This window comes from Coregonus clupeaformis, chromosome 32, assembly GCF_020615455.1.
Source record: "Coregonus clupeaformis isolate EN_2021a chromosome 32, ASM2061545v1, whole genome shotgun sequence".
In the NCBI taxonomy this organism is placed as follows: domain Eukaryota; kingdom Metazoa; phylum Chordata; class Actinopteri; order Salmoniformes; family Salmonidae; genus Coregonus; species Coregonus clupeaformis.
This window is the reverse complement of record NC_059223.1, coordinates 5,404,020-5,510,932: the sequence shown is the minus strand read 5'-3', so window position 1 is coordinate 5,510,932 and position 106,913 is coordinate 5,404,020. Positions and strand designations below refer to the sequence as shown.

Sequence of the window (106,913 nt, the reverse complement as noted above, 5' to 3'; positions counted from 1 at the left end):
ACAAGTAGCCAGGCTGGCATATGCTCCCTGCCAAACTCTTTTGTTGAATACACGCCCACCCACAAACAGTTCCAGCTTTTCTATCTAGGAGAGTAGCATATCATCCAGGCAGTGCTCATCTTTCAGGATGTCAGTAATGATGTCATCACTGCACATGTCCGACTAGTGCGACATATCCAAAGGGAGGAGGAGGGATGGCCGGTGTCCAGGTCCAGGCACTCTTACAGCAGTGTTGCATCATGGTTTCTTTTGACAGCAGAGTGAGTCTAAGCATGGAAGGGATATCGAGTGGGCAGGATGTTCTGGCCCAGTTGAAACTGGAGCAGCTTGATGGTGCTCTCTAGCAGAACCAATCCTTGCTGTATCATGTACTGAAATAGCACAAAGCAACAGTTTTCTATTCACAACTGTTGTTATCAGGGATTCAGCAATATCTTTCTGTTATGTCTCTGCATTATAGGCCACAAAGCTGAAGGGTCTTTGCAGGAGCAACCAGGCAATTATGCTTCAAATTGGTCATAAAGTCATATCAAGGCTAATGCTTACACTGTAAAGCTATTTGGCCCCCACCTATATTTGTACTAGAATGGTTAAGTGGGCAAAGTCGAACGATGGATGATTCACGCTCTTGTCTCTGTCTGTCCTTCTGATTTTAAAGTGGTGTCTGAATGATGAGAAATCTGGATTTATTACTGTACAGATGAAGGGTGACCACTGCACCTTTCTGACAGGCACTTTACTGTTATTACCTCAGTAAAGACGTTTTGCCGCTCAGCCGGTTTGTGTAAGAAATGTAGGCCTAAGCTATGTATGTCACTCCCACCAAGGCAGTCTACCAAAATATTCAAGGAGAAAAACATAGCTCAATGGCTGAGCAGTGCCTGCCTAAGAATGTGTTCTTCAAGGAATACCATGTGAGCGATGCATTTTTTTGTACACCCAGTTATTTGAGTTCTTTGGATACAATTGTTTGTCCAACAGTCTAAATGCCATAGCGTTACACTAAGGCAATTGCACATTTGTATCTTTTGGTTTGTCTTTGTTGAGTCTGTTGCATCCAGGCTCAGCTGGCCCCCTGTAGCTTTAGCTGGCACAGATCAGAGCAGTCTGATCCCATCCCTGCTCCCAATCAGCTGGAGTTTACATCACAGGGCCCAGTCCAGGCAGCCCAGCACCCTAAGGGTTGTTCTGTTCAGTTCCTGGTGGAGGAAAGTGCTGTAGCAACACTGGCTCTCTGGGTCAGCTGTAACCACATTCCTCAGGTTCCTGAGGAAGGGGAAGTGCCTTCCCAGACCACTACTCACAGCTAATGTGCTGGGATGCATACAGGGGACAGACTGCCAACACAGCTACCTGCAGCAGTGCCCTATTGGGAGTTATGCTTCTGCTTTATACCAAAATAGACCTTATGAAAATAGACCTAGACTTTGTTGTGTTTTGCAGTCTCAATATATGGATCCATCATTCTCTTACTAATCATGTTATTAAAGCTCTTTGGGGTATAAATATATTAGCAAGTCGTACTGAAAGCTTAGTGAGTCGTACTAAAAGCTTTTGCACTTGTTTACATATCTACCGACTACAGTCTCAAGGGTTGCGTCCTGTAGCAAGTCTAGGTGAAGCTAAGTATCCTTTTGGTTTTCTGTTTTAGATGGAGTCGACAGCACATAGTGGCATGAATAGATAGAGATGATGGATGGATGGGTTGTTGTCTGCTTGACTACAGCAGACGGTTAGTTATTTGTGTGTAAAACACAGTGGGAGTTATTCTCCAGTCTGGGCAGTGGAGCTAGCTGGAGCAGGCAGGAGAGGAAGTGCTGTCAGATCAGCTCATGTCTACAGACCTGGTGCAGCAAGCTCTGGAGCTCAGTGAGAATGTCTGGGTCTTGGGAACAGGGAGTGTGAGTGGCTGAGTGCATAGCCAAGGGTAAGACTCCAGTCCTTCCCTACAGGACAGGAAAGCAGAAACTCAACATCTGTTAAGAATGGGGACTAAATGTTTTCCATGTCAGGTCACTTGGCCTTTAATAACTCGGGCCCGTAGTTATGGAGTACCCATTTGTGTCCTGCATGCTTTAATTCAATCAGAAGAAAATATACAGTGCATTCGGAAAGTATTCAGACCCCTTCCCCTTTTCCACATTTTGTTACGTTACAGCCTTATTCTAAAATTTATTAAATAAAAAATTTTCCTCATCAATCTACACACAATAACCCATAATGACTAAGCAAAAACAGGTTTTTAGAAATGTTTGCAAAAGTAAAAAAACAGATACCTTATTTAAATAAGTATTCAGACCCTTTGCCATGAGACTCGAAATTGAGCTCAGGTGCATCCGGTTTCCATCGATCATCCTTGAGATGTTTCTATATCTTAATTGGAATCCACCTGTGGTAAATTCAATTGATTGGACATGATTTGGAAGGCACACACCTGTCTACATAAGGTCCAACAGTTGACAGTGCATATTAGAGCAAAACCAAGCCATGAGGTCGAAGGAATTGTCCGTAGAGCTCCGAGACAGGATTGTGTCGAGGCACAATCTGGGGAAGGGTACCAAAACATTTCTGCAGCATTGAAGGTCCCCAAGAACACAGTGGCCTCCATCATTCTTAAATGGAAGAAGTTTGGAACCACCAAGACTCTTCCTAGAGCTGGCCACCCAGCCAAACTGAGCAATCGGGGGAGAAGGGCCTTGGTCAGGGAGGTGACCAAGAACCCAATGGTCACTCTGACAGAGCTCCAGAGTTCTTCTGTGGAGATGGGAGAACCTTCCAGAAGGACAACCATCTCTGCAGCACTCCACCAATCAGGCCTTTATGGTAGAGTGGCCAGACGGAAGCCACTCCTCAGTAAAAGGCACATGACTGCCCGCTTGGACTTTGCCAAAAGGCACCTAAAGACTCTCAGACCATGAGAAACAAGATTCTCTGGTCTGAAACCAAGATTGAACTCTTTGGCCTGAATAACAAGCGTCACGTCTGGAGGAAACCTGGCACCATTCGGTGATATATGGTGGTAGCAGCATCATGTTGTGGGAATGTTTTTCAGCAGCAGGGACTGGGAGACTAGTCAGGATCAAGGGAAAGATGAAAGGAACAAAGTACAGAGATCCTTGATGAAAACCTGCTCCAGTGCGCTCAGGACCTCACACTGGGGGGTGACGGTTCACCTTCCAACAGGACAACGACCCTAAGCACACAGCCAAGACAACGCAGGAGTGGTTTCGAGACAAGTCTCTGAATGTCCTTGAGTGATCCAGCCAGAGCCCGGACTTGAACCCGATTAAACATCTCTGGAGAGACCTGAAAATAGCTGTGCAGCGACGCTCGCCATCCAACCTGACAGAGCTTGAGAGGATCTGCAGAGAAGAATGGGAGAAACTCCCCGAATGGGAGAAACTCAAGCTTGTAGGGTCATGCCCAAGGAGACTCGAGGCTGTAATCGCTGCCAAAGGTGCTTCAACAAAGTACTGAGTAAAGGGTCTGAATACTTATGTATATGTGATATTTCCGTTTATTATTTTGTATACATTTACAATAATTTCTAAAAACCTGTTTTTGCTTTGTCATTATGGGGTATTGTGTGTAGATTGACGAGGGGGGAAAAAACGATTTAATCAATTTTAGAATAAGGCTGTAACGTAACAAAATGTGGAAAAAATCAAGGGGTCTGAATACCTTCCGAATGCGCTGTATGCTCTCTATAAAACCTGTGTTAAATCATGTAAAGATTATTGATCCTCCAAATGAAAAAGGTGCATTGCGGCTAGCCTAACCAATGCGGCTGTCCCCTGTCTGTCCCACAGTGGTGAAGGCCTTCCAGGAGTACACAGAGCCGGAGGGAGCCGACCCAGCCTCTCCCCAGAGACGGGCTCCCCCAGCAGGGGGGGATGACGAGGGCGTGGTGCTACCGCTCGGTGACAACGTACTCACACACAACCTGGGCATTCCAGTACTAATCGTTTGCACAAAGGTAAGTTGAGGCTGTCTGGTTGAATATAGGTACCTGAAAGAAGTAGCTTACAATTTTTAGGCACCAGTATTGAAATGAATAGCCAATTTTTGTACTGAAAGATTTTAAACAACACTGAGCCTCAGACTCCACATGGGCCCACAACTAACTAGTACACAGTTGACTCACAGTTGACTCTCCACTCTGGCAGTCCATTTCACGGTTGGTGCCTGATCATCCCTCGTCTTGTGTTGTTGGTTTTTAGTGTTGCCCGTGAGGCAGCATCTTCAGCCCATGAAAGCACCACATTATTCCATGTCCATGAGCTTCTGGCAAATGGCTGCTTTAAAAGAACACAGTCATCAGTACTTCACATGCTAGTCATGATGAGGACGAGTGAATGTGTTTTCACGGCTCACTGTTTTTCTGTTTCTCTTCTGCCTTTAGGGAGGAAAGGGTAATTTCACTCCTGGGGAATTCATCTTGGTCTTTTGTACAGTTTGTTGAACATACTCTCAGAGCATTAGTGAAGTGTCCTCTCCAGGCACTATACATAGGGATTTTGTGGATTTGAAGTGTGGTATGTCTTTGAAGAGACTGCTGTCATTTGGTGTTCCATATTTTCAGACTATTTGCTGTATTTTCTAAATCCATTATGTCATGGATTTTGATCATGACAGATTCAGTGAGAACTATACATTGCACCACCTGCTGCAGTTTACGAAGTTATAAGGAATGTGAATACCAGTTTACTCGCTGACACATACACAGGTTAAATGGTGAATCATGCTAGCAGATACCATAGACTTCCAGTCATTGTGCTAACGCCAGTTAGCACTGGCTCGCGAAACTATCCCTAACTTCCTTCATACTGGACACAGAGACCTATAAAAATGCTATCCACAAGTTCATTTGACTCTGGGAAAGTAGATAAAGAGCCTCATTGCCAAAATCCCGAAGTATCCCTTTGTCCCACAGAGTGTGGCACTTGGGTATGTATATTTAATGACCGGCTCCTGCATATTTAACCAGGCCTGCTGTCTTTTCTACTGACGTTTTTTATTTCAGGAAGTATAATAATAAAACATTTAGCAGAGCTTTTATCCAAAGCAACGAATTTTTTTTTTGTATTCCCGGGGGAACCACACCTTGGCGTTACAAGCGCCTCACCGCTACAGAGGCAGCTAGCCTGGCATTTCCTGAGTCATGCTCAGCCAGTCAGCCTTGTTGTTGTCAAGGTTCCCATCTTGTGGTCACTGTGGGGAAGTGTATATGTGTGTGAGAGACAGGGTGGTGCCTGCCTGCCGGGTTTTACTGTTCCTTCCTGGAGGGAGGGAAGGAGAGAGTTTTCTTGCTCCAGTTGTAGCCTAATTGCTCTGTACTTCTCTCTCTCTCTCTCTCTCTCTCTCTCTCTCTCGTTCTCTCCCCAATTCAAAGGGCTTTATTGGCATGGGAAACATGTTTACATTGCCAAAGCAAGTGAAATAAACAATCAAAAATGAACAGTAAACATTACACTCACAAAAGTTTCAAAGGAATCGAGACATTTCAAATGTCATATTATGGCTATGTACAGTGTTCTAACGATGTCTCTCTCTCCACAGTGTGATGCAGTCAGTGTTTTAGAGAAGGAGCACGACTTCAGAGAGGAGCACTTCGACTTCATCCAGTCCCACATCCGACGGTTCTGCTTACAGTGTATCCTTTCCACTCAAACACTTAACACACCCCCTTGTTAGAATGACAGGCCCCACCATAGAGATAAAATATTATAATAGTGTTCTATTTAATTTTGTGCCCTATCATGTCTCTGCATGTTCCTTAACCACACCTGACAGATGGAGCTGCCTTGATTTACACCTCCGTCAAAGAGGAGAAGAACCTGGACCTCCTCTATAAATACATAGTGCACAAAGTATACGACTTCCAGTTCAGCACGCCTGCCTTAGTGGTGGAGAAGGATGCTATTCTGATGTAAGTGAATGCTTTGTTATGCTCTGTTAGGTGCTCACATATTGAGGTAACAGAGACTATATGAAATCATTATTTTCCATCTTGTGATTTGGCCTTTAATTTCCTCAAAAATAAAAAGGAGATTAAAATCTTAACATTTAAGTCATTTAGCACAGGGGTTCCCAAACGTATTCACTCAGGTCCCCCCTTCCAGCATTGGGGAACATCCCGTGCCACGTCTATTTCTATGGGCACAAGCAACGTTTGTGACAGACTTTTCACACCCCTCTTGTTGGAGAGAATTTTGCAGGTTTAAAACTTATTTCCTGCAATTCTACACATTTTGTTATGGGGTGCAAAGAACATTTTGCCGTTTTAAAGCTAATCTTCTTGCAATTCTATAAATTTTGGCATGTCTAATGTGTAGTCGTGATATTTGAGTGACATAAAAATTACAACAATATCTATGGGCTAAAAAAACGTTTAAAAAAAAAACGTTAGCTGACATGGGCTAGTTGATCTGGACATTTCTGATAAGTTATAAATAGCTTTCTAAGGTATGCAATGACTAACATGAGGGGGGGGGGGGTTACTGGCCCAACGCTCTTAAAAGCTAGGCTATCTGCCCCCAGATATGACTGGTGGACGGTTCTGAAGTTATATGAACATGTACTGTATTGTCTTTGAAGGTTATTTTAACAAGCTGTTGGTTACATTTTAGTCATTTAGCAGACGCTCTTATCCAGAGCGACTTCCAGTTAGTGAGTGCATATATTTTTCATACTGGATCCCCGTGGGAAGTGCTCGAGTATCAAACAAAACTATTTTCTTTTCCTAGACCATCTGGATGGGACAATGAGAAGAAGATTGCAATTTTGCATGAGAATTTCACAACAGTGAGACCTGAAGACCCCTTTGAAGAATTCATCATGAAGCCTCCAGTACGGAAGGTAGGCTCATGAGATTTCTACAGATAAGAGACATTACTTGGCATTTTACTCATTTTCCTTATGCATCTCCCTTGGTTTGACATTCACGCCTTCTCTCTCCAGCTGGTTCATGATAAGGAGGTCAACGCGGAGGACGAGCAGGTGTTCCTTATGAAGCAACAGGTATGTGTGTTTGTTTACATTCTGGAACACACAGTTCTGGGATGCCTTTCATGTTTGCAATTCCATGTTATCTCCTCTTCTAAAGATGCACACTAGATGGTAGTGATCTGAGAAAAAAATGATTGGTTTTGTTCAAAGCTATGATTGTGGATAGTGAAGCCAGTTTCATTTTATTAGCCTTTCCCAGGCTTCAAAGCCTGGGGTTCCTATTCTGCACTTCCTCACTGGCCAATCAGGAACCTGAGAACTCCCAGGGCTTAAGCATAATTGGTTTCTGAGAGGTCATGTGGTTGCCTCAGGGCGAAGAGCGCTTTCTCTTTGTGCTGGGCTTCAGACAGTCCCTTTTAGGTCAAGCTACCAGTATCCATCCAGACAATGTTTGTTTCTACTATGCCCATAAACTGTGATGTAAGAAAGTGTTTCTGGGAATGTTATGGGGGTTGGAAAATATAAGATAAAAATGCTGAATTCTTTTGGGCCCAATTTATTTCAGGAGAAATATGTGAAAATAAAATAGAATTGTCTCACATCCATTTTATTTTTGTCTGTTCTTAAGTCTTTGCTGGCCAAGCAGCCGGCCACACCAACAAGAGGAGCAACAGTAAGTGTGATAACATCAACCACACTTTTTTACATTTCTTGACCACTTTTTCTTGACAAATGAGTGTTTGATGACAGTCAATTCATCAAAAGGAGCCATGATTTAATTGAATTTGCCTCACTGTACTCTGCTCTCTGTCTTCTGTCTGTGTTTCAGGAATCTCCTGGACGGACTGCTTCTGGCTCTCCTCGGCCCACTGGCCGTACAGGCCCTACCAATGTGGCCAGCGTCTCGCCAATGACCGCAGTCAAGAAACCTGACCCCAACATGAAGGGTAAGTTGGACCACTGGAACTTACTGCCCACCTTTATTTTTACAGAGCACCATGGAAACTGTTGAATGAGAACTGGTAGTAATTTGGGCAACACTTTTTTGTTGTTGTTGGAAGTGTATGACTGCTGTGTAACCACTGCCCCCCTGCGGTAGCTATTGAAATAATTCCATAAACAATGGATTCCCGCACACCTCCGGCCGCTGGCCTTGCTTCGGGAGAAATATATACATTTTCTCCATTAAGCTCAGTGGGGGAGCCGTGCATACCAGCGTAAATAGATCTGCTTAAATTAAACCAAATTTAATTGAGACCTGCATCCCCCACCCTGTAGTTGGTTGCTGTTGGCAAGGACATGTAGGGAAGAAAGGATTTGGATACGCTATACGAAAATGGACAGTTAATCCTCTAGGAAAGCATGTGCATTGAATTATATAAATCGTGTTCCAGTTAAAGTATGATCCTGTATGTGCACTGATAATGTTTTTTTATGATGAAATGATGAGTATCATGATCATACAGTAATAACTGTTGCATGCCTGAATTGTATGGAAGAAATAGATTTCTCCTTTAAATCTCATGGTTCTGATCCTAAGGGATGCTCGTCTCATGTGTTTGTGTCTCAGGAGCAGCAGCAAACGAGGGAGTTTTGGCCAACTTCTTTAACAGCCTTTTGAGTAAAAAGACTGGGTCCCCTGGGAGTCCAGGCACCGGAGCTGCAGGAGCAGGATCTCCAGGATCAGTCAAGAAAACAGGTACGGTCTCCTCTGGCCTGGCCATCCAGGGCGTCACTGGCTTGTCTCTGGTTTAACTGCCTCATGTTGTTGCCTTTGGACCATGCTGTTGTCTGGAGGTTCACCCCTAGAGCCTGAGAGAAAGAGAGGGGGAAAAGGGAGTTCTTGGCAGGTCCTAGAGGAGGGGAAGAGTTCCACTCAACTCCTATGCCACTGGAGGAACTTGTGAAAGGCCTGTATGCATGGGACAACACAGCTGTTAACAATGTGTCATTCTCTGGCTGCAAAATGTCACAAAACCACCCCAAATGACACCAAGCACATACCACGGCTCAGTGCTTATTTATCTTGTTTCTGTTCATCCATTCAGTATGAAGTTGTATTAACCCATTGTCCCAGCATACTTGCATGGCCTTGTATCCTACTGGCCTCGGGCAGCTAATGACATAAAACTGAAAGAATATGCATGGAATGTTTTTTAGTGTCTCATGATTGGTTTTGCATGTGTGCACCTGTCACGTGACGCAACTGAAGTCATTTAGCATGGGACCACATCTCATCAGTTTCCATCCGCTTGCTGGCCATAACAGTCAATGTCTTATTTATAGTACAGGCACAGAAGCTACAGGAGATTACTTTCTGTTCTCTCTTTTATTTTCCAAGGGCAGAAGCCGGTTTTGACTGACGTCCAGACAGAGTTGGATAGAATGACTCGCAAACCGGACTCCATGGTTACAGCTAACAACACACCACCAACAGAGAATGAAGCGTGAACGCAACAACAGCATTGTCCACTGCAAATACTCTGGAAAACAAACACACAAGCATAAAAAAAAACGAAATATGACCAAATTCCCAATGTATAGATCAGTCAGCAGACTGTTTCGCCAAATGAGTTTGAGATGCTATCAGCTATATTGGTTATATTGGTAAGATGGGGACAGAACGAAAGGTGGAGGTTTGGAGAAGGAGGATGTTGAAGACTTGGCTGTATCTATCCTTATTACTTCAATTGTAATGGTTTTTTGCGAGGGATGTCAGGTTAAGTAATGCGTGCGCACTCCTTGGGAGGCAACCAAATCCCCTGGTCTGGGAGCCCTCAGTTAGCAAGGGGATACACCCTCCCTCACAAGCTTAAAGAGTGGAAAAGTGCTGTGGCCTCTTGTTCAGCTAATCTTATGGAAGGAAAGCGGTTGCGATAAGAACAATTAAACCCTAAATATATTCATTTAAAAAAATGAAATACTTGCAAGCGTATGTATTATGTAAAAAAGGTTAGAGATGATACTGATGTATTTATATATAAAAAAAATCGTTATTTTCTTTTTTTCTGCACTGTTAGAAAAGGGTTTAGATAGCTATATCTCATAACATGTTAAACTCCACTGACGTCATGACACTAATGTGACAAATACAGATAGCTGATAGCAAACAGTGCCGTCTGCCCACAAAATGGCAGGTCCAACTAGTCATCTTTAAGGATTCTGTAAATATCTGCGAAATTGCAATTCAAGCTTTGGTTTTATTTTGTACAAAATGCAATTCTTTTACAAAATTATGAAGAAATGTCTGGGATAAAATGAGCATTGTTGGGATTGGCAAGTGTAGAGTTTGCAAGGAATGCTCTTTTGGCTAGAGGTGTTTTAGGGGCAGCATCTTTCCTACTATAACTCCCAAGTGCCTGGCACAGTAACTGTTTGTGTCATAGTGGAGCTGCTTGTCTACTTAAAGAGGAAATGCACTGTAGCACCAACGATAAAAGGTTGTTGTCCAGTTCGGTCATTCAAGTAATTTATTTTGTTTAATTTTTTTGTATAAGAAGTCTGGTCTTTGCATATGGTTTCAAGAGAAATGTAGCTTCCGTGGCCTATATGACATTGTTCGCTTGAGCAATAATGGGAATGCCTTTCATTTTATAAACTGTAAAGGTATCTAGATGCAGATTTTTAGAAGCAACCACAAGTTTTAGAGTATTTGTGTCCCCCAGATGAACACTTGCGTGGTTTAAACCACTCACTTGCGCGGCCAAATCATATGGAAATCAATTACCACGGTTTTAATGAAATGGGTTATCCTTAAAAATAATTATTTAGCTCTGTTCATTTTCAGCTTCAAATGTTTTTATACAAGCTATATGGCAGGTCAGGTTAAACATTCCCGATTTCTACATGATGAAGAAATCGTGTCCCAGTAGGAAATTGAAATGTCCACAGATCTTTTGTGTGATCTTCAGTGCCCATTTACAATGTTGGGTTTTTGCCTTCAGTGTACATACAGTTCACAATTTGTCCATCTGTGCACCCTGCCTTCACTCAGGGTAGATCTTAGTCAATATTATCAGCCTTTGCTTGTGTCCTTTGTAGGTTTTTAAATTGTCCTAGTTCTGCCAATGTTTTTTGTTAATTTTTGAAAAATTACATCCACTCTAATACTGTACCATATCAAATGATTTGTAAAAATCATAAGATTATTTGATTAATCACAATGAAATAACTAGATGATCACCCTCAAATCTACCTACAGTCTAGCTATGGTTAATTTGCAGATCAGCAATTGTAACATTGATTTCATAAACTGTAAGAGCAGCTACTTGGCTTTTAAAACAACCTACAACAACAACGGAAACTACATAGAATTGGAACCTGGAACCAAAGATGCAGCAATCAGTGTGTTCTGTTTGTGTAGAATAGTCTCATTTGATTCCCAGGTGACCATCTCCCCTGGCCCTGTGTGGAACACCCATCATTCCAAAGTACAGTCTAAGGTGGTCCGTGTACTTAACCCCTACTTGAGTTGCCAGGCTAACTCATTTATTTATTTATTTTGCTCTGTAAGGGAAAAAAAACCACAAGACCAAGAGGTGTGCAGTCTACTTTATTTTGTATGAACTAATCTCTTGTAAGAATAAGATGAGTACTGGCTGGATTTTGATTCTATCAGAATGAAGTGCTTATTTTATCTTCATTGGGCAGAAATGTGCATCTAAGATCTGTTGCTGAAATTCAAGCACAATATTGGGACAGCCAGGAGTATTTCCTTATGTTGAAATAATCACCTTCATTTGGAGAGTTGTATTGAACCCCCAGATGTTATTGTTTAAACTAGAGAATGCATACTTCTCTTCCTGCCTGCTTAGAATGTGTATTGATGAATTACTCACAAATGTGATGCACTTAATATTGCGTTAATATTTTTGGGATTAGCAGTATAACGAACATGGCCCTGGCAGTCAAATCTGCTCCAGAATTTTAAAACTAGACCTTTTCTGAGATTTTTAAGAAATTATCCAAATAAACTAAAATGCTCCTTAGTTTTTCATGTGTATTTCTGTCACACCTGCCCATTGCAGAGCATCTCCTTAGTATTATTCTGTTAGATTTTTCTGCACAACAATGGTTGCTGTTTGCAAGCATTATTTTGCTTAAATTATATAGGACAGATATCTTTAGGGTGGTAACAGCCTAGAAATTCATGAACTAGTTCACTCTGTTTGTCTTCCACATAGTTACTATACATCTGCATTAGCCAAACAGAAATCTGGATGTTTGGCTAGTACATCAAGGAAAAGTACTATCACGCTGCTTGATTTCCAAATTGCATGTTTTTGATGATTGGATATCCCCAAGATTGAATGAAAAACAGATCTTGTAAAAAAAATGTTCATGCTTAAGTTAAAAGCGACTGCTCTATACATCATCTTAGTGATATGCCTTCAGCCCTTGAAAATATACACATATAGGAGATTTTGAAAGCTTTTGCTTCCAGTCCTTTTTATTCAGGATATAAAAACATTTTAACCACATGGAGTACTGTGTTTGTGCCCTGGACATATTCAAATGAGTGTTATTGTATGGCTTTAACATGATTCAGTATGCAGCCATGTGGTATCTCGCTTTTTGTGCCGACAAAGATAAGGAAGAGTGTGTGTCAGCCCTGGCTTCAATAAAACAAAGAATCCAGACTTTTGTTACCTTTTGTATCCCTTTGTCTCAAATCATGATAATGTGTGTCTAGATCCACACTGTAAAATCCACACAGAATATTGCTTTGTTTCACTGTTTAATTTACTGGTATTCAGTGTGGATTCTATAAGTGACACCATTGGGTACATATTGGTTAGTCATTTTATTGAACCCCTCAACCTACAGGTTGTCACTTTGAGTAGCAAGTGAATGGACTGTAAGTGGAAGTGCAATAAGAATATCACCCTGCTTACTTGTCCCTTGTGAACAAGTGATTTTCAGGGTCAGTACTCGGTAGTACTTAGGTTTTCTCATGACCTTGACCATGAGAGGGCAGTGCAGTGTTTTTCCAGACACGAGGACAGTAGGACACTTAAGTGCGATTTATTTGTCCTTGCCCTACGTCTGACCCACCCAAAGTAAACGGAGCTGAACAGATGATAGTGATCAGTCTTCTCTGTCTGTCATCACTTTTAGTAGACACGACTTACTCTGATGGTCAGAGCAAGTAATGTTGCCTATGGTTAATTTATGAATTATGCCTTTATGAAAAGTCTCGGAGCATATTGGTTTTGCCTGTTCTGTTTCATGTATGTTTATTGGCCTATTTGGGATGTTACAGTAATCGGGCTACTATTGCAAACGCTATACAGTAGGCCTAGCCATAGAAATGATGGGCCTACCTGGTAAAGCGTCATCAGTGTACACCTGTGTACACGTCACGGTCATAGACCACCACTCTCCGCGCCCTGCATGGCAGTGGAAAACCTACGCAGTATCTATCAACGAAGGATGATACACACATCGAGAAAGCCCTTCACTATTTACAATTAGATCAACCGGGATAGTAAAGACTGCCTCCGGGACCTAGGCTACCAGAAGTTACTATATCCAATGGGCGTCTTCAAGCTTTTAAATACTTTTTAAAGCATGTGCATACAGGACTGTGCCGTTTTTTGGGGCGAAGACTTTACATTTACAGCAACCGTAATATAATTTGTATTCCAGCTCTGAACTTTTGCCTATAAACGCCATGGTGTAAAAACGGCATGTCTCGTTTCTTCTGGCCATGATGGATTTTTGTTAGTTACATAAAAGTACCACAAAGGAGCGGAATGTAGCTCGCCTGTTTCTCCAACTCCCTGAATAGGTGTTTTCGGTGCGTGCAGAACAAACCAGAATCGTCCCTTACACTGGTGGGCAACTGTAACGCAATTTGTATCACATTCTTTTTGGAAGCAGCATTTGATCAACGAGGAATATTCGCGGAATAAGCATTGCTGCCCCTTTAAAAAAATGTTCGGCACAACATTGTAGCTTGTTGTGCGATCGTCGCATCAAAGGTGAGGTGTTTTTATTTTTTCCCTTTCGCTTATTGCATAAAGTGTTGTTTTTGTTTTCAAAGCCAAACGGTGTGTAATCCACCGGGCTACTCTACTAAAAGTTCCGGTGCGTGTAGGAGCGTACAGTGAAATCATCATGAGGAACAGCGAGGAGGCGGAGGGGTTTGATGGCGAGGCCTCCAACACTTCCATGATCTCCGGAGCAAGTAGCCCATACCAGCCCACCACCGAGCCCGTACACTCAAGGAATGTTTTGGGTGGCATTAGGTGTGACTTTGAATACCTGAAGTCACACTTTGGCATATTAAAGGCCGTTGAAGTGGTAAGTTAAATAATTATGTTAAATCATTCAACAGACTGCATGACTAGGCTACTGAAAAGTGTTAAAAATGTGCATGTGAAAACGCTTCATTTAATGATGTGTGTTGTAGCCTACAGTGTTTGCATTTGTATGTGTGTAGCCTGTGCTTGTCTGTTTTTGATAGGTGACCTGGCTCTTTAGGCATAGTGACATAGTAGTAGCCCCGTTTGCATGTGGCTCACCCACAGTCCACTCTGCTACACTTTCAAATTTTTTCAAATCAAATTTTGTGTCACATGCGCCGAATACAACTGGTTTAAGACTTTACCGTGGAATGCTTGCTGACGAGCCTTTCCCAACAATGCGGAGTTTAAAAAATAACATACACAAGAATGGCGCTATATACAGGGAGTAACAGTACCATATGTGCAGAGGTATTTGAGGTAGATATGTACATGGAGTCAGTACATGATTTTGCAATGGAAGTAGCCCAAATAATGACAAATTCCTCTACTAGAAAGAATTCCATATCAACCAGTTATAACAATTTGTATGACTATTGTTTATTTTCAAGAAATCAGCAACATTTCTCTCAGCAGTTTACAGGAAGGGGAAACAGCATAGTTTAATGTGGGGTTTGAGCCAATACACCTAAAACCAGATGTATAGGAGGGAGAAAACACAACAACAAAGGAAGATGATGCCTCCCAAAGCTATGATAATTCAGCTGCAGAGGAAACGTCTCAGCCAGAGTTTTGTCCTCAATTGGTGCCAAACTGCTCAGTCAGAGATGGTGCTCTCACATAGCCTACAGATGAAGCACTGTATCCACAGTGCGCGAAAATCAGTGGAACTGAGGAAGTAATTAAGTGCATACAGTGCCAAGGGAAACAACCTGAGCCCCCTACCCAAAAGATGCCATGTTCTAATAATCAATTTTCAATTTTATTTTATATAGCCCTTCTTACATCAGCTAATATCTCGAAGTGCTGTACAGAAACCCAGCCTAAAACCCCAAACAGCTAGTAATGCAGGTGTAGAAGCACGGTGGCTAGGAAAAACTCCCTAGAAAGGCGAAAACCTAGGAAGAAACCTAGAGAGGAACCAGGCTATGAGGGGTGGCCAGTCCTCTTCTGGCTGTGCCGGGTGAAGATTATAACAGAACCATGCCAAGATGTTCAAAAATGTTCATAAGTGACAAGCATGGTCAAATAATAATCAGGAATAAATCTCAGTTGGCTTTTCATAGCCGATCATTAAGAGTTGAAAACAGCAGGTCTGGGACAGGTAGGGGTTCCATAACCGCAGGCAGAACAGTTGAAACTGGAATAGCAGCAAGGCCAGGCGGACTGGGGACAGCAAGGAGTCACCACGGCCGGTAGTCCCGACGTATGGTCCTAGGGCTCATGTCTCTCAGTTGGCTTTTCATAGCCGATCATTAAGAGTTGAAAACAGCAGGTCTGGGACAGGTAGGGGTTTCGTAACCGCAGGCAGAACAGTTGAAACTGGAATAGCAGCAAGGCCAGGCGGACTGGGGACAGCAAGGTGTCATCATGCCCGGTAGTCCTAATATTGCTTCATTAGCAGTTATAGAACGTTATTTGGCTTTTGTTGCACTGTACAGCGGTCAGAACATACACACACTGACTCTTTAAATGAACTCATTGTACAAAGAGTTTTCGTGTTCAGAGGATTCACCAGATTCAAAGCCAGAAAAGGCACAGGACCAGTCTGACAAGGGTTAGGCCCCATGTAGCTCAGTTGGTAGAGCATGGCGCTTGCAACGCCATGGTTGTGGGTTCGATTCCCACAGGGGGGCCAGTATGAAAATAAAATAAAAAATGTATGCACTCACTAACTGTAAGTTGCTCTGGATAAGAGTGTGTGCTAAATGACTGAAATGTAAAATGAGAACAGACACCGGAGATATTTGTATTTGAGAAAGACATCTGTAGCCTGCGTGTAAAGTCTGTGCTGAGAGCAACTCTCTGTGCCCAGGTGGACGTTCACTGCTTGGTCAGATGAGACTGACAAAAATAAGCATGTAATAACAATAATAATCATAGTTGGAGAAAGCTGACCAACTAAAGGTTACATAAAAACAAACAAAACACTGAGGTCAAACAGGAAGTCATGTCTTTCACCACAGTTAGCCAGGGCAAATGTAAATGTACAGTAGAGACACCACAACTCCCAGTGACATTACATGTGTGAATGCGACAGGTCTTTCCAGTCTTTCCTGTTCATGCCAGTCTAATTCAATACTTGCACTGGGCAGGACGTCTGAATGTCATTATCTCACCTTCACCATGTCTGCCAACCAAGCCCTGTTGGCTTTATGGATCTAGTCACTGTATGCTTTCTCTGTAAGGGGGTTTCATTTGAACGATAGTACAGAGGAGTTGATAACACATTCCTTACATTTACTCACGGCAGCTCAATCATGAAATATGCTCAAGGTTGACCATAATAGTTTTACAATAGCAGAGCTCCCATATGTAGGCCCGGTTTGACTGTCAGTTGACCTTGGAGTGTATGTATGCCACAGCCTTTTCCACTGCCGCTGGACAATGATTGACTGACTTGAAGGGCCTCACAGGGAACTGCTAAGGTCTTGTGTTCGACTATTTAATCCCCAAAACACAACTCATTGTACCTCCTCTGCAAATGGGCCCAGTTTTTCCCTGAACGAGGGCACTCTCAATGTTAATGGATCATTCCAGTTCAATCTGCATTAGTGCAAAGTTGATGATTGATATTGTTGAACTAAATTAAACTAGTGATAATGGACTAAAGTATAGTTTAAAAGGGAGGGTTGATGATAAGATATCCTTCTCTCTTAGGCTATTCACTATTCAGTTACATAAAATCACATACGATTTCAGCTATAAATCAAAAGGATATTGGTGGGCTAGTAAAGATGAATGTTCGGTGCTAACCTTGCTGGTCTAATCGTGAGGGTTGTGTGTGTAGTATATGTCACATTAGTTGAGTTGAAACCCTCCTCCCGGCAGCACATTTACCTCTCCTAAGGACTTTAGTATGAGAACTGTTCCTACAGCCACACCCTCTTGGTCTCTGGTCCCATAGAGGTTGTTGTTACATAAACACTCTGAAGGCATGATGTTGACCTGGTGTTACTGGGATAAGCAGTAGCCCCAGAAGACTGGTGCGATCACCTTCAGAGACCCTTTCTTTGTGTCAGTCTATGATGAAACTTTACATGGGTGTGAAAAGTCTCGTGACAGCAGGCTTTTGTGGATCTCATCTCCTCTAGGCATTTCCACAGAGCTCAAGTCATAATAATAATAAATAATATGCCATTTAGCAGACGCTTTTATCCAAAGCGACTTACAGTCATGTGTGCATAAATTTTTACGTATGGGTGGTCCCGGGATCGAACCCACTACCCTGGCGTTACAATTGCCATGCTCTACCAATTGAGCTACAGAGGACCACCTAACCCAATCAGCTCCAACCCAGTCAGCTCCAACCCAGTCAGCTCCAACCCAGTCAGCTCCAACCCAGTCAGCTCCAACCCAGTCAGCTCCAACCCAGTCAGCTCCAACCCAGTCAGCTCCAACCCAGTCAGCTCCAACCCAGTCAGCTCCAACCCAGTCAGCTCCAACCCAGTCAGCTCCAACCCAGTCAGCTCCAACCCAGTCAGCTCCAACCCAGTCAGCTCCAACCCAGTCAGCTCCAACCCAGTCAGCTCTTACCCAATCAGATTTTGACAGTCCCTCCTTTTTAGTACTGGTTATAATGTAATTTACACTGTGGCCTTTTATAATACCAAGATAAAACTCCCTTTTCATCTCTTTTGGAGAGTGTTGCCGTTTGGATTAAGTTGTTACATAGCTATTCAATTGTGTCAATTGACCTTGTAATGTAGATATTTTTTGTGGTGCTTTAACAAGGGGAAGTTAAATATTATTGAAGGCCATTTTTGTGGGCTGTGTATGGAGCTAAATTAATTTACCAGATGCTGCTCCGTGTCAGCTAGCACTTCCCATTCTGGAGAGACTGTGTGTTCTGTTCTAGTGTTTCTCTCAGACTGGTCTTTAACAAACACACATGATAGGTGGAGTTTCTGGCTCTACAGACATCTCTGGGGTCAAGAAACAGGAGAAAAACGTATTTTTACACAGGTTACTATGAGCCATTTAGGCCAGGAACGAAATACACAGGACACCACTGATCAAAGGCCGTTGGAGTGCAGTCTGTTGTGATGCCTACCTCCATTCATTTTCTGGCCACAACAGATGGTGAACAAGACTGGGATCTGACTCCAAGTGGCCATTGCAAGCAGCTCACAGTGTGCCTAATCCCACAGATGAAGAATGGGAAGCTTTGGAGAAGGGTGGGGGGTCGACATATAATCATTAGTTACATGCTTAACCAACATGCATAGTAACTCCCCCCCCCCCCCACCCCCCTCCCTGTCTGACACCTGCTCCACACTGGGCCTGGAAAAAGCTGCTTTTATCACGTCTCAGCAATGACTTCATCCACTGCATCCACCCCCAGTCTGGACACGTCCATGTTGTAATGTCACACTGTGTGCACCCAGACAAACACAGCTCTAATGGGGTTTCAATTGGCTGGCACAGAGAAATACATAGGCTCAAAGAATTCCTCACAGAGGTATCTACTGTAAGTGTGGGGTTGACAAAGATTTTCCACTCTGAAATAATAATACGTTTGTATGTTCGTGACTGTGTACATGCTTGTGTGTCCGCATGAGAAAGTGAGATTGATTGTAGTGTTTGGCCTTCGCAGGGCTTTAATTGCAGCAGATGTGTAACGTGTGAAGGGTGGTTAGCCAGAGAGCCTGTCAGGAGTGTAGCCTAAGCGCTCTCTGCTGACAGCTCTCCTGCCTCAACAACTCTGTGTCAGAAACAGAGGAGTGTTGTGATGAGAAGCCTTGTTGCAGTCCCCTGTTCTGTTCATTAACTGGGCTGACAGGTTTAAGAAACAGCCCGGGCTAGGGAGGAGAGGAAAGGAGGGGAGCAGCCTCCCTGCTGCTCCCATCATCATCTGGTTCAATATACTGGTTGGTTTACTCACTGCACTTATCATGTCAGTTGTCTCCTGTCTCAGCCAACTAAGATGCCAGTTTTACAGCAAATTCTGACATTGACATTGACAATATTGCTCTATGCTTTAGAAAACTGTTGTTGTCAGATGGATGACTAACTCATCCTCAAGGTATCACAAATGTGTTCTTTAGGGTAATATATGACTTGGATGGAGAGGAAAGAGTTGCTTCTGATCAGCAGATTGGGCCTCGACACTGCGACAACATTTGATAGAAAATACGTTTTGTTTTCATGAACATTTTTAATATTACCGATGGATTGGTCTTTTGTCCGACTTCAAAATTATGGTAATTCTTTACACATAAATCATAGGATTCATATTGTCTCCAATGCTATTACAGATAATTTTACGGAGGTAAGTGGTTTTTCTCTGTCTAAAGATAACATCACTGCTAAAAAGGGAGGTGAATCTGCATATTCAAGTCCCACTGTTGCCATGGAAAGTGTTGTCTGTCAATCACCCTTTCCATTTACCCACTACAAAACAGGAGCTGGCTCTTCACAGGGAGGCCTGGCTCAATCTGCATTTCAAAAGAGCATGGAAAACAGACAAGAAATCTGAGCAGGTCATACATTATAGAAACAGCATGAAGTGTACGTATGCAAATCTGTGTCTCTCATTTCATGTCCTCTTGATAAGGTTTGTTAGGGCTGGATTATTTTGGTTAAATCTCAGACTTAGTATTGGTACTTTAGAGTTCTGGCCGTAAGCAGATCCTCAGACGCTTGGCTGTCCAAGTCCATGTGGGGAGACGTAGACTGTCAAGAAGTCATGTGAATTCCCCCATCAAAGCTGTGAAACAGAGCATCTGCTTAAGACATCTGAAGGCTCCCCTTAGGATGGGGCTTTTTGAAAAGTGGTGGGAGGAGAGAGAGAAAGAAAGTAAAGAGATTCCATATGTGTGTGTGTGCATACGTTAGTGTAATGTCACTTTTGATGATGATACCAAAGTAGCTGTATCTCTCGCGCTCTCTCTCTCTCACTCACTGGGTGATGTGACTAGGGAATGTTCCATTAGCCACCTTTTAGCTTTCTCAAGGTGGTGTGAATGTATACATGGCAAGGGTGCTAAGTCTGTGCATTAGCATGCTTGTAATTCTCAGACTCCCTATCACAGAGCTCATACATTTTTGATGATAAAAGCTGGACTGGGCCCATTATCCCGATGGAACAGATTCTTTATTTAGATCTGTCAGGCAACTAGATCCGGTCTGAGCCGGCCCAGATGGGACAAAGCCCTACAATACAAAATGTTTAATACCACCATACAACAATATCACAATGTGTGCGTATGCATGTGTCTATACCCTTGTGTGTGTGTCTTCACAGTCCCAGTTGTTCCATAAGGTTTATTTTTACCTGTTTTTAAAATCTGATTCTACTGCTTACATCAGTTATCTGATGTGGAATAGAGTTCCATGTAGCCATGGCTCTATGTAGTACTGTGCGCCTCCCATAGTCTGTTCTGGACTTGGGGACTGTGAAGAGACCTCTGGTGGCATGTCTTGTGGGGTATGCATGGGTTTCCGAGCTGTGTGATAGTAGTTTAAACAGACGGCTCGGTACATTCAGCTTGTCAACACCTCTTACAAAAACAAGCAGTGATGAAGTCAATCTCTCTTCCACTCTGAGCCAGGAGAAACTGACATGCATGTCATTAATGTTAGCTCTCCGTGTACTTTAAAGGGCCAGTCGTGCTGCCCTGTTCTGAGCTTCACTTGCTTCCCAAGTCCCTCTTTGTGGCACCTGACCACACTACTGAACAGTAGTCTAGGTGCGACCAAACTAGGGCCTGTAATTCATTATGGACATACTTCTCCCCATCTTAGCTACTGTTGTATCAATATGCTTTGACCATGACAGTCTACAATCCAGGGTTACTCCAAGCAGTTTAGTCTCCTCAACTTGCTCAATTTCCACATTATTCACTCTACTGTAGGACTGTTTGTTTATCATTTATTTGAAGGCTGTCCTTGACCTGTCCCTCTTCCTCCTCCCTCTCTGCAGGGTCTGGCCCTCATAGCCTTCATCTGCATAGAGACCATCATGCTGTGTCTACCCTGTGGAGGGGTCTACTTCTTTGAGTTTGTCAGCTGCAGTGCCTTTGTAGTCACCGGCGTCCTCCTCCTCATCTTCAGCCTCAGTCTGCACACCAAAGTGCCCCAAGTCAACTGGAGCCTGACGGTGTGTATACCACCAACACACACTGACCAATCACATCCTCTTACTGGAGGCAAGAGTCTGGTTCAGATGTCAATAAGCCAATAGGCGGGTCTTCTGGAGGACTTAAAGGGTTGGTCTCTTTGTTTTGAGACTAAAGTTGTGACTAGTTTAAATAGTGTTATTACATAGGTATAAGAGCAACTTCACAAAGTATTAACACATTTGATAAAATAAAAGTTGAACTGAGGGTAAACTGAATTTGCTGAATGTGCACTTGCCTATAAAATGTGGGTGAGAATGAGTTTTAAAAATGCAGTCATAGAAAATGTTAGTGGTGGGTATTCTCCAATCCAACATGGGCCCTTTAACTATTTGCCTACAAACACACATCGTTAGAGCGTTGGGTCCGGTACAGTATGTGTTACAGATGGAAATGGAAACGCTGCTCTTTGCTTTATTTCCAGAGCACACTGCATACCAGAAAGAGTAATAGATGGTGAGTTAAAGTGGTTTAAATCCAACTATAACTATCGTATTGCATGGTATACTTAGTACTATGTGTTTTACCTCAAACAGGCATACAGGGGTGTGCCTTTGGCTTTTACTGTTGGCCAAGTGAAGTAAAATGAAGCAGGGTTTTTATATATTGTTTTAAATTGGCCTTGTGTGTTTTTCTCCTGAGGCCCACTGGTTTTGGGCTATGCAGGACCCTTCAAAGAGATGTAAACACTGCACCATGTCAACACAACATATGGCTATCTTTGTATCTCTATAATTCGGTACCTACATATGTCCATATCTCACTGAAATATATAAATGTCTGTGAATGTGATGTCATAACTTCTTTATTTTTAGTTTATGCACATCGTTTGTGTGAGGAAACAAAAGTCATTTGGTGTGTTTATGCCAGTGTGCCTTTGGGGGTGGGCGGTTGAAATGTCTGTTATGTGTATTTTTTTGAGTCAGAGGCTGTTGCTTTGTGTGCATATGTGTGTTTGGTTGTGGCTTAAAGGGAGCTGTTGCCGTCTCCAGGGCTCGTATTGGCTCTAGAGTGGAGTAGCGGACTTATCCTCAGCATAGTGGCCCGTTTTCCCTTCATTGTATTTATATCTGTGACATTCAAGGTGAGTGGGCCCCAGGAATTTTTAAATGTCACAGCAGTTTTGACTGAGTGTAAACCGAGAAAGTCATTCTCCAAACACACCAGTGACACTGAAATTACCCCTTTGTGGAGCTGACTTATAAATGTGGAAAACGTCTCAGAGGAAGGTCTGTTCTTCAAATTATGTGCTATTTGATCCTGTCATCTCAAACCTGTGCTCGATGATATGTTTGGTAATGCTCTATTGCTGTCTTGGGAATAGAGGGGAGCTATTCCCTCACCTAAGAAAATGAGCACAGCCTTGGGCTTTATCATAAAGCTCTCTGAGGTAACCTTTACAAAAAGTTGGTGAGTGAAGGCTCCTGGAAATGTCACATTTGGTTAGAGGTCATTTGGTTATTCAGATACATTGTTGGCGCTAGCTAAGGGGAGTGAGTTCAGTATTATGAGTGTTATTTTTCTCTCCCTGCCCCCAGTGATCTGTGGGATGCCGTGTCTCTGGGTTTGGGTGGTGTTGGTCTGTCTTGTGCTGCCAGAGACTGGCTCTCTTTTTGTGGCGTTGCCACAATGGCCATACACTGTCTCAAAGCTGGCTGGCTCTGTTGTCTCTCCACACAAAGGCTTTCAAATGACCAACTGCCATGCCAGGGAGTGCCAGCACAGAGAAGGGTGACCACAAACACAGGCACTGCCAGTTTTCAATGTGGGCGAGTGCTGGCCCATTGAATGCTGGGAAAGGTTTTGCTCAGAAATGAGGAGGCTGGGAACAGAAATCTCAGTACATGCATGAGTGGAATGGCAGCCTGTGGGAGAACCAGAAGTGGCCTCTTGACTGGATCTTTGAGAATGTGCCAAGTAGAGTCTCCCCTCTGAGTGTGAGAACATATGCTGACCTGGTTTGCAGGTTATCCCCTCTCACTTTACTGCAGATCCTGCTATGCCAGCTCCTTATGGAAATCAGGCAGTGTATTGGCTTGAGTGGAGCGCAGGTTTCTGTTTTGATAGATGACCCTGTGGCAAATCACAAGCAACATGTTATTTATTTACTTTGCTGACTAATGATTAAACATGAGATACAGTGCATTCCTCTTGCAGATGAAGCTGTATGGTTTATTTTCCTTGAATCTTGGCATCTGTTGAAATAGTGTGCAATGCCATCCTGTTTGTGTGTGCATTAGTAGTTTCCGCTGTTTGTTCCAAAGCACGTCTCTGTCAGACTCCATACTGTTTTACCTAGCAGGGTCCATCCCTCCCCCTGCACGTTTAATCCAACTGCCAATCAGGGTTTGCTATTGTGATTAATCGGTTGAGCCTTCCTCTCTCACGTTCTATTTATTTTCACTCCAAATTATCTCAGAGGGGGGTCCAGGAAAAGTTTTTTACTGCAGTTCTTTTAGCCCTGTATTTTGCCACCCAAGCAGAAGACATACAATAATTATGTTGATCTTTTTATTGATTTTATCCCCCCCAAAAAAAGACTGTTGAACTGACTGTATTCTGCAATGTGTTTTTGGTAACTCTTCTTCCGTGAAGTCTACACGCACTTCAGAGAGTTTGTCTGGATATGCGTGCTTCCTGTTGCCTTGATCCTTGTCTAAATCAGCATAAACACGCAGCTGAAAACATTTGGTAGAGCCATTTCAAGGGGATGTAGCTACTGGAGCCTCGACAGCCCTCGTCGGTGAAAGACCACTCCTAGCACACACACACACTTTCTGGCTTCCAAAGAGTGAGCCCCTGACTGCTCTGCCAAATGCTGAGCATGCTGACATCTCCCCCTCTCTCAGAGAAGCCAGTAAGGCTAAGCGGCCTGCCTGCCTCTCAGCCTCGGGGCTCAGGGTGGAGGAGGGCTTGGAGAAGTGTGTCGCTCTGCAGAGAGAAAGCGAGAGGCAGCGGTTTGACTGGGGTATTTAAAGGCAGGCGCTCCATCTTTTGCTGCTGCTTTACAAACCGTTGCTGTGCATGTGGAAATGTTTTCTCCCAGAGACTATTGTGCTGGGGTGAGCTGGATCTGGGGTGAGCTAGATCTGGGATGTGTGGTAGAGGGAGCGTGGCAGTATTGACGCTGAGAAATCAGTCCTGTAACACCAGTTGGACCAGTGTATGCTGTGCTGTTACTATGGTGTTGGTGGTGTGTCCAGTGGGAGATCCAGCTCTACAAGATAGCCTAGCGCTGCTGTAAGAACGCTTCCATTAAACACATCAGACAGCTTAAACCCCAGGATAAACAGCACTTTTCACAGTTTTACACCCCACTGAGCACTGTTTGGTTTCTCTTCACACATCATGCCAAACCGATCACACACAGACACACTCTGTATACCTGCCACACATACAGACAGGGAGTGAGGCACTAGGGTTGATTTGCACTACATCTGAAGCCAAGTGTGAGACTCAGGCTTGATTTGTCTCTGATTCCAGCATATGTGTGGTTTGGTGGTCTGAGCTGTACATGTGTGTTGGTGCAAAAAAGGGAGACTTGAGTCTGGTTTGGCCACTTTTCCAGTTTTGAGGGTCTCGCTTGGCTAGTGTTCAGTCTTGAGTCTGGTTTGGCCAGTCAGTCTGTGGGGGAGAGTTGGTGTCATGTGAGGTGATGTGGGTTATGACTCCCATCATTCAACAATTCACATGGGGGGCCTTGCCCCAGTCATGCTGAAACATTTATTAACCATACACTGAATGACTGGTCAGCCAGCCAGAACAGCACATCCTGAAAGCTCACTGTGACACAGTGTCCTATGTTCATGTGAATAATCAGGTCCTTGTACTAGGACCTTCAGTGATTGGCTTCAGCGCCAATTACTATCAACAGACAACAAGAGAGCAGCACAAACAATTCCAAACATTCAGATAGCTGATGGATTGACAAGTATGACAATGATGTGGGTTACAGAGACTCTTAAATATTCTACTTTAATATGACTGAAACTCTAAATATGTTACTTAAAAATTACAATTCTGAAATACAACATGAGCATGTGTGTCTACATTAGTATGGGAATGATGGATTTGAGTGAAAATATAAAGTTTCTTTACTGATGTACCATAGAGGCTATACTCTATATAGATACACAATTCTCCCCTAATGGGATTCCTTTTCTTTTCAAACGCACGGTGAAAGAACAGCAGACCTTATATATTTTGATACTGTATTCCCAGTGCTAGATCAAAGGTAGGTCTCTGCCTTGTGTTGGCTCAGTAATGTGAAACGTGAGGTGCCAGTCAGTGGTAAGGCGTGCTTCTTTGAAGGTTCAGTTCCATGTTACCCCCTGCAGATTTAAACCCAGACATAATGAAATATCTGGGTCTCTCGCTGTAGCCTATGAGCAGTGTTCAGGAGGAGAACGTTTTCAATGCTTAAGGTATCCTCCGGCTCCATGATATTTTACATGAACTTTCGAAACACGGAGGCGTCAGAGTGATTGTGCTATCGCCATTTTACGCTCCCTGTCTGCTGTTCATAAGAGCTGCATCCTGCCCAATAAAAGACCCAAGCCTCAGGCCACCCTTCTCTCATCTCTCTCCATCCATCTATCCACCCGTCTGTCACTCTCTCCCTTTAGAGCTGGACACCACAGAGTTACCGCTTTCTATTGGATCAAAAACATGGTGGGAAAAAATGTGTTTTCAGACCACTAGATGGGTAGCTATTCTTGTTATCTTTTTGTTTGTTGTTGTTGGGGGAAACATTGACATTTCTTATAAATAATTGCTTGATGAGTGATCTGAAGTACCTTTGAGAAACACTGCTGTTTTTTTGTTTTCTTTTTGGGTGGGGATGGTTTTTAAAGATGTTTTAACATATGACCCTAAAACATTACTCAACATTGTCTCTGCACAACATGGTGAGAAAAGCTATTACTAACTCCTTGCTACTTACAATATGTACAGTAACTATCAGTCTAAACATTACCTGTTAATTAATATGCATGGTCTGTCTGTCTGTCCCTACAGGACCTGGTCAACACTGCAGCCAGCACCTTCTTCTTCTTCCTGGCTTCTGTGGTCCTGGCTGCTCTCAACCACAAGTCTGGAGCCGAGATCGCAGCAGTGGTGAGTTCCCCGTCCCGCCCCACTGCATCCTCATCCTGGTCACTCCCTGTGACCCCTGACCTGGGCCTTCTCAGAGTGACCACCCTGTTTATTAGTCTGTCTCAGATGGAAACATGGGCTGAGGTCTGGACTTTTCCTCTCACCCCCTCATCCTCCCTTCCCTACTCCCCTCTCTCTGTGAAAGGGTTATTTGATCCATTCTTGTGCTACGCTAAGAACAATGGCTGGTGTTACATGACCCACTGGATTTCTGTTGTTTGAAGAGTAGCCTATATGCATCTAAAATATACATCAAAGACCTTTACTACAAAATGTAATGTTCAGAAATATGTTCAATAATCAAATCGAATGCAAGACATTTAGCTATTAGCCTCCTTGAAGTTCTTCTGTTGATTTTTCTGTTGATCAGATTCTTTGTCTTGTCACATTATACTGCATTTCCTGTTAACTGCTGCCGCCCTGTGGAAGGTAGCCTGAACTGCATTTCGCCAAGTCAATATGGAATTTCCTCCCCACCTACAGTATAATAAAGCCAAAATAGAATTGCTGCCACATCAATCTGCCTGACAGTGTGAGAGATTTGAGGATCAGTTGGCCAGGCTGTAATTGGCCAGACCAGGGGTAAAGTGTTGCTGTTCAGGGGAGTGCTGAGAGCTTGATGATGTGTGAGCAGAGCCACAGTGAATGCTCATGGCTCCATTGGCCACCCTGCTGCTGCCACATCCACACTATTTACTGACTCAGTCCCTCCCTGGAGGTTATGAGCTGATTTCTGATTCCTGTCATGTCAGCTCTGAGCGGTGACATGGACGTTTACTCTGGAGTTCAGCCCTAATCTCCTCGTTGGAGAGAGAGAGATCACAACTCATTGGTTTCTCTCACTCTCTCTCTCTGTTTCACTCTCTCTTTCACTCTTTCTTTCGCTTTCTCAGTCTCTTTGACTATTAACCCTCTTTGTAACCCTCAACCTCATTTTGAGGTCTCTCCCCCTCATTCTCTGCACCGCTCATTGCATTGTCTGGGAAAGCTTGCTTGTTTCCTTACACATAAGAAAGCATGCACGTCCTCACACACACTGCTGGTCCTTTGATTCCTGTGGTTGTGCATGAGGCTGGATCAGCAGAACTGTGTACTACGGGCGCCCAGCCGGTGGTCTGGGGATTTGTGCTGAGTCGTTTATGGTACAGATGTTCTCAGCAGGAAGTTTCTATTAAACATCCTGGGCTTTTTCAGGCCTGGAGGGGGCCTGTTAAATCCCTGGGCTCTCCTCCTGGGGAGAGATGGAGGGAGTCGTGGGAGGGGTGTATTTGTTGAATTCCACTCTGTCTATTTCTTTAGGGGTGTATACTACATAAAGGGCTGCGATTTGGAGAGAGATTAGACACTTTGTGTTACTGTTTAATCAGCTAAATGTCTTGCTGTTATTATACAGTAGTCCCTATTTGAAATGTATTTACTGCTGGGAATATTAGGAAGGACTGGAGGGAGGTGTCATTTCCTCCTGTACTACTTGGAAACCTACATTTATTTTAAGTTCATAGTAACAGAAATTCTGTTGTTTTGAATCATATTCCTGTAACTTCCTGTGCAGATATTTGGCTTCCTGGTGACGTGTGTATACGCTGTGAACACCTTCCTGGCGGTGAAGAGGTGGCGTATAGGTGACGGGCACTCAGTGGCGGTCCAGACCAGTGAGTACATGCGAGCCCGCACTGCCTCCCGGGGAGAGATGGAGGCACGGCCTGACCTGGCCTGAAGGAGGTGACATTCTGAGACCAAGACTGACATTTAGGGCTTCTATCCTACCATACCCTCTCTCCCACTACCCCCTAGTGACATAACCAATCACTGTACCCACTCCATGGATGAGCACTGCAGCCTCTTTACTTGGGGGTCTCCTTTGGCGAGAGACCCTCAAGGCCTGGACTCAGAGCCCTAGCCCCCTGAGAGTACCAACACACAGACTGGCTCAGAGATCTGCCTCTGTCGACGGTCATCAAGAACATTGACTTGATATAAATTAATTGTTTTTCTGGTTTTGAATTCAGCGTGGTTTGAAATCTTGCTCCAGTGTTTTGTAAATGCTCTTGACTGTGTGACTTAGCCACTGGTATCTATGGCCACCAGCACATACTGTACAGGGTTTGGTGGTTGTGTTATTTGCAATACGTACAGGTAGCACTGTCTGTTTTAGAAATTGAAAGATTTTTTTAATACTACAGATCTGACACACAATGAGAACAACAATTTAATACATTTAATTGATTTATATTTTTTTGAACATGAACTTTTAAAAAAAGGACCAAAAGCTTAGGCCTATTCGTTATGGCAGGTTGATCAGTTATTACGTTTATGAACTCCGATACTCCTGAAACACATTCCCAACACAGTTCAGTTCCACAATTTCATTACATGTCAGTTGTCTCTCTCTCTGTAGATGTAAAGTAACCATCCTCAGTGTATCTCACTAATACACAACACCGAACCACATGGACTTTTGAAGGAAGATTGAAGGTATTTGTTTTTTACTCATTTTTATTGAAAGACTTTTGATTTACAGTTTCTTCAGAAAGTATTCATACCCGTTGACTTATTCCAAATTGTGTTGTGTTACAGCCTGAATAAAACATTGATTAAATATGTTTTTTCTCACCCATCTACACACGATACCCCATAATGACAAAGTGAAAACACGATACCCCATAATGACAAAGTGAAAACATGTTTTTATACATTTTAGCAACTTTATTGAAATTAAGGCTGGAACACAACAAAATGTGGAAAAAGTCAAGGGGTATGAATACTTTCTGAAGGCAATGTAGTTGGTATGGGTGCTATTTGTAAATGGTTAAAGAGTATAAATGTGACGTTTATAGGTGTTGTACCTATAGTATATCTGCCCTAGTGAGTGACAGACAAATTGCACAGCGATACGTTACTAACATGGTGGTACGTTTGGTAATTGAACGAAATGCTGATAAACAGGTGCTGGTCGAGGTCAGTGTCCATGGCACATCTCAGGTATTGGCTGACTCATCATTTCTGTTCTATTTTCTGTTTGAAACTTAAATGTGGCAACACATACATTTTTCAAAAGACGTTGCCACCTAAATAATTGGGTCCATGGCATAGTCATTCACAGAATGGCACACCAATGGGGTTTTACTTTTTGCCCTGAATGTATTTCAGTTGAATGTGTGATCTTATTCATCTTATACAGCATACATTATCACATATCTTATTTCATAAAACACCCTCGCAGTCAATTTAACTTCCTGTATTTTTTTGTTTTGGTACAGACAAACAGAGCAAGGGACATTGAGATCGCATTTATGGATATGTAGCCTATGTCTGTTCATATGTGCAAGTTTGTACTGAATGTGTCTAGGATGAAGGACTTTTAGAACTGTTGACTTGTGTTTTGGCCTTTGTATTTTTTGTTCTAAATAGTATTGTGTGTTTACATCTACACAACATTGTGATTCCGGGTGTTCTGTATTCCACTGACCCTGCTGGTAAAACTTTATGTATATGTGGATTATGGTAAGGATACCCTCAGAGGAACTGCTCACGGTGGATGCTTTATATGTACTGAAGTGCACCCACTCCTGGTTGTGGGACATCTTACAAATGTTTTAAAAGATGCCATCTTTGTCAAAATGATCATATTTTGTATTTTTAAGAGTTGATGAACCAATATTCTTTGTGAGAACAATCTTAAGGCCTAACTAAATTAATGACTTTGTAGGCGAGGGCGGGAACATTGCAAATCTCAAATTGCAGATTTAATTTGAAGGAATTGACCGTAATAACTGTTGATTATGATTGAAACGTGTGAGTGGGTGGTTTTGTGTGAAGAATAGACAATCAAATGTTTCTATTTATGTCTCTCTATTCAATGGTGGACTGGGTTGATTGTTTTAAGTGGTATATTATGCCTTGACTTCACAGGAGTGGATCCATCTCCTTTATCTAGTAATACAGTATGCTATAACATACAGTAATAGACCATGTGAGTGCATATGTAATCCTTGCTTTAACTAGTAGTGAAATTATGTGACTATAGTGGAACAATACAAGTTAATGCTTCATGAAGGCTTTAACAATCTAGAGCACTCTGTAAATATAACCTAATATTTTGAACTAGGTGTATTTATATTACAATATCTTGTAACATGCTTAAAACAACTTTAACAACAGTGCTTCATGCAGAGGTTATAGCTTGTATCAAGGTTTTGAACCACTCAACATCTGAAATGGCTAATCTTAAAGTGAAGACTTACTGCTCTTATCTTTTTAAAGTTTAACCTTGATTTTCTTAAATGTTCTGTAACTGATACAGGTATTTATTGGACTCTAGGAGGCAGTATTAAAATCTAATGTATTTAAATAATTTTCTGTAGATTTAACAAAACTATAGTTTATGGTGACAACCTTGTCTCAAAATAAATGGATTTGGAAATGCTATTGAACAATTTTTTTATTAAACAAAGAAAAGCTTACAAATGGCTGAAAATCAGCGGATTTCTTTATTTTCTTTACATGACCTGCAAATTGACAAATGTTTAATGTACAAACCTGGTAAGAAAACCTAAATAGGAAAACATTTTGGTGTACCATTTTCAATCAATGAATGCAGTCCTACCACATTTGCAGTTTACTTTTCAAACACAATAACAAAAGTCTCCTAGTGCTTTTCCATGATCAAAAGTTTTTTGAATTGGAAGAAAGAAGAAAACATTCTGCTGACAAATCAAATTCAAACAGGAAGTGGCCATTTAGGCAGTCGGTAAGAGTCGCTAAGTGCCATGCACAGTCAATGTTCTCAGCTCGGTGAACATGGATCTGTCACAAAATTATTTTAATGCTAGGATATCACATCAGATACAGGAACATTTTCAATAAAGGTCACCAGAAAATGAAAAATCAAGCAAAGCAAGTATGATGATTGGACAGATGGTGTAACCAGCCAACCAGCTGCCAATCTTTTCAATGATGTAAACCTCATAAAAACATATAGGGAATTTCTCCCGATTCTTCCATTTAAATTTAGTGTAATCTGCCTTTGTTCCCCATGCTGGAGACGGCGCAACTGTAAACCAATAGCCATCACTATAAATACCACAGTTCATTCACAGCTTCAGAAATGTATTTCAGAGTTTGGGCAATTTTAGAGCATTTGGAAAATAATACTGTAACCGTAATTGATCATTGTACGCGCCAACATTCCAATGCCCTAAAGACTGAGATTGGAAACCTGTTTTCACGTCAGTTTAAAATGAAATGTGAATCCTTCAGGATGCCGTTGACTTCTGCAGTATGGCTGTCTTCCTGTCCGGCATGGTGGACTGGACACACACGATCCCTGGGGTAGAACCTCTTCAGTCTGAGTCAGAGTCTGAGTCGTTGTAGTCTATAACACAAAAACAGAAGAAACACTTTTACAGTGAGGGTATGAACAATGCCTGTCTGTGTATGACACATCCCCTCTGCCTGTCCCTTCCAAAGAGGGAAGTGAAGTGAATGCCTTGTCTTGCTGAGTCCTGTGGTCTCTGACCTAATGCAATGATCAGGAATTGAAGTTAGAAATGAATATAAAGGCTATATAATCCTAGAAAGTAATCATGATAGGTAAAAACACATTTGTGGACAACATCGATGATTAAAGAGCTAATATAAATGTTAACATAGTAACAACTAGGTTGTGCTGAGATACAGTTTCACGGCAAATGAGAAATCAGAATTCAAATGTTACCATGTTTTGTTTATTGAATAGATTAGCTACTCAGCATACGGTCAGAACAAAGACAACAATCTCCACAGATTTTCCCAGATGATGTGCTGACTCCACAAACACACTCCATGAGTATTAGCTCCCCATTGACCTGTGACCCTTGGCTGAGTGAACTCGAGCCATGTGGTCCACAATGTGGCTTATGATTTCTACTATGCGTTATCAGCAAACTGCAAGTCTATTCGTTTTCCTAAACTATCCAAACACATTTCATTAGAACTGACAGAAACAAAAACCCTGAATGGAGGGTCAGCACTAAGTTTTCATTTCTATATTTCCTGTAGCCATTTTGTGGGAAGAACAGGAAAGGACTGAATGTTTCTGAGGGGTGCTATAGTGTGTCGCATTGGGGACAAAATGTAGATTTACGTTAATTAGATCATACTATATACTAGACATTATTTGAAAGAATGCGTTACCTGAGGTTCTTGGTGGCTCGTCACCCGAGTCCCCACCTTTTTTGAGGAAATTAGCCAGGTCATTAAAGATGAAGTAGAAATCTAGCGCAAAAACAATGGTGGCAATGAACCCGAACACCTGGAGGGGGTGGAGGGAAAGAAAACCTTTGATATCAACGTGAAACAGCTAGTAAATCCAGAAGGGGGTGAAGTGTCTGACAGAAGTTAGCTGTAATATGATATCCAGACACGATTAAGTAATGCAGCGGAGTAACCAGACACAACTTCTGAGTTCAATGTGTATACCGTACATCAGGGGTGTCAAAGTCATTCCATGGGGAGCCTAGTGTCTGCAGGTTTTTGTTTTTTCCTTTCAATTACCCAGAGACAACCAGGTGTGGGGAGTTCCTTACTAATTAGTGACCTTAATTCATCAATCAAGGACAAGGGAGGAGCGAAAACCCACAGACACTCGACCCTCCATGGAATGAGTTTGACACCTGTTCTGTAAATGGTGAGGAGACACAACTCTGATCATGGCATAGGTTAGATGAGAGATGTGTGGATAGTGTCAAAGAGCATGTCTTACCCCTGCTGCTTTAGAGGCCCCGTCTGTGAACTTGGAAACTGATATTATGGAGATGATGAAAAAGATGATGGACGCACTGACACAGCGCAGAAAATCCTAACAGATAAATAATGACAATGAAAAAGTACTTTTCACATTTGTTTTACAGTTGTCAGCAGTGGCTACCATCTCTACTATAAACATACTGAGTGGACAAAACATTATGAACACCTGCTCTTTCCATGACTTAGACTGACCAGGTGAAAGCTATGATCCCTTATTGAGTTCACTTGTTAAATCCACTTCAATCAGTGTAGACGAAGGGGAGGAGACAGGTTAAAGAAGGGTTTCTAAGGCTTGAGACATGGATTGTGTATATGTGCCATTCAGAGGGTGAATGGGTAAGACAAAAGATTTAAGTGCCTTTGAACAGGGTATGGTAGTAGGTGGTAGTAGTGGGTTTTCACGCTCAACAGTTTCCCGTGTGTATCAAGAATGGTCCACCATCCAAAGGACATCCAGCCAACTTGACACAACTGTGGGAAGCATCAGAGTCAACATGGGCCATGCCGCAACGAATTGAGGCTGTTCTGTGGGGGCAACTCAATATTAAGGTGTTCTTAATGTTTTGTACACTCAGTGTATTTGTATTTATTATGGATCCCCATTAGTTCCTGCCAAGGCAGCAGCTACTCTTCCTGAGGTACAGCAACATTAAGGCAGTTAAAATATTATGACATTACATTTCATAACACTTCACAACACATTAAATGTGTTCCCTCAGGCCACTACTCTACTATCACATATCTACAGTACAAAATCTGTGTATGTGTGTGTAGAGTGTGTGTCTGTGCCTGTGTGTGTCTCTTCACTGTCCCCGCTGTTCCATAAAGTGTATTTTTATGTTTAAAAAAAATCTGATTCTACTGCTTGCATCAGTTACCTGATGTGGAATAGAGTTCCATGTAGCCATGGCTCTATGTAGTACTGTGCACCTCCAATAGTCTGTTCTTGACTTGGGGATTGTGAAGAGACCTTTGGTGGCTTGTGGGGTATGCATGGGTGTCCAAGCTGTGTGCTAGTAGTTTAAACAGACAGCTCGGTACATTCAGCATGTCAACACTTCTTACAAAAACAAGCAGTGATGAAGTCAATCTCTCCTCCACTTTGAGCCATGAGAGATTCACATGCATATTATTCACGTTAGCTCTCCGTGTACATTTAAGGGCCAGCCATGCTGCCCTGTTCTGAGCCAATTGTAGTTTTCCGAGGTCCCTCTTTGTGGCACCTGACCAGTATACTCACCATGAGGGGGAAGTGGAATCCCTTAAATCGCTCATTGAATTTGGTGGAATAGGCAAATAGGAGGAAGAGGGCAGCCAGGAACTCAATGAGGGGTGCTGTAACAAAGGCTGCTGCCGTGGATGCCACAAAACAGATGAACGCGATGAGGGACAGAGCCTAGCGGAGAAGACAGAGGAAGGGAGAGATGGAGAAAGTGACCAATAGAATGCAGTAACGGCTTACTAAAGTTATTTTGGTCCAAAATCTCCCTTTCAAGAAATGTTGCAGTGCCCCTAAGCTATTACATTTCCTGTCTCAAGCTGTAAGGAGATGCAGCTGTTGAATGACAAATAATATACACAGGTCTATACAGGCACGCTAGAAGCCTATACTGTACGTGAATTCAAATGTTTTTGCTTGTTTATACACGTGTTAACGTAATTGTTCACTTTAGCTAATCATGAAACATGTTTGTCTGGTTGAGCACACATCCTGAAAGACGCAACTGTCTTTGTGATTTCAAAGACATGCACAAGTCTTTAATATCAGCATGCAGTTTTCTTTGTAAAGCATTTCTGGTGATAGTGTTTGTTTTCCTACATCCCCTTGTCCTGAGTTCCCCCGGCCAACATCATTGGACAAGACAAGCCCAGGCACTGTTATCCTACACAGAGAGCCATCTTGTCTTCAAAACCACAGACAAGGCTCGCCTCGGGGTGGGAACTCCCCCAAATGCAACACAGACTGCTACTGCTGCTTTCATAGATACAACCCTGAGAAGAGCACACTGTTCATCTATCTAACACTTAGAATGTGTTTCATCATCGAATAACGTTGAATATCTTCATAATGCACAGCAGAACTGTGATTCTGCTTATCAGACATTTTGTCTGACCTTGACATGGCTAAGGTTTCTCATCTCAGAAACCCACTATGTTTCTGCATAGCAGGAACAGTTCTTACCAAATATGTCCTTGGATAGTAAAGCAACAAGGGAAATTCTCTAGGAATCTTGGAATCTAATACTTTCTTCTGAGAATTCTGGCACAACACATTTCTTGTAAATTGGATGCTACGAGCGACAAATTAAATTACTTAAGCAGCATTATTGTCATTCCAGCTATTATGATCAGAAAAAACTATATGTATGTTTTCCAGCTGTCTTGAGCCACTACTAAAACCACCATATTTCATATTTTATCATGAGTTTTTCCATTATTTTCCATTGGTTAAAGTCATAGTAGCACCCATGTGGTTTCTAGAACAAACAGGGGAGAGGATCATATTCTAAGTGGGTGTAAAGAGGCTGCATTGTTCTTGGAGACTGATTCCTTTACCTTATAGGGCCAGTCAGCCAGAGCCCTCTAATAAAGCCCTCTATTCTCTACAGTATAGCTTTTGGGCTACATGCCCTCCAGCAGTGTCAGTTAAGTAGAGACTGAGAGGGTTGATAATTGTTTTATGCAGCACATCCAGGAACTGAATCTCGCATGACAGACAAAGGAGGGCCCATGATAATAACATATTTGTGTTCAATCAGTTCAAATCCTTTGTGATAACCCCTTTTGCAGGAAAGATGTCTAAGCAGACACACTCCTGATATCTGAGGTTTTAAATAATAAATAATCATTGAATAATTAATGCAGTTAATTTATTTGCAACCATTTGTAATTTTAGCAAACTCTCTTTTAAATGTATTTTTACCATGACCAATTTGGTTTAATTGCATGTGCAAACGTGTCCCTACAATAGGCTACTGCACATCATGTCAAAACCTATTAGTAGATATCCAGTAATACAGAGCAGAAGTGCGACAGAAGACTGACCACGAAATATAGAATACATTACAGTTGTATGTAAGGTCTATTGCTTGCTTGTGTAAACATCAATTAGCCTACACTAGGCTACATGAATATAAATGATAGTTTACAGGCTATGTCTCCAACATTATCCGTATTATGTCTTTCGTCTAACTGGTATAAATCAAAGTTCTCACTTGAATTAAAAGGTAGTCTGTCGTAAACTTAAAACTTTCTTCCAAAGTTAAAAAGATGTGGCTAAGTCTAATTAATAAAGCATTTTTTTTTAGCGCCATTGACGAAAACAAAATGCTCCCTTGCCTAAATGAGAACCGTGTGATGGACACATTGACCTCAATAGAAATGAGCAGAATTCGATCGTTGTGTTTTCCATATAGTTTACCTAAACAGCTGCTTGAAGAGTTGGTATGTAATAGCATAAATTAATCCTAACACTGAATAACACAAACCCATTAAATTGAGTGCACCCCGCCCCCGCCAACTAAACTTCTACGCATCTGCTTGTCTTGGCAGCGTTAAAGAAAAGTATTCGGACGACACAATGGAAATAATGACAGTAATATATAATTTGAAATGCTACGTTACCACTTCTGCAATAAGAAGTTGTCCTTTCCGTGAAGATGCGAATTCTTTTGCGATTGGGAGAATAGTTTGAAGGACACTTTGGCGCGGTCCAGTCGTATCGGGAGCTTCGATGTCCCCCATTGCAAAGATAAAAGTTTGACTTCAGTAATGGTTACAGATCCAGCGGGCTGGAAGAGTTGAGAGAGTGGAAAATGCAAAGCCCTGAAAAAGTGTGTTGCTTCTTGAAGTGGAAACGGCAATAATGACAGTGCGAAAATGTAGTTCACAAACGCGCAACATCTGAATTCTAGAGATGTTAGACCCGTATGCTGGGTGACTGGGTTATGTGCATGCTAATATGCGTCAAAACTAAAATACTGTCATGTACTTGTTAAAATTGTTGTGATGTATCCCTCGAGTTTTATAAATAATATGTTTTAACTTAATAGGCCTATGGGCCAACTTTATGGGAACGTCATAAACAGCTCAAAATGCAATAGAAACATTACTTCAGAATAAAGTAGAAATACACTAGGCCTACATGTAATCTGACATTGTTTCAAAAATGATACAGGCCCAGGTTTCAAAGGTGTATATTTTTTTTTTATACATGATAATTGTGTTGTTGCATTGATTAAGCTATACAAACAAAGGGGCAATCTGCAGTTGATACATCCATTTTTGGACTTAGAAATTAATGATATATGTACCCATATATAAATGCCTCATGAGCTTAGTTCAACTGTCATACCCCATCAGGACCCAAAATATAGGCTGGTTTTACTCCAATAATTGTAAACAAACTAAACGTAAACAAACACTATATAGCCTCGAAACATGGTTTAAACTATAATGTTGATATTATTGATGGTCAGTCCTTGCATACATAGCTTTGTCTATGAATTTGAGAGGGGTTACATTTCTCCAGCCCCATATCCTTCAGCTTTTTACCAAAAAACGGGCCAGGGCCAAGTTTTGTTATTGTTTCAACTGCTGATTGACCCTTTAAACCTACACATATAAGAGAGTGAGCATGGGACAAGACAATTGTGGTGTCTTCTCTTCACTTCACAGTGCCAGTTGCTGCTGTTCTTGGTTGATTTAATGTGACCCGCTTGAAAAGCATGTAACCATCCACACACCACAGGCCTGTTGCTATGAAACCCACTATCTAGATAGGGAAAAAATACAATACTTAGTGTAAATATTGGATATAGGCTACAAGATAGAATTGTAGCTGACATGTTTGTAATAGTTCATTAATTAGTTGTACTGGGTGCCAAATGTGGGATTACAGTATAGATGAATGTTAGTGGAAATGTTCACAAGGATTGTACTGCCTTCGGGTAGTTCGTTATTGACAGGAGGGTGTGTAAGAGGAGGCTTCACCCAGGAACCCAGTTCTATAAGGCCCCCAATTAGAAGTTCAACAAGGAATACATTTGTTTTTTATCTCACCCCTCCACCCAGGGTCCCTGTCACTGTGTAAGTGGACACTGCTATCAAACTCAGGAGAAGTATGAAGACTGCTGCAAACAGTGAGTTTAACAAATCCTGAAGAAGAAAAATAATGTAAGTTACTCAGAAAGCTTGACTGCCTGACATTTTCACAGCAGTTAATCAATGTAAAATACCTACTGTAAACAATGTACTGTAATTGAATAGGTTCCTTACAATGAGAGGCCAAAAGAACAGAGTCAGCTTCTTGTTCAACTTCAGCGTGTACAGCAGAAGCAGGGAGAATGTGATCACAAACTCCATGCATGTAGCTGCAATGTATTTGGGCCTGGATGCTACAGCAAAACACACAAATGCTACAAACATAGTCCCCTGAAACAGAGAGCATTGTCAATTAGGAAATTATAGGAAATGCTAATTGATTGTTTCCATTCAAAGATATTTAAGAATAGTCTAATCCTATAAATTGAAATGGTTGTTTCACACCAAACACTGTGACAATGCTGGTAGTTTTCATTGATTAGAATGTAATGTCCACTAGAGGGAATGCAGTATCTTGTTAAACGTCATCATCAACTAATGGGTTTAACGTTTGTACAGCTCACAGGAACTAGAGCTCTGACATTCACTTCTACTTCTGTTTTCTCATAGACAACATATTTAGGAAATAATGTAAATCAATATAATCTCTGTAAGAGTAAGCTATTGTAATATCCTGTAATAATACTGTGCAATACATTCTTGCTGTTTAAAAAAAAATCAAGTTTATACCAGATATATGGCTTTATCTGTGCTGATAAGTCTTTTCAAAACCAGGTGGTTTATCAAAGTATGAAAAATGCATATGAAAAATGTCTCACCATCTCTGCTAATTTAAGGACACCCCTCAAGGATCTGAGAAAAGCAGTATCAACTTCCATGGTTAATGAAGGGATGTTACTGGTTGTTTTGGAACAGTCGTCTGTCATGTTGTTAAGTTTCAAAAGAACCAGCTCAGAGTCTGTGCTTCCTGAACAAGCAATTTCCTTCAGTTGCAGGAAATTACAGTACATTGCTCAGAATGTGTGCAGTGTTTTCACACCCATCACTACACTAGGCCTTATCTTACTGCTTGCATACCACTAAACAAATTAATCATGATCTGAAAATGCAATCAACCTGCATAGAATATTACAATCTGAAAATATTTGATTGACTTTCTCATATAGACCTACAGACATAGAGGTAAAAACATTATGAGTAGGCCTATGCATTTTAATGATCCTCTTCATTACTGTATTGATAATCTGAACGAGGATCAGTTTCTATCTTTTTTTTTGCCCTCTGGTGATGGTGGTTGGTGGAGAGAATGCAGGTCTCAGAACAAATAAAGCACTTCAACCAATAGAAAAAAACTACATCTCCATATCATGAACCAGGAAGAGGTTATTTGACACACGGAACTGGAATGCCACGTGATAGTCGAGCCCTGTGTGTTTTAGATAATTATGCAAGATGTCCTTTAACTCGCTTTAAATTAACAATTTGTGGAGATCTGCTACACGACTATCTTCTCACGCGGCTGTCACGTCAGCGCGATTAGTGGCGGTGCGCTCTGCCAGACGAGAGCCCATAGCAACAATATACAGCACGTCTCAAGTAGGTTCCGGTGCTCAAGGTTTATTTTATTCGCTGGTCTGAAACATTGTTTCAATACAGAGCGATACAATGAAACACGTTGTAGACTAATGTTATAATGCCATGTTACAAATGACGTGAGTTACAATGTTGCATCAAAACAACAGAATATATTTTTAAAATAGGCCTACTCATACTGTTACAACGTGAATAGCCTAGTTACAATATAATGTGACAGAAAATTAAATGTTGTTTAGAAACAATACACTTATATTCTGAAGTCACTTAAGCTACCACCAATAAATGCTGTAAAGAATTAAAATTTGATGAAAATGTCAAAAAAATGCAAATTAGACATTGGGCATGTCTACTTTGCATTTTTTAACATTTGCATCAAACAAATAAAGCACAATGAGCACTGCAATTATCTACCACTACTGTCATTGAGGCTACATGCTCATCAATTTGCTCTAACCAAACCAGGGCTGAAAGCTATCACCCCTGCTTGCATCACCTATATTAATATCCTTATCCGTTTGGCTTTACCATAGCTACTGACTGAAGCTGAAACCAAGAAGTCAGGTTATCTCACAATGTTGTCTTACTCCTCCCAAGGAAAGCTGGTGCAGAATGGGGAGGAGAAGAAGTTAGTGGTATGTACTGATACACTGTCATTTTAAATCCTTGAAAATCTTTGAAATTGATACTAAGACATTTGCTGCCTATATACTTGAGGGAGAAGTCAACACATGTATCTTGTTGTTTTTCTTTAGATCTGTATAGAGGGGAATATTGCTAGTGGGAAGACAACATGCCTAGAGTATTTCAGCAAAACCAGTAACATTGAGGTAAAAAAAAAAAACATGCAACATGCTTGTTCAACATTTTGTATTTGTGTGTGTAAAATGAAATCACTATTTTAGTTTTCATTTCTCAGGTGCTTACTGAGCCAGTTTCCAAATGGAGGAATGTTCGAGGGCACAACCCCCTGGTACGTGATCATTATAAAGAAGATGGTTCATTTTGATAAATTACATATTTTATGCGGATGTTAGATTTCCTCCCATCCTGCAGGGGTTAAAGTACCAGGACCCTACTCGATGGGGCATCACTCTACAGACCTATGTTCAGCTAACCATGCTGGACCGACACCTCTCAACAATAGTAGGTACTTTAAACATTGCACAGAACAGGTTGCACTGATATCCTACTGTTTCACTACTGTTGCATGTGTTCTATCAATAGTACAGATTTCTCTTTCACCAAGTACAAAGACTTGTATTTTACATTGCATAATTAACATGGTTTGTTGATTCCAGTCAGCCCCAGTGAGAATGATGGAAAGGTCCATCTACAGTGCCAAGTACATCTTTGTGGAAAATCTTTACAGAAGGTAATGCACATGGTATATTTCACACCACTTTATAGCTGGTTTTCATTTGTGTCCAATCTAGTTAATTTTATGTACTTGACAATATTTTGCTCTCTGCAGTGGGAAGATGCCCGAGGTGGACTTTGCAGTTCTTAGTGAGTGGTTTGAGTGGATCACTCAGAACATTGCCATTCCTGTGGATCTTATCGGTAAGCTGTGCAGAAACACAGGATTTCTACTTTATTCTGATGATTTTGGGTCCTTGGTAGAACCTTGTTCACTTAGTTCCTCCTCTGTTTCAGTTTACCTCCAGTCGTCTCCACAGACCTGCCATGAGAGGCTGAGAGAGAGATGCAGGGAGGAGGAGAATATCATTCCTTTGGTGAGAGTAGAAGAATGACAGAAACTCTCAATGCTGTTCTTGGTCTCACTTCAGAGGAGTTGTAAGACTCGTCTCTTGCCCTAATCTCTCATCCTACTATCTCTCTATCTTTTTTTAAAGGAATATTTAGAGGCAATCCATCACCTGTATGAAGACTGGCTGATAAAGAAGACGTCCTTCAATGTTCCTGCTCCAGTCCTTGTGAGTGATCAATCATTTTCAGACGTGCGTTTGGGTGACAATGGTCTATTAATGAGGAACACTGTTTATACGTCCTAGTGTCTCCTGTGATAAGCACCAGAGTATTGGTCATCTGTTTCAAGGAATCCTTGTTTTTCATTGTTGGGAAATAGTAAATTGTTCAATAGAAAGGCAGGTATGCAGGTAAGTGATTGCTAAACACTGCTCTGTTTTAGTTCACATTACTATAATCTGTAAAGGCAGTTTCACAACATTTAATGAGAATATACACTGAGTAGAAAAAACCTGACGTGACATAGACTGAACAGGTGAATCCAGGTGAAAGTTATTATCTCTTATTGAGGTCACTTGTTAAATCCACTTCAATCAGTTTATATGAAGGGGAGGAGACAGGTTAAAGAAGGATCTTTAAGTCTTGAGACAGTTGAGACATGTATTGTGTATGTCTGCCATTCAGAGGGTGAATGGGCAAGACAAGATAGAAGTGCCTTTGAACCGGGGATGATAGTAGGTGCCAGGCGCACCGGTTTGGGTCAAGAACTGCAACACTGCTGGGTTTTTCACGCTCAACAGTTTCCCGTGTGTATCAAGAATGGTCCACCACCCAAAGGACATCCAGCCAACTTGACAAAACTGTCGGAGGCATTGGAGTCAACACGGGCCAACATCCCTGTGGAACTCTTACGACACCTTGTAGAGTCCATGCCCCAACAAATTGAGGCTGTTCTGAGGGCAAAGGGGGTGCATCTCAATATTAGGAAGGTGTTCATAATCAAATCAAATTTTATTTGTCACATGTGCCGAATACAACAGGTGTAGACCTTACAGTGAAATGCTTACTTACAAACCCTTAACCAACAATGCAGTATTAAGAAAAATAAGTGTTAAAGTATTTACTAAAATAAACTGAAGTAAAAAATGAAAATAGAAAAATAACATAATTAAAGAGCAACAATAAAATAACAGTAACAAGGCTATATACAGGAGGTACCGGTACAGAGTCAATGTGTGGGGGCACAGGTTAGTCGAGGTAATTGAGGTAATATGTACATGTAGGTAGAGGTAAAAGTGACTATGCATAGATAATAAACAGAGAGTAGCAGCTAGCGTAAAAATGGGGGGTCGGCTTCTCCAATACAAGCAAAAAATAAGTGTTAAAGTACAAAAAACTGAAGTAAAAAAGATGAAAAGAATACATAATTGAAAGCAACAATAAAATAACAGTAACAAGGCTATACAGGAGGTAAGTCATGTGTACGGTTGTAGAATTACATGTAGGTAAGTGACTCATAGATCGAGGCAGCAGCGTCAAATGGGCAAATAGGGGTAGCCATTTCATTAGCTGTTCAGGAGTCTTATGGCTTGGGGGTAGAAGCTGTTAAGAAGCATTTTGGACCTAGACTTGGCGCACTTGCCGTGCGGTAGCAGAGAGAACAGTCTATGACTAGGGTGGCCGGAGTCTTTGGCAATTTTTAGGTCCTTCCTCTGACACAGCCTGGTATAGAGGTCCTGGATGGCAGGAAGCTCGGCCCCAGTGATATACTGGGCCGTACGCACTACCCTCTGTAGTGCCTTGCGGTCGGAGGCCGAACTATTGCCATACCAGGCAGTGATGCAACCAGTCAGATGCTCTCGATGATGCAGCTGTAGAACGTTTTGAGGATCTGAGGTCCCATGCCAAATCTTTTCAGTCTCCTGAGGGGGAATAGGCATTGTCGTGCCCTCTTCACGACTGTCTTGGTGTGTTTGGACCATGATAGTTTGTTGATGATTTGGACACCAAGGAACTTGAAGCTCTCAATCTGCACCACTACAGCCCCGTCGATGAGAATGGGGGCGTGCTCGGTCCTCCTTTTCCTGTAGTCCACGATCATCTCCTTTGTCTTGATCACGTTGTGGGAGAGGTTGTTATCCTGGCACCACACGGCCAGGTCTCTGACCTCCTCCCTATAGGCTGTCTCATCGTTGTCGGTGATCAGGCCTACCACTGTTGTGTCATCGGCAAACTTAATGATGGTGTTGGAGTCGTGCTTGGCCATGCAGTCATGGGTGAACAGGGAGTACAGGAGGGGACTGAGCATGCACCCCTGAAGGGCCCCCATGTTGAGGATCAGCGTGGCAGATGTGTTGTTACCTACCCTTACCACCTGGGGGCGGCCCGTCAGGAAGTCTAGGATCCAGTTGCAGAGGGAGGTGTTTAGTCCCAGGGTCCTTAGCTTAGTGATGCGCTTTGAGGGCACTATGGTGTTGAACGCTGAGCTGTAGTCAATGAATAGCATTCTCACGTAGGTGTTCCTTTTGTCCAGGTGGGAAAGGGCAGTGTGGAGTGCAATAGAGATTGAGTCATCTGTGGATCTGTTGGGGTGGTATGCAAATTGGAGTGGGTCTAGGGTTTCTGGGATAATGGTGTTGATGTGAGCCATGACCAGCCTTTCAAAGCACTTCATGGCTACAGATGTGAGTGCTACGGGTCGGTAGTCATTTAGACAGGTTACCTTGGTGTTCTTGGGCACAGGGACTATGGTGGTCTGCTTGAAACATGTTGGTATTACAGACTCGGTCAGGGACAGGTTGAAAATGTCAGTGAAGACACCTGCCAGTTGGTCAGCGCATGCTTGGAGTACACGTCTGGTAGGCTTGTGTCACTGGGCAGCTCGCGGCTGTGCTTCCCTTTGTAATCCGTAATAGTTTGCAAGCCCTGCCACATCCGACGAGCGTCGGAGCCGGTGTAGTAGGATTCAATCTTAGTCCTGTATTGACGCTATGCCTGTTTGATGGTTCGTCGGAGGGCATAGCGGGATTTCTTACAAGCGTCCGAGTTAGAGTCCCGCTCCTTGAAAGCGGCAGCTCTACCCTTTAGCTCAGTGCGGATGTTGCCTGTAATCCATGGCTTCTGGTTAGGGTATGTACGTACGGTTACTGTGGGGTCGATGTCATTGATCATAATGTTTGGTATACTCAGTGTATATGTACTTCTATATTTTACAGGTAATTTCAGCGGACGATGACCTGCAGAAGATGCTCCACCAGTATGAAGAGAACAGAGAGAAGATTTTAGCAGGGAGCAATGTGTGACTCTAGTATATATGCTGCACCAACAATGGCAGTAGATATGTTTGTTGTCTGTAAGCAGGTTATTACAGCCCAAGAGAGCATACCAGAATGAGCTAGTGGAGTTCCTTTTATCTTGTCAACCGGTGTACATTTTCAGACCGCAGGTATCCATACTGTATATTTACTGCTACAAGTCGCTTTCCAACACATCTGTTACATATGCACTTGCTCATTTTTGTTTGTTTCACTGACCATGATTGATTCTCTCTATACGCGAACATGATGCCGTGTTGATTACTTAATGATGATCATGTGGTGTCAGCCGTGAAATAATACCTCAATTTTACAACTGCTGGGACATAGCAGTACCACGTCTGTAATACAAAGCATATATTGTAGGGGGCTGCTGACTAACATAGCTATATGTTTTGTTCTTATTTCTTTTATTTGCTGCTAATATATAGAGGAACATGTTGTCAGGCTGGAATTGCACTTTGTTGTGAACAGGACCAACAGTAATCACGTTAAATATTGTACTCTTTCGCTGAGTTTGTTTTAATAAATTCCTAAAAGTGATTTTCTATAATAACATATGTTCATTTATGCTATATTGCTGAATAAAGTTAGTGTAACTGTCTATTTTGTACGATCCATTTGAACTTCTGAAGACCATGAAAGTTTTCCATACATTTTTATTTGAGTTAAAGGTCATAACATTCTGAATACAATTGGACTTACATTTCCATAAACATTACAAAACATTCAGTGGTCTCAATGACAATGAGCAAGGAAAGTAAGTGCAGGATTGGCATAGAATTCATTTCAGTAAGGCACTGTACATAAGAGGACACAGTGGAAACATTAACTCCACCTCATAAATTAGGTCAAGCATGATTAACACTGTATTAAAAGTCGATATCACCTGAGAAACAGTACAAAACAAAGACCAGAAAATAAATTAAATTCAATGAAGTCATTCTTCTTGTCACCTTCGGACATTGAATCCACAGGAGGTTGGTGGCACCTTAATTGGGGAGGACGGGCTCGTGGTAAGGGCTGGAGCGGAAAGGGTGGAATGGTATCAAACACATGGTTTGATGCCATTCCATTTGCTCCGTTCCAGACGTTATTATGAGCCCCAGACCAAAACAACTTAGTGGCAAGTGATGTTTTAGACCTGAACAGACATGTCAATCAAGACAAAGGTCAGAGTCAGCTCATCCTCTGTGGGCTGAGGGATGGGCCCCTCCATATCCTGGTGCTGAGGGCCTGCGGAGGAGGGGTGGTCAGCAGCAGTAGGGTCCAGCACTGGGGGGTCAAGGAGGCTGGTTGGGACATAGATGGAGTGAGGTGGCTCTTTGATGGTATCCTTACCAGGAATTTGTTTATGGGGACCGTCTGCTCCTTCACAGCTGTTACAGCCTGGGATGTTACAGACCGGAACCAGAGAAGGATGGCACATTAGGGGCTGGCTCTGGTCCCCTGCAGAACCCTGGTGAGGGAACACATCATGGCAACTGGCATGTGGCGGTGCTGTCTCTTCTACAGGGTACTTCAGGTGCTCCTCCACCTTGTGCTCATGGACATGCAGTTGGCCCATCGTCTCAGCCAGCTTGCTCAGCTCGTCTGCATCATCGGCATCCTGAACCTCTGGTCACTTCTGCCTGTGGAGGAGTTGATCCATGGAGTGTGGCAGTAGTCTTGTAGGCCTTACCTTCTGGAGGCTGGAGTTTTGGGACTGCTTCTGTGAGATGGGATTTTGGCGCTGCTGTGGTGTGAATGGAGATGGACTGGGGACCACTTATATCACTGCCAGCTAAGTTGGCTGCACTGCTACCTTCCTCAGGTGTGTTCCCTTTGATAAGTCGCCCCCGCGCTACAGGAGGTCCACCCAGTGGCATACTGAATATTGGTTTCTGCCTTATGGCAAGGTCTGGGTAATTCTGCTGCATCTCCAGGATAGACCTGTCATCGTTCAAGAATGCCCTGGGAGGTCTGATTCCTGGAGAGTGTGTCATATCAATGGACTGAACTTCCAGGTTGAGGGGTATCTCTCCATCATCCTGTTGCCTGCCTGGTGTGCTAGCGGTGAAAGGGTTCTCCTCGATTAAGTCCCCCTCATCGGTCTCCACTGGTCCTGGATCTACCAGAGAACAACCATTAGATAGACCCTTATCCTCATTCTCCTCCTCTTTTTGCATTTGTAAGGGCTCTGTTTCAGAGTCCTTTGCTGTCTCCTCGGCAGCCTTCTGGGTGTGAGGTAGTTGTGCAGCTCTCCTCTGTAGAATCTCCAGACACTCAGGCTGTGACCGCTGACCCATGAGCTCCAACAGGTACTCACACTCTGTTCGGGCCAGGAAAAGCTCAAAACCCATTTTCATGGCTGTTTCAGGGTCTGCATTGTTTGTGAGTCGGTACTCTGTGTCAGTCTCCAGATGATATCCTATTGTTTCAAGGATACTTTTCGTGGCACTCTTTGTCAGGACCGGCTGGATGCAGTAGACAAAGGGGCCAGTGAAAGTCTGAGTGGGAGATAAGAGTGTTAATTATGACAACTTAATTAAACTTAAGAACGTGATCACTACAGTATAGAGAACATCTGTACTTTAATCCTCTCAAGTTTCAAATCATGCTTAACTTTTTGACATTTCACAAGCCCAGCAAATAATATAGCCTCATACAGTTTACTTTCACTTCCTGATATGTGACAGCTGCACTTTTAAAATATGTGGCCTGTGATTAGAGATGGCGATTCAATGTAAAACCATAGTCATATATTATCCCTCTATTTATTTTTTACTCTGATAATACTAATTTGAACATGTGCATTAGGCTATCCTAGCCTAAGTCTATACAACTTCTCTTCACCCCACTTGCTTGGGTGCATTGCGCAAGATAAAAGCAGCCTAGGCCTAATTTGTCGAACTATGAATACCATACTATTTATATCTTTACCTTGATTATCTTGATTTCCTTCTTCCATGGGTAAAGAAACAGATTTACACAGAAAATCTCCAACACCTCTGTGGCTTTGATGAGCGCACTGAAGAATGTCCTACAATCTTTAAATCCTTGTTTTAGGCATTCAGATGCAGTAAGGTAGAAGTCAAAATTAGAAAATCTTTCTCCGGGGTCTGTCTCTAACAGCAAAACTCGTCTAGCTCCCCCAGTAACCTGTTTCTCTTGGCATAGTTTCAGGTTACCATTACTCCAAATCTGATCATAGTAATTTAGGTAATCGTCGAAAGCCTCTTTACGCGCTACAGGTGTTTGGTCACCGACACCGTCCTTCATGTTTGTTTTTTTGGTTGAAAAATACTGTTTAGCTAGGCTACACGCTTCTTATCGGATTTAGCAATAACATAGGAACTAGGAAGTATGACAAGAGTGGAAGTGAAAGAGACGGCACACTATTGATCTGACAGGCTAGTCAAGTAGGTAAAAATGTACAAAAATGCGGAATCATTACTGTTTCGCTACAGTTAGGCTACGGTGACATTAGATTTGCCCATGTATCAATGAAGTTTCTCCTTCAGTATCGGCTTTGTGTTGTTGCATTGCACGACTGACATCTAGAGGATACAATAGAACATTTCTGTTCTAGACATGCGTCTTCCAACAGATGGTGCTACAGGAAATAAAAATATATTATATTCTAGTCATGCCACAAACCTGCGATAATGCTGAAAAGGCTGTAGCAGTTCTTCTCTGTAATGCTAATTAATCATCTTCCAGTGTATCTCTCTTCATCAGTTAGTTTTTCTGTGCTGCTACAGGTGATAGATGTTACATGTCCCACCAAAAACAACATTCTCCCTGACAATGGGATAGAGAATGATGATAAACCCTTGAATTATGAATGCATAGTGGGATCTCCTCCCTCCCTTGGAACAGCCTGATTTAGAGAATGTTTCAGTTGAATAGTGATAATGTTAAAACAATTTTGCAATGGCATGGTGATTGTTCAGGCATTAAGGTGATTGGATACCTTGGAGACATCGCTGTAAAACACTATCTATGAGGTTCTATCACGGATGACGTCCGCCTGACCTATGGTAACCTCTCTCATCACCTCTAACTCGCTACAGAGACCAGAGCTGCTCCAGAGAGCTCTCTGCTTTGTCAGTCACACCAGGAAGGAAAACACAGTTTAAATGATTCCCCTCCTTAGTCAATAAGATCTGGGTGAGTGCAGTATTCACAAAGCCTCATAATGGACGCTGTGGACGTATTATCCAGAGTGCAGTGGCACTAGATGAAATTAGCTTTCTGCTGGCACGCCCTAATAGGAGCCTTGCACTGGGCAACGAGGGTAATTAGGAGCAGAGCAACGGCACAGACCATCTGCTCAGTTTGATTTACATTAGCTAGCTAGCCCACCATCCAAACACAACAGTCAGAGCAGATCAGAGTGGAATGAATGGCTGTCAACAGACAGGATGTCACAACATATTCCCATGCATTATACATAGCAGCATTGGATTGGGAAAACATTTAGGGAAACATTTTGCCAATGTAGATAATTGCGCTACACTGTTTCTGCACTTTTGGATGCTATACAAACACTCCTCATCCACAACTCCCTCCTCTATCATCCCTATGTTTATTAATAGTAATGCTCCTCCTCCTATTTCTATTACAGATACTACTCCTAGGTGTAGCCTACATGTAAAAAGGATACTCCTAGGTATAGCCTGCATGTAAAACATAATACTCCTAGGTGTAGCCTACATGTAAAACAGTATACTCCTAGGTGTAGTCTACATGTAAAACAGTATACTCCTAGGTGTAGTCTACATGTAAAACAGAATACTCCTAGGTGTAGCCTACATGTAAAACAGAATACTCCTAGGTGTAGCCTACATGTAAAACAGAATACTCCTAGGTGTAGCCTACATGTAAAACAGAATACTCCTAGGTGTAGCCTACATGTAAAACAGAATACTCCTAGGTGTAGCCTACATGTAAAACAGAATACTCCTAGATGTAGCCTAGATGTAAAACAGAATACTCCTAGGTGTAGCGTACATGTAAAACAGGATACTCCTAGGTGTAGCCTACATGTAAAACCGTATACTCCTAGGTGTAACCTACATGTAAAACCGGTTACTCCTAGGTGTAGCCTACATGTAAAACCGGATACTCCTAGGTGTAGCCTACATGTAAAACAGGAAGGCGATTTCAATGCCCAGAGTAGCAAAACCAGAACGAACAGTCACGCCGACTCAAATCATAGAGGTCAAATTTATTTACTTTCCTCAATATAAGAAATTAATAAAAGCTCTAATACAAAATATGGATATACGTTGATGACTGTGATTATAGGAAACAACAATCCTTGTCACACAGGACAGTTGTGTACAAAGTGGGACTTATAGGGAAACTATACGTTGGAAGTGTACATGTACAGTATTACACATCAGTTCACATTTATGTTGGACATGTACCTATTGTGCTACCAAAAGGAGGTAAACAACAAAGATGAAACAGCATGTAAGACCAGAGTTAACCGCATTGCAGTTTCACATCAACAGGTATTGGACTAGGTTTTCCAACACAGTTACAGTGCATTTCTACTGACTTGTAAAGGCAGGTAAAGTATATTTCTAGATGCCTCTGTGTGTGTCACAATGCTCACAATCTAATATGTTGTACTATTCACTGCATTGCACTTTTAGATTTCAGTTTATGAAACACAAGCCATCATTATTATCGTATAGCATCGCTAGATTTGCAGCAGCTACATAATAATAAGCATAAAGTAAATGCTCATTAACACAATTTTCAGCCCAAATATTGTTTTTTTTATAGGGCTTGACATGACAATTCTGACCACAAATAGACTATGTATTAACAAGTGCTGAGAACAGCATTTGGTTTTTAAAAGCCATTTAACAAACTCTCAAAGTCAAATCCATTAGATGAAGATCGGCACAAGAATGTAATGCAAGAAAATAACCTGTTGATCTCTAGTCTTTAGACGATTCTCTCTAGTGCAAAGCATCTGTGTTGTAGTACATCTACATTCTGGTGAATCTCACAAAAACTATTTAATAGTAGTCTTTCCACAGTTACACATATTATTGATAAAGCTATTCTAAATAAATACTCATCTCTTTATAACTTTTATCCACAATGCCAGCAATGCAATCATGCGACTAATTCATTTATAAAATATGATTTAAGGGTTCATCAGTGAGGATATCACTTCACAATAAGGGATTTGATAAATGAGGGAGACAATGAGAATGAGAGGGGGGCAGGAACAGAGATACCAAGTTCTGGGGCCAAATGCAAAGGTGACGGGGTCATTGACTCCACAAATACAGTTTTATATATCATCTGAGAGTGCTTTTTCTGGGGTTTCAATGATAAACATAGACTTATCTGAATAACTTAACAAAGTAACACAAGCCTTGAAAAATAATAAGCTATTTAGAAAAGGAAAGCTCTTGATTTGTTAATCAGTGTTGCAAGTTATTATGGCTGCAATGTTAAGCAGTCTAACAGTCTTAGACTTAGTGCTTGGCAGGCACAGTCATTTTTATACAATTTATACATGGATGATAGACATGTAGACTGAAGACAGTTTATCTGTACAATGAATACTCACAACCAAAAACAAAATACTGAATAATAATTTGGAAGCATTAAAAAGATTCCAGCATATTGAAAAATACAATGTGTATTGTATATTTATCATAATATCAAAGATGTCAGTACTAAAGTATAGTAAATCCCTTATCACAGTAAACTGTGCGCAAATATTATTTTTCCTTCCCACCAATTGTCAAATACCATTGTATCTCTGCTACAAGCTATATTGTACTTTGATGTTAGCTGGCGAATGGGTCAAGTTCATAGTAATTTCGCGTGTGAACACCTAAAAAAGCTCTTCCCAAAAGAGGAGTAATGAGAGAGAGAAGAGGAATGTGTGGCAGTGCACATTCAGAGACTGAAACAGAGCAGTTAGGATCTAAATGGACCTCAGCCCCCAGAGGGGAAACCTAATTATAGAGAATATACAGTATTTCCAGCTCATTAGAACGTGTTTATATCCAGAAACCATATAAAACCATATACCACAAAAATAATTTATTTCAAAAATACCTACATAGGGTTCCAAAAGGGTTCTTCGGCTGTCCCCATAGGCGAACCCTTCTTGGTTCTAGGTAGAACCCTTTTGGGTTCCATGTAGAACGCTCTGTGGAAAGGGTTCTACATGGAACCAAAAGTGTTCTACCTGGAACCAAAAAGGGTTCTTCAAAGATTATCTTATGGGGACAGCCAAAGAACCCTTTTAGGTTCTATTTTTTCTAAGAGTGTATAACACTGGGGTATATTTATCAGTTGAAATTACTGGACGTTTTACAGACTGTGGGAGTCCTAAAGTCAGCTAAATATAAATCAAATATTATTTGCATTAAGAAAATATTAATAAAACCATATGGATATGTTGTGAAGAAATGTGAAATTAGACATTCTTTCTATAGTGTTTTTTATCAAGAGCAATTCCATTTCAACACAACAAGAACCAACAGTACATACAGAATATCTATGTGAAACCACTTCAGGTTACCTCTAGTGTTTTTTTGTGCTAAAAACAGACTTTGATAATGCTTCCTAAATGCTTGAATGCCTCCTAAACTGAGACCAATGTACAGTATGAAGTGAATTCCCTCTGGACAGAAAGACCATACTCCCAGCCCCAGGTTACCAGTAGTAGCCCTGTGATTTCATGGCAGTGCCCCAGTAGTAAAGGGAGAGAGAGTGAGGAGTGGTGCGGGTAACATCTTGGGTTCGGGGGACACAGCTTATCCAAGAGGTAGGGAAGGAAAGAAAGACGCAGACTGAGTTCAGGTTCAACCCAAACTTTCAGCTTCGGTCCAGAAAGTCCCTCTCTTTTGATACTGCCTGTCATGCACAAAGGGACACTGGAAGAAGCAGAAGAGAGTTAAACTGTCCTACTCAGACTGGGATGGGTGTGTGTGTGGCTGTCTGCAGAAAGAGCATTGGAGCGGACTATCCCAGGCAGCTCTACAGGATCCTGTGTGTGACAACTCGGGCTCTCTGGGGACTATGGCTGTCCTCTGAGGGGTGTTTGAGCAGGTCCATGGGCATCAGAGGGATGGGCTGGTTCTGCCTGCTCACCACCACCTCGTATGGGGGCGCCTCATCCAGGGGGAATGCTGACAGGGAGATGGAGGATATTGGCTGCTGCCTGAGCTCGTGCAGTCTGATTGGGTAGTGGGAGGCGGCGGCGCTGCTGGCAGACACCCAAGAGGCTCCAGCACCAGCGGACGGCTCCTCCATCTCCAGGCTGGTGTAGGTGGCCTGCTGGTGGCCCTGCTGACAGGGGTCCGTGAGGGAGTATGGAGGGGGGTCATCTGTGGGGACATATATCTGTGTCGCACCTGGTCCCACACATTCATCATAGCTGAAATAAAGGAGAGTATATCAGGTAAATAGGTTTTAAAAGGCCTAAGGATATCTCCAACCTTCAAACAATGGTATACCAAGTGTTCATTTAGCCTATGCTGATGGACCTGGATTCTATGTTTGTAGTTAACAACATGAACTCAAACACAAAAGAAATGTTTAGCATAAGAAGAGAAAATAAATATGACATGACAGCTGTCCTGGCTGTTTGGTGACTAAACATCATAGAAATCTGAATGGTGGAACAGGCCTGTTAGAGAAGAGTATTGTCATCTACTGTGAGTTCTGTTCCTTTGTGGCGGCTGCTAGTCTTGGTTTGGTGCTTTCCATGGGAGAGCCTGCCAATGGACAATTATTTCAGCTCTCACGTAACCCACAATCCCACAGTGCACTGGAAGTCTGTCTAGCACATACCACCACCCTACTAGAGCTGACTGGGCTTTATAGAGGCCCTGTAACACAAAAGGAATAAGCGGAGAGAGAAAGAGAGAGAGAGGCAAAAATGGTGTCAGTCAGGCCGAATGGCTTGTATAACATTATGTGAGATACATTTGCCACGGACCATCGTCATATGTGTAAACCACTTGCTAAATCGCTCTCTACTACCCCGACACTGACCCCAGGGGATATCTGGGAATAGAGAAAATATAGCGGGATAATTTAATCTGTGGAATTATTAACAGTATCGGCCTCTCAGAGAGCCGGTGTGGGCAAGCAAGGCAAATGGCACTGTGGCTGTGGATTACTTAAGCCTGTCACCTCCGGGCTGGGTCGGGCGATACACTGAGAGATTTAATGAGAGAAGGCATTGGGAGCTGGAGTAAATGAGATCTTTATTAATGATAGACTGGATGAGAGTTCCACTTCCTCTGCACAGGGCTGGGAAAACAATATTTCCAGTAACAAGTTTAGCTAAGCTGAACAGTAGGAACATTCACAATTGCCCTCATATATCAGATGAGTCCAGCTATAGTGTATTGGATATACACTGAACACCTGCTCTTTTCATGACATAGACTGACCAGGTGAATCTAGGTATAAGCTATGATCCCTTATTGATGTCACCTGTTAAATCCACTTCGATCAGTGTATATGAAGGGGAGGAGACAATTTTTTTTAAAGTCTTGAGACAATTGAGACATTGATTGTGTATGTGTGCCATTTAGAGGGTGAATGGGCTAGACATAGGATCTAAGTGCCTTTGAACGGGGTATGGTAGTAGGTGCCAGGCGCACCGGTTTGAGTGTGTCAAGAACTGCAATGCTGCTGGGTTTTTCACGCTCAACAGTTTCCTGTGTGTATCAAGAATGGTCCACCACCCAAAGGACATCCAGCCAACTTGACACAACTGTGGGAAGCCTTGGAGTCAACATGGGCCAGCATCCCTGTGGAACACTTTCAACACCTTGTAGAGTCCATGCCCCGACGAATTGCGGCTGTCCTGAGGGCAAAAGGGGGTGCAACTCAATATTAGGAAGGTGTTCCTAATGTTTTGTACACTCAGTATATATTTTCTGCCACCACATTGCCCCATTCTGTTCTATACGTTATTCTGGATGGTTTCAAATGGGTTTGAGGTAAACGAAAGTATGTGAGCTACTCTTTATACAGAGTCTCATAAAGTCAGGTATCTGCTCCTCATAGAGACTCATACAGTCAGGTATCTGCTCCTCATAGAGACTCATACAGTCAGGTATCTGCTCCTCATAGAGACTCATACAGTCAGGTATCTGCTCCTCATAGAGACTCATACAGTCAGGTATCTGCTCCTCATAGAGACTCATACAGTCAGGTATCTGCTCCTCATAGAGACTCATACAGAGTCAGGTATCTGCTCCTCATAGAGACTCATACAGTCAGGTATCTGCTCCTCATAGAGACCATGCACAGTCAGGTATCTGCCCTCATAGAGACTCAGCAGTCAGGTATCTGCTCCTCATAGAGACTCATACAGTCAGGTATCTGCTCCTCATAGAGACTCATACAGTCAGGTATCTGCTCCTCATAGAGACTCATACAGAGTCAGGTAGCGGCTCCTCTCCTCTGCTGGTGCTCTGTGCTCAGTGGGACAGTAAAAGATGCTGTTCAGGAGCCTCAGTAATGACTGCTTGATTTCAAATGATCCGTGTAGCTGACTTACTCCCCGGCCTCTGCTCCCTCCACCCGCCATCACTGTGCTGCAGAGTGCTGCCTGTCTGCCTGCGTGCAGAGCTATTTTAGACTCCCGGCCGCACTCCGGCTCATTCAGACAGACTTAATGTCCCCAGAACACAGCAGGACAGAAAGATTTCACATGATCCGGGGTTACAGACAAAAACAGGACTTGCCATTAGCCGGTGCTATAGTGCAAAAATGGTTCATAAGTCCATTTGCTACGCAAGACTACAGTGGGCCATTAATTTGCCATACAGCAGTACAAATGCAGAGTGAAACCTGACGGACAACATTTTTTTTTCTTTTTTCTATTGTACTTGGATCGACACATTGAAAAATATTTGTTTACGATTGTGAGTAAAAAGGTGAGAGTGATCTTAGATACTTTATAAAAAAGGTGAGAGCATTTGAGATCCTTTGTAACTGTGTAACCAAAGAAAAAAAAAATGCACTCGTTTCCTCCCTCTGGCTCTGCATGTGTAACGCTCAATACTGTAGCATGCCATGTTATGTAATGACTGCATAACACAGCAACATTAAAGCAGTGGGCACAGAAACGCCAACTTACTATTGAGAGGTGATGACACAACTGGCAGTCAGTGGTGATACATAAAGTATCTCTCAACTACTTTTTTTTCTTATCTCAAATATTTTCTTCTGAGAGTTGAAGAGGAAGGTGATGCTAATAAGAAATGAGTAAACATTGCATTATCTTATTAGTTCAAATTCTCTCTGGTAACTTTCTGTTATCGAGTAGATTGTATTCCTTACTCTTATGCATCGTTGGTTACAGCTGTGCAGACAGCTGGGCAGTATCAGAACAAACTGACCAGGGGTCACCTGACTACTTGAAGTATCCTGATGTTGTGGGTAGAGAAGGGTTTGTTTTGCTAGTAATCACTGTCGAGCACTGGCACCCTTCAAAAGCACTAAATCAGGGGTTCCCAAACTTTTTGGGTCCGCGACCCTATTTTGACATTTAAAAAAAAGTGCGACCCCACCATGTAAAAAAAGTGATGGAATCAACGGCCAATGTTTACTTTTTTAATTAGTCTATTACAAATCAGTCTGACAGTATTTATGACAGTATTTAAATCTGAGGGAAGTATGGTTTGAAGTGACTAAAATGCATCAAAAAGGTATTGCGAAGTTCAGAAGATCATCAGGCAATAACTTTGTATGATCTTCTGTGTAGATGATGTTTTTTCCACCCCAGTCTTTAGTGCCTGGTCTTGTCCACTCTGTTCTAATGAGACCTGCGTGGCTTGTGGGCATCGTAGAGGGGAACAGAAGACCTGTATGTGTTCCTGATAGTCTTATCGTTCAGTGATAATATTTTGTAGTTTAAACCGTTCAAAAGATAGAGCGACATTTGTAGGAAGAAAACAGAAACCGCTCTGTTTATTACAACCGCATCTAACAACTACCAGAGGTTACTGACGTAACCGCGGTTCTATGAACCAAGTGCTTTTTTATCCAGTTTCTCTTGCAACCCCATTTTCAATCAGGCGACCCCATGGGGTCGCGACCCCTAGTTTGGGAAACGCTGCACTAAATACTGTACATAACACCCACATATCTCTTAACCTTTCTAACCCATACTGTTAGTCAGCTCCAGTCAGAAGGAATATCAAGTTATCAGCTGTTGCCCCGGTTACTTTCAGCAGTTCTTTTTTCCTACTAGTTGTCATGAATAAATTATGACCACGCTGATCCAGGAAAGAGAGTGAGAGTCTCAGTTTGCAGAAGTGTGTGTGTGTGTGTGTGTGTGTTTACGTGTGTCTGATATTCATCACACAGCTCAGCAATGTTTTTAATCCCTTCAGGGTGCAACAAACTACCAGCTCCACATAAACATTGAAAATAGGACTTTTCTCTTTAAATAAACATGCTGATACAGACGTTTGTCGAGAGTCACTCCAGAATGTGTTTGCCAGGTATGGTAGCGCTGTGGACACCTGAGGGCCTAGCTCTTTTCATGCCCGGGTTTCATGAGTGTTACACCAAGCTGAGAATCCCCCCTCTGATTCGGGTGAGAATGTTTTGCACGTTGCAGTCGCCCCCCTTGTGGGAACTATAAGTCACCTAGGATGCTAACACAATGTGTTGCATCCTAAAAACAATTCATTTTTAGCTAGCAATGTCGGATATAACACCGCTACAGCCTAGCCCTGTTTAGATTTGGTCTAATCAATCCTGCAGTCTACTGCTGTTTGTAATAATCTACATGCTGTATGGGGCGGCAGGTAAACTAGCGGTTAAGTACATTGGCCCAGTAATCGAAAGGTCGCTGGTTCGAATCCCCGAGCTGACTAGGTGAAAATCTGGCGATGTGCCCTTGAGCAAGGCACTTAACCCTAATTGCCCCTGTAAGTCGCTCTGGTAAATGTATGTTTGCATACACATTAATTTCCCTGAGCACAGCTGTATAATTTGTAATCTGGGCATAATTTGTCATAGGATGAAACTACAGTATGGAGAACCATGGGACTTCTACAGAAAACTTGCGGTGCATATGACACAGAATGTGTTACTTTCCAATGCCTAGAGAGGCATTCACAACTATGATGCAGGTGCGTTAGGCGGTCGAAAAGTTTAAAGTAAAACGCAATACTATATAAATCTTTATGGGTATACAATGTACTCCAAAGCCCAAGGAGAGGTGTGGGTCACTAGAGGGAGGACCTCTGGCTTCTAGCCTGTGGCTCTGGAGAGATGACAGCATTGACTGGAGCATATGGCCCGGTCTGTCCACTGCACTGCGGGGCTGGCACAGGGAGCTCACTCTTTCAGCTCCCTGGCACTGTCAGAGGCCCATGCCTGTAGAGCTACGGACAAGAGCAACAGTGTGTGGTTATGATTGTGATGTGCATACATTATTGTGCATATACCTGTAGATGTTAGTGTGAGTGTGTGAATGCATGCGTGTGTGTTTAGATTAGTGAAAAAAAACTCAGTGTACAAAACATGTTCACCTGCTCTTTCTATGACATAGACTGACCAGGAGAATCCAGGTGAAAGCTATGATCCCTTATTGATGTCACTTGTTAAATCCACTTCAATCAGTGTAGATGAAGGGGTAGGAGACAGGTTAAAGAAGGATTTTTAAGCCTTGAGACAATTGAGACATGGATTGTGTATGTGTGTCATTCAGAGGGTGAATGGGCCAGACAAAAGATTTAAGTGCCTTTCAATAGGAGATGGTAGTAGGTGCCAGGCGCACCGGTTTGAGTCAAGAACTGCAACACTGCTGGGTTTTTCACGCTCAACAGTTTCCCGTGTGTATCAAAAATGGACCACCATCCAAAGGACATCTAGCCAACTTGACACAACTGTGGGACGCATTAGAGTCAACATGTGCCAGCATCCCTGTGGAATGTTTTCGACACCTTATAGAGTCCATGCTCTGACGAACCGAGTCTGTTCTGAGGGCAAAAGGGGGGAGGGGGGCAACTCAATATTATGAAGGTGTTCTTAATGTTTTGTACACTCAGTGTATATGTAAATAATGTAACAGTGTGGTGTGTGTGTGCGTGTGTATATTTGTGCTGGGATGTGCCCAGTTCTCCCTCTGCGGAAGCAAGTCCCTTCACAGGCTCCACAGGTGAGCTGTTGATCTAGGTGGTGTAAGCTCTGTGGTTTCCCTGAGCCATCTGTGGCCATGGCAGCACTGCCCTGCATCACATGCCTTTCCCTCTATCCACTCCACCCCACTGCCTCCTATCCCTGACTATGCACACAATGTACACTTCAAAACATACTCTCTCTTTCATCCTCTCCAATGCACTGGTCCTCGGCCAACAGACTTAGATATCTCTGTTTTGCACTGGATATTTTCCCTGATCTAAATCTACCTCAATCTATGACACATTTGAGCCTAAATTCAGGCATAAGAAAACATTATTGTGGTGTGGTTTCCCACGTTAATTGGCACAGCAGCGAAGAAGACATCGTTTGAGAAGACGTAGTTTGGGAGTGATAAAAGCACATTAGGCCCCAGACAGGAATCGTGCCTCTGTTAATATGAGGAGTGATTTCCCTCCCTCCACAGCGTAACAGAGATGGATGGAGGCTATGAGAGGCAGAGGCATTGACAGAGTGGCTTGTTCAACGCCAACACCCAAGCCAACCACCACTAACCCCATCTAACAGTGGAGCCTAACATCTAAACCAATAATAACACAAGCTCTCTAAAGGCTTGAAAACACAAGCACTACATGACAATTAGCCAATTAGAAGCTAGTAATCCTGTCTGGTCTTATCATCAAATATGTTGTGTTAGCGTAGGACTTTCTTAGATGTAGCCATGACACTGCAAAGATCAATACCGTTGTTGACAATTTGTTGCATCTGTTGATCATTAGCATGTGTCTCATTAAAGGACAAGCTCTGACTATCAACAACCAGGTGTTGGTATTTAGCGCAGAACAAAGACTTGTGTTTTTCATGTTAAGAGACACGATTGGCTAAACCTCCTCTTCCTCTTCCTCTCATTCGTGCCCACTCAGTCTCTCTCTTGTAAGCCTTGTTTATACCTGGCGTTAACATGCATCCTGTCCTGATCTTGCCCACATTCTGATTGTATTTCAGATATGTATCTACACATGGTATTTAAATGTGTCTCTTATCCATCCACTGTATCCACATGCTGAACAGATTTCTTGGTCCCTCCCTGTATGCAAATTATTTGACAGACATTATTTGAAAATAATATTTATTTATTTTAAGACACATATTGATGTCATAAGTCAATGGTGCCACCTGACTGATGATTTTAGAAGGTAGGATAATGATTATTTAAATGGTTTCACTGTCCAGATCCATCTACACTAAGATATCGAGACACAATGCGTGCCTGACTACCTCCTGAGTTGGTCAGGAAGACCTGTTCACAATCTGATCACGATCCGTCTTTTAATATTCTACACCTGTCTAAAAATGTGGGCACAATCAGAATGTGGACAAGATCAGGACAAAAGACACATGTTAGAACCAGTTATAAATGGGGCTTCAGCCTACGTTTGCATATGTAACCTACAGGTTTATCTGATGGAAAAGGCCAGTGACTAAAAGAGGCAGGACATTACTATCTATACAGAAATTGAGCAGATTGATATATCGCCAAACTGAATTACACACTATTCAGTGACATTAATAGCCCTGTCTATGGCAGTAATATTCCATATTTTTCATAATTTGTTGTTGAACAGGAAAGGGCCTGATGTTTCAGATGGCTCCTCTGGAGGGAGAGGTAATTTCACCCTCTTTAGAGGCCCCTCACAGGGCCATACACAGGGGCTGCCACACTAATGGAACTGTCATATAAATGTAAATAACTTTGTGATTCTGTGAAACAAACCTTGAAGGGCAAGCAGGCAGAATTGAGCCGGATAACCAAACACACACACACACACACACACACACACACACACACACACACACACACACACACACACACACACACACACACACACACACACACACACACACACACACACACACACACACACAAACGGAGTCTAGCGGTTAGGAGCGTTGGGCCAGTAACCGAAAGGTCGTTTGGTCAAATCCCTCACCGACTAGGGGAAAAATCTGTCTATGTGCCTTTGAGCAAGGCACTTAACCCTAATTGTTCCAGGGTCGCCGTCAATAATGACTGACCCATGCTCTAACCCCACTCTCCGAGGGTGTCTCAGTGTGATATGCAAAAAACACATTTCCAATTCACAAATAGGACAAATGTAAGCACCCACCTAATTATCTTATCTCATCTTTATACCTGAGGGAGGGGAGGGGAAGGTGGGTGGCTTCAAACCAAACCCACAGTCAGTCCATCTAGTTACAGAAAGGTTGCATTTCCTTTCAGGTTTGTTTTCTATCTTAATTCTGAAATACATGGGGTAATTCCTAGATAGTGAAATCACCAGGAGCTGTTTAGGATGTAATCACAGCCCAGTAGTCAGTAAACAGGTGTAGTGTCAGCCAGGGATCAGAGTGGAGATGATGTGGTGGAGGCTGGCAGGATGTCTAGACCTGCAGATTGAGCCTGTGGAGGTTTAGAGGACTGTCAGGATTAAGCCTCCTCCTCCTCCTCCTATGTAATCCAATCACAGTGAGGAAAGAGTGCATTAACTGGACTCTGAACCTAAACAGGGAATAAAGAACTGCTGCTCCGTAGCCTACCCTCTCTCTGTGAGGAAACAACTTTTTTTCTTCTTTTTTTTAATCAGGGAGTCATACTGCGACCAAGGTCTCTTTTACTGATGATCCCTGAATTACATAAATTACAGAAAATACACACATCAAAATACAAATACAAAATGCAAGCAGAAAGAAAGAAAGAAAAACACAGTCATAAAAAACAAACACATTCATCAGTAATAAGGTCCTCAATCAGCTTTCTGAATTGCCCTAGAGGCACCAAAACATCAAATTTAAGAACATTTTGATGATTGTTCCACAAATAAGGTGCAAGAAAACTAAAAGCTGATTTATCTAACTCAGTAGAGACCAAAGGAATTTCCAGAGTTAGCCATCCCTGAGACCGGGTGTCTAAGGTTTAGTAATCATGTTAGCTACAGTGGGAGTTTTTATAAAAGGGCTTTATACCTGAAAAATAGCAATGTATCAACCTACATGACATCAAAGAGGGCCAACCAACTTTCTGGTAGAGAATGCAGTGATGAGTACTAAAACCGTCCCCGTATTAAAGCGCAGTGCGCTATGATAAACTACATCTAACAGCTTTAATGAAGTGGCAGCTCTGTTCATATAGATGATGTCATCATAGTCTATGATAGGAACATCAACTGAATAATCTGCTTTCCACTATATAGCGAGAGGCATTACCTATTTTATTTATAGAAGAAGCCCATTTTTATTCTCAGCTTCTTAACTAACTCATCATAATGCTTTTTAAAAGACAGCTTTTCATCTATCCAGATGCCCAGATATTTGTAAGCAGGGACATGATCAATATGGACACCATCCAAAGTACATATGTTTAAATCATCAGAGTTCTTTTTATACACTCTTGAGAAAAACATTTACTTAGTTTTACCTGCATTCAATACTAATTTCAGGTCAATAAAGTTTTTCTGTAATACAATGAAGGCAGACTGTAGTTCAGATAGAGCCTGGTCAACCGTGGGGGTAATAGCATACACAACAGTATCATCGGTATACAATTGCAGGTTACAATTTTTCAATATTGTTAATGTAAAAAGTACAGGACACAGAATTGACACCTGCGGGATACCTTTCATTATGTCCAGAAAACCTGATTTAACACCATCAGTAGATATACATTGAGTTCTATCTGTCAAGTAATTTTTAAACCAACTGTCAAGACTGGTGCTCAGGTGGAGCTTGCTTCCATTTTGTTACACAAACCTAAGGTGATCCTCTCCTCTCATTGAGAGAGGTAGTGAGAAACAGAGTATATTGTACCATGTATTACACTCAATGTATTCTAGATTGTATTCAATACTCTCATTTCTTTAACCTTCTTTTATCAGCTGGCATCAACACTTCATGAGTGTCTTTAGAAAGGATGCCAGACCAAACTGCAAGAGAGAGGAATATGGCTGAATTATTAAAGACGCCAATTAGCTGGGCTGCCATTTAGATCAAACACACCGGGTGTCTTTCACTGCAAAGCAGTGGCATTTACCTAGCAGCACCAGAGGCTTGTTCAGGGAGCGAAGCAGGCTGCGTGCTGGGCGGAGAGTTTAGAGTGTGAGGCGGTGCATCCAGCCATGAAAGAGTTGAGCTGTGCAACAGTGCTCTAATGAACGACTTGACACAACAGCATGGTTCAACTCAACCTCAGAGAGGTTACCGAGGCCAGACCTGAATTGTAAGGCTGGTGTGTAAATGGAGTCTTTTTTTCCCTCTCTTCCTCTTCCTCTCTTTTTCTTCCCCTCTTTATCTTATCTCTCCTACTCTTTCTGTCTCCTTACTGTATGTCTACAAAGGCTACACTAGGAGGGTAGAGGGCAGCCATCTTGGCAAGTTGAAACTAAAAAGGCTTTCAAAAGCATCTTCAAGCACAATCCCCAGTCCGTTCACTGTTGATAAGGTGAGCATGGCTTACAGCAAAGTTATGATATATACAGTATCATTTAGCAGACGCTTTTATCCAAAATGACTGAGTCATGCGTGCATACATTTTACATACGGGTGGTCCCGGGAATTGAACCCACTATCCTGGCGTTGCAAGCGCTGTGCTCTACTAACTGAGCTAGAGAACCACAGTTATTGCATGGAAACTGGAATGCAAATGAAATGCATATTGAATATATTCCAAAACCCTTTACATTTCAATCATATAACCATAAGAGTGCACTAAGTACAGAAAGCCCATCATAGGAACTATGGCTCTCCACTATGGTGGATGATAATGTGATCTTTAGATTGATTAGAGAGCTCTTAACCACTTCTCACATCTACTCCTTACTACAGCTCTCCATTCCCCAGCCCATCCCTCCATTCCATTACCTTGTCCCTTCACAATGGTCCTGCTTCATTATCATAGCCAGATCCTATCAAACACACACACGCACGCACACACACACACACACACACACACGCACGCATGCACGCACACGCACACACACATCCTGGGAATCACCCAGAGGTAACCATCCAGAAAAATAGTGGTGATCATTACTCATCCATCATTTATCATAATGTATGAAGATAACAGCAAATGGACCATCATAAAACTCCCTTTATCTAGCCATTTTGGTGACCACAGGAATGAAGATGATCATAATGCCGTAATACATGAATACAGTAGAGTTAAATGACTTACTGAGGCGGGGAGTCTGGATACATCACATTGACTTGTGATAGAGTCTCCACGTAGGAGTCAAAGTCAAACGCTGGAGGGAACTCCTCGATACACGTCGACCTCAGCTCCCCAATGGAGCCACCATACGAAAAGCCATCCGGAGCTGTGGAGAGGCAGGGCAGTCTAATACAACACTAACGAACACAATAGCTTTTTTCTCAGTGAACTACAGCACACAGTCAGGATTGTAAATATTCTCTGTGTTCAGTTCAACTGAATTATATATCTCATGGTTTAGGGATCCTACTTTGAACTGAATAAGCAGATTTACAGTAAATATTTCTTTTAGCAGTCTATCTCTCTCATCTGCACTGTTTTTACACTGGAGCAGTCAGAATCTTTTATGAAACATAAAGGCTAAGAGCATGTGGCTCCTTGAAGATAGAGGGGCTGTGATTGAAGCCAGTGTGATATAATCTGGGTATATCAGCCTTTGGCCAGGCAGAGGGAGATTGGGGCCGCGTCCTCATACAAAGGATGCTCTTTGAGCTTTTTGTGCTTCTCTGTGTGGACTGACAATGGGACCCAGTCCACTGGGCCAAGTGGCCTTCCACAGACACGGCTTTGGCTGTGTGTGTGTGTGTGTGTGTGTGATTCAGTTTGGCGCAATATTTTGTTTTTTTCCCATTCTGTTATCAACCCCACAGGCAGAGTGTGGTCCCTTTATATGAGGTTTCAGGAGAAGAGCACTGGTTGGTGTAAATGCCAGCTCTGGAGAATGCCAAATGTGGCATATTAATGCCATGTGGGTGAAATGTGTTCATAGAAGACTGAACTGGATATCTTCTATTGATTCAGCTCTGGGAAAAGTAGCATGGAAAATGCATGGCCATACATTTTGTCCCAGTGATTTGTAAATAAGACCTATGAAACCGCTAGTAACTGAAAACCAATAAACTAAAGCTTATAAATGAACTGGCCTCTAACACAACCCCTGGCCTCATTGATGGACAGCTCTCTGTAACTCACCGTAGCTGGCCCGAAGGTGGGGGTTGCGCAGACGGCTGTCTTTGCGCAGACTGCCCACAATGATGGTAACGCAGGAAAGGAAGAGCACCAGGCCGATGACGATGCCAGCCACCACCAGCGGTGACACCAGCAGGCTGGCCTCGCTGCCCCCATCACGGCAGTCTGGGTACTCATGGGCACTGCTCTGGTTCGAGCTCACTGCACAGTTCACACACCACAGGTGGGGCACAGCCACAGAAGAGAGAAAGCAGAGTACAATGGAATAAAAGGGGGACAGTGTGGAGAGGAGGGGGGGGGGGAGGGAGAGAGGGAGGTGATGGAGAGGAGAGTGGCGAGAGGATGAGAGAAGGTGGAGAGAGAAAAAACATACACAGGTTCATTATTTTGTTGGTTGTAAAGCAGAAATTCAAATCCTTTGTGGCAATGTCAATGTGAGACGTTGCCTCCATGACCCTATGGAGAGAAACATGTAAGCTGATATTTCTCATCATACACATACCTCTCTGTGGACCGCATGTCAGGAACACTCCCAAGATTTTCATTCCTCAGCGGAGGAATGGATTCCCAAGTCTGCAGTGTTTAATATTTAATCCTCAACCCGTTAGAATTTTTAAATACCCGGGGTGGAACTATTTCATGTCAGCTCAGGAGGCAGAAAACCCAACTTCAGCCATAAGTGGCTCTTCTCAAATCCCCTTCACCCTTTTCATCAGAACCAGAGAGAAACCAAAATAAGAGCAAACAACATAAATACAAATGTACTCAAATAACACCACATAGATAATGACACAGACAGATTCAATATCCAAGTGCAGGCTGAGATAATACGAGCTGCCGTGTTAACTTTGCCACGTCTGGCCTCTGAAAATCTTTTTGGGTGCCCATCAACAGGAGACAAGAAATCTAATCAATTTATTTATGAGGAGGCCGTTGTCTAAATGCTAATCAAATTAGTCTCTGTTCATCTCTTCCTTGCTGAGGAATTCCTGCCATAATTGAGGTTATAAAATATTTGTGTTGATCATAATCAATGTTAATCTTTTAATCAACATTGAGCATTGTGTGTTGATTTGAAGACCTAGCAGAGTAGTCTACTGCTTCATGCTATTTATGTGTTGGCATAGCTGCCTGCATCCCTGCAGTGCCCACCCAGCAAACTGGGAACATTCCCACAACATTATATTCCCATTAAGTTCTAGTTTGGGTTTTATCTAACATTAGGATGATAACATCTCAAAAACATTCAAATACAGTTTTTATTTTATTTTATATCCTTCAAATGTTCTCCTAACATTCACTAAAATGTTGTGCACAAAATCTGTAACAGCCGCCACAGAACATTACCCTAAGGTTCTTATTAGGTTTCCAGGTAATGTAATAACAACATTTGTTCTGGGAACGTTCTTGCAACATCAGGTGACTGTTTTATACAAACATTGTATAATCATCAGCACAACTGGACAGTTTTTGTGTTATTAGAACTTTTGGGGCAACCTATTGAATGTTCGGGGCATCCTGATTGGCTAGTGGGCACATTGACATCACTGCAATGATGGCATCAAAACAAGGGACTACTTGCTGCTCCTCTCCTGTTGCTTTGGGAGTGAACTAGTTATGCAAATATAATGATTCCACAGGCTGTGCCTTACACTACAGAACCATAAATGAACAGATTTATTGAATTGATTAATACATTGATTGATTGGGGGAAATTCCAGCCTAGGGTTTCTCCTCCTAATTGAGAGGAGAGGTGAAGTTATCCTACCGGTAATACACTACCGTTCAAAAGTTTGGGGTCACCTAGAAATGTCCTTGTTTTCGAAAGAAAAGCAATTTTTCTGACCATTAAAATAACATCAAATTGAGCAGAAATACAGTGTAGACATTGTTCATGTTGTAAATGGCTATTGTAGCTGGAAACAGCAGATTTTTTATGGAATATCTACATAGGCGTACAGAGGCCCATTATCAGCAACCATCAGTCCTGTGTTCCAATGGCACGTTGTGTTTGCTAATCCAAGTTTATCATTTTAAAAGGCTAATTGATCATTAGAAAACCATTTTGCAATTATGTTAGTACAGCTGTAAACTGTTGTGCTGATTAAAGAAGCAATAAAACTGGCCTTCTTGAGACTAGTTGAGTATCTGGAGCATCAGCAATTGTGGGTTCGATTACAGGCTCAAAATGGCCAGAAACAAATAACTTCCTTCTGAAACTCGTCAGTCAATTCTTGTTATGAGAAATGAAGGCTATTCCATACAAGAAATTACCAAGAAACGGAAGATCTCGTACAATGCTGTGTACTACTCCCTTCACAGAACAGCGCAAACGGGCTCTAACCAGAATAGAAAGAGGAGTGGGAGGCCCCGGTGCACAACTGATCAAGAGGACAAATACTTTAGAGTGTCTAGTTTGAGAAACAGACGCCTCACAGGTCCTCAACTGGCAGCTTCATTAAATAGTACCCGCAAAACACCAGTCTCAACATCAACAGTGAAGAGGCGACTCCGGGATGCTGACCTTCTAGGCAGAGTTGCAAAGAAAAAGTCCAGTGTTCTTTTGCCCATCTTAATCTTTTATTTTTATTGGCCAGTCTGAGATATGGCTTTTTCTTTGCAACTCTGCCTAGGTCAGCATCCTGGAGTCGCCTCTTCACTGTTGACGTTGAGACTGGTGTTTTGCGGGTACTATTTAATGAAGCTGCCAGTTGAGGACCTGTGAGGCGTCTGTTTCTCAAGCTCGACACTCTAATGTATTTGTCCTCTTGCTCAGTTGTGCACTGGGGCCTCCAACTCCTCTTTCTATTTTGGTTAGAGCCAGTTTGCGCTGTTCTGTGAAGGGAGTAGTACACAGTGTTGTATGAGAGCTTCAGTTTCTTTACAATTTCTCGCCTTCATTTCTCAGAACAAGAATAGACTGATGAGTTTCAGAAGAAAGTTATTTGTTTCTGGCCATTTTGAGCCTGTAATCGAACCCACAATTGCTGATTCTCCAGATACTCAACTAGTCTCAAGAAGGCCAGTTTTATTGCTTATTTAATCAGCACAACAGTTTTCAGCTGTGCTAACATAATTGCAAAAGGGTTTTCTAATGATCAATTAGCCTTTTAAAATGATCAACTTGGATTAGCAAATACAACGTGCTATTGGAACACAGGACTGATGGTTGCTGATAATGGACCTCTGTACGCCAATGTAGATATTCCATAAATTTCCAGCTACAATAGCCATTCACAACATTAACAATGTCTACACTGTATTTGTGATCAATTTTATGTTCTTTTAATGGACAAAAAAATTGCTTTTCTTTCGAAAACAAGGACATTTCTAAGTGACCCCAAACTTTTCAACGGTAGTGTACATATACAGTATCTGTGGTGTGTCAAAATAAAGTCCAGAGTCTTCCATTAATACCGATCTGTAACACCTCTGAGGTCAGTGTTAATCCAGAGAAAGGTCTGAAGGCAATAAAGGGCGATATCCCAGTGTAGGTTAATGGGATTATTCTACAGGGCAACTCATTATGGTTATATATGATTCACGGGACTGCTTACACAATGCTTTCTCAGGACTTTCCCCTGAGCTGATGCTTTATAAAGATTGATTTCATCTAAAAGAAGGTGGCAGGGAAAATAAATGAGCAGAGATTAGAGACATCAAAATCAATCACTAGATCAGTGATGCATTGAAATAGCATACTCTTGAATAATAACTGTATTATTTGATATGATGTCTGATTGAGAGAGAGGGTGAGAGAGAAAAAGAGTGATATATATATATATATATATATATATACAGCCTGATATTTCTAAAGGCATCAAGTCAAAGACTCACTCAGAAAAAAAAGACAACTCTTGTTGTGTATCAAGCATCTGAGCATGGTTAGCATCATTCTTAATTTAGCATGATTCTTCACTGCCCAAAACAGAGATGCTAATTAGTCTTTGCTCTGTCATTAAGAGGCCTTTTAGACACATCATTAGAGCAAACTTCCGCTGTTGCGCTTCATGAATCTCACATACTGGAGAGGGCCAAGACTGTGCCAAATAGATTATATTTTGTTGTTTAAGTAATTCACCTGCTAAACTCCTAGTTGACACCATGTACCTACCAATTGGTAGTAGTTATTAGTAGTCCTCATACAGTATGTGCTGAATTCAGCAGCATGGGTTCAGTAAGTGATGCATTTTGTAGTGGCTGTAGAGTAAGGACATCTCTGAGAGCACCAGCAGCAGCAGAGCGCCACATGGCCATGTCTCCAGGGCCCAGTGCTGTAGCCAATGCACCATGGATGCCTTGGGTCATCCAGCTGGCTGTGCTTCACATTGGGAGACACGTCTGGGACGTCATATTGCCCATGTGCATGAAACAGGATGTGCTGTGGAGGCTTCGCCAGAGAATGTCCTATGTGAAGCTGTATGTTTGTATGTGTGTGTGAGAGAGAGAGAGAGAGAGAGAGAGAGAGAGAGAGAGAGAGAGAGAGAGAGAGAGAGAGAGAGAGAGAGAGAGAGAGAGAGAGAGAGAGAGAGAGAGAGAGAGAGAGAGAGAGAGAGAGAGAGAGAAAGAAAGAAAGAAAGAAAGTGAGCAAATGTGTACGTACATGCGCGTGTCTGCTGTTGAGCTGAGTGAATGGCATATTGTCAGGGCCTGGGTCTATCGAGCACTTTGAATGTGTTTGATTGCTGCTCCTCCATGCATAAGTAAGTGGTGCTGACCTTCTCCAAACCTGCCCTTGGGCCTGTGAAACAGGACCTCACAGAGCACACAGCCAGCCCACTCGATGCAGAGGGTCACACCAGGCCAGAACACCAGGACCATGTACTGTATATAATCAATGTACCCTCTCCTCCTCACTCTCTTAATCTCTTTCTCTAACATATTTTTATGATAGTACATATCCTCCCCTTTTCTCGATCACTACCGTTTCATCTTTATTTCTTCAACTGTTGAACACACCATTCCCTTTCCATCCTCTTTCTCTTCCACCCTCCCTTTCTCCCACAGGACTCATTCCAGTTTTCTACCACAGATTGCAATAATTATAGCCCACATGTAGTCCAAACGTCCTTTCTCCATGCTCAGATAATACTGCTAACAGTGGTAGTCTGTTCCCTTTGTGTCTTTGTGTTTATATGACAGTTTTTCATAAGATTAGAAAGCATTTCTCACTGTCTTTATGTTCACTCCCATAAGACTCCAGTCCTATCCTACCACCCCTGCCCTGTCTTTCCGTTGAACATTAAACAGAACCATCGATAAAGCTCCCTGTGATTTAAATTCACAATATCATTCCGTTCCTCCTCAAGTGCTTTATAATCCAGACAAAGCCAAGTAGTACACCCACACACTATATATTTCTCATAGGACTTTGGTGTTCTCAAACAGTGGAACTGTCTACTGTATGGTGGTATCAACCTCAATATGATAACTCCGGGAATATGAATGGTTGTGCGTGAGTGCGATTGTGTGAGAGAGAGGAACAGACAGAGAGAAAGAGAGAGAGAGACAGAAAGAGAGAGAGAAAGAGAGAGTGTGTGTGTGAGAAGAGGGGGAGAGGGAGAGGCACAGGGAGCGAGAGAGAGCGGGAGAGGTGATTGTTATAAATTGTGTCTGTGTGATGTTTGTGCGCCCTGTGGGGTTAGCAGGCCTGGCCCCAGCTGCAGAGAGAGTGGGAGAAGAAAACCGAGCGAGGGCATCTTTCCTGGCACATTATTCTGGTTAGACAGAGGAACTCAGAGGCTTTACTCTCAGGAGATGCTAGAATAAAGAAGTGTTGAACAGCATCGCTGCTAGGAGCATAATATAAAACAGTGGGATACGAACCAAACAATATTCAATGACACATAACCAGCATCTCTATCTCTCTCAGAGGAGAGATCAGATAACACAAACAAACATTTCTCTAAAATCTTATGAAGTTGACAGATTTAAGATATAATAACCACAGCTTCAGTGTAAATTCACTGTGTTTTTTAAATGTTTTAACACAGAAGACGAACCATAGCTAATTAACACATCTTCAGCACCAACCCAAGCAGGTGCTGATAATGTTTAACACATGCACGTCGCTATAAGGAAGTGTTTTGCTTATTTTTTGACAATTCTTTACAAGCCAATTCACACTTTACTGGGTAGCCTTTTTAACATATTTATCACATTTCACATTGGTATGTACAACCTTGTGAGAAGAAGTCTACTGCAGTTCCTCGTGTTCAATATGTTGACACTGAGCTGATTCAATGGGACATGACAAACATACAGTACTGTAATAAAAGCGGACGTTATTCATTACACACAGCAAGTTCCTGTATGACCTCAATACAAGACAATCACTCTAATTCCTATGTTGTCCTGACACGTACGGTACATACCAAGGCCACATCCAGTGTATCAATTGGCTGCATGCTTGTCTACCCATGTGAAACCTTGCTGGATCTAATGTGACTATTATGATACTGATAGATGATGACAGGGTGTGCTTTAAATAGTCTATAGACTCTATACAAGCTAGAGTGACCACAACATTGAGACAGCAGCCTGATCCTGAAAGGATGTCTGGATGTGTATTGGTAACTGTCCTGAAGATGACTGCTCTATGAATATGTATAAGGGACATCCATCACTGAGTACATTGTGCAGGTGACATTGGTGATGGTCAATGGGCCAGTAGGGAATGCAGTGTGAGGAGAAGATGAAGGCTGTTGTATTACATGGGTATTACCCAGTATGAGAGGTACAATACATGGTTATGTGGAGAGAGAGTAAAACACGTTGATATGGCCCTATAGAATGAGGGGTGATAAGGACTCCTCTCCCTGCATTCAATGATAACAGTCCTCCCTGACATTGTGGGCATTCTCTCAAGGTGACGAGGAAAACAAATGTCACCTCGCATGTCTCTAGAATATTAACCTATTGTATGCCAGAGAAGAGCAGAGATATTTTTCAGCCGCCTGATTTCTGCTCTGACCTCAAGGATATCTATATTAATTTATTTCAATTCTGAAATATTACAACATTACAAAGAAGAAAATATCTAGCTCTACGTCCAGGTCTAACAATATGTATTGGTATTACGAATGAAAAGGACTATGAGAGTATTCTTCATTTACTTGGATTCAATATTAGATTTCCTTATTATAAATCAGCAATCCCCATAGACTTCAATAACAACAAAATCCCAACTTCATCTCCAAAGACGAAGGTATCCCCTGAGCAGGAAATAAACAACTCTGGGACTGGAAGACAGGCTGATATCCCAGGCCAGAACACTGACTACCACTAGATGGCAGTTCCATGTCTTACGTCATGCAAGCCTTCCTACCTCCTACAAGCAACACAGGATCCCCAATGGGACTCCCATTCACACAGATGGGTCACTTACATTAATAGGTGACACAACTCTTTGCTTATTTGTGTCCATGTGGCACGGGTAGGATTGCAACGATAGCGGTAATTTACCAAAGCTACCGGAATCTTCAGTAATTTTGGTAATTAACAGAAAATCTATGATAATCTATCGTAATTTGGGTAATTTATACTTGAATAGCTTTAGAAAGACGTATTCATATTTAGTATAATTTTTGTCCATGAGTTTCTAGTAGATAGACCATATAGTTCAAGAGAAAATAGCTTTACTAAAAAGCATCTAATCAACAATGGCATTATTTTCAATTAATTCTGCAACTATTTGACAACAAACTGACATAGTAAAATAAGAAAAAGTGTGTAAAAAATAATATAAAGGATATTTCATGCTGAAACCCTCATATTAAACACCAATGGTATTCACTAAGTAGATGGTTTATATTTATGATAATGTTTTACAGCTTTGTCATTCAATTTTTATTTGAAAATCATCTTATTTAATTATTTCATAAATGTTACATGTGATAAGGCCACACAGAGGGCCAGAGATCATTACAGACACCTGTACAAATCTGAAGTATCCAAAAGGCCCACTGATGTCTTGCGATAGATTACATAAAATCATTGAAAGATACCACAATTCTGGTAGTTTACTGGTAAACTTAGAAAGTTTCTAGTAATATACGTTTCCTTTCTAACCCTAGGCACGGGGATAACAGAAGAGACAGGCAGGGACACATCCACAATTTCCCTCTTCTATTAACAAGAAAACATGTCAGATGTCCACAGCGCTTACCAAAAGACAGCAACATATGAGAAGAATGAGAGGAGAAAAATAGAGAGGTGCAAATAAAGAAGAGTGAGAGAAGAGGAGAGGACTGTGGAGGGGACGAGTGAAATTATTGCCCTGTCTCTCCCGGGTGACAGCTTTTCTCCTCTCATCACAAATATGTTCCTTCAATGCCATGAGGGAGTGAGAGGAAGTCTTATGAAAACAGACACGGGGAGGAAATGGCCCTGTATGATGAGTCTGGGAGATGGACAGCACTGCGTGGAAAAGCACCACAGTCTTTTATAAATGCTTTCCCAGCAATCCATTCTTCTAATGTAAGGTAGAGCCTGCTTCATTGAGCAGAAATCGATCATAGCCACACTACAAAGCACACACACTGCAGTGGCTTGTGCTTCAAAAAGCCAACATGTAGTCTACTTACAAAACAACCAATAGTAAAGGCAGTGCCACTGGTACACCTTGAAGTGTTGCTAAGTGGCACCAGGGATAATTGGAAACACAATACAGGTGTACTGGTAACATTCCATGCCCTTTTTGAAAAGTACAAACCAAAGACATAGCAGTTCACTCATGGCGCATTTCCATACAAGATTTACCCCAAAGTTTTACCCAAAAGGCACAGACATTTCTGTTTCCATCTACACGGGCCGGCACCCGTGTCTCACTGGGCAATGGCTCCGGTGGATCTGCTCTCACTTGGGGCCAAAGCCAGGCCACTGGTACTTTTCAGCTGGCATTCACTTAACAATGGCTAACTGTGAACATTAAACCCTTCTCACAAAGCAACTGTTTTGATTACGCAGAGGTTGTTGATTCTGCCCTTCACAAGTCCTACTGTCAGCCCTAGCTATGGAAACACAATTTCCCTAGTCTAACATAATAGGGCTGGTATTGCCAGGGACCTCACGATATGATATTATCACGATACTTAAGTGCCGATACGATATGTATTGCGATTTGATACTGTGATTTTATTGCGATTCGATGTTCCAAACATATGGCTCACCATATGTCTGCTGCAGAGACAAGAGAGAGTCATGAGAAAACAAGTTTTGATCAGTCATGGAACTAAAAGCGCAGAAAACAAATTGGCTCCCAATTTCATGTAACTGTATCGATATTTTCCCATCATGGATGCTTCTCCCCACAAAATGTTTTTCTTCAGGATGTGGTTCTGTTGATGACAAAGGAAGGGCTGTACGTGTAGTACTGTCTCTGTCTCTCTGGTCTCTCTGTGAGTTAGCAGCAGCAGATCAGTTTAGTCGACAGGCGCTAAGAGCGGCTTCCGGTTGTATCGAGCAAACGTCAGGTCTGATTCTGGGCCCTTGGCTGAGGTATTCATTAAGCAGTCATGTCAAATCACCAGTGGAGTGAGGGAGGATGTCCGGATCCCAGGCCTGACACGAAGCCTCTCGCTCCTCTACCGCTCCCCTACTGCCAGACCAGGCAGCCAGGAGGTGGGTGTGATACTCACACAGGGGCTGATGGGTAATTTATGAGCAGGCCACTGCAGGCTTTGACACATGAAAGCAGGAATTCAGGAGCCTGTTAGAACTGAGGCTCACACTGGAGATGTTTGCTGACACCTGAGCTGACACAGCAGTTTGGGGTGTGTCTGATATGATCACTATTTTCAACCAGGTGGAATCACACACATGTTCCCAAACTCCTGGACACATAACACCACCCATACTGTGCAAATGCTTATTACCAGATATTGTATCTACAGTGGAAAGCACACTCACAGTTCAGTTCACAAAAGCACACACTAACTCTCATATTCACATACAGATGTTGGATCTTAATTTGACCAGTTTCGTCGCAGGAGTAAAATAATCATGCAGCAGGAGGATTTGATTATTCTCAAAAAAGTAAAACATTCTAACAGGAAATGTATTTTCATAGGCTCCAATAGGCTATAGTTTAGGTGCAGCCTACAACTGCATTTCGGATACACTTCTATGTCGTAGACCAATTATCTATCTTGTGTTATTATTAAGCTACACTGAACAAAAATATAAATGCAACATGTAAAGTGTTGGTCCCATGTTTCATGAGCTGAAATAAAAGATACCAGAAATGTGAGCATTTCTCCTTTGCCAAGATAATCCATCCACCTGACAGGTGTAGCATATCAAGAAGATGATTAAACAGCATGATCATTACACAGGTGCACCTTGTGCTGGGGACAATAAAAGGACACTCTGAAATGTGCAGTTTTGTCACACAACATAATGCCACAGATGTCTGAAGTTTTGAGGGAGTATGCAATTGGCATGCTGACTGCAGGAATGTCCACCAGAGCTGTTGACAGAGAATCGAATGTTAATTTCTCTACATTGACATCAGCAAACCGCTCGCCCACATGACGCCATACACGTGGTCTGCGGTTGTGAGGCCAGTTGGACGGACTGTAAAATTCTCTAAAACAAAGATAAAATTGTTTTAGAGAATTGGAGGCCAACGTTGTTTTAGAGAACTTGACAGTCCGTCCAACCGGCCTCACAACCACAGACCACGTGTATGGCGTCATGTGGGCGAGTGGTTTGCTGATGTCAACATTGTGAACAGAGTGCCCTATGGTGGCGGTGGGGTTATTGTATGGGCAGGCATAAGCTACGGACAACGAACACAATTACATTTTATCGATGACACAGAGATACCGTCACGAGATCCTGAGGCCCATTGTCGTACCATTCATCCGGGGCCATCACCTCATGTTTCAGCACGATAATGCACGGCCCCATGTCACAAGGATCTGTACACAATTCCTCGAAGCTGAAAATGTCCCAGTTCTTCCATTGCCTGCATACTCACCAGACATGTCACCCATTGAGCATGTTTGGGATGCTCTGGATCGATGTGTACGACAGCGTGTTCCAGATCCCGCCAATATCCAGCAACTTTGCACAGCTATTAAAGAGGAGTGGGACAACATTCTGGTCACACCAGATACTGATTGGTTTTCTGATCCACATCCACGTGATTTCCTTATATGAGCTGTAACTCAGTAAAATCTTTGAAATTGTTGCATGTTGCGTTTATATTTTTGTTAATTATGGCTGAATTTCAGAGACATTTTTGTACATTTGAATGTCGCAGTAGTAGGACATACAGTAGTAGGACATTGATTCTGTCTGGTGCTTTAGTGTTTGAGCGAGTGAGAAAGAGAACTGCTGGTTTTCTGTGAATTTATTAATCACAAGGCTCATTTGAATTTCCCGAGGTGCAGGAAAATACTCAGCCACAACAGAGTGATCAAATTAAGATACTATATCTGTACTACACCTGTTTATACATACATTTTGTCAACGGGTGCTGAAGGTGGGTGTGGTGTATGAATCAGGCGCAGGACGCAGAGGCTCAGTCCAAAGGCTTTAGTGCAATATTCACAAAAGACATAAACACAATAAGCCCGAAGGCGAATACACGGCGCACACAGGCGACAAAACAAACGGCGCACTAACATGTGCAAAATAACCTCTCCAAAACACTGGAGGGAAAATAGTAGCTCCAACACGAAACAGAAGCGCAATCACACACAAAGACACACACAACCAACGAGAACTAAATAGGACACTAACGAGGACTAACAAGACACAGGTGTACAACATCAAGACAAAACCAAACGAACATGAAACATAGATCGGTGGCAGCTAGTACTCCGGGGACGACGACCGCCGAAGCCTGCCCGAACCAGGAGGAGGAGCAGCCTCGGCCGAAACCGTGACAGTACCCCCCCCTTGATGCGCGGCTCCAGCCGTGCGCCGACCCCGGCCTCGGGGACGACCAGGAGGATGCGGAGCAGGGCGCGCGGGATGGTCCCGTGGAACTCCGACAGGAGAGATGGGTCTAGGATGTCCCTCCGCGGCACCCAGCACCGCTCCTCCGGGCCGTACCCCTCCCACTCCACGAGATACTGGAGACCCCCATCCGGCGTCTGGAGTCCAAGATGGACCGAACGGTGTACGCCGGAGCCCCCTCGATGTCCAGTGGGGGCGGAGGAGTCTCTCCTATCTCATTGTCCTGGAGTGGACCAGCTACCACCGGCCTGAGAAGAGACACATGGAACGAGGGGTTAATATTCTTATACTCAACAGGTAGATGTAACCTATAACACACCTCGTTCAATCTTCTCAAGACTTTAAAGGGCCCCACAAACCGCCGACCCAGCTTCCGGCAGGGCAGGCGGAGGGGTAGGTTTCTGGTAGAGAGCCAGACTCGATCTCCGGGTGCGTACACCGGCCCCTCACTGCGGTGGAGATCGGCACTCGCCTTGTGACGAAGGACGGCCCGCTGCAGGTGGACGTGGGCAGCGTTCCACGTCTCTTCCGAGCGCCTCATCCAATCATCCACCGCAGGGGCCTCGATCTGGCTCTGCTGCCACGGTGCCAGAACCGGCTGGTAACCTAATACACATTGGAAGGGGGTTAGGTTGGTAGAGGAGTGGCGGAGAGAGTTCTGGGCCATCTCGGCCCAGGGAAGGTACCTTGACCACTCCTCAGGCCGGTCCTGGCAATACGACCTCAGAAACCTACCCACATCCTGGTTGACATGTTCTACCTGCCCGTTACTCTCCGGGTGGTACCCTGAGGTAAGGCTAACCGAGACCCCCAAACGCTCCATGAACGCTCTCCAAACACGGGAGGTAAACTGGGGGCCTCGATCAGACACTATATCCTCGGGCACCCCGTAATGCCGGAAGACGTGGGTAAATAGGGCCTCAGCGGTCTGTAGGGCAGTAGGAAGACCCGACATAGGGAGAAGACGACAGGCCTTAGAGAACCGGTCCACAACGACCAGGATGGTGGTATTCCCCTGAGAGAGGGGAAGGTCTGTCACAAAATCCACCGAGAGGTGGGACCATGGTCGTTGTGGAACGGGCAGGGGTTGTAACTTACCCCTGGGAAGATGTCGGGGCGCCTTACACTGGGCGCACACCGAGCAGGAGGAGACATAAACCCTCACATCCCTAGCCAAAGTAGGCCACCAGTATTTAGTGCTAAGGCAATGCACTGTCCGGCTAATACCCGGATGTCCAGAGGAGGGGGACGTGTGGGCCCAGTAAATGAGTCGATCCCGAATCTCGAGCGGAACGTACTTCCGACCCTCAGGACACTGTGGAGGGCTGGGGTCGGTACGCAACGCTCGCTCGATTTCGGCATCGACCTCCCATACCACCGGTGCCACAAGGCAAGACTCCGGTAGTATGGGAGTAGGCTCAACGGACCTCTCCTCCGTGTCATACCGCCGGGACAGCGCATCTGCCTTACCATTCTGGGACCCAGGGATGTACGTGATTTTAAATACGAACCTGGTGAGAAACATACTCCATCGAGCCTGGCGAGGGTTCAGTCTCCTCGCTGCCCGGATGTACTCCAGGTTCCGATGGTCAGTCAAAATGAGGAAAGGGTGTTGAGCCCCCTCAAGCCAATGCCTCCACACCTTAAGGGCTTGAACTACAGCTAACAGCTCCCTGTCCCCAACGTCATAGTTACGCTCCGCCGGGCTGAGCTTTTTAGAATAAAAGGCACAGGGGCGGAGTTTAGGTGGCGTGCCAGACCGTTGAGAGAGAACGGCCCCTATACCTGCCTCAGACGCGTCCACCTCAACCTGAAAGGGTAATGCGGGATCCGGATGCGCCAGCACCGGAGCCGACGTAAACAGGTCCTTCAGTCTCCCAAAGGCCCTGTCCGCATCAGCTGACCACTGCAGGCGCACCGACCCCCCTTTCAGAAGGGACGTGATGGGAGCTGCCACCTGTCCAAAACCCCCGGATAAACCTCCGGTAGTAATTCGCAAAGCCCAAGAACTGCTGCACCTCCTTTACAGTAGTTGGGGTTTGCCAATTACGCACAGCGGACACACGATCCACCTCCATTCTCATCCCTGACGCGGACAACCGATAACCCAAAAAGGAGACCGACTCCTGGAAAAACAGACATTTCTCTGCCTTGACATATAGGTCGTGCTCCAACAGCCTCCTCAATACACGACGCACCAGGGTTACATGCTCGGCTCGGGTAGACGAGTACACCAGAATATCATCAATGTACACGACCACCCCTTGTCCCTGCATATCCCGGAAAATGTCATCTACGAAGGATTGGAAGACTGATGGAGCATTCATCAACCCATATGGCATGACCAGATACTCGAAATGACCTGACGTGGTACTAAACGCTGTCTTCCATTCGTCGCCCTCCATTATGCGCACCAAGTTATACGCGCTCCTGAGATCCAATTTAAAAACCGCGCTCCATGCAATGACTCCGTCATGGTCGCAATCAGAGGGAGTGGATAACTGTATTTCACAGTAATCTGATTGAGACCACGGTAATCAATGCACGGGCGCAACCCTCCATCTTTCTTCTTCACAAAAAAGAAGCTTGAGGAGGCGGGAGAAGTGGAGGGCCGAATGTATCCCTGTCTCAAAGATTCGGCTATGTAAGTCTCCATAGCTTTTCTCTCCTCTTGAGACAAAGGATACACATGGCTCCGTGGGAGCGCTGCTCCTGCCTGGAGATCAATCGCACAATCCCCCTGTCTATGAGGAGGCAACTGTGTCGCCCTAGTTTTACTAAACACGAGAGCTAAATCCCCATATTCAGGCGGAATGTGCAGTGCGGGCACTTGGTTTGGACTTTCCACCGAAGTCGCCCCCACGGAAACACCCAGACATCGCCCCTCGCACTGAGCAGACCACCCATCGAGAGCCCTCTGTTGCCACGAAATAGCAGGGTTATGGGTGCTTAACCAGGGAATTCCCAGCACCACCGGGTACGCAGGAGAGTCGATCAGATACAGCTGTATAGTCTCTTCATGACCCCCCTGCGCACACATCCTAAGTGGCGCTGTGATCTCCCTAATCAGCCCCGACCCCAACGGGTGGCTATCTAAGGCATGAACGGGGAAAAGGGTTTTCAACAGGTAGGAGAGGGATCCCTAAATCTAAACAAAACTTCCGATCAACAAAATTCCCAGCTGCGCCTGAATCTACTAGCGCCTTATGCTGGGAATGAGGTGCAACCTGTGGAAAACAAACAGGTATACAAAAGTGCGCAACAGAAAGCTCTGGGTAAGTGGGACGTCTACTCACCTGGGAGGCCCCCCCAGTGCGTGGCCTGTTGTCTTCTCCCCGGAGAACCCTCCCCAGCACCTGGCCGCAGTGTGCCCTCCACGACCGCACTTGGTGCAGGAGACAGGCCCCCTCGGGCTCCTCCTCCTCCTTTCTCTAGCGCCGGCACCCCCGAGCTCCATAGGGCTCGGCTCGGAGGTGCCGGAGGGCGGAATGGAAGGACCCCCCTCGGGACGTCCACGGGTGGCCAGCAGGGTGTCCAGACGGATGGACATATCGACCAACTGGTCGAAGGTAAGATGGGTATCCCTGCAGGCCAACTCACGTTGAACGTCCTCCCGTAGGCTACATCGAAAATGGTTGATGAGGGCCCGTTCATTCCACCCTGCGTCCGCCGCTAGAGTCCGGAACTCTAAAGCAAACGCCTGTGCGCTCCTCCTCCCCTGTCTCAGGTGGACTAGACGCTCTCCCGCCGCTTTGCCCTCAGGTGGATGGTCGAACACGGCCTTGAAGCGACGGGAGAACTCGGCGTAGGAGATGGTGTGGGCGTCCATCTTCCTCCACTCGGCGTTAGCCCACTCCAACACCTTGCCCGTGAGACAGGAGATGAGGGCGGAAACGCTCTCGTGTCCCGAGGGCACCGGGTGTACAGTGGCCAGGTAGAGCTCCACCTGCAGGAGGAACCCCTGACACCCGGCAGCTGTTCCGTCATACGCCCTCGGGAGCGAGAGCCGAATCCCCCTGGGTTCCGAACCTGGGACTGGTGGACCGGCCGATGGGGTGGGCAGGGAAGGTGGAGGTGTGGGTACCCTGCTGGCCTCCCATCGGTGCAAGGTGTTGACTACGTCCAGTAGGCGGTCTCCAGTTGTCTTATCTGGTCATCTTGCCCACGGATATGCTCCTCGATCGACACAGGCGTCACTGCCAATCCTGCTGATTCCATTATGGTGTGTGATTCTGTCAACGGGTGCTGAAGGTGGGTGTGGTGTATGAATCAGGCGCAGGACGCAGAGGCTCAGTCCAAAGGCTTTAGTGCAATATTCACAAAAGACATAAGCACAATAAGCCCGAAGGCGAATACACGGCGCACACAGGCGACAAAACAAACGGCGCACTAACATGTGCAAAATAACCTCTCCAAAACACTGGAGGGAAAATAGTAGCTCCAACACGAAACAGAAGCGCAATCACACACAAAGACACACACAACCAACGAGAACTAAATAGGACACTAACGAGGACTAACAAGACACAGGTGTACAACATCAAGACAAAACCAAACGAACATGAAACATAGATCGGTGGCAGCTAGTACTCCGGGGACGACGACCGCCGAAGCCTGCCCGAACCAGGAGGAGGAGCAGCCTCGGCCGAAACCGTGACACATTTAGTATAGTAAGAACATACCACACATACTAGCCAAGCCATGCCAGGACCATACACACTTCTGTGTGTGATAATTATCTTATAATTTCACCTGTTTTCTGCATGTTACTAGTGGTTGGTAAGCAGTCATTCTCACACCCTGTGGTAGACAGACTCTGTTGGCTGGCTGGTTGATGGATGGGTTATAATGGATCTGGTAGTCACAGTGATGTTCCCTCCTTTCACATTCAGTGTTAAAAGGAGCCTCCAGGGCTGAGATGTCACCGTTGCTCCCTGACTGTGACTTGGGATGGGACTGCTGTTACTGGGCAGTCTGTCAGCCATGCAGCCATCTCCACAGCAACCCTCCCAAATCAATTTAGCATGAGACTGATTCAGCGGCTCAAGGTCATCCTGCAGCACATCCATCAGAATCAGGCTGGAGTCTGGACGACACGACAGCTGCTGACCAGGCCAGGGCACACTGTGACTGCACAGAGCAACAGCTCCAGGGGGCCAAATACTAAGAACACACACTCCCACACACTCTCCCTCTCTTTCTCCCTCTCCCTCTCCCTATCCCCCTCCTTCACACTCTCTTTCTAATCTCTCTCCCTCTCTCTCTCTCCCTTTCTCCCCCTCTCTCTCATCTCTCTTTCTCATCTCTCTCTCTCTCTTTCTCATATCTCTGTCGCTCACACACAAACTAACCCAAATAGGACCCACAGACAAATTAACACAAAAACAGAGCTATGAAGAATGAGGAACAAACACACGTGTACCCAGCTCTCTTATCGTCAGCCCCTTGATTCAATGTGACAAAGACAGCAAACAACAGTGTGCTTTATGTTTTACACAATACATGGTGTGACCCATTTCCTGCCTACTGCAGGGGTCTCGGCTGTTTTTCTGGCTGTAAGACAAAGCATCAGAGATCTGATTCTGAAACCCAGAGGCTGGTGTAAAATGAGAGCAAGCAGTCCACAGAACAGCAGAAACCCAATAGACATCAGTCTTATCCACAACGGCCCTGTCACTATGATATCCCAACCACAGGAGGCCGGTGGCACCTTAATTGGGTAGGATGGGCTCATAGTAATGGCTGGAACGGAATAAATTGAATGGTATTGAACACATCAAACACATGGTTTCCATGTGTTTGATACCATTCCATTCGCTCCATTCCAGCCATTATTATGAGCCGTCCTCCCCTCAGCAGCCTCCTATGATCCCAAGTGATATGCATGAAAGCGATAGATAGCAGACACATTAACTATTCCGTTTATTCTATTGAAACAGTTCATTGAGATCACAGGTGATACAAAACAGTAACATCTGTATAGAACAACAAATGAACTGTATCTGTCTCAGAGATGCGACCTAATACTGTATCTGGGCACAATGCCCTTTATCAGACAGTATTATTGTAACAGCCTCCTTCACAGCGTAACACCACCACAATATTATACATGAAGGGAAGTTGGATATGATTGGATGTGGGTCACAGAGACATGGAGGGGGAACGAATATCTGGGTCAAACTGGATCATAGAAGTTTAAGTCTCTGTGCATTCTGGCTCACCTATTAATAAACCACAGAAGGGATGGCACAGATTATCAATATTATACCAGTGTTCTTCCACACCCAACCCTACTCATTTACCAGGAGGTTTGTTGTTGTTGTTGTGTGCATGCATGGATGCGTATGTGTGTGATGTCGTGGCATCACCATATTTCACTATTCTAGATCCATTAACCCAATCCCATCATTCAACATCACTGCAATAGAATTAGAGTCAGAGGAATTAGGTCTTTGCATATTTCACATTAGATACATGATGAATCCTAAAATAGATATTTTCGCTCATCTGCCTGGCAGCGGTTTGAAATTACTCAAAATCCCTACCCCATTTCTGCTGGACTGGACACTTTTCAGAAGAGTGGTGTTTGAAAAGGGGGAAATCTCCCTTAACAGACAATAATACATATAGCCATCACAGACACATTTTGAGCACTGAGCCATGGAAACAGTGGAGCCCTGTAGATCTGCCAATGATTCACCAATCCAGACTATTACGGTGTGGAAAATAAAGCGTCTGACCATTCCCTTGAGGCTGCCATGGTGAAAACAAATGTGGTTAGTTTGTCTCCCGTTGAGGTGGAGGTGTGACAGTGCTCATATCCCGGAAGTCCAGACACCATCAGTCTAAAGAGGCTTAATGGGGTTAGGTATGAATGAGTCATTTCCTGTACTAATCTAGGCCCAAACCTGGCTGGGACTGTCTGTCCCTCTTGCCACAGTAACAGCACAGGAGAGGCAGCATGACACAACAGCTACAGGAAATGATTTTAACTCAAAGTAGGGGAAGAGCTAGGTCATGTCATAAATTGGAAGACTTCAATTCAGCACAATTGTAATCATTATAAGTGGGTTATCTAACAGTGGCAGGTATCGGCTCACCAAAACACTGCCACCAGGGAAGAACTTGCAGAATGAAAGTTGATGCCTTTTGATTCTATTAATTCAATAGAAGATTACGAGATCAAATCATTGACTGGCTGTGCCTCCCTCCAGCATGCCTGGCTTTACAAGAACAAGGAGATATTGAAGAAGAAGGAAATGCACTGTCCTCTTGAGTTTGGTTAGCCTCTGACTTTATTTCCATTCATATTGTGGATTATTCAGCCTCTGTGGATTTAGGCAAAGGAAGCTGCTTCACTCAAAGCTGTTGTGGAAACTGTCAGGAAGATATGACATGGTGAAAAGTGCATAAGTCTGTCAAAACTGACGTCCGCTACGCCATAATTGGCTGAGACTTTGAGGTGTCTGAGAGCACAGGCATTCTGTCCTTATCCAGGCTCTGCCAGAGGCTCCAGCCGGTGGGAAACTTCATACGGAGATCCTTCTGAGGGGGATCCGTGGAAAGCCGAATTAGACAACCGAACCCCGAAAGGGAGTGAGTGAATAATTGAGCTGCACTCATTCTGGATCAAACCAGTTTGGATTGCATGTGGCGGCCAGCCAGCTACACTTCTACAGAGTTCCTCAGGGGACCAGGTTTACTGTGATGCCATGCTAGAGACAGAGGGGGCGGAGCGGGGGACAGGTTTTGGTTATCATGATTATCCATGTGATTCAAGTGAGCTCTGAAGAACAGTTGATTACTCCAGGTACACAAAGCCTCTTTGAAAGGCTTTCACAGAGTGAATGACCTCCAATGCTAGTGCTCAAGGTCATACGACATTCAACATTGCATTAGCCCATTAGATACAACATGGCTTCTTGAACAGGACTACAGCATCTTTTAAATTCACTGTTATTAAAGTATGTGTGTATAGTCAGCTTTTTCCCAAATTCGACAACCACAGTCCTAAAACACTGTCAAGGACAGTAAGCAGCCCATGACTTCACTGCACTTTATCCCGCTAAGATAATTAGAGACTTTGGGAGGAGGGGCGGCCATTTAAAGAGAGCTCTCCCCATGTCATTTAACCCAGATCAGAGGAGTACCAGGGATAAACCTGCATGTATGGGCCATGGCTGCTGCACCTCCCAAACAAACAGACAGCCAGGGGATGAGGCCCGGCCCTGCATTATCCAGACCTCTGAGGTTTAGTGGGTCAGGAGGGCCAATAGCATGGCCCATTTCAGGGGGATTTGGCTACTTTGATCCCACTCTCACTGTCACGGCTGGCACACTGAGCCCACGGGATGAGACCGAACTGCAGCCTCTTAATCTGGTTAAGGCGGCTCTAATAACCCCTGCTTCTAGTGTATGTAATAACTCCTGCTCCCTCCTACTGTATCTGCCCTGACTTCTCAGCTGACGGGGAGATGGATGTCCATTCCCAACATACTGTACACTACAGGCCTGCATCTGAAACCCTGGGGTGACACAATACAAGGGTAATGTATAACCTGGGCCCTAGGGTACAGCTGGGTATAGGGAGAAGCAGGCTTGCCATAGGACACTACTGACCTTTGCGTATTGTATCCACAGCTGTGAATTGGGTATGGCATGTGTAAGCACATTTCCCACTTTGAGAAATCCCATTGCTTTTGCAATGTGTGGAGGAACGGATGCTTGGGGTGTTAGACCAGAACACAATAACCCTTCCTCATGTTTCTTCTGCCGACAGTGTTCTGGAGCCATTTTCCAGGCATCGTATTCACAGACACATTCATTCTCATCATGTCTGCCGCTTCGACTGATACTGTATTTCCTACATATTGGATTGGAGTTGTAAAACTAAGTTAATGGATCCATTTGCTGTAAATGGTGAACAGAGGGATCAATAGACTAAGGCGTAGAGAAAGTGATAGAATTAAAGGAATATGTCTAAAGCAATGAATGGGAATAAAGGCACTCATAAAGGACCTATTCTCTCCATCCTCCTCCTGTCTCACTCACTCCACCCCACAGCAGTTTGCCATGGCAATTAATAGATGCTATTAAGAAAGCTTGGCCACTAATTGCAAAGAAAATAGCTTTTCTTCCAAAAGGCACAGGGAGAATTCACCTGACATCTGCCACCACTTTCTGGCCACCTGCAATGCCTTTAATTATTTTATTTTTTCTACTGTGACAAGGGAACTGAAGCAGAACCATCTTGGTATTTTATCCCCAGCCTCCATATTCTACAATCTCACCACATCTCCTAATATGCATATAGATGGTCATACTTGGACCAAGTGAAAAAGCAACTAAAATTTGCAAATGCGGCAATTTCTGATCTTTTCATAATTCATTAAATATGGGGTTCTTTCTGATGGATAAGCAAAGGATCATGGGTACCATTTTACTTGTAGATCATGTGCACTGAACTGGAACAGACCGTTTCAATATTTTACTGACACAGGTGCTTATTTCTGAGGACATGATTTGCTAGGAGTAAACAATCATACTCATTAAGATGCAAAGGGTGCAATAGGATTGGCTCTTTGATGAAAAGATAAAAAGGAAATGCACTGAGTATACCAAACATTAGGAACCCCCCATTCTTGATACCATGGGAAACTGTTGAGCATGAAAAACCCAGCAGCGTTGCAGTTCTTGTCACAAACCGGTGCGCCTGGCACCTACTACCATACCCCGTTCAAAGGCACTTACATTTTTTGTCTTGCCCATTCACCCTCTGAATGGCACACAATCACAATCCATGTCTCAATTATCTCAATACTTAAAATACTCCTTCTTTAACTTGTCTCGTCTCCTTCATTGAAGTGGATTTAACAAGTGACATCAATAAGGGATCATAGCTTTCACCTGGATTCACCTGGTCAGTCTTTGTCATGGAAAGAGCAGGTGTTCTTAATGTTTTGTATACTCAGTGTACATTATTGAATACATTCTGATGTTCAGATAATTACAAAGAGAACAATGAAAGTGGCCATAGATCTCCCTATAAAATATGAAGACACCGAAATAAGGTTTGGAAAGACGACGTGCCTCAACTTTTGTCTGTGAAGAGGCTTCATAATAGGTGTTGCTAAAATGTATATTTGCATAGCATTACATACTGTGGGCAAACACATTGTAATTACAGTGTAGGTATGATATGATTGGTGTGATTGCATATTGAAGTTTGGGTGATGTACGTTGACATTTACATGCATTCGATTTCCAAAGAAACTCAAACTGATTGTGTTAAAACCTTCCCTCACAGCACACAGGCTAGATCTGGAGAGGGAGCTGGAACGCTGTGAAAAAGTACATAAACAATCCCCAGACAGCACCTCCTGGAGTCAACTTAAAGCAGCCAAAGCCAAACTGAATTTGGACTATACTCGGGAGATTTAAAAAAAAGTTTTCTTTACTAAACAGAAATACCATGAGTATAGCAATAGGCCTAGTAGATTGCTTGCTTATCAATTAAAAAAAGAGCAGTCAGAGCGTACAATTATGGCTATCCGAACAGCAGAGGATGAGGTCACATATGATCCAAAAAAGATCAATTTAACTTTTCATGATTTTTACTGCAAACTATATACCTCTGAGAGAAAACACACGGAGGCAGAACTCCACTCCTTCCTAGAGGGAATCTCGCTACCTAAACTATCAGAGACCGACCAAGAAGATCTCAACTCCCCCTTCACTCCTGAGGAGATCCTGGAGGCAATTACCTCCATGCCACCTAACAAGTCCCCAGGCCCAGATGGATTCCCCAGAGAGTTCTACAAAGCTTTTTGGCCCCAGCTTAGCCCTATTTTCATGCCAATGCTGGAGGATTTTTGCAAAAACGGAGTTCTCCCAGACTCAATGCACACAGCTCGCATTACAGTGTTGCTCAAAAAAGACAAGGATCCCCTATCCTGCTCCTCCTTCCGGCCCATAAGCTTGTTGGATTTCGACTACAAAATAATCACCAAATTGCTCGCCAAAAGACTAAACACTCTTCTTCCTAAAATAATAAAAGCGGACCAGACGGGATTTATTAGAGACAGATACTCTTCTGATAACATTCGCCGTCTTTTTGATATTATTGATCAAGTAAACGCACAGAAGCCCCCTGTCCTGCTGGCTTCACTGGATGCTGAGAAGGCGTTCGACAGGATGGAGTGGAGCTTTCTGTTCTCAGTCTTAGAGAAGTTCAACATGGGCCCAAACTTTATTAAATGGATCAAATCACTATACTCTCATCCAAATGCCATGGTGACTACTAACGGACTGAACTCTGACAGATTCCCTTTGGGACGGGGCACAAGACAAGGGTGCTCGCTGTCCCCCCCTGCTCTACTTGTTGGGGGCGGAGCCTCTGGCAGAATTGATAAGGAGCAATCCAAGTATTATGGGTGTTCCTGCAGGCGGCCTGCAGCACAAGATTTCGCTTTACGCGGATGATGTCTTGCTCTACATATCCAACCCTGAGAAATCCCTTCCTCCCATCTTAGATACAATTGCTCAGTATGGCACGTTTTCAGGTTATAAGATTAATTTTAACAAATCCACTGTCTGCCCTCTCAATATTATACTCACCAGTTCTATGAAGACACTATGCCCATTCCAATGGAAGACACAGGGGTTTCAATACCTTGGGATATTCATAACACCAGATCTGAACAGGCTTTTCAAAGAGAATTATCTTCCACTCCTGGATCAAATCAAGAACAACCTCCAAACCTGGATCTCCCTCCCAATTAGCTTAGTAGGAAGAATTAATGTAATCCGTATGAACATCCTCCCTAGACTGAACTATTTATTTCAGATGCTCCCATGCTATCTCCCAGCTTCCTTTTTCAAAACAATTAACCAAAGCATCACCAAATTTATATGGGGCAATAAAAACCTAGGATCAAGCTTTCCACTCTATCGAAACCTGAATCTAAGGGTGGTCTTGCCCTTCCCTCCCTTCAATTGTACTACTGGTCTGCCCAAATCCGCAACATGCTAACATGGATCACAAACAGACAAGAGTCAACGTGGAGCCAGATAGAAGCCCAATCTTGTGGTTCATTGCCACTAAGCTCAACTATATTCATTGATAACTTTAGTGAAGTGGGCAACATAGCCAAAACATTTGTGATTTACAGTACCCTACGAGCGTGGAGGGACTGTAAGAAATACTTGGGCATCTCCTCCCAAATATGTTCTCACTCGCCTATAGTAGGCAACCCAGACTTGCCAAAAGCCCTGAGAGATGCCAACTTTAATCTTTGGCATACTCTAGGAATCAGGACCTTTTCAGACCTATTTCATCAGAAGACCACTACACTGAAATCCTTTCAAGAGCTCTGCAATGAATTCAATGTGCCAAGATCCCATTTTTTTAAATATCTACAAATTAGACATGTCATCTCCTCATTTACTTCCAAGAGGAGGTTTAGAACTCAGTTGAATGAAGTTGAAACCCTTCTTGTCACAGCACAATCCATTAAAGGCAAAATATCCTATATCTATAGACTCCTTTCTGAGAAAGGAGGATCCTCCTTTACTCCTTTGAAAATAATATGGGAAAAGGACCTTGGTCTGACTATCAGTGACGAGTTATGGGCGGAGGTTTGCGACAGGGTATACTGCTCCTCTACTAATGTAAAAATGAAAGAATCTAATTACAAATGTTTGTACAAATTTTATTACACTCCCCTGAGACTCCATAAAATGAAAACAGACATTTCTCCTAATTGTAATAGATGTACCTCTGAAAGTGGAACCTATATGCATGTATTTTGGAGCTGCAGAGAGATTGCCAGATTTTGGCAATCTATACATACTGCTGCACAGAAAATACTAGATGTACAGTTTGATATGACCCCGTGTCTCTATCTTCTTAATGCCCAGCAGGACTTTGTTCTTGATCCTGACAGAGAAAATTTGCTCATGACCATTACATACTTTGCTAAGAAATGTATTCTTCTATTGTGGGCCTCTAATACTTCTCCTACATTTAAAATGTGGATTGACCAGATTGTTGACTTTCTCCCCTTGAAAAGCTCACTTATGACCTCCACAAGAGACAGCCCAAGTTTGATAGACTCTGGTCTCCACTACTCAACTATATTTCAAATTGGACAGAGTGAATGGGGGAATCAGGGAGATGGGCAGATGCGTGTTGTGTAAGGTGCTGTAAAACCTAAAAACTAATTATTGGCTCGTCATCTCAGCTAAGGCTGGAAATAGCTAATAAGAACCTTGATAGTGCTGCTGCAAGTTCTATAATTTAAATTTTGTTATAATTATTATTTGTGTGTGTATGTATGTATGTATGTATGTATGTATATATATGTATGTATATATATATATATACATATATAAAACATTTTTTTATTATTATTATTATTATTATTTTTTTTATTTTTTATTCACATCTGTGAATGTGGAATGTGTTTGGTTGGTTGATTGAAAACTTAATAAAACTTTAAATTGAAAAAAAAAAAAACCTTCCCTCACCATAGAATCATAATCCCAGTTTGCACATCTCTGAAATTGTGCAAGCTGCAAACAGGTATTCACACACAAACAAATGACTAGAGAACACAGATGACTAGAGAACAGACTAGAGAACACAGAGAACACAGATGACAAGTGTGGATCTGGCGTTTTCCTGGCGGAGAGGAGCGGCGGTTGTTGTGGATGTTGAGGAACAGTACATTACAGTGGTGATAGATGTGGTCTGGTGAGTGCAGCCACAGCGTAGAGCCTGTCTGTTCCTGTCTGTCCCTACTCTGACAGACACCCAGCAGGAGCAGGGCCACAGCAGGACCACTCCAGGGGATCCAGAGCCACCGTCACAGTCCCTAGGTCTGCGTTGGCAACGGTGAGGAGAAGGTCAAATCAGGAGAGGGGCATGGTGACAAAGTGGCAACATTAGTCAGCCACTTGTTGCTCTTTACATTATTTAGTTACCTACTCAGCAGATGCCCTGATCCACCGGGAGATGGATGGATTTACATATCATTCGCTTCTACAGCTGGATATTTAGACAAACAATTTGGACTAAGTGTCCTTCTCAAGGATAGAGCGCCGACGTCCCATCTGTAGCCTTTGTCCTTCAGCGAGCTATCCTTCACCGAAGCCCCGTTCTCAATCAGAATGATGAAATAAAATACCAACTTAATACAGTATCGCTGCCACACTAGTATGGGGGGAAGATATTTATTGGAAGTTAATTACTATGACAAAGAATAAACAGACCAAAGTGAAGAGGATAGTGCTAAATCCATGAAATCCACTCCACTATTTGATTTGACATGGGAGCACAGAGTCAGTGCCTCCATTTGAGAGCTGAAGCAGATACCTGCACTGTGACTAATGCAAGGTTAACAGGAGATTCAGGATGCAGGCGGTTATCTATTCACTGCTAACAATGAAAATAGTATGCTTGGGCATACAGTATGAAGCAGGTAATATCTGAATAAATAAATTATACAATTAATTCACATATATTTTATCAAGATGAGAGGATTCATCCATTGAATGTATTTAAATGTAAATGTATATCAAATTCTAATATTAACACATGTGCATTATATTATAGGTCCTCAAAAGGAAAGGCATTAAGAAATAAAGATCGCTTAGATAATATCTGCTATCATGACATTCAGATTACAAACATATTTTTAAGATTGTGGCAAATGTATTTCTCGAAGACCTTCTCAGTGATCTGTTTGTGGAATGAGAAGTTTTACACCTATCACTGAGGTAATGAGATAGTAGCAACACACTTGGCCAGCCACATGTTGTGGGGTGATCCCCAACAACATATCAAAGAAAGTCCTCAGCTACAGTGTCAACATAGAGGACTGTACTGGGCATAGGGGCATGTCCATAGAGGAACCTAAAAAGATCCTGCCTTTCCATTCTCTTTATCTATTTATTTTCTCTATTCATTTTTTACAGCTTGGCCGAGAGCGGGGAGTCCGTCCACCGAAAGTCATTCCGTAGCCTAGGGCACTGGTGACATTTCAGGTGTGAGGGGGATGAGCTGTGAATGATAGATTAGAGGGAGAGCTGGGATTGGTGAGTATTACTTTGAGAGGAGCTATGATTGTCAGAGCAGCCAGCGAGGCTGTATAGGTTCAACCACTTCCATCACTGGGAAAACTCCCATTACAGCTTCGTTTATTAGCACCAACACAAAAGTCTGTGTGCAGTCTAAACATGCTAAATACTTTGAAGAAAATTTAAACATTTCCTCTCATCTTGATATTACTTTATTCAGATTTCAATGGATATGTATGTAGAATACGGATGCCATAAAATCCCACAAGGGCCAGCTTTAACAGGTACAATTTCCTCCCTGATCCCAGCCCACCCAAATAGTCAGTCAGGAGATAGATATTGTGGCTGGTTGAGAAGCCCTCTGTGGCTCGTTAGAGCTCTTCTGGAGAGTGCCAGGGACCACATGACGTACCGAGGTTCCACTGACTGACTGCAGACGTTTGTGGGCACAATTTTCTCTCTCTGCAAACAGTTTAGTGAAAGGTCAGGCTGCATTAGTGGCGGGTGTAAACACACCGTGGCCGAGGGGACAAGCTGTTCACTGGAAAGGTACTTATAAAGGACCGAGGCTACCTAGCAGGCAATAGATCATATTTCAGAGATGGAGGTGTTATATAAAAGGCAAGATGGCAGCTTTTTAACACAATAAGGCAACACGTGGTCACTACTGACGTACAAACCATGTGTCTGGCAATGAAAAAAAAGACCCTGATTAAAAATCAACCAGGCAGGGAGGTTTTTTCACTGGCAGTTTGTGCCTCCAAGCCATGTATTAGGACTGGAACATCACATTTTGAGGATGGCTGACAACCCGCGTTTGTAATATTAATTTATTTATCTGTTTATTTTTTAGCAGGAACCGGCATTTTGAGTCATTTTGACACCATGGGATGTGTATTCCCATAACGCTGTACGTACAGTGATAAAATGAAGTCCAACACTACTAACACTAACGGCTACCACTTTAGAAAGTCACTATAGATTTAAGACACCTGAGGTCGTTATTTAAGTGGTTCAGTTCTCTGGACATTGGCTCTGGTGTCTGCATTTCTCTCAGGTAAATTGATGATCTGAAGACGAGTGCCAGAGGCAGCTTACAACTACACTATTTAATCAACTAAAGACAGAAACAAATGTTCTCAATCACATCCCAGACATATGTTGCCATGGTTATTATTGGTTTCTCTAAAGAGGCAGAGTTACATGTTCTTAGTCATTATACATCTAGTATACACCATGACAAGAACCATTAAGACAATTCAAATAGAAATGTGCAGTAAACATGCAAGGATGTGTCCCTTACCTGAGCAGATTAATTTCATCAACATGTACTCCCTTCCACAGTCCTTCTTATAGTAACATTTCAGCCGGTTAATGAGGCAGGTGCCGAACTTGAGCTCCTCTCTTCTGCACAGAAGGGCGATGTCCTCATCTGCAAGGGCAGGCAGAAGGGAGAGAGATTGTGAGGGGGGAGAGGGAGACAGAGAGATAGAGAGAGAGAGAGAGAGAGAGAAAGAGAGAGAGAGAGAGAGAGAGAGAGAGAGAGAGAGAGAGAGAGAGAGAGAGAGAGAGAGAGAGAGAGAGTGATGTGAGTGACAGGCTCTCTGTTGTTTATAAAGCCTGAGGTACATGCATGTGTGTGCGCGTGTGTATTTGTGTGTGGTGTGCAGCCAATGGGCCACCCACGCTGCCCCGTGTTCATTAGTCTTTCCGGTACATGACCCCAGGGTCTGAGAGTCCCGATCAATACCAGGACCCCTCTACATACAATATTAAAGGGATACTTCAGGATTTTGGCAATGAATCTATCTACTTCCCCAGAGTCAGATGAACTCGTGGATACAATTTTTATGTCTCTGCGTGCAGTTTGTGTCACACCCTGGCTCTGGGACTCATTATGTTGAGCCAGGGTGTGTTCATTCTATGTGTTCTGTTTCTATGTTGGGTGTTCTAGGTTGTTTATTTCTATGTTTGACTGAGTGACTCCCAATCAGAGGCAACGAGTGTCAGCTGTGTGCTGGTTGTCTCTGATTGGGAGCCATATTTAACTGTCTGTGTTTCACTTTGTGTTTGTGGGTTTTTGTTCCGTGTTCGGTCATTGTCACCGTGGACTTCACGAGTCGTTTCTTGTTTTGTAATTTGGATACTTTAACTAATTAAAGTCATGTTTGTTTCTCACGCTGCGCCTTGGTCTACTCCTTACTACGACGATCGTGACAGTTTGAAGGAAGTTGCTAACTAGCGCTAGGGCAATTGCTAACTAGCGTTAGTGCAATGACTAGAAGTCTATGGGTATCTAGCAGATACCCATAGACTTCAAGTCATTGCGCTAATGCTAGTTAGCATTGGCTCACGAAACTACCTCTAACTTTCTTCATACTAGACACAGAGGCATAAAAATGGTATACACGAGTTCATCTGACTCTGGGGAAGTAGATAAATGGCCTCATTGCCAAAATCCTGAAGTATTCCGTTAAGGCATTCGGAGACTGGATTTGTAACTAGGTGGAAATTATGAACACTGAAATCTGCTTCAGATTGGTTATCTTGAAATATATATGTTTCATTTTCTTGTTTAGAAGAAATCAATATGTAAATGAGTCAAGCACTGTATTATACATATGCTATTACTTTGTGTATTGTGCATGTGTGTTTATATTCAAATGAGGTGAGTCATATATGATGACATTTACTCTGTGCACACTGTATGAAGGATGACTGTACTGCCTGCCATCACAAAGCCCTGCCATTGTGAATGAGGTTTCAAGTCCTGTTTAAAGCAGAGTATCTAATGTCACGCTAACCAAAGTTGCATAGTGCTCTTACATAATGCTGCATCTTCCAGGCAGCAGCTAAAATCTCTTAGATTCTAGTACACTCCGTTCATGGACCATGAGTCTTGTATTATACAGTAGACACACCATACATTCATATACCCACATCCATGTATGATATAACCTGTGCATTCCTTGTATAAGAAGCCAGGGTTAAGTACAGTACTGAGCATGTAAAACACAGAGAAAACTCACAGGCTTTGGAGTAGTTCCTGACAACTTCAATTGCGTTTGAGGTGCCACAGACAAGGGGAGTGTGCAGTGCTAGAGCTGGAGAGGTACAGGGCAGGAGTGAAACAGAGAGAGAGAGGAAGCATTAATCTCATTTTGTATTCCTGTCAACTTTGTTTTATGGTGACTGGGGTGTTATTCCCTCTTGGCGGACTCTGACATCACATCATGCCTCTTTGGCATTTCTGCCCAGGCCCGATGAGGCTAATGCAGGGATTGGACAAGCCATGGCTTGGCTTGGTATTTCAAGTCCAAGGGAGAATGTGGGACTAAGCCAGACAGTAACAACATATGCATAGTGGCTTTGGTCAACAGGCTGCCATGACCATTATCGTCTGAGGCAAAACTACAGCAGAGCTGACTACAGATCAGATATTCAGACAGTCTTGCCAGTTATCTCACAACATCAACGCCCAAACTTTATGGTGATGTGACAGTATTATTGACAAGCTAAAAAGTGAAGATCAAGATAAGACTTTGTTATCCCCCACAGAAAAATCTATAGTTCTTTATTCATTCATTTTGCTCTGTGAGCTCTGTCGTTTCTGTATTTATCAAAGGCAGAAATGAAGTTGATTAGTTGTGTAACCAACCTGATATCAGACAGTTTCTGGATACCCAGATCAATATGTTGAAAAAGAACCCAAAAAGGAGGATGGGAATGTAATAACTTCTCATGAACATTATGTAACATAGTCAGTGGGTTAGCATCGTCCTCTACAGCTACTAATAGAGCACTAGGATAGATACTTAGATTTTATATGAAACCAGATGGGTCTCTAAACTGGCTGTCCTACTGTACAGTAATGTGGACATTTCAAATGCAGATAGTCCCTTTAAATGGGACAAATATAGTTCCATGCAGAGCTCTGTTTCCACGTACTAGACCATATAGATTCTGGGGATGTTTGGAATATAAATGCAATGCTCTCTAGCTAGATTCTACAGACTCCTCAGGGGCAGGTGCATAGCACTTGGTGCCTGTATACACTATGCTCATCAATCTTGGGCTAGCCCTATGTGACAGCCCAATTTAGCCTATTTTGGGTCAGTCATCAATTCATGGCCTTCCTTGGACAAGAACCAAACTCATAACGTAATAATGAGAAATATTAATGACTTCAATTAATTTTTTGGAAACATTCTATGAAAGACCAAGCATGGTGCATGGATGCCATGATCTCAATGGTGAAAACATCTTTAAAGGTGTACCCACAACACAACATAACTTAAAAAAAGCAACTGCTCAACCTGGAATAGTTTTACGCAGATCACAGGTCGCAAATTCAACAGCTTATCGGACAAGAGAAAAGAGTGATAGAGTACGTACCCACGGACCAGTATAAAAATATCCCCGTGCGATGCAGGTGCCTTCCTGTCCTTCGATTTCGGATAGCCTACCTACTCAATGCCAGCAGAAATATTACTTGTTTAATTCGAAGAAAACATCGTGGTTAAAAGGGATACGATATCTTACGGTGCAACATAATATCTGGTGCGAAAACCCTCAGAACAAACCCTCAACCCTCAAAAACGCGTGCCGTCGACCGGAGACATTGCCCACCTGGCCAACATAGCAAGTATATCACTAATTAAACTTCCGTTAGCACAGTAGATACTAGATGAAACTAGTTTTTCTAATATCCCCGGTGTAAACATCGAGCATATAAACCAAATGCCATCAAAAGCCGTCAAATCAAACACTATGCAGCAAGAAGCATCTTCTATGTCCCGCCGTTGCTGCGAACGTGGTTGGTCGTTTGCAGCGCTCAGTTATCCAACATACAGTATTATAACGCCATGATATTTAATTTAGATGACAGGCGGGCAGCGGCAGTCATGTGCCAACACTGGCGTTTGTTTACAAATGACATAATTGTAGTTGGACGGATGGATACTACCGGGCAAATACATTATGAATGTCCCAGGATGTAAGAGCACCACAATTGTCTGTTGTCAAGTTTACAGTATTTTATTTTTTTATTTTCGTTTTCTGAAGCAGACGAAGGCTGTTATGTTGTGAACTGTCTTCTGACATCCACACATTTCGACTGTTATCCACTTTATTCACTGTTTATGCATTTATTACTACATAGGAGGATATTGAAAAAGGGAAGATTGGAGTCAATACCATTTCAGTTCAATCAATTAAGGAAATTCCAATTCAAGAATGTAATAATTTTCATTGAATACAATGGACATTTTTCATTTTTAGCTGAAATAATAACTTGCGAAAAGACACTAGGCCTACACTGAGTATACAAAACATCAATAGCATCTGCTCTTTCCATGACATAGACTGACCAAGTGAATCCAGGTTAAATTAATGTCACTCATTAAATCCACTTTAATCAGTGTAGATGAAGGTGAGGAGACAAGTTAAAGAAGGATTTTTAAGCCTTGAGACAATTGAGAACATGGATTGTGTATGTGTGCCATTCAGAGGGTGAATGGGCAAGACAAAAAATATTAGGAAGGTGTTCCATTTCTGAATGAAATACAATTCATGAAGTTGATGTGGGGTATTACAAATATTCCATGATAGGTGTGTTGGCCACCCCTACTGGTGATATAATGCATTGCCAAAAAGGCTTGCTGGTGGTGTTCTATATTATGATACATTCTTCCCATTATGTCTGTCTGCTGAAGGAAATTGTAATTCTGTGTACATCATAAGGACATTGTATCCATAACCATAAATTTGATAGCATTTGGATTTGTAAATGAATACACTGTAAACCCAAAGGCATTTTTAACTCAAATATTTATAGTAAGCAGAACTCAGTCAATTAAAATGTGGTATTGACTCAAAAGTAAATGAGAATCAAATCAAATCAAATCAAATTGTATTTGTCACATGTGCCGAATACAACAGGTGTAGACCTTACATTGAAATGCTTACTTACAAGCCCTTAACCAACAATGCAGTTTTAAGAAAAAAAAAGTGTTAAGAAAGTATTTACTAAATAAACTGAAGTAAACAATAAATACAAATAAATAATGAAGAAAAATAGAAAAATAACTAATAATTAAAGAGCAACAATAGAATAACAGTAACGAGGCTATATACAGGGGGTACCGGTACAGAGTCAATGTGCGGGGGCACAGGTTAGTCGAGGTAAATCAAATCGAATAAAATTGTATTGGTCACACACGTGTTTAGCATATGTTATTGCGGGTGTAGCGAAAAACTTGTGCTTCTAGCTCCGACTGCAGTAATATCTAACAATTTGACAACATATACCCAATACACACAAATCTAAGTAAGGAATGAATTAAGAATATATACACTACCGTTCAAAAGTTTGGGGTCACTTAGAAATGTCCTTGTTTTCCATGAAAACATACATGAAATGAGTTTGAATAGGAAATATAGCAAAATGAATAGGAAATGTAGTCATTGACAAGGTTAGAAATAATTATTTTTAATTGAAATAATTATTTTGTCCTTCAAACTTTGCTTTCGTCAAAGAATCCTCCATTTGCAGCAATTACAGCCCTTTGGCATTCTAGTTGTCAATTTGTTGAGGTAATCTGAAGAGATTTCACCCCATGCTTCCTGAAGCACCTCCCACAAGTTGGATTGGTTTGATGGGCACTTCTTACGTACCATACAGTCAAGCTGCTCCCACAACAGCTCAATAGGGTTGATATTTACATTTTTGTAATTTAGCAGACGCTCTTATCCAGAGCGACTTACAGTTAGTGCATACATTATTTTTTTTATTTTTTCATACTGGCCCCCTGTGGGAATCGAACCCACAAACGCCATGCTCTACCAACTGAGCTACATCCCTGCCGGCCATTCCCTCCCCTACCCTGGGCCAATTGTGCACCGCCCCATTGGTCTTCCGGTCGCGGCCGGCTACGACAGTGCCTGGATTCGAACCAGGATCTCTAGTGGCACAGCTAGCACGCGATGCAGTGCCTTAGACCACTGCGCCACTCGGGTGACTGTGCTGGCCACTCCATTATAGACAGAATACCAGCTGACTGCTTCTTCCCTAAATAGTTATTGCATAGTTTGGAGCTGTGCTTTGGGTCATTGTCCTGTTGTAGGAGGAAATTGGCTCCAATCAAGCACCGTCCACAGGGTATGGCATGGCATTGCAAAATGGAGTGATAGCCTTCCTTCTTCAAGATCCCTTTTACCCTGTACAAATCCCCCACTTTACCACCACCAAAGCACCCCCAGACCATAACATTGCCTCCACCATGCTTGACAGATGACATCAAGCACTCCTCCAGCATATTTTCATTTGGTCTGCGTCTCACAAATGTTCTTTGTGATCCGAACACCTCAAACTTCGATTCGTCTGTCCATAAATTTTTTTCCAATCTTCCTCTGTCCAGTGTCTGTGTTCTTTTGCCCATCTTAATCTTTTATTTTTATTGGCCAGTCTGAGATATGGCTTTTTCTTTGCAACTCTGCCTAGAAGGTCAGCATCCCGGAGTCGCCTCTTCACTGTTGATGTTGAGACTGTTGTTTTGCGGGTACTATTTAATGAAGCTGCCAGTTGAGGACCTGTGAGGCGTCTGTTTCTCAAACTAGACACTCTAATGTATTTGTCTTCTTGCTCAGTTGTGCACCGGGGCCTCCCACTCATCTTTCTATTCTGGTTAGAGCCAGTTTGCACTGTTCTGTGAAGGGAGTAGTACACAGCGTTGTACGAGATCTTCAGTTTCTTGGCAATTTCTCGCATGGAATAGCCTTAATTTCTCAGAACAAGAAAAGACTGATGAGTTTCAGAAGAAAGTTCTTTGTTTCTGGTCATTTTGAGCCTGTAATCGAACCCACAATTGCTGATGCTCCAGATACTCAACTAGTCTCAAGAAGGCCAGTTTTATTGTTTCTTTAATCAGCACAACAGTTTTCAGCTGTGCTAACATAATTGCAAAAGGGTTTTCTAATGATCAATTAGCCTTTTAAAATGATAAACTTGGATTAGCAAACACAACGTGCCATTGGAACACAGGATTGATGGTTGCTGATAATGGGCCTCTGTACGCCTATGTAGATATTCCATAAAAAATCAGCCGTTTCCAGCTACAATAACTAAATTACTAAAATGTAAATAATGACTAGAGGATGGCATATAGCCTGAACAGATGAAGGAACCAATAGGATGCTCGAGGGCAGGCGTTCCTGCAGATGCAGTCATGCCCACATGCAGGAACGCCCCAAATTGTGGGCTGCAGTTGCCCACTATTGGTCATCCCTCACAGCATTGTATCCGCAACAAGTCAATTTGATAGAAACACATATTTGGTGGGAAAATGTGCATATTGTTTTTATGCAGATTTTTGAATATTCACATGAAAATCATACATAAATAATGATTACTGCAGTCACTGATTTATGCAGAAAGTAATTACTTGTAATGTAACAACATTTATCCATAACAGAGTACTTACCGGCGTCACTGACGTGATAGTCTATAGGACTAACGATGAAGTAGTCTAATGTTGCGTGCACCCCCTAAAAAGCGCGCCAATACCGGAGATGGCAAACATCAAACACAGGTTGGCAATGAAATGTAACTTTTAGATGATACAATAAATAGTTTCAATGTTCCAATAAGTCGTTTTTTGTGTAGATGTTGTAATGTTACTAGTAGCACACACAATAATATGCGTGCACTTTGTGAGCGCTACAAATGTGTTGAAGAGTTTCATGTTTGGGTGGTGGAGTCTAGTGCCAGTGGTTCCCAACCTTTTTCGGTTACTGTAGCCTACCACCAACTGAATTTTGCTCTACCGAGAGTACCCACTTGTTGTAGCCCCTCATGTGCATTTTACTAGGAGGGCTAAGCCTATTGTCTCAAGAGTCTTCTCAGGTACCCCCTGTGGATAGGCCAAGTACCCCCAGGGGTCCTAGTACCCCAGGTTGGGAACCACTAGTCTATTCTAGGACTTCGATGTGGCAATAGGCTACTGCAGCACAACATCGTTAAACATCGCCATTATAGCAACATACAGTGCATTCGGAAATTATTCAGACCCCTTGATTTTTCCACATTTTGTTACATTACAGCCTTATTATAAAATTGATTGAATAATTTGTTCCCCTCATCAATCTACACACAATACCCCATAATGCCAAATGTATTAAAACTAAGAAACAGAAATACCTTATTTACATAAGTATTCAGACCTTTGTTACGAGACTCCAATTTGAGCTCAGGTGCATCCTGTTTCCATTGATCATCCTTGAGATGTTTCTACAACTTGATTGGAGTCCACCTGTGGTAAATTCAATTGATTGGACATAATCTGGAAAGGCACACACCTGTCTATATAAGGTCCCACAGATGACAGTGCATGTTAGAGCAAAAACCAAGCCATGAGGTCGAAGGAATTGTCCGTAGAGCTCCGAGACAGGATTGTGTCGAGGCACAGATCTAGGGAATGGTACCCAAAAAATCCTGCAGCATTGAAGGTCTCCATGAACACAGTGGCCTCCATCATTCTTAAATCAAAGAAGTTTGGAACCACCAAAACTCTTCCTAGAGCTTGCCAAACTGAGCAATCAGGGGAGATAGGCCTTGGTCAGGGAGGTAATCAAGAAACCAATGGTCACTCTGACAGAGCTCCAGAGTTCCTCTGTGGAGATGGGAGAACCTTCCAGAAGGACAACCATCTCTGCAGCACCACCAATCAGGCCTTTATGGTAGAGTGGCCAGACGGAAGCCACTCCTCAGTAAAAGGCACATGACAGTCCACTTGGAGTTTGCCAAAAGGCACCTAAAGGACTCTCAGACCATGAGAAACAAGATTCTCTGGTCTGATGAAACCAAGATTGAACTATTTAGCCTGAATGCCAAGCATTACGTCTGGAGGAAACCTGGCACCATCCCTAAGGTGAAGCATGGTGGTGGCAGCATTATGCTGTGGGGATGTTTGTCAGCGGCAGGGACTGGGAGACTAGTCAGGATCGAGGGAAAGATGAACAGAGCAAAGTACAGAGAGATCCTTGATGAAAACCTGCTCCAGAGCGCTCAGGACCTCAAACTGAGGCGAAGGTTCACCTTCCAACAAGACAACGACTCTAAGCACACAGCCAAGACAATGCAGGAGTGGCTTCGGGACAAGTCTCTGAATGTCCTTGAGTGGCCCAGCCAGAGCCCGGACTTGAACCCAATCAAACGTCTCTGGAGAGACCTGAAAATAGCTGTGCAGCGACACTCCCCATCCAACCTGACAGAGCTTGAGAGGATCTGCAGAGAAGAATGGGAGAAACTCCCCAAATGCAGGTGTGCCAAGCTTGTAGCGTCATACCCAAGAAGACTTGAGGCTGTAATCGCTGCCAAAAGTGCTTCAACAAAGTACTGAGTAAAGGGTCTGAATACTGTAAATGTAATATATATATATTTTTATTTTGTTCAAAAATGTCTAAAAACCTGTTTTTGCTTTGTCATTATGGGGTATTGTGTGTAGATTGATGAGGGAAAAAAACAACTTAATCAATTTTAGAATAAGGCTGTAATGTAACAACATTTGGAAAAAGTCAAGGGGTCTGATTACTTTCCGAATGCACTGTATAATATTGTTTGTACTGCTGTTTGCTGCCTTAAAGGAAAATTCCATCCAAATCATAATATGCTACATTTATTTATGTATTTTGAAAGTTATATATCTTGAACACTTGATTGCTGACATGCAAAACATTTTGGGACTAGACCAACAAAGGACTAATGGCAAATAGCAAAATATAGTTTTCCTTTAAAGTGATAGATAATCTGTGTCTCTTTCCCTCTCCTCCTGAGATGTATTCAGCAGTGGAGGCTGCTGAGGGGAGGACAGCTCATAATAATGTCTGGAACGGAGTTAATGGAATGGCGCCAAACACATAGGAACCATGTGTTTAATGTATTTGATACCATTCCACCTATTCCGCTCCAGCCATTGCCACGAGCCCGTCCTCCCCAATTAAGGTGCCACCAACCTCATGTGGTGTTCAGGTAACAGCCCGGCATCTTTGTGTTGGATGTCACAGTGTCACAGCCTGGACTAGCTTTAATAAACGCTGACACATTTTGAGCAGAGAGATAGGATCAATGTTGGTGACTACTGTCACCTTGTTGGATGTTTTGGCTGTGACAGACAGGCAGTAGCCTAAACAGCGGGCTGTGATAAGGGAATTGTAAGGTGGTGACTGGGGGCTTGATGGGCCTGCCGGTCAGTCATTGCCAGTCCTATTTCATCTGCACTGCAGCAGCAGCAAGCACACACAGCTATATATATATTTCAGCCTGTAAAACTACTGCTAGCGGCGGGCAAAGTCTCCCAACTTAGCACTGAAAGGATACCTTCACCAAAACATGCCATTCTAAAGGCAAAAAAGGTGCACTATGTGCACTTGGCATTTAAAATGTCATCATAGATTATGCAATGTTGTTGTAGAGTTGAAAAGTAAGGAGAACAGAGGTATACTGTAAGTGGAAGAAGGAGTGAGGGTATTTTAAGAAACGAATAGACCAGCTGTATTTTCAGATGCATGCCATAGGCCTATCTCTCTATGGTGACATAGAAATGTGATATTGCCTAGTTTGTTGTTGATGCCAACTGGTCGTAGTCTGTCATGAACCCGTCTGTGTTTTTAAAGTGTCTGTCTCATCTGTGGAATCTGATATGTGTATTTTCTGTCCTTTATTCTTTGTCAGCAGAAAAAGATGAGTGTATGAATCTTTAGTTCACGTCAACAATGAAAGTTCACACCGATGGGGATATAGAACAAAACAGATACCCAGATGGTGTGTTTCTGTACACTGTAGATGTGTGCAGGCAGACTTTATTCACTGAGGTGTCGGGCAGGGATACATACGTTAACAAAAGCTATTGCTTTTACCACAATTCACCAGGTCCCTTCAAATCAGTGAAGGATTAGTCAGATTTCAGCGGCATAAACTCAGATGCCTGTGCTCTGACAGAGTCATATCAGGACATTGTTATTCCCTAAACCAGGACAGCGGAATAATCTATAGCATACAGTATTCATATTTATTAATCCCATTATGAAGGCTATGTTCTACAAGTGTCTGTATCATGGGACCTTTCCACAACTACAGTTTACATAATACAGAAAGATTTGGATTTAGCTTTTGGATTTAGACACACTCTCTCTTTCCTCCCCAGAGACTCAGAGCTGGGGCCATATGGTCGGAGGAGTACGGCCAGCGATGACATGCCTCCCTGGAGCTGGACTGCTGCTGCTGCTAGGACACAAACCGCTCAGGGCACACACAGGCCATCTGATCTGTAATCTCTGTTCAGTTACCACATCACATTGTTGACTTTATATGGATTAACTACGTGTGGAAAATGATACAAAGTACAGGAGGGATTTTACTGTGTGTGTGAGAGAGCGATGAAATAAGATTTTTGAGGCAGATTATTTATTTCTTAGTAGTAATATGGGAAATTTGGTACCTTTGGATGAGTTAGTGAGTGTGTGTGCGTCTTAGCACTGTATGTGTACACTATATGAGAGTCTGTGTGAGTAAGGAGAAGGTGAAAGTAGAGACCAGGGGGCCATCTGATTGCACTCTGGTAAGGCATTGAGGTGGAAGATACATTCCGGTTGGCGAGAGGGTGGAAAGTTTATGTAACATGTAGGACTGTCATCCAATATGGAAAAGCTCTGTCATAATTTGAAAGATTAATAGCATCTTCTAAGTAATATCGTTGTGTTGTGGATGAAAGTTGAGCATGACATGTTTCGGGTGACAGGATGTGTGATAAGGAGGGAGATGTACTGAGGAGATAAAATCTAAAACAAAGAGAGGGTGTAACGAGGGAACAAAATTCCTTCGCTTGCATGACCTTCACGTCATTTTGCTTCAGTCCACCTCCTCCTCCTTGGAGGGATGAAATCAAATAAATTCTCATCAGGAGCCATTTACAAGCATGTAATATTCTATAAGGAAGGGCTAGCCCTTAAATAAATTGAGACAGATGACACATGCATGCACATGGGATGGCTTCAGCATGTATTTATGCACAGTAATTTCAGATCCAATCCAGCTTCATTATGTTACACCAAGCAGGAAATGTAACATGCTGCACATGGACTGGAGGTCTGCATTGATTATCTATCTTATTGAGCTAATTTGTTCAGCAAGCATGGTGCAAGGTATTAATATTTGATCTCATGTCATGTATATGTTAATGATGCATTTATGCTCACATTTGAATGAACCCACAGATTCCAGTTGCCTAAAAACAGAGGGAGAACCATTATATCTTTGTCAAGGTATCTCTACCAACCTCAATCCCAATAGGTGATGAAATTTGCACATTGAGCATGGGTCAATGTGCTCTACAAATTAATAATAATAATAATTATTATTATTATTAAATTAGGGCACCATTGGAGCACATGAGTATTGTGGAACTAGTTGCAACTAGCTGGATAAATAAAGGACAAGTTTAATGATTCATAGTGATGTATACTGTGATGCACAGACTGTGGTGTAGACAGTACAGTATGTATGAATGGGCTGTGGTCTCGTGGTCTAGCTAGTCCATGGCCCCCTGGTGGTGTTTAATGGGTAATGGGACTTCTCCATTACTCCTCCTAGTTCCTCATCTCAGCCATTAGAACTCATTTAGTCCACTGAGGCTGAAACAACTATGTAAGGCAGCACTAGGGCTTCTTCCCTCAGGTGTTTGTCTCCACATCTCCAGATCAGATGCTGGTGTCATCTCAGTTCACACTGCGTCTGTTTGATCTGTCAATCCACATGGCTGGGGCGCGGGTTGAGCGGATGGGCGTTGCCCCCCGGGGTGTTGCTGACGTGACAATAACTTTAGAGGCGCTGATGTTGTCGGGGCCTGATAGTTAATAATTGATACCCCTGTCTCATTAATCCGACAGGAACCACAGCAGTGGCAGTGTGTTTATGTTGCACACGCTCCTGAGTGAGGAATTTGTCTTGCAGGGGTAATTAGAAGAGGGATAATTTAAGCCATCCAGCTGTCTATTTAAAACAATTCAGACATGTACAAATGGGACTGCCATATTGGATATTTCCTCAACCATGTTTATCTATGTAGTTGTAATGACAATGAGAATGTCACGGATTCTGCCGAGGCACCACCCTGACAGAATAACACACCACCATGGAGTCAGCAGGATCAGCGGTACCGACGGAGTCATTGGAGGAGCGCGTCAGTAGCCAAGACGCCATGATCCGAAGACTCGGCACCGCCATGCAGGATGTAATGGA

General features: G+C 42.9%; 7 protein-coding genes across 13 annotated transcripts; 3 read left to right on the top strand and 4 right to left on the bottom strand.

Annotated features, from left to right (window-relative positions):
• Window positions 1-3,809: 3,809 nt before the first annotated feature.
• LOC121559750 (cytoplasmic dynein 1 light intermediate chain 2) lies at window positions 3,810-12,587 on the top strand (the record flags this gene model as incomplete). Of its 2 annotated transcripts, none has more annotated exon segments than XM_045210018.1 (9): window positions 3,810-3,976; window positions 5,560-5,653; window positions 5,794-5,929; window positions 6,747-6,858; window positions 6,961-7,020; window positions 7,577-7,621; window positions 7,778-7,895; window positions 8,519-8,647; window positions 9,295-12,587. In XM_045210018.1, coding segments are annotated over 9 exon segments (878 nt in total), but the record flags the coding sequence as incomplete, so codon positions are not given.
• A 709-nt stretch (window positions 12,588-13,296) lies between these two features.
• Window positions 13,297-29,288, top strand: LOC123482428 (CKLF-like MARVEL transmembrane domain-containing protein 4). 2 transcript variants are annotated; one of them, XM_045210016.1, is made up of 5 exons: window positions 13,297-13,931; window positions 14,048-14,253; window positions 21,340-21,516; window positions 26,552-26,650; window positions 28,242-29,288. In XM_045210016.1, the coding sequence occupies exons 2-5, from the start codon at window positions 14,068-14,070 to the stop codon at window positions 28,404-28,406; spliced, it is 627 nt and encodes a 208-aa protein (XP_045065951.1). In that variant the 5' UTR covers window positions 13,297-13,931; window positions 14,048-14,067; the 3' UTR covers window positions 28,407-29,288. The 2 variants fall into 2 exon arrangements, with proteins under 2 accessions (XP_045065951.1, XP_045065950.1); XM_045210015.1 differs by having other exon boundaries at window positions 13,299-14,253.
• A 568-nt stretch (window positions 29,289-29,856) lies between these two features.
• On the bottom strand, window positions 29,857-37,487 carry LOC121548336 (CKLF-like MARVEL transmembrane domain-containing protein 3). 2 transcript variants are annotated; one of them, XM_041859774.2, is made up of 5 exons: window positions 37,100-37,463; window positions 34,716-34,871; window positions 33,432-33,527; window positions 32,864-32,981; window positions 29,857-32,063 (listed from the first exon to the last, which is right to left on the bottom strand). In XM_041859774.2, exons 1-5 carry the CDS (start codon window positions 37,217-37,219, stop codon window positions 32,032-32,034), a joined length of 522 nt encoding a protein of 173 aa, XP_041715708.1. In that variant the 5' UTR covers window positions 37,220-37,463; the 3' UTR covers window positions 29,857-32,031. The 2 variants fall into 2 exon arrangements, with proteins under 2 accessions (XP_041715708.1, XP_041715709.1); XM_041859775.2 differs by lacking the exon at window positions 33,432-33,527 and having other exon boundaries at window positions 37,100-37,487.
• A 515-nt stretch (window positions 37,488-38,002) lies between these two features.
• On the bottom strand, window positions 38,003-39,684 carry LOC123482427 (chemokine-like factor). Its single transcript, XM_045210014.1, has 4 exons — window positions 39,397-39,684; window positions 38,753-38,908; window positions 38,537-38,632; window positions 38,003-38,249 (listed from the first exon to the last, which is right to left on the bottom strand). The coding sequence occupies exons 1-4, from the start codon at window positions 39,586-39,588 to the stop codon at window positions 38,142-38,144; spliced, it is 552 nt and encodes a 183-aa protein (XP_045065949.1). The 5' UTR covers window positions 39,589-39,684; the 3' UTR covers window positions 38,003-38,141.
• A 216-nt stretch (window positions 39,685-39,900) lies between these two features.
• LOC123481033 (thymidine kinase 2, mitochondrial-like) lies at window positions 39,901-45,799 on the top strand. Of its 2 annotated transcripts, XM_045210012.1 has the most exons (10): window positions 39,902-40,174; window positions 40,705-40,806; window positions 40,927-41,001; window positions 41,091-41,144; window positions 41,228-41,317; window positions 41,473-41,546; window positions 41,646-41,734; window positions 41,828-41,907; window positions 42,028-42,108; window positions 45,097-45,799. In XM_045210012.1, exons 2-10 carry the CDS (start codon window positions 40,747-40,749, stop codon window positions 45,181-45,183), a joined length of 690 nt encoding a protein of 229 aa, XP_045065947.1. In that variant the 5' UTR covers window positions 39,902-40,174; window positions 40,705-40,746; the 3' UTR covers window positions 45,184-45,799. The 2 variants fall into 2 exon arrangements, with proteins under 2 accessions (XP_045065948.1, XP_045065947.1); XM_045210013.1 differs by lacking the exon at window positions 40,927-41,001 and having other exon boundaries at window positions 39,901-40,174.
• Window positions 45,800-45,836: 37 nt separating this feature from the next.
• On the bottom strand, window positions 45,837-48,707 carry LOC121548432. The gene is given in 3 exon segments (XM_041859866.2): window positions 45,837-46,808; window positions 46,810-47,684; window positions 48,118-48,707. Coding segments are annotated over 3 exon segments (1,689 nt in total). The 5' UTR covers window positions 48,457-48,707; the 3' UTR covers window positions 45,837-46,333.
• Window positions 48,708-52,646: 3,939 nt separating this feature from the next.
• Window positions 52,647-97,523, bottom strand: LOC123482426 (protein BEAN1-like). 3 transcript variants are annotated; one of them, XM_045210009.1, is made up of 6 exons: window positions 97,016-97,523; window positions 95,650-95,724; window positions 93,924-94,052; window positions 65,579-65,776; window positions 64,571-64,712; window positions 52,647-53,599 (listed from the first exon to the last, which is right to left on the bottom strand). In XM_045210009.1, exons 3-6 carry the CDS (start codon window positions 93,946-93,948, stop codon window positions 53,200-53,202), a joined length of 765 nt encoding a protein of 254 aa, XP_045065944.1. In that variant the 5' UTR covers window positions 93,949-94,052; window positions 95,650-95,724; window positions 97,016-97,523; the 3' UTR covers window positions 52,647-53,199. The 3 variants fall into 3 exon arrangements, with proteins under 3 accessions (XP_045065944.1, XP_045065945.1, XP_045065946.1); XM_045210010.1 differs by having other exon boundaries at window positions 93,924-94,027; XM_045210011.1 differs by having other exon boundaries at window positions 93,924-94,024.
• Window positions 97,524-106,913: the final 9,390 nt, after the last annotated feature.

Excerpts from the sequence above, each read along its gene's own strand:
- LOC123481033 (XM_045210012.1), top strand. The coding sequence starts at position 40,747 with ATGTTGTCTTACTCCTCCCAAGGAAAGCTGGTGCAGAATGGGGAGGAG. Across the intron at positions 41,145-41,227 it reads TTCGAGGGCACAACCCCCTG|GGGTTAAAGTACCAGGACCC; the intron begins GTACGTGATCAT and ends CCCATCCTGCAG. Across the intron at positions 41,908-42,027 it reads AGGAGAATATCATTCCTTTG|GAATATTTAGAGGCAATCCA; the intron begins GTGAGAGTAGAA and ends CTTTTTTTAAAG.
- LOC123482427 (XM_045210014.1), bottom strand. The coding sequence starts at position 39,588 with ATGTACTGTAATTTCCTGCAACTGAAGGAAATTGCTTGTTCAGGAAGC. Across the intron at positions 38,909-39,396 it reads TCCTTAAATTAGCAGAGATG|GGGACTATGTTTGTAGCATT; the intron begins GTGAGACATTTT and ends TCTCTGTTTCAG. Across the intron at positions 38,250-38,536 it reads CAGGGACCCTGGGTGGAGGG|ATAGTGGGTTTCATAGCAAC; the intron begins GTGAGATAAAAA and ends TTCCCTATCTAG.
- LOC121548336 (XM_041859774.2), bottom strand. The coding sequence starts at position 37,219 with ATGGGGGACATCGAAGCTCCCGATACGACTGGACCGCGCCAAAGTGTC. Across the intron at positions 34,872-37,099 it reads AACTTCTTATTGCAGAAGTG|GCTCTGTCCCTCATCGCGTT; the intron begins GTAACGTAGCAT and ends CTTCTCCGCTAG. Across the intron at positions 33,528-34,715 it reads GATTCCACTTCCCCCTCATG|GATTTTCTGCGCTGTGTCAG; the intron begins GTGAGTATACTG and ends TTTATCTGTTAG.
- LOC123482426 (XM_045210009.1), bottom strand. The coding sequence starts at position 93,948 with ATGTTGATGAAATTAATCTGCTCAG. Across the intron at positions 64,713-65,578 it reads CCACCTTCGGGCCAGCTACG|CTCCGGATGGCTTTTCGTAT; the intron begins GTGAGTTACAGA and ends GCCTCTCCACAG. Across the intron at positions 53,600-64,570 it reads TATCCAGACTCCCCGCCTCA|CTATGATGAATGTGTGGGAC; the intron begins GTAAGTCATTTA and ends CCTTTATTTCAG.
- LOC123482428 (XM_045210016.1), top strand. The coding sequence starts at position 14,068 with ATGAGGAACAGCGAGGAGGCGGAGGGGTTTGATGGCGAGGCCTCCAAC. Across the intron at positions 14,254-21,339 it reads TATTAAAGGCCGTTGAAGTG|GGTCTGGCCCTCATAGCCTT; the intron begins GTAAGTTAAATA and ends CCCTCTCTGCAG. Across the intron at positions 26,651-28,241 it reads GAGCCGAGATCGCAGCAGTG|ATATTTGGCTTCCTGGTGAC; the intron begins GTGAGTTCCCCG and ends CTTCCTGTGCAG.